Genomic DNA, 127185 nt, shown 5'->3' on the forward strand with positions numbered 1-127185 from the left:
AACTAGGGGTGCCTCCCCCTCCCCTCCTCTGCAATGACAGTTCTTTGTCCCTGTGCCTGATGGGTCCTCCTTGGCATCAGCCTCCTGCCCCACTACAGGGATCTGCGCACCCTTCGAGTAACCTTGCAAGCCCCTTAAATGGGCTGGACCTTCTAGTTCCCTTCCTTCAGCCCCGCTCCCCTGCCCGGAGCTCTTACGTGGTTGGGGTCTGGCCCTGCTGGGGGATGAGCCCTTGGAGGAGAAGGGAAGAGACAGCCCAGCTTATGGACCTGGCAGTTCACCCCAGGAAAAACGAGTCCCCTCCCTTGTCCTGGCACCAAAGTGGCCTCTCAGCACAGTTCCTGGCCTGAATCAACGTCCGACTGTACAGCCCGTTCCAGGTCCTGAAGCGCGTTCTCTGAGCACATGCTGTGCCCAGGACCCTGGAGCCCCCAGGAACCCCCAGGGCTGGGCTGTGAATGAATGCAACACGGAGAAGTCCAGGGCTGCTCCCAGCCACCTGAGGACATGGCTGCTGGCCCCATCCTGGCAGGGAAGGGCCATGGCAGGCAGTGCCCAGGCACAACACAGCCTCAGCAGCCGGACTGCCCATGGCTCCATTCCACCCCGGTTCCACCCCAACACTCTCCAGGGAAGGGGGCTGCAGAATGAGGGGAAATGGACCCCATCTTACCATCAGAGAGCTAGATGCCGCTCCGTGGCCCTGCTGAAGGTGGTTTCAGAAGTCCTGATTGCAGAGACAGCAGCACCTGGTGGGGAGGGTACCGGGGTGCACTTCACAGCAGCTTGGTCCCCTCTGGGGAGGAAATCGATCACAGAGCCCCCCTCCTGGAGGGCACGACGGGTCCCCACTTTACAAGACGCAGCCGACTGGGGCCTCTGCATGCCTCCACTCGCTCCTGCCTTGGTTCACCCATGTTTATGGCCACGTGTCACAGGCATAGGGGGCTGCCAGCTGAGCCCAACCAGGTCGGGGCGAGGCAGGTGCTGTTGGAAGGGGCATTATGAGACTCCAGCACTGCACGCACGCCTTGGGCGTCTCCCGCTTGGGCCCACAGGTGTCTGCGGCAGGGATCATAGCCCTATTTTGGGCATCAGACCGTCCCATAAAAGGACAGGGGGGCGATGAGGGTGGCTCTTTGGTGACTGCTGGGCCCTGACACCATGGAGAGGAATCACCCCCTCCTGGAAAGACCCTCAGGGCTGTCCTTTAACCCTCCCTGAGCTCTCCCCTCCCCCCAAGGTCACAGCTCCCACTCCTCCCACTCGGGACCCCAAAACTGCACCAAGTGATGGGGGTCAGTTTTTGCCCCTGACAACCCCACCTCATTTATAAGGCAGACACCAGTAAAGTGACCAGTGGTTCACAGGAGGGAGACCCTCCCCCCGACACTCCCACCCCCACCCCAGTCTTCCTCAAAAACGCCCCTGGAGGGTCAGACTCCAGCTTGTGGTGTTGGGGACACATCACCCAGGAAACCTCTGGGCTGAGGCAACACCAAGTGCAGAATGGGGTGACCTGTGGCTGTGGTGACCGGGGGTGGGGTGACCCAGGGGTGGGGTGAGCCGGGGGTAGGGTGAGCGGGGGGTGAGGTGAGCCGGGGGTGAGGTGAGCAGGGGATGCGATGAGCCGGGGGTGGGGTGACCCGGGGGTGAGGTGAGCGGGGGGTGAGGTGAGCAGGGGATGCGATGAGCCGGGGGTGGGGTGACCCGGGGGTGGGGTGAGCCGGGGGTGCGGTGAGCCAGGGGTGGGGTGAGCTGGGGGTGAGGTAAGCAGGGGATGCGATGAGCCGGGGGTGGGGTGACCCGGGGGTGGGGTGACCCGGGAGTGCGGTGAGCCGGGGGTGGGGTGACCCGGGGGTGGGGTGAGCCGGGGGTGAGGTGAGCAGGGGATGCGATGAGCCGGGGGTGGGGTGACCCGGGGGTGGGGTGACCCGGGGGTGGGGTGAGCAGGGGGTAGGGTGAGCCGGGGGTGGGCTGGCCTGGGGGTGGGGTGACCCGGGGGTGGGGTGACCCGGGGGTGGGGTGAGCCGGGGGGTGAGGTGAGCAGGGGATGCGATGAGCCGGGGGTGGGGTGACCCGGGGGTGGGGTGAGCCGGGGGTAGGGTGAGCAGGGGGTAGGGTGAGCCGGGGGTGGGCTGGCCTGGGGGTGGGGTGACCCGGGGTGGGCCAGCGTGGGGTGACACTTGGGGGAGAAGGTCAGCAGGGCGGTGAGGGGTGGGAGTCGGAGCTGCTCAGTAGGCCCAGCTACCAGGAGCCCTGGAGAGTCCCCAAGGGATTTGTGCATGAGAAACCAGATCGCCTCTACCTGTGGTGGGCAGCTCTGCTCCCGGGTGGCCTTGGCACTCCTTGGCTGGCTCCCTGGAACTGGAAAGGGCAGCCCTGGGGCTCCTGGTCACTGCAGGGGGAGTGCCTGGGCCCTGGGCTGCAGACAGCCCTGCACAGCTGCGCTCTAGGAGGAGTGGGGTCAGAGGACCCTCGGTGGACGGGTCTCTCCCAGCCCCCTGCAGTGGTGCCAAGGCTCCAGGAGCCGAGGCCTCTTCCTGAGTGTGTGCTGTGCCGCTCATGATCCTTTTGAAGAGCCCCCTCCCCTGCCTCGCACCCGGCCAGGCCCATAGTGCACACAAGCACAGCCCCCGTTCACGTCTCTGTGAAGCTCGGGGCCTTGTGTCTCTGGGGGCAGCAGCCGCAGGATATGCATCCGTGGGAACACAGGGAGGGTGGCCCTGGAACAGCGGTGGCCGGGAAAAGTCTTGCCTGCACAGGGCAGCCTGGCCCGGCTGTGTCTGACCTGGTGGAAGCCCCAGGCCCCTAGCCTAGCTCCTGCTCCTCAGAAAGGCACCTGGGGGCCAGACCAGGGCAGACCTCGAGGTCCAAAGTTCATTGTCTTTGCCAAAAAGCGTCTGCATCTTGGTGGCCACTGTGCTGTCATCAGGGCCTTAAGGTCCATCCCAAACAGTCACAGGGCACTTTAGGAGCAGTGACTGGAACAGCCTAGGGGAGGCTGGGCAGCAACAGATCACTCAGAAAACCCAGCAAAGGAAAGCGCAGACCCCACAGCCTGTCCCCAGGCAGAGGCAGGCCGCGGATAAAGGCTGCCCCTGGCTGGCCCAGCTCTGCCGCCATCTGCCCCAAAGGGTGGCCAGGTGGGGAGGAGCTGGCTCTGGCACAAACCCAACTCCACCTACCTGTGGCCTGCCTTGGCCGACATCTCTGCCTCTCAGGCTGGAGGGCTACAGGCAAGCAAGGGAGGAATAACTGATCCTCATGCTCACTAAGGAGGAAACCCCACCTCTCCAACGAGCGATTCCATATGGCTTCAGTTGCCACCCCCCCTTGAGGATAACACAGAGCATCTGTCCGTCCTGCTAACCCTTCTGGTCCAACCTGGAATCCCCCTTAAGTCAGCAGAGGAATGAGGAAACTCACATTGATCCAGAAACATCTCTCCCATCACCCCAAAAGGCTGAGACCCCGGTACTCCAGGAGGTTCTGGGAGGACCCAGAACCCATGTTGCTCAGAGCTGGCACCATAGAGTACACCCCCTGGGGGCAGGGGGGGTCCTGGCCCTGGATAAAAACCAGGCGGCCACCTCAGTCCTTGTGGACACGCCCCCTCCCTTGGTGCCCAGGCCCCTTTGACAGCCAGGGGTGCTTCCATGGGTGAGTGCAGCACCCTCCTCCCCGCCTCACCACTGGCTTTGCCCAGACCCCCACACCCTCTCAGTGGAAGGTGCCCCCGGCCAGCGCTGTGACCAGCTGTGGCGGGTCATGGTCTGCTGACCGCGAGTGGACTCGGCCTCTCGGGGGTGGGCCCACCAGCCGTGCAGCGTGGAAAGGTGGGCACGTCCATCCTAACTGCGGTGGGAGCAAGGTGGGCAGGCGAGGCCGGGGCGGGATGGCGTGGGGAGGCAGGAAGGAGCACCGAGATTTCTGGCTATTGGGGCTGGACCTGGGGGGAACACCCCTGGGCAGAAAAGGGCTGAGGTGGTGGGTCCCCGGTGGGGCCGGGACCACGTAGTGGGAGCGGACCACGGAGACAGGGAGCCCAAAAGGAGGCGCCACCCCTTCCGGGGTCAACACATGGGCCTGCCCTAGTTCACTGCTTTGGGGACCAACCTCAGCATCTTGTCCCAGAGCCAGTGGCGGGTGGGGCCTTCCCTGCCCTCAGGGCCAGGCTGTGCTTCAGAACAGCAGAGGCTGACACCCTAGGCTCCAGGGAGGCCTGGGCCCCATAGGCCAGTGGGCTCACCTGGGGTCCGGCTGATCCCTCCAAGCTCTGTTTCCCAAAAGGTACCCCAGGGAGCCCCACTTCTGCTTCTCTTTCATGTAACCTGGGGACACAGCAGTGCCCACCTCCCAGGCTGACCAGGGTGGTGATGTCTGACCGGCCACACTCCTGCCGGCCTCACCAGCCGTACTTCCTGCCTTCCCGCCACTCCTGGCCAAAGAGGCTGGGAAACAGCTGGCGGCCTCCCAGGGAAGGACTGGCCCAGACCCTCCCGATGCCCCCACTCCCCCAGTGTCTTCTCTCAGGAAGGGGTCCGAGGGCCACACCTCAGGAAGGCAGACCAGAAGTTTCCGCAGCTTCCCGGGGCTTCAGCATTCTAGGAGCCCACAGAGGGCAGGACAGGGCTGCCTCCCGGGTCAAGGGCTGGGTGTTAGCGCCTCTCTGGTCCCAGGGAGGAGCCAGCAGGGGTACCCACGGAGGCCAGGACTGACTTGAACACAGTGGAGGTGGCAACGTCGCTGCCTGGAGCCAAGAGAGCTGTGATGGTGCAGCGACCACGCTTCTGGGGACCACGGGGCCAGGAAATCCCACAGCGTTGAGGGTGTGGCCGTCAGCCCTCCAGCCTGAAAGCCACTGCTCCATGTCAGCGAGGCTGGACCCCCGTCCAGCAGGGTCACAATCCCTCCAGCCAGAAGCCACTCCCAGGTCGAGCACAACCTTATTGTCAATCACTGTGACACAATTATGTGTCAATCACAGGCCACGTTCTTGATCCATCTCCTCTGTGGCCACCCAGGACCCTGCAGACCTCACAAGCCAAGGAGATGGGTGGAGCCCGGACATACTTGTAAAAGCAGGTGACACCGTCATGTGTGATGTCAGGCTCATGCTGGGCACCGTGAGGAGAGCAACCCGCAGGCCCAGGACAGCACAGGGAGACCAGGCAGGCAGCTGCCACCTCCATGCACGTGAGGGATGGGGGCGTGGAGGTGGGGAGGGGTGTGGAGAAGCAGGCGATGTGTGCAGTATGCTGATGGCCCTGGATGGTGCCTCCAGACACCGACCACATTGTACGGGATGTGAATTCCATCTCGATGCAGCTGCTAAAACAAAACCCCCAGGTGCGTGGAGCCCTCTGTCTGTGTCTGCGGCTGCGCATTCGTCAGCTCAATAAATCCTCCCAGAGATGAGTCTAAAACCCTATGGGGTGTCTACCTAGCATCAGACACTACTCTGAGGGATTTACCTCTATCCACTCTCACTCCTCGCCTCTCTACCAAGCCCATTTGTCACATGAGATATGGGCTTGGCGAGGCTGCGTCACAGGCAGCATCTAGGACAGGACAGAACTAAGCCTGGCCCGGCTGCCGGCTGGGCCAGAGGTTGTGAGTGAACCCGGAAGGCAGAGCCAAAGGAACGACTCGCAGGCAAGGGGTACTCACGGGTGCCACCAATGGAGGCCTGAACTTTGCGGATGGCAGAGATAATGGGGAACAGGGAACGGACAGTGAGGGCCAACGGCCAGGCCCGAATGCTCCGCTCCTATGTCTGAGGTGTCCAAGGGCCCAGGTGTGAATGGGAGCCTCCACAGCAGCCCAAACCCGACACACACCCACCACCAGCCTCCCCCTCTCACCTCCCTCACCCTCACCAAAGGACAGAATCCTGCACCTCCCAGACTCCGACGTCCATTCCCAAGGCCCACGGGAGGGACACACTGGTGACCCTCAGGCAGATGGACATCCAGCCCACAGCCTTGGGGGTTCCTCCAGGCAGCCCACCTGCCCACTCCTGCTCATGCTGCACACAGAGATGAACCTGGAGCCGGCTGACGTGGTCTGGCTGTGTCCCCACCCAAATCTTGAATTGCAGTCCCCTTAATCCCGAGTCGTGGGAGGGATCTGGTGGGAGGTAATGGAATCATGGAGGCGGTGACCCTCCTGCTGTTCTCGTGATAGTGAGTTCTCATGAGATCTGATGGTTTTTTAAGAGGTGAGTGAGTTCTCATGAGATCTGATGGTTTTTTAAAGGGTGAGTGAGTTCTCATGAGATCTGATGGTTTTTTAAGGGGTGAGTGAGTTCTCATGAGATCTGATGGTTTTTTAAGGGGTGAGTGAGTTCTCATGAGATCTGATGGTTTTTTAAGGGGTGAGTGAGTTCTCATGAGATCTGATGGTTTTTAAGGGGTGAGTGAGTTCTCATGAGATCTGATGGTTTTTTAAGGGGTTCTCTCCCGCTTTGCTCTGCATTTTTCCTTGCTGCTGCCACCACGTGAAGAAGGATGTGTTTCCTTCCCCTTCCGCCACGATTTGTCAGTTTCCTGAGACCTCCCCAGCCAATGCTGAACTGTGAGTCAATTAAGCCTCTTTCCTTTATAAATTACCCAGTCTTGGGCAATTCTTTATAGCAGCATGAAAAGGGATTGATACACCTGCCCACCCTGCTCCTCTCCTCAGGAAACCAGGTGAGACCCCAGCGTGGACACCTGGAGAGGGAATGTGGCTCCCAGAGGGGCAGCTGAGCATGGGCGTCTCGGAGCTGGGGGCCTCCTGCACCTCCTGGGTGAAGAGATTCAGAGACAGCTGGGGGCAGGCAGGGGAAGGGCACCCCACTCCCGTCCGCATGCCGGTTCCCACTGCCAGCCCCGAAACCCGTCAGTGGAGACCCTTCAGATGGGCATCAGAGTTCACTCCTGGGGCCTCCCTGGACCCCACCTTCCACCCCACCCTCGTGTGACCCAGCACCTCCCCCAAACCGCCTCAAGGGTCCAAGGTGTGCCATCCTCTTCTCAGGCCTCCTCTTCCAAGGAGCCCCTGGACATTAAGGAGCACCAAGGCTGCTCACACACTGTGGGCCGAGGAGACACACACACACAAGCCATGACCTGGGTGCCGGGGACCACTGTAGGGGCAGCTGATGAGGGTCAACAGAAAAGGCCAGAGAAGTCCAGGAGTCAGGAAGATTCTGGAAGTTTCTGGAAAGAAAGGGGAGGGAGGGCCTCATGCTGGGCCGTGGAAGGTGACTAGGTGCGGCCCTGACCAGGGACCCCCGGCTCCCAGTTGGGGTGCAGCACAGACCCCTCCCTCCACACTGGCCACGGAACAACCCTGAGGGGAAGCCAGGCAGCACAGTGGCCCACCCTGCCGTGCCACCCCACGGCCACCTTCATGCTTGGACAGCTACGCCCCACTCAGCTCGTGACAGCCAGGGGCAGCTGGTTGCCGACCAGAGGGGTGGTAGGGTCTCCTTGGTCAGCTGGAGCAGGGCTGAGGCCTGGTTTTGGCTCCCCCAGGCCTCCAAGAGCCAAGAGTCTGGCTTTCAGGACTGGTGGGGCCTCCCTTCTGCCCAGGTGTCCCGGCAGGGTGGGCGCTCGCAGCATGGAGAGGGTGGGTTCTCAGGGAAACAGGGAGGCCTGCCTGCTGATGGGAAAAAAAGGGGGTGCCCATCTCTATTCATTCGTGGGGCACCCGGGGTCGGGGCCAACAGGGAGATGCCAGCTGTCCTCCCAGGTAACAGGACACCCTGGTGGGGGCAGACGCAGAGAGGGGCAGTTATGCTGCAGACCCCCCACCTGACTCCTGTAAATAAGCCCACCCTTGCCAGCAAGAACTCCAAGGGGAGCGGCTGCCCCTGGTTTTCCAGACACACCTCTGAACTGGGGCCGCCTTGCAATCACGGCCAACTAGAGCAGTAATTTGGTCCAGAGAGGAAGCCCCAGGAGCCGGGAGGTATGGGGAGATGGGGGCGGGGAGACAGACCTGCTCAAGGAATGGCTCCCCTCAACTCCCACCCGCTCCTTTTAGCCCCAGGAGCAACCACAGCCAGGCTCCCACCAGGCCCTGGCAGGCCCCGTCCGGCACTCACCTGGGGAGAGGAGACGGCTTCCAGTGATGGCCCAGACACCCCACCCTCCAGGTCCCCCGGGCTGCCACCATCACGGCCCAAAGGAAAGGGGCCAGACCCTGGCACAGCCAGCCTGGGGGAGCACCTGAAGCCCCCGACCCTTCCAAGATGCAGCAAAAAGACCAAAAGAAACGGACTGTCCACAGTCCCATGACATGAGGGAGACCACAGGACACCAGAAGCTGGGGCAGGGTGGCCCCTGCAGCTCCAAGCGCCTCCTCCCACTCCTGGGACAGGCATTGCTAATCAATCACTGTTCTCACCTTACAAGCCAGGCTGGGCCTCAGGGTCATTCTGAATATGGGCTCCAGGCAGGAGATGAGGATTGTCGGCCCTGAGATGGGGCCCTGTCCCTTGCCTGCCAGCACCTGTCTATAGTGAGGCCTCTGACTTTGAAGCCCAGTTGTGGAGGGGAGCCTGGCAGAGCTGGCAAGGCGAGGCCTATCCATCTGCTCCAAGGAGAGGCCAGTGCTGATTTTGCCCTGCAGCCCCCTCCTGCCTTGTAGACCAGAAGCTCACAGCAGCAGGGCCAGGTGCTGGCCTCAGCCCCAGGGCAGCTCATGCTCAGTCACCTCCCTGCGAGGCTCAGGGTGGAATCAGAGGACAAGCTCATTGTCTCCACCCCCAACTCCTAGAGGCAATGGGCATGGGGTGGGCGGGAGTACACGTGCGGCTGCTGAGCAGGACCTCAGAGGGCAGCAACAGCCCACTCTCCTGAGACAGCACTGGCCTGTACTTGAGATGCACACGCACACCAGCACACGCGGGTGCACACACGCATGCACACCAACACGCATTTCACAAACACAACAAAGTGCACACACAGGCATGCACACCAACACATATGGCTGTACAAACACATGAATATGTGCACATACCAAACACAGCAAATACATGCACACACTGCAAATACAGGCATGCACACCAGTAGTCACAACCATGTACGCATACCAACACCCATGGGAGCACAAACGCATACATACACACCAACACAGCGCACATACACGCACATGCACCAGTACAGGGCACACACACACTGCCAACAGTGCACACATATGCACCACATGCACGCACCAGTGCACACACGTACACACGAGAGCACAAATACATGCATACACACCAACAGTGCACAGACACAATGCACACAGGTCGACAGTGCATAAACATGCATGCACACACCAACACAGTGCACACACACGTGCACACCACAGTGCAGACATAACACACATGCACACCACAGTACACACATGCAGACACCAACACCATACACATATGTGCATACTGCACACAGACATGCATACACCAACACCTAGCACAAGCACCCATGCACACACACAACTGCAGTTTGCACAGTGCAAAAGCATACCAACACACATGGGAACAGAAATGCACACATAGCAACACAGCACACAAACACACGCATGGCAACAGTGCACACACACACACACCACAGTGCAAACGTGAACACACACCAACACATGGGACACACACACGCACACCAACATATGGGTGCGCAAACACTCGAGCACTACCACGAAGCTGTGCACATGCACGAACACGTGTGCACACACGGTACTACAGTCTGGACGTCTCCTCCAAATCCCATGTCGAAACGTGATCCCCAGTGTTGGAGGTGGGGCCTGGTGGGAGAAGACTGGATCATGGGGGCAGGTCCCTCACGAATAGCTTAGTGCCAGCCCCTTGGTGATGAGTGAGTCCTCGCTGTCAGTTCATGTGAGATCTGGCTGTTGAAGAGTTTGGGACCTCTCTCCTCTCTCTTGCTTCCACTCTTTCTATGTGATGTGCTTGCTCCCGCTTTGCCTTCTGCCATGATTGGAAGTTTCCTGAAGCCTCCCCAGGAGCAGAAGTCACTACGCTTCCTGTACAGCCTGCAGAACTGTGAGCCAACTAAATCACTTTTCTTCCTCAATCACCCAGTCTTAAGTATTGCTTTACAGCAGTGCAGTAGTGAACACAATGATCTTCTAGAAGACACTCTTGAAATCTGGCTGCCTGAGTCGACCCCTCATGAGCAGGACACGGAAGAGCAGCCTCGTGCTCCCGGCTGGTCCCCGACCACCACTGTCCACCAGAGGTCTGAAGGCTCCTCCGCCTCTGCCGCAGGGTCTCAGCAACATGGGCCATGAATGCCCGGTGGCACGGCATCCCAAAGATGCTATTCTGCAGCCAACTGCCATGTCTCAGGCATCCAACTGGACCTGAGCCTCCTTCCAAGGGACGACAATGGGTGCTCAGAGCTAGTCCTGATGGCCTTGGGCCCCTCACCAAAGCCCCCTACCCCCTTCTCCTCTGGGGTCTGCCCGCCACCCACAGCCTGGTGTCTTCACGGCGCTTGCTCCCTGGAGCCTCCTAACCTCCTGCCCACGGCAGGCCCTCCGGAGCCTTTGTCTGAATGACTCAGAGGAATGAATGGAACATTCTGGCTGGCTGCGGGGGCGGCTGCATGCAGGCACAGGGCTGCAGCCTGGTGGGGCTCTGAGCCCACGCTCAGACCTGTTTCCTCTACCTGGGCGACAGAGACTGCGCTGGCCCCTGGAACACTGCCTTGGCAGGGGTGCTATCCAGATGGGGATAGCAGGGTGAGCCCCTGAGCATCCGGGGTCAGAGACCAGCACCACCTGTGCTGTGGCTGAAAAACAGGCGGGCACCTAAGCACCATCCAAAGAGCTCGGCCCCTCCTCTAAGTAACCCTGCCCCCTCCAGATCTCAGGGTGTAGAACTGGGAACAGGACCAGACACTGAGGCCAAGTGACCTCTGCCCAGGGTCCCCTATTCCCCATGCACAATGAGTGCAGAGGTGACCAGCAGTGGAGGTGGAAGCCAGCCTTTCCCTTGGAGCCCCCTGGGCTGGGAGAGGACAGCAGGCTTTTCTGAAAGGACTCTCCTCCCTGCAGCTCTGAGTGGCACCGAGCAGGAAAAGCAGCTCACAGAGCAGCCTCCAGGCACCAAGACCGTGAGGCCACATCACCTCTAGGGAGCAGGTCCCAGAGCGCCCCTACCCCAGGGCACCAGGACTGAGTTATTCCAGGATTTCGCAGTGCTGAGAACTTTGGAGAACAAAATCCCCGGCAGCTGCCTGCACGCTGAACGGAGGTGGCGCGATCTGCCTGATGAATCAGGCTAATTACACAGAAGCCACACGGGTTTTGCTTCCTCCAGGAAAACTGCTTTCCCTCTTTAATATTCAGTATCCTCTTCTCACAGCCTGTAAGCCTCGCTCAAATTAGGGTGCAGCTGCAACCCAAACCCAAAATAAAATGCCCAAGCACGCGACAGGGACACACACGGCTCCAGATCCGCCAGCCCCGCCCACCTCCTCTCCACAGCCTGGCTGCTAGCAGGCAAAGAAGTCAGGGAAGATGCTCTCCACCTCGTCCTTCAGGGCCAGGCCTGCACAGTCCACATCCAGGCCCCACGGCTCCACAGGGCTGTCCTGGAGCTCCTGGGAGCCAGGCTCAGGGTCCCCTAGGAAGCCTGGCTCTCCATTATCCAGTAGACTGCTCTCAGCTGCGGCCCATGCAGGGCCACTGCCTCCTCGACCCTCCAGGGACCCTGGAAGCAAACAGGACACATCGGCAGGGCAGGCAGGTGCTCTGGGAGCCCGAGGCAGACAGGTGGGGTCGGAGGAACAGAGCTCCCACCTCAGTCCGTCTGCCCTGCCCTGTCCCCGCTGCAGAGGTTGTGATGAGGTGGGTGAGCTCATACCTGGTGACCCCAGACCCAGGACACCTGTTGGACCAGAACCAGTAACGGGCTCCCAAACACTAAATCCTAAATGGAATGGACACACGCCACATCACAGGGCCATACACCTCTGCCGGCCAGCATGGGCTGGACCAGGGGCCTCGCTGACACGGGGTCAAGGGGAAGAATACAGGGCTCCAAGCACCGCCAGCTCTCATGCAGGCTCGCCCACATCACGTTCACTCACACACTCACATATCACCTATAACGCTCAATACCAGACACGACCCAATAGCTAAGCACCAACGGCGGAGAAAATGGGGGCTCAGACACAGACCCTGGGGCCCCCTGTCACACACGCTGGGCCTGAGTCCCAATTCTCCAGCTCATGTCAGGTGCTGATGTGGGGGGACCAGCCCTGGACCCAGGGCCCCACTCACCCGGCCACCAGCTGGGACCAGCAGTCAGCAGGAAGGACGTCCCATCCTCCACATCAGATCCCAACACAGACCTGGAGGCGACAAGCTCTTCCTCAGTGGCCACAAGTGGACCCAGGCCTTGGAGCTCAAGGAAACATTTGGGCCCAAGTCCTGCAAAGGCAGCTTCAAATGCAAAGATCTAGGCACCACTCCTGACAGGCACCACCCTGCCCAGCGGGGAGAAGTGCAGAAGCCATGGCCGCTGAGGACACAGACCAGCAGCTCTCGGGGGTCCCGATCCGTCCTGCAGAGCACCTCTGCCGGATTCTCTCAGCCGCAGTCTCGCTCATCTCGTCCCCTCCCTCCCCCTCCCCTCCCCCTCCCACACCCCAGCTGGTATGTGCTCACGAAAGACAAACTCATTTTACTATCAGCCAAAACAAATGACAATTAGGAAGACAAAAGTGTTTCCAGAAACACATTAGAAAGCCACACGGCAAGGCCGGCTGGTCCTGCCCTGGGCTGTGACCTTGGCCTCCCTCCCACAGGCACAGAAGCAGGAACGGAAGCTTCCAGATGCCGAGAAAGTGGGCCCAGGCAGGACTGGGAGGAGGTGGGACAGGCTCACACACACATGCTCGCTCACGCACACACAAGCGTGCACACCGCCTGGGCACTCACCTGGCCTCCTGCGCAAACATGGGGTCCTCCTTGGCTGGCTCCCCTAGAGGTGCAGCTCCCAAGGCCAGGGGCCCAGCCTGGCCCAGCCAGCCAAGGGCCTCCCTGCTCATCACAGGCAAGGTCTGCTGCTGCGAGAACGGAGGCCAGGACAGGGGTGGCCTCACAGCCTTAGGAAGACTCCGGCCTGGGGGCCACGGCGCCAGGCTGGAAGTTCCTGGGAGAGAAATCAGATGCAGGTCAGCCTTCCCTGCCCAGCCCCACAGGCTGCCCCCAAGGACCTCGTGACTCACCAGCTCGGTCCACTCACGCTGACTGAGAACCTGCCCTGCTGCCTGCACCCTGCAGCAGGGACACGTAGGAGGAAACTCAGAAGCGGGTGGCACACAGGTAAACAGGGAGAAGACGAACACCCAGAGGTGGGGTGCCCAACATCTGGGGGCTGAGGGCTTCCCAGAGGGGGTGCTGGCTTGGCCAGCTGCAAGGGGCTTGGATCTGGGGACCCTCTTAGCACCACCTCCCAGACCTCGAACTCTGCCCTCAGACCTGCTCCCTCCCCACGTGCCTGGCTAACAGGTTTCCAGAGTGCCCTGATGACCCCAGCTCTGACACCAGCCCTGCCAACCGCATGACTGCTCCCAGCCACAGCTGGGAGCCAAAAAGCACAGCCCTGCCTCTCATGGCACCTGGCGACTTTCAGACACTACTACAGCAGGGGCCGAGGGGAGTTCGGTCATCAGAGGCGCCCTGCAGGGCCACCCACAGAGGGACCAGAGCTCAGCTGTGGGTGGCATTAGGGACAAACCCCCAGGTGGCCGAGGGAACAGCTGGGAGGCCTCGGGCCCCTGGCTCACCCCAATTACAGTTCCTGCCATGGGCAGGCAGCACAGGCGGAAGGGCAGATGGGGCACCCCGGGGAAAACAGATCTCTGGCCACATCCAAAACACACCAGCTACAGGTGGGTGAAAGAAGCAGGGCCACAAAGCTGGACAGAGCAACCACGATGGGGCCAAGTCCCTCTATATCCCCACTTCCCACAGACCCAGGACAGGACCAAGTCCCTCTACGTCCCCACGCTTTCTGCAGACCCAGGGAGTGACCAGGATGGGGCCAAGTCCCTCTACATCCCCATGCTTCCCGCAGACCCAGGGAGTAACCAGGATGGGGCCAAGTCCCTCTACATCCCCATGCTTCCCGCAGACCCAGGGAGTGACCAGGATAGGGCCAAGTCCCTCTACATCCCCACTTCCCACAGACCCAGGACAGGACCAAGTCCCTCTACGTCCCCATGCTTCCTGCAGACCCAGGGACCCAGGGAGTGACCAGGATGGGGCCAAGTCCCTCTACGTCCCCATGCTTCCCGCAAACCCAAGGACCCAGGGAGTGACCAGGATGGGGCCAAGTCCCTCTACGTCCCCACGCTTTCTGCAGACCCAGGGAGTAACCAGGATGGGGCCAAGTGCCTCTACGTCCCCATGCTTCCTGCAGACCCAGGGACCCAGAGAGTGACCAGGATGGGGCCAAGTCCCTCTACGTCCCCACACTTCCTGCAGACCCAGGGACCCAGGGAGGAGGAGGTCAGGCCCTCCCTTCCCTGGAGCACATGGAAGTCCCAGGAGGATGGAGGGAAGAGCCCCATGGTGGCCTCTGCCCAGCACTCTCCCTTCCTCGAGCCACACTTCCTCCCTCCCAAGAACACACGTCCTCCTTTGCACAAAAGCAGGCGCAGCCCAGGGGCCTTGAATCAAGCTCATCCCTCAACACATGGGTTTCTCACCAACACAAGAGCCTGGGAAAACTTCGAACCCCCGTTTGCAAAACAGCCCCCACTGTTCTCAGGGCTAAAGCACAGCCTGGCGCCGCTCCCCAGACCAAGGGCACCCCACATGCACACCCAGGACTCACCTGAGAAAGGGGGCAGCCCACCCCGCACCTGGCACAGCCCCAACAGTGCCTCACACTTGTCCGTGCCCAGGGACGTGCAGTTCGCGGGGTCCCACTGCCTGGAGGACGCAAGGATGTGCGGCAGGGGCTCTGGGCTGGCCGATGCCAGATCCTGGGACCAAGGACTTTCCAGAAACGCCTTCACATCTGGGGTTCTAGAAAGGGCAACATGACAAGGATCCTGGGTCTATCCCCCAGCCTCCCGGAAGGCTGCCCCCACCCACCCGTCCCAGGAGCAGAGGGCTGGACCTGTCCCCAGGACACCCCAGGCACCACCCACCACCAAGCCAGCCTCTGCCCGGGGGCCCTGGGCCACCCAAGCTCCACAGTTGTCTGCCCAATTTCCCTCTGCCCAACTCCCCCACTTCTAGATTCTTCCACAGCTAATTAGCCACCAGCCCCATGCCCCAGCCCACTTTCGGGTAAAATGGGTACATTTAAACACAAGATGCAGACAGTCCTTCAACCTGGCAACCTGCCATTCTGAAAAGAACCAAATTATCTTGACTTCAGAAAACTCCACTCCTGAAGCTGCCCATGGGGAGGAGTACGACACCTCCCCGACCACCTGTAAATTCCCCACACACTGGAGCAGAAGAGACTCCTCCTGGGCACCTCCCACCTCCACGCCAGCCCAGGCCCTCGATTCTGCTGACCGCACTCCCCGCTTGCTGGAGCTCGCCCATGTTGGTCACCTCACACCTGGCCGCCTGAGTCAGCAGGGCCCTGGGCAGGTCACCACCTGCGGAGGCCAAGGCAGGCCTCCAGGCCGCACCCTCCCGAGGACGTGCCAGGGGGCTTTGGGTCTGCTGCTCCCAGCGTCACCCAGCCCTGGAGAGCAGGCCCTAGGAGATACTAACTGAGTCCCGCTGGACGCTCCCGTCCCAGCGTCTGGCACGCCTGCTTGAATCTGACTCGACAGCGTCAACTGTAAAACGTCCTCCTGCAACGAGTGCCACATTTCCTTGGAGGAAGTAAGAATTTGAAATTTAAGTAAACATGTAAAAAAGAACAGAGACAGTCAGCTAGGAAACCCAAAACACTGTGACGAGACTGCTACCCCGGGGCCTGGAGGGTCACTGTGAGCTCGGTCCCCGCTTGGGACTTGGGGACAAGAGTACAGGTTGACAACGAGGCTGAGGTTCCACCCTGGAAAGACCCCACCATTCCTGAATCAGGCCATGCATACCCAGGGGCCTCACTGCAAATACTAGGACGCCTGACCTTACAGATGACAACACAGTTTCATTCCCCACGCAGTTCCTCAGCCCCAGCACTCACGGGGTCAGCCAGAGCCCCCAGGGCTTTGGAGAGGGGAGAGGAGCCTCGCTTGGAGATGTGCAGAGAAATGATCTAGGGGGTGCTCAGCCAGGGAGGATCAGGGGACCCCAACTCTCCCCCAAATTGGCATGGAGCATCTGGGCAACCCATCAATGAACAGGACTCAGGAGCACATGAGGGCTGGAAAGGAAGGCTTTCTCCTTTCCAGGGACAGAAAAACAACAGGAAAGGCTTGAACAAATCAGGAAGTGCCCTGCCGAAAACGTGGCCTGCTCTAGCCATGGAAACCGAGAGGGCTGAAGGAGACGGGGATGACAGGGGACGCTTTGCCTCAAGGTGGTGAGACTTCCCATCACCGCGACGCCAGAGGACTGACGGCGTCTACCCTTACAACTCACAGCGTGCTGCTCCTGACTGGGCCCCAGGGCGCTGGCAAGCCGCAGGAACTGCACAGACATCTCCAGGACTGAGGCCATGTCCTCCCGCCGGCCATCGAACTGGGGCAGCAGGGCCCGCAGACGCTCACAGCTCAACGAGATTCGCTTCCTGGTTCCGGTCAAGAAACAAATATCTCTGGGCCCTCCCGCCCTCCCCGAGAAGGGACAGCAGCTGCTAGAACCTGCCAGATAGACGCTGGGGGCTTGTCAGGCAGAGGGAGCTACAAGATGACAGAGCTGACCACGTGGTCTGAAGCCCCCAGATCCACATCAGAGCACAGCCTGGGCCTGACCCCTGGACCCCGGCGACAGGCTGTCCAGCCCAGGACCGAACCATGGCTGCTTTGCGGTGTGGAGAGGACAGCGAGGGTCAGAGGCAGTCAGAACTGCAGAGGATCAAAGGTGCACAGCCTCAAGAGGCCAAGGCTTCAGGATAAAGAAGGGCTGCAGCATGTTCCCCAACGCAGCTTTTCTGGTTTACTTAGAGATGTGCAGTCTGTCCTCCTGGGCACAGGCCACGAGCCCCTCCCAGTTGCCTGACACCTGGTGGGAGCCCCGAACCTAATCTCACCCGCTCCACCCCTTTACAGCGCCCTCACCCCTGGGAGGCACCACCACTCACCTGCGCTCCCTCTCGCCGATCACGTTCCGCCGAAGGCAGGAGCTGGGACCCTCGGCCACCGTAGGGCCCTTGGGCGGGCCCGAGCCCTGGGCCGAGTCCTCGCAGCAGGAGAGGGCACCAGACAGGGAGGAGCCGCTGCCGAGAGAGCCAAGAGCACTGGTCCCTGAGAACCCCAGAAAAGGCCACCAGGAGTCCCAGATGCCAGAATGGGCGTCTTTGGGGTGCGGGTGGAAGCCAAGACTGGGTCACGTAGGGACACGGCCCGGCCCTCTCTGCACCCCTTCCCCCTCTCCCAGGGTCCAGGGCTCTGCCCCAGGAGGCCCAGGATGGGTGGAGCCCGGCAACTTGCAGAAGAACCCCTGGGTACAGGCCTTGGGCCCCCAACCCCTTGGCCCCCAGCCCAATTCCTCACTTAAATCCCCTGACGGTGGGGACTCCGGAGACCTCCGGGTCGGGCTCGGAGCACCGGGACGCCATGAACTCGCAGCTGCGGAGCGACCCCACGCGCACGGCCCCTTCCGCAGGCAGCCCCGCCCCCTCACGTGTGCTCTGCCCACCTGCCACGTGCTTTCCACCTCGCCCACCCCCCCACCAGCACTTGCAATCCGCCCCCATAGCGCATGCGCTCTAGCCCTCCCCACGCATCCAGCCCAGGGCCCACGTGACCCGCGTTCCTGCAAAGAAGGTGCTGGAAAGGGACTCGGGGGTCCACCCACTCTATGCCCCCGCAGGACGCTAGGGGAAGGAGCCCCAGCCCAGGTGGCCCTGCCGCCACCCTTACCTTCCCGGGGGTCGCCTCGGTTCCCACTTATGCGGGGGTCTCGGTGCCCTTGGGCACTTTGGAGACGCGGGCCCTGCCCTTAGGAGCCCAGCCCCTGGTGGGAGTGGGCGGGCTGGGCTGAGCTGTTTAGCCCAGGCCTGGGGGACCCGGGGACACAGGGAGGGGGAAGGGTACCCGCCTGCTCCCCAGTGGCCCACGCCTCCCGTTTCCCCCAGATCTAGTAGACTTGCAGGTGCTGCACCTCAGGGTAGGGTCACCATCCACCCTTCTGGGTCGCCCAGAGCCAGGGGCATCCTGTCCCCACCCCCAGGCCACCATCATCCGCGCTCTTCCTCCCGCTCAGCTCTGCCGGGCACCCTCGGAACCGTCTGTCCCTTCACCTGGCCCTGCCCAAGCACCGCCCCCGCTTTATGCCCTGGGGCCCCAGCTCGACCCCGCACACTCTCAGCAGGTTTCTGCGGGGTCGCGGGGGTCCTGCCCATCCAAATTCAGAAAGCTCCGGCGCCAGGTGTTTGCTCACCTCCCCGCTGAACTCAAGGAGCCGCCCTGCGCTGGGCTTGAGTCCCCCAATACATACTTTTTGGGGGATGACGGAGGGAAGGGGGAGGTGGAGACCCTTCCTCTTTCACGGAGGTTGGGGGGGCCCTCAGGGAAGCAGAGGGGACGAGATTGGGGGGTGAGGCTGGACTGTTGGGAGGGCATCCCTGGCCGGGCTCTTGCTGAGGTCCGTAGCTGGAGGAGGTGGGGTGGGTGGCAGGGGCTCTCCTCCCGAGAGGGGCGGCAAGAAGGAGCCCGGGCAGGTGCCACCACATGGGGGCGTCTGTCCGGGGTGCCCCAGTCTCCTGTGGAGAAGGTGCGGCTCTGGGCCTCAGGCTGGCATCCTGGACTTTGGGCCAAAGATGGGTGAAGGATGTTTAGAGCAGAGGGAGGTTATGTAATACAAGGTGGTCTCTCCATCCCTGCTCGGCCCAGCCATGGCTGCAGGTCAGACATGGAGGAGGACCGGGTTGGAGAGAAGGGCAAAAGGTCTCGGGGACCTGGGCCCCTCTGCCGGCCCTGCCCCTGCCCAGGGAGGGATGGACGGGCTGGCGATCTGGGGCTCCTCAGTGGCAGAGTGGGGCCAAGTTTTTGTTTCCCTAAAGCCCTCGGCATGTCATCAAACCTGCGACTCTCCTGCCGCTGACAACACGTGTAATTACTGCTAATTAATCACAGCTGCAGATGGTGCGGCCTCTCAGTGGCGATTTTTCTGAGTTCCCCAGGCAGGAGGGCGTTGGCAGAAAGGCCACCATCTTGCCCCGGCGGCACCCGCCCAGGGGTGGTGGGACCCCGGCAGCAGCACCGGCCTCTCTAGGGACCTGAGGAAAAACCCCCAAGATGCCCACGAGCTGTGTGGCGGGGGCACAGGCTGAACCTCTGCTGGGGACTTAGCATCCTAGACTTCCCCGAGTGTTCCCCACCCACCCCCCAAAAGCATCTGTGTTCAGCCTGCTGCCTCCTGGAGAAACAGGGAAGGACCCTCTGGAGAGACACTGGGGAGGCCAGGGACCACGAAGTACATGTCATGCGCCCTCCAAATGGACCTGGCCCTCCCCCTGCCCCTCTTGGGCACAGTCCTGGCTTAGTGAGGGGCCTGGTCCGCCCTGCAAACCGACAAAGCTCTGGGGACAGAAATCGCAGTTCTCCAGAGCTCTGTGTGAGGCTGAGCCAGGGTGACGCATGTGCAACAGTGTGAGCACGTGCACGGCAAAGGGGGCCTGCAGGGGGACCCTCTGCTTCCTAGTCTTTGGCCTGCAGCATCTTAAGTTGGGGCTCCTCCTCACCCGTCTAAAGGTGCTGTGTGTGCCCGTCTGGGTGAGAGCACAGGGCGGGGTGCAGTCATCCCCCTCCCCCAGGCCAAGCCCAGGATGTGGTGCCCACCGACAGATGCCGCAGCCTGCGGGGGGTGTGGGGACGGAGCGGGGGGCGTCTTCAATCTGGTTTGTGTTGAATGACCAGTGTTGACCACGGCAGAGCAGCACAAGGGGGAGGTGCTGACGGTCCCTGGGCGCAGCGGCTGGACGCTGGCGGTCAGAGCAGCGCATGTGCCCTGCTGCCCGCAAAGGACCCAGAGCCCTCTGAGCCCCCGCCCACCACGGAGCCCTCCCAGGGGTGTAGGGCCCGGTGGCGGCGCGCTTGGGCTTTTCTAGCCATTGACGAACCCCGTCCTGTTTTTCGGAGTTTTGAGGGCTCAGAGGGCCGCGGAGGGGGCGGATCCTGGACCCTCGCCCTCCCTACCCACCACCCCCGTCCCAGGCTGGGCCAGAGCCGCCGCGGGTCCCGGCGCGGCCGGCAGGGGGCGCGCGCGGACAGACGCCTGCACCCGACCCTGAAACTGGCGTTTTTTCCTGGCTAATCTGCGAAGAAAAAAAAATGTTTTTCAGGGCAAAGCGAGGGAAGAAGGTGGCGGCTCCCACTCGCTTCTCCCTCGGGTCGGGTCCGAGCTGCCAGGCCGCATGCCACTCCCCGACGGGGCGCGTACCCCAGAGGGCGTCTACCGGGAGGCGCGCGGCGGGGGCTACACGAACCGGACCTTCGAGTTTGACGACGGCCGATGCGCCCCCAGGTACAGTCTGCTGCGCCCTCCCCACGCGGGGAGGCCCCGTTCTAACCTAAGACCCCCAAGTTCCCCCTCAGGCTCCCGCACCCTCCAGGACCCGCCATTCCCAGGGCCATCCGACTTCCCCAGGACCCGCGAGTGCCCTCCCAACCACCTTGGGGAACAGGGGCGCCCCTCAGGGTGGGCCGCGCTAATCAGCAGGTGCCCAGGCAGCAGCGTCCGTCCCCATCTGTCCTCGACCTGGTAAGAAGCTGGGGGGAGCGGCCGTGGCTACATGGGGGTCCTGAGCATCTCCCAGGTGGGGAGAGTGGCAGGGGGGCTGGGGGCGGTGCAGGGCCTTCCATTCCCCCAGCCCCTCCCCAACCCCAGCCTGGGGAGGAAGGTTCCATCCCTCTTGTGTGGCATGGCAGTGCTGGGCCAGGGTGGGGTGCCCGGCGAGGTTACCCCACACAGTAGGGGGTTTCCAGAGCAACCTTCTAAGGAAGAGTCTCCAGTGGGAAGTGGGCTAAGTGGCTGTCAGATGAGAGCGGGAGTCCTGGGTTCTGGTCACTCCTCATTCCCCGCTGGCCCGTCCCTGGGAGGAGAGGGGCAGTTGAGAAGGGCATTCAGGTGACCTGGAGCTAGCTGTTCCCTGTGCAGTGTCCTGGGATGCCACGCGGCTCCCGTCCCCCCCCCCCCCCCCCCCCCCCCCCAGTGACCAGTGCAGAGGCACGGACCAGCAGCTGACTGGGACAGTCCTGAGCGGAGGTTGCCCCAGGGTCCGGGTTCCCCATCCTCTCCCCCATCCCTCGGTTCTTGAAAACAGGCAGATCTGCCCCTCACCCTGTCCCCAGAGCCAGACTCCAGGGGACCCTGGGCAGAGCCGGTCACTGTCTTGGGCGAGCCCCTCCCCACCAGGACAGAGCCCTTTCTTCTGGATCCTGCCCAGTCTCAGGCTGTGCTGAGGCCAGAGAAGGGGGTGGAACAGCATACCTGAGAGCGGGAGGCCTGGTGCGGCTGCCTGTTTGTTCTATGGGACTCAGTTTCCCCGTGTGTAAAATGAGGGGGTAGGGCGGATGGTCTTTAAGGGCTGCCTCTGGTGAGGGACCAGGCTGGAGAGGAGGTTCCCAGAATCAAGAGGCAGGCACAGCACCCACCTGGCACCCGGGGGAGTCCGGGGTACAGCGTGGGTGAGGAGCAGGTGCTCTGAGGGTGGACAGTGACTTGGTGATGTCCTTGGGAAGTGGGCACTGCCTGGATGTGCTCTGAGGGGCTATCCGGGGATGCCTGTCAGGCACAGAGAAAATGACCCCAAGGGGGTCCTGGATTGCCCTCGTCTTTGTGGGCTGGCCGGCCCCTACCATCTCCCTCCCCAGCCTAGCGTTGCTCTTCCTGGCCATTCTGCTGGAGTTTATCACCTGCCCTGCTGGGCCTGACCTGCTCCAGACGAGGCGGCAGGACTCTGTCCTCAGGGTCCAGCCTTTAGCTCCAGGCCTCATTCTCCGGGTCCTTGCAGACACCTGTGTCTCCCAATTGGCCCTGCCCACCCACCCAGGACAGTTCCTCCTCCCCGCTGGACTGAGCTGGCCCCCGTTGCAACAGAGATTCCCTGTCACACTGCAGGCGGAGCAGCTGCCAGCACTGGGGGGATGGCAGGCGTCAGGCTCGGGGAGGGAGCAGGACCTGGGCTTGGCTGGGCTTGGGAGCGGGGAGCTGAGCTCCAGGTGAGGCCAAGGCTTGTGGCCCAGGCAGGTGGCTTCAGCTGCAGAAAGAAGAACCTTCGTGCTGCCTAGTGGTGGGGGGAGCTCTGCGGGGCAGGTTTCCGCACCAGCTCTCACATCGGGAGGAGGGTGCCAGGCAGCAGCGTGGTCAGAACCCAGACCCTGGAGTCCCTAGGCCTTGGTGCCGGGTCATGAGCCGGCTTCTGTCTTTCCTGGGTGCTGGAGGATGCCAGCCTTGGTGCTGTGGTTCAGAGGGGGCAGGAGGTGCTTGGACACCCCACCCCACTCCAGTGCCCCAGCTCAAACCCCCAGCTCCATGCTAGTGGTGTCCCTGAGTCAGCCCCAAGGCCACCAGGCCAGAAAGTGGGACTCCAGAGAGGAGCTCCTGGCCTTCCAGTTTGCACAGGTCTTTACGGGCCTCTGGCCCCCTTTGTGGCCTCCAGGCTCCCTGCTCCCATCCCCGTGCCGTGGAGTCCCAGGCCCTCAGCTGCCTCCCCACAGGCCCTGGAGATGACAGCTGCTGCAGGAGAGGGAGGGGCCAGTGGGCCCGGTGGCCCCAAAGCTGGCAAGTGCCCACCCCCTGCCCAGCACACTTCGCATCAGAGCCCCTGCCAGGCCTTTCCTGAAAATACCAGTTCCCAAGCAACCCTGCTCCAGGGCGGGCCTGGGACCCTCTAGGCCCTGATGGGATCGGGCCCTGGCATCCTGCCAGGGTACATGCCTGGCCCAAGGTCCCGACCGGCCCTCCAGGCCCATATTAGGCAGCAGTGCCTTCAGCAGCAGGAAGTAGCTCAGGGCCCATGGGAAAGGTTTGAGGGCCCAAGGTACCGCCCAGCACTGGCCGGCAGGAGGGACGGCTTGGGCCACGGGGAACTCAGGGGTCTGCTGTGGCCCCGGAGTGGCCACAGCAACAGCTCAGGAGGACAGAGGTGAGTGAGAAGGGAGTGGACGGGGTCCCCACGAGGGCCTCTGCTTCTGTTCCAGTGGCTGGCCTGGGTGTGGCCTGTGTCCTCGCACCCGGCAGTCTCCAAGTGTGCTGGTCTGGTTCACCCACCGTATGGGGAGCTCTTGATTAACACAGAAAATTACTTGGGACAAGCCTGGTGTGGCAGCAGCGGGGACTTGCTGTGGGGCCATCTCATGCCCTCGGAGGGTGTTGGGGGGCGTCCCAGGCTGTCCCCTGAGGCTTTTTGTCCTGCTTCCCAGGGATGCAAACTTGCAGGCTTTGCCCCAGGTGCCATCAGCCCTGGGAGGGGTGGCACTTCTGTGTCTCCCACAAACAATCCCAGGTTTCTCTGCAACAGGAAAGTTTGTCCAAGTGTGTCCCAGCCCTGCATGGGTGAGGGATGCTGAACGGGTATCATGTACCCAAAAACAAGTGCTGTGTGTGCCTGTGAACCTGGGCACTCCGTGAGCCAGGCAGGCGCACCGTGGGCACGTGTGTGAGAGCTGGAGGAGGATGTGTGGGGCCCGCCAGCCAGCTTGTGTGACCTTGAAGTCACTGGTCATGAGACTGGGGAAAGGCAGGCTAGGCTCAGTGTGCCCGTGCTAGGTGGCTGGGTGCCAAGGCCCGGTTAAATGGGCATCTTTCAAAGGTGTCTTGGGACCTCTCCCAGCTGTGTGTGTGGGTAAGACCACCCATGTTCACCCAGACCCACTTCCACCTGTGGAACTTGGAAGTGAGCCAGCGGGGCTGGAACTGAGGCCAGGCTGTGATTGGCCCAGGGAGGTGAGACCAGTACTAGCAACTGGCAAGTGTAACAGGTTTGCAGGGGACAGTGGCAGGGCAGAAGCCGCGAGCTTCCTGGGGTAGGTCCCTGGGAAGGCCTTCCTTGAGAGGGAGTCTCCAGCTGCTCCCTAGATCGGGGGCAGAAGGTGGGGAGGTAGGAGAGGAGGGTGGCCTCACTGGAGCAGAGGCAGGGACATCAGGAGATGGAGGGCATTGCAGGACCAGGGTCTGGACTGGCACAAGGCGGGCGCCCCGGGAGGAGCAGAGGGCCTGGAGGAGCTTCTGGGAACTGTGTCTGTGAGGTTAGTCCATCCCAGCACTGAGATGCAGTAGCTGTGTCAGCTCTGGCGAGTCACTTCACCTCTCTGGGCCTCAGTTTCCTCATCTGTAGAATGGGAGTGCTAGCATGGACCTTACGAGGTTGTGTTGAGCCCATGCTGACAGCACATACTCGGTGTTTACAAAGCTGTGTTGGCGTCGGGAGCTTGCACGCTGGCCAGTTCGTCTTTGCCTCGTCACGCACCAGCCTGTGTTGACACATGAGAGCTAAGCATTTGTCCAGTGACTTCCTGAGATGGATTCTTAAAAGTGGAATTGCCCGGTCGAAAGATTCCCAGTGTTAATGTTTGCCACATGGCCCACGGCCCCCAGGGGTGGGAATGGCTCCCCCTCACAACAGTGCCAGGGTGCGGCGTGTGCCAGCTGCCACCACCTCCTCCTTGGCACCGTCACCCTGGGGTACCTGTGTTCTGCCAGGCACCACTGAGGCCTCGGAGGCTGAGACACAGCTGGCCCCTTGGTGCCCAGGAAAGGCACACAGGCCTCCTCCTTTGTAGCCACTCTGGGGCACTCCACAAGAGGGGCAGAGAGGGCTTCCATCTGCCTGTGACTCGCTCCAGGAGCCAGAAGTGGGTCCTCGTGCTTCACAGGCACCAATAGTGCTTTTGCCTGGGGCAGACCCAAGCTGTGACAGACAGCCAGGGCTCAGACCACCACACACAGCAGCTTTCCAGTGGAGTTTCCTGACTCCAGCCACATTGAGGGAGGGGGCTGAGGCTGGGGCAGGTATTGGGAGCGCCAGTGAGTTGGTCATTTTCTGAGCATGATGGAAGCTCAGGGTACGGGCCCCTAGATGGAGCAGGGGCCCTGTGCCTCGGCCTCCCTAAAGCGGCCCAGCCTTCCCAGAGTTTATTGGTGCTGAGGAAATGGAAGCCCCACTTGTGCCTCAGTTTCCAGAGAGGCCCAAGGCCAGGCACAGTGGGCCATGCTGTGGTCTCAGCGCTTTTGGAGGCTAAGGCGGGAGGATTGTTTGAGGTCAGGAGTTCGAGACCAACTTAAGCAACATAGCAAGACCCCTGTCTCTACAAATAAATAATAAATAAATAAATAAAAATTAAGATCAGATAAGGCCCAGTGCACCCCTGCAGGCCATGCCAGCCCTTAGGTGATCAGCATGGCCAGCACAGGGACCTGGCACAGTTCTCTGGGGTAATGAGCAGGGGCATGGTGGTGCCTCCGACAGCTGTGGGAGAGGGGCAGCTTCTCCTCCAGGTGCAGCCCCCACCACGGCCTCCCCACCCTCAGGCTGTCCACCCTAGCAGGGCTGTCCCCAAGGGTCCCCTGCCAGCTCCAGGCTGTGCTCCTTGCTATGATCACCATTGCCCCCAGCAGCCAGCTCAGCTCGAGGGTACTGACAGCTGACGTGTGCAGTCACCAAGCATCTCCCAGCAGCCACAGCGTGGCCGGGGGCAGGGGCTGTGGGCTGATGCAGCTAGAGAACAGGGTGTGGCCTGTGAGAAGAACCAGCCAAGGGTCCCGGGTACCCAGGACCCTGAGATGGACTTGCCATCTGACCCTGAGTGACCAGCATACTGCTGCCTGCTACAGGGGGTGCGGACAGCAGAAGAGCTCGCCTGAGTGACCAGCACACTGCTGCCTGCTACAGGGGGTGCGGAGAGCAGAAGAGCTCGCCTGGCATCTGGCCCAAGCCCAGGCTTCTGCCTCCTCTGACAACCTTGGGCACGGGTCCAGGGGTGATGGCCCCCACAGCCTCACCTGGGGCCCCTGTGTCCACTGTGCTGCTGGCCTTCCCCTCTTCCCTCCGGGCTGGGAGAAAGCTGCTCTGAAGTCTGTCTGGATAAATCTACAGCTTGATTTCGGCTCCTCCATGTGTTCTGAGGTTTCACTTTGGATCTTAAAGCATCTCAGGAGATGGTGCTGAGCAGCCACCCTCGCATGGGCAAGAAGCCCCTCCCCTAAAGAGAGACGTCACCCAGGACGCTTGCCTGCCCAGCTGCCTGGGCATCTCAAGCAGCTCTGACTTTTTCATCATTGTGCAAAGGAAGCATTGAGTTTTTCTGCCATAGTCAGCAGAGAGGTTCTGCAGCTTTGCACTTGCTGGACACTAAGCCCAGCACTCAAGACGCCCCCACCACAGTGATGCTGTGCCGGCCTGGGGGACTCTCCTGGGTGCAGGGTAGGGATGGATGCCCACGCGCATGCAGGCACATGCACACAGATCCGTGTGCATGCACACATATGTCCACATGTGCACGTGCATATATATGCCCATGTACATGTATGCATACATGCACATATTCATACACATACCTCTGCATGCACATACATGCTCATTTACACACACATCAGCATGCATGTGCGTATTTACGTGCTTACACGTGCTCGTCTCCCTCCTCCCTGACTTCTCTGTCAAACATGGCTTGCCCAGCTCCTGGAAATTTTGAACTGAGTGTGAACAAGAATGTATTTTAGGAGAGAAACCTCATTCCCTTAGCCAAAGACAGTCACAATCTTTTTTTGTTGTTGTTTTTTCAGACAGAATCTAGCTCTGTCACCCAGGCTGGAGTGCAGTGGCGCAGTCATGGCTCACTGCAGCCTCAACCTCATGGGCTTAAATGATCCTCCCACTTCAGCCTCCTGAGTAGCCGGAACTACAGGCACCATGCCTGGATAACTTTTGTTATTTTTTGTAGAGGAAGGTTTTTGCCATGTTGCCCAGGCTGGTCAGGAACTCCTGGGCTCAAGTGATCTGCCTACCTCGGGCTCCCAGAGTGCTGGAATTACAGGCGTGAGGCACCGTGCTGGGCCACAAGCAATGTTAAAAGAATTCTTTGCGAGAAAGGACATTTCATCCAGGACTTCCTATGCTGATCCTGAGAGGCAGGCTCCTTGCTTCTTTCTGAGCCCCAACCGGGGCAGAAATAAGGGCCTGGTGATGCTGGAGTTTAGGGAAGGACATCTTCAGCCCTTAGCTGTTCCGTTTGCCATAATACACGTCATGCATGATGTATTCACTTTGCCAGGCACAATGGGTGAGACACTGCCCTAGAACCCCACGCTGCCCCCAGCACTGTGGCTGCCAGTGTGTGGGGACAGTCTCTGTATCACCTACAAGCTGGGTGCCCAGAGAAACCCACCTCTTCTTTAGGGTTCTGTGGAAAGAGGTCGTATTTAGTTTTTAAATGGGGTTCATTATGTCATTCTGTTTGTGTAGTGATGCATCCATGCAGGCTCACAGACACCTGTGCCTTCGCAGAGCAGTCTTGGCTGTAGCTGTCAGCCGCTCCTGTATTCAGGGACGTGCAGGCTGTTTGCAGTGTTCACCTTCATACGTGAGGCCGTGATGAAAATCCATGCCTGGGCCTCCTCGGACACAGATCAAAAATGTCTCCAGGTAGAGGTTCCAAGTTGGAGAGGACCCACGATTCCATCATAATTAATCCACTGCTCCCAGTCAGCTGGACACTGCACAAGAGCCCTGGCTTGCAGAACCCCCCGTTCTCTAACCACAGCCCATCACTGGCGCAGGAGACTGTCCAACTCTGCATCTCTCTAATTATTAGCTAAGTGGCTTGTCTTTACTTGTGCGTTGTTTTCCGTTCCTCTTCTTTGAACCTCACTCATCCATCCTTTGAGTTGTTTTCTTTTTTGAGACGGAGTCTCGCTCTGTCACCCAGGCTGAAGTGCAGTGGTGCGATCTCAGCTCACTGCAACCTCCGCCTCCCGGGTTCCAGCAATTCTCCTGCCTCAGCCTCCCGAGTAGCTGGGATTATAGGTGTGCGCCACCACAACCAGCTAATTTTTGTATTTTTAGTAGAGATGGGGTTTCACCATGTTAGCCAGGCTGGTCTCAAACTCCTGACCTCAGGTGATCCACCCGCCTTGGCCTCCCAAAGTGCTGGGATGACAGGCTTGAGCCACCACACCCGGCCATGTTTTCTGCCAGATTGTTTTCCTTTCCACGGGACCTGTAGACACTGGGCTGTGTTCTGATGATTATTCTGTTGCAGATATGTTCTTCCTGTTGGTCGCTTGTTCTTTCCTTTTGCCAGTGATGTCTTTTGTTAAACAGCAGTGTTTTGTTCAGATGTAGAAGCTTTTATAAATCTATTCCTCTTGGAATAGATGATTTTTGGGTTTTGTGTATTAAATAAAAGGCCTTCTCAGCTCTGAACACTTTTCCCTGTATTTTCTTTCCATCTTGTCCTTGGTTTGGGGCTGCAGCATGGGGTCTAATCTTATTTTATCCAAGACAAGACACGTTGCATAGCATAGGCTGGAGCCAGGTACTGGGTTCAAGCACCGGCCCTCTCGAGGCAAGGGGAGAAGTGATAAACAAAGATAAATAAGGAACAAGGTCAAGTGTGTTTCTGAAGTTCTCCGGCCTCCATTTCTCCATCAACACAACGGGAAGGATGTCACCCCTCCAGATATTTGCGACCGTGACTTGAGTCAGGACAGGTGGAGCTGTGCTCGTTCCAATACTGTAGGACCGAGGAGTGCCCCCCGCCTCCTTTCTCAAGCCTGGATTCCAATGTGGGCTTCAGCCGGTCAAGGCACTCTGCTGTGTCTCACTGCTGTCTGTCTTTTCTTGGGCCAGACCGCAGCGCGTCAGCTGCTGTGGCTGGACATTGGTGCTGGCAGCAGAAGACGAGGGCCCTCTCTGTTCCTTCTCACAACCGTTGTGGCTGTTCTTGCACGTATATTCTTCAGGATTAATTTTTGAAACAGTTCATCAAATTCTGAGAAAATAGTGATGCACTCTTGATTGGCGGTGATTCCCTGTACCCGTGTGTTTGGAGAAGGGACTGTTGGACCCTCGGGAAGAAGACTTCCGTCTCCCGCCAGCGACAGCTTCCAGTCCATCTCTCGGGAATGCCGTGCGCCCCTGTGGGTTTGGGGCAGGGTGGAGCCCGGGTTCAGAGCTCCTGCGCCTGCTGTGAGCAAGGCTGTCTCCCGGTGGCCCTCTGCTCTTGCTCTCCGTGGTGCTCCTGAGTTGGCCGCCATACTAGGTTCCGTATTTGCTCTAGTAGGTTTTCAGTTGATTCCTCTTGGGTTTTCCAGTAAGCAATCATGCCAACTCCAAACAGAGCCCCCTTCATGACTCCTTCCTTTTATCCTTTTTCTCACAGCAGTGCACAGATGAGGCCTCCGTTATGGTGGCACGGGCAGCCTCGCATTCCCAACTGGAACGGGAATGCCCAGGGCCTTTGGCGGCAGAAGCTTATCTTTAAGCACTTTGTCAGACAGCCCTGGCTCCGTGGCCACCGGGGACAGATGCAGGGGGAGTGAGAAGCAGGCACTCCCGGCTATCAGAAGAGCCCCCCAGCTGGCCAAAGGCAGCACAGCCCTAGGTGAACCTGGACCTGGCCCCCACCTCAGCGCCTCTGCTGGGACCTCAGTGACACTCCTTGGGCTCTGGGAGCCACTTGTCCTTGCCAGGCACTAGGGATGGAGACTATCCTGGCTTCTGAGAACTGTTCTCAGGATTCCATGCCACCACCTGGCTTGCCAGGGGGCCTGGCATGCAGCTGGCTCTCAGTCCATGGCAGCTGGCACTGAGCACAGCTGCCGGGCTCCCCTCTGACAGGGTTGTCAGGGTCAGTGCACGTGACTACGTGTGCACCAAACAGTTGACGGGGACTTCCTGTTGCCGTGCCCAGGTGTGGGCTGCCTTGCTCATTCTTGGCCTCTCCAGATGGATTCCAAAAGTCAGTGTCCCCAGCCTGAGCTCGCTGATGGGCCTCAGCTGAGTGGAGGGGGCACGCTGGGCGCCGGCCATCCTGGGTCATAGCCTTTGTCCATGAGAGCTCAGCCAAACTGCTGGCCACGCTACACCTGCTGTAGCTGAAGCACTCACGTGCAGGCCCTGTTCCGAGTGCCTCAGGCGTGCTGTCTGGTTCCATCTTCACAGTCGTCCTGTAAGGGAACAGGCGTCAGTATCTCCCTTCACACATGAGCAGACAGGCTCAGGGAGGTGAAGTGACTCGCCGGGGGCTGCCCAGCAGGACTGATGGGCCAGGACTGAGCCGTGCTCATGCCAGCGGGACTCTTGCCCCTCTCTGCGCCTGCAGGGTGTGTGCTGACAGCCCAGAGAGTCCCCAAGAGGAGCAGGGGGTGCTCCGAGCCCCTGGGCTGCCCCGGCCTTGCCTAGGGGGTGTACTCTGTCCCGTCACCTCAGCCCTGGCTCCAAGGGGTGTGTGAGTCCCACAGGTTGAGCTCCACACCTTGTCCAGAGAGTAGTGTAAGGACTGAGGAGATGGACACCTTCCTTAAGCCACCAAACACAGAATTTTTATGGAAATTGGTAATTATTTGGCACAGCCATCACTCAGAAAATACAAAGATCATGGATATGGCCTTGGGGGTCCTAGATTTCCTCCAGGGCCCCTTGGGTCACACAGGGAGGACAGCGCAAGAGAAGAAGGGGTGCAGAATTCGAGGTGGGCCCCAGGGTCCCCGTGTCTGGCTATGCCAGGGTTGTGTTCCAGTTCCACCTGAACCAGCTTCGGCAGGGACCGGACCCCCCAACACTCCCCTATCCCCCTGTGCCCCAAAAAGCTGGCCGATATAGGCCTTCCTGCTTGGGAAAAGTCTCAACCAGACCCCAAGGACACGGGGAGCAGCTGCTCTGCTGCTGTCCTCCTGCGATGGGCACCTTTCCCAGAGACCCTGTAGCCCCGGCCCTCAGCCAACACAACAGCCAAGTATTTTCAAGGTTTCTGGCTCTGTGGGGGGAACAAGGCAGGATGCCAGGAGGCCTGCGGGACACCTGCTCATGGCCGTGTGCTCATTCAAGTGTTAAAGCGGCTTCCCGAGGGAGGAAGGGCAGCTTGTCCTTGTCACCCTCCCCAGGCTGCATCTGGGAAGCAGGGGTGGGGCCAGGTCTCTGGACTCCTGGTGCACTTCCTTCCCCCGGTGACTCCTGAAGCAAGCCAAGGTCCAACCCCCTGAGCTTGTCCATGGGCCCTGCCAAGACTGGGCCTTGAGGCCAGGAGGAGGAACCAGAGCCGCTCAAAAGGCAGACGGGGCGGGGATGGGAGGAGGCAGCCACGCCTGAGGAGCTGGCAGTCTCTTGGGGTTTTGCCATTGAAAGGGGCTTTCAGTAAGGAAGGCACAAAATCAAGAAAATAGAGCCCCGACCCCTGGCCACGTGGTTCCCCTGACTGCCTGCACCTCCCCATGGCCCAGCCAGCTTGTGACTAAGGAAAAACATGCAGCTACGCTGATGCAATTAGGAAAATGTTATTTTTCAAACGCTGCCAGATCCTGGGGGTTGAACCTGTGACCTCATAACAAGGAGCAGGGTTTGGGGCACACACCTGCTGCCTGCAGCTTCAGCCTGGGGTGCCCATAGCTCCTTGCCTGCTGCTTGTCTGAGGGTTAGGGGACACAGGAGAGGCACTTGGTGGGGGCTCAAGGAATGTGCCCACCCCGCCCGACTTGAGGGGAGAGAGGAGAGTTTTGTAGCGTCCCTGGACCTGGTGTTCCAAGTGAGTAGCTTCCGTGCAGGGCCTATGGGCACAGCACGGGGAGCTGGGTGTGGTCAGAGCCTCCTGCCCCTGCCTGTGGGGGAGCCAGTCCCCTCCATCCCCCCCCTGCTGGCCTTGCAGCCTTGAACTAGGGTCGGCCTGGGCCAGGTAAGGAGCTCCCTGCCCCTCAGCTCCTGCTTCTCCTGGAGCAGCCCAAACTCACTTCAATGGGGGACATGGGGACAGGAAAGATGCAAGACCCCTGTAAGATACCTGCCTGGGCCCCCAAGAACTGCAGTCCAGCAGTGGTCCTCCCACTCTACCCGGTGTGCCACGATGCCCCTACCCTGTGCTGCCAGCTCTCTGTGTCTGTTTGATCCCTCATCTGGTGACAGTGGCAGGGCAGCTCAGGGCCCAGAGGGCCTAGCAGCCCCCCGGGGTTCTGACCTGAGCTGAGCTGCTCCGCCTGGGGAGGCTGCAAACAAGGGTGTCTTCTTAGGCCTGCTGGTCACTCCACCCTCATCCCTCAACAGCCTGAGGGTCTGAGACGGGGGTCTCTGGGGCTGGACCCTGAAAGAAGGTTGAGCAGCCGGCCTCGGCAAAGACCCTGGGGACGGGGAGGGGAGCTGGGGAGTTGGGAGGGGTTGCAGGGGTCTGGCGGGGCTTCAGAGCAGGGGGAGGGCCTCCAACCCGGCTCTTGGGGGATCAGGGAGGAGTGGTGCGCGCCTGTCCCTGAGCTGGCCATGACCGCTCCTGTCCCCCTTACCTCCTGCCAAGCCTCGGGGCCGCTTTGGAGGGAACCCCGCCCCCTGCCCCTGCGCAGCCCCCGCCCTAGCCCCAGCCCGGCGCAGCCGGTACCGCGCGCCCCCGCCCGCATGTGCCGCCAGGCCCGCCCCCGCCCGGCCGCCCGCCCGGTGGGTCGCGGTGGCCGCGGGCTGTGCTGCGCGGGCCGGGCCTGGCGGGCCGGGGGGCTGCGCGCGTCCGCGAGGGCGCCCGGCGCGGGCTGAGGGGCGCTGGCGTGTGCCCGCAGGCAGCCCTGCGCGGGGGACGGCGCGCTCCTGGACACCGCCGGCTTCAAGATGAGCGACCTGGACTCGGAGGTGCTGCCCTTGCCGCCGCGCTACCGCTTCCGGGACCTGCTGCTGGGAGACCCGTCCTTCCAGAACGACGACAGGTAGGGACGCCGCGGGGGGGGCCGGGGTCGCCGTCCCGGGGCCGCCGCACGCCCGGAGCTGTCCGCGGTGCTGACGGCCGGTCCCGCGCGCCCCCGCAGCCGCCGGCGCCCTTCAACTTTTCCCGGCTTCTGGGGACGCAGAAGTTTCGGAGGGGGTGGGGGCAGGGGGAAGCATCTTCTCGGGAGGGGGTCTCCGGAGGAGGGCGCGGGATGCTCGGAGCCGCGGAGTCTTCCAGAGCCCGACTTGGGGCGCGGAGGCGGAGGGCGGCCTGGCCTTCCGGTGTCTGCTCCCAGCCGCCAGCACCCCAGTTTTTCTGGTTTTGGGGGCAAGCCAGGGCCGGAAGCGCCCCGGTGGCGGAGCCCGCAGCCTGGCTGAGGGCTGGCGTCCTCCAGGCTCAGGCAGCGGTCCTTGATTAATTATTCAATGAGGGAGCTTGTCCTTCAGGTTCGTGACCTGGTCACTCGTTCCGAGTCACAGTGTCCCCGTCCCCTCAACATCTCCTGGGCTAAAAAGGCAAAATGAATTGTGTCTTTCAGTTAAGGACCAACAGGATGAGCCCATGAGAATAATTCATCCGCTGAGGGGGCTGGCAGGAAGCTGGAAGAAATGTTGCTTTTCTCTCCTCCTTTTCCCCAAATAGCTGTCTTGGGTAAACACCCAGCACTTTAGCTCTGCCAGGCTCCGGGGAGGCGCTTTTTTGCCTGTAAGTACTCTGAGGACTCAGGCGGAGCTGGAGCCCGCGGGGGCTTCAGGTCAGGAACCGCTCCCCTTCCAGCGGGTAGGGTACGACAGGGTCGGGGTTGTCACTGTCTCCAGGGCTCCGTCACCACCCAGCCCTGGGCTCAGCTAGCAAATCCGCAGTTTCCCCCAACAACGCAGTTATTCAGGTTAGCACACAAAGTACACGAGGTTGAAAATGGTCAGGACACAAACTGAGCTTTCAGAGTAATCTACTGCTGAAACCGCAGCTGAAAAAGAAATCATGTTTGTAACTAGGGTCAGTCCTAGGGACTGTATCCACGAGGACCATGAAGATTTGTAAAAAGGGGGTCTTAAAACCCCTCTGCCTGCGGGGAATGGAATATTCTACCTGACCTCCCATAACATTCGGTTGTGTGAACCAAGAGTCGGGAGTGGGGACTGAGCCCAGTCTTCATCCACTCAGAATCAGGGAGTGCGCATCCTGCAGAGAGGCCTTTTAAACTTGGTTTTTTATCTTGTTGAACTCAGTGCTCTAATCATGAGCCCACCTAAGCGCAAATGCCCAGGTGAAGAGTTTAGTTTTCCTCCCTGTGTGGGCAGAGGGCAGTCAGCCAGGCTGCTCCCAGGGCGATGTGCGTGGCTGGGAGGCTGTCCTAGCAGCCACACAAAGCTTCCCTAGGCCGAATCCGTGGACTCAACATCTTTCTAAGCCAGCACCAGCCCCTCAGGTGCCTGTTCAGCTGGGACTTGGTTAATTCTTGAAAACAGCAGCCCTGGGAGATCCTTCCGATATTGGGCAGGAAGTGGTGTCCATCCGCCTAATGGTGCCTGGGGCTCCCAGATGACTCGATAACGCCTGTGGCTGTGGTTGATCTAATTGTAATGCTGTATTCCTGAGTGTTCAGGAGTGGACAGCAGAGGCTTTTGCTGTCTGCCTAGAGAGAACCATGCCCATCCCTGGGAGAGGAGAAGCTGGCATGGGATTTCACAATGAGTCCCTGATCCTGGGTGTGGTTTTTAAAAACTGTGGTAAAATACATAAAACAGAATTTACCGTTAGTGACATTTAGTACACAACACTGTGCCACCCTCACCACTGTAATTCAAGAACATTTGTATACCCTGGAAGGAAGCTCCTTACCACTGGGACTCACTCCCCAATGCTCCCTTATCCCCCAGCCTCTGGCAGCCACCAATTTGCATTCCGGTGGTCTTGGTGTGCTGTGCCCAGTGGTCACATGGGTTGTGTGCCGATGGTATTAGGAGGTGGACCGCTGGATGTGTATGGCTGTGTGTGCAGGCTGGTGCGGGGCTGTTGGTCCTCTCCAGGAAAGGCCCATGGGGTACAGGGCATCTGTGCCACCCCACAAGTGCCCTGCTCTCTCTGGTTGGAAATGAAGTATACAGTGAGGTTCTATTGGAGGGAGAGTGGCCAGGGGTGTAGAGCATTAGGGCTGTGTGGTCACTGTACCTGTCCTGTGGCGCTGTCCCTCAAGATGGCCTCAGAGATGCTGTGCTGCATACCTCTCCTCGTGTGTGAAGGATGAGAGGGGACCTGGCCCTGTGGTGTTGGTGTCTATAGGACGGGAGGGAGGGGACCTGGCCCTGTGGTGTTGGTGTCTATAGGACAGGAGAGAGGGGACCTGGTCCTGTGGTGTTGGTGTGTATAGGACGGGAGGGAGGGGACCTGGCCCTGTGGTGTTGGTGTGTATAGAACGGGAGGGGAGGGGACCTGGCCCTGTGGTGTTGGTGTGTATAGGACAGGAGGGGAGGGGACCTGGTCCTGTGGTGTTGGTGTCTATAGGACAGGAGGGGAGGGGACCTGGCCCTGTGGTGTTGGTGTCTATAGGACGGGAGAGGAGGGGACCTGGTCCCTGTGGTGTTGGTGTCTATAGGACAGGAGGGGAGGGGACCTGGCCCTGTGGTGTTGGTGTCTATAGGACGGGAGGGAGGGGACCTGGCCCTGTGGTGTTGGTGTCCATAGGATGAGAGGGAAGGGGACCTGGCTCCTATGGTGTTGGTGTCTATAGGACGGGACAGGGAGGGGACTTAGCTTCCCTCTGAGAGTGGTTCCCCACTTTTCACCTCTGAGAGGAAGCCTGGGCCTGGTGGAGATGGTGGCCTTGGGCACCCCGATATCTGGAAGATGGGGGGCTGCTGGTCGGCTGGTCTCCAGCCCGGTTCCCAGCAGCTCTGCCCGGCTCCCCGTGGAGGCTGCGGGGGCCGGTGAGGCTGGCTGGGCACAGTACAGGAGTGGGCAGCTTTCCGGGGGCGCAGGGGCAAGTGAGTTGGGGGCTTCTGCCTGAGTCACCTGCCGGCTCGCCAGCCACCCCCCTGCACAGCTGAACCCACTCCTCACGTGGACTCAGGCCTTCCTGAGAAATTGCCTCGACTGGATGTAGGAGAGGGTGCCCTAGAGGCCTGGGAGCCCGGGGAACCCCCACTTCCCCCACCCAGGAATGGCAGCTCCTTGGTCTCAGCAGCAGGCTGGGGGGCTCTCCTCTCGAAGACAGCTCAGGGAGCCTGGCCTGAAGGGTTTCTCTTCCTCAAACCTTCTTTGCCCAAAGGGGCCTGCTTCAGCCTCCATGGCAGGGTTGGGTGAGTCTGGCCTGGCCTCTTTCATGACCCCCAATGCTGGAATGGGTAGGCAGCAATGAGGGAAATCAGGATGCCACCAGGGGTCCTGAGGTCACCCAAGCCCTCTCCTATCCATAAGGACATGCACGTGGGGACCCCAGCCCTGGCTCTGTGGAAACCCCAAGCTGACCTGGAGGAGGGGATCGGCCGCCTGGAGGAACCTCCTGGGTGCTTGGGGTGGGGTCTGATGCCTCTACCTGCCATTAGAACCCACCCCATCTCTCCTCATCTTCCTCCTCATCCCCAGTGGCTGTGCCTTCGCCCTCCTGGAGTGGAGACCAGGGGTCGTCTGCCTGGCCTGGTGGGACCCCCTTCCTGTGTACCACAGTGACTCACAGGGGCGGTGTGAGGTGGGAGGACATGCTTATCTGAATGCAGGAGGGAGCGCAGGTCTAGAGGCCATGGGGGGCCCAGGTCTGAGAGGGCTGAGCCCAGCAAGACCTGCCTGCCGGCTCTGGGTGAGAGAGCCCTTAGGTGGAGGGGAGGGGACGCTGGGATGGGGTCCCGGGCTGTGGACAGAAGGGCTGGTGTGCCCGGACACAGCAGCACAGGCTCCGCTCGGGCCCCTGAGGGACCAGCGTGGTGGCTTGGCCATGGGGGTGTCTGAGGTCTGGGTAAGGTGGAAGTGCCTCTTGGTCTCTCTCTGCCCCAGGGGAAGAGGTTGGGGGCAGGGAGACCCAACCACCAGCACAGGGCAGGTACGATGTGGGGGCTCAGCACAGACTGGCACCCCTCACGCCCTCCCTGTTTCTACCCCGGGGCAGGCTCTGTGAGGGGAGCGGGTGCTGTGAGCGAGCAGGTGGGCGGGCAGGACTCGGGCTTCCTGTTTCCCCGGGGAGTAGAGCCTCTGGCGGTGAGTCACCACAGCCTCCATCACCCGTGGCCTTGGACAGAGAAGAGCTCGGTGGGCCGTGTGGCAGAGGAGGCTGTACTGCTGGGCAGGCCGCTCCCAGCGGGGATAACCCAGCCCGTCGGTACCGCCCGGTGGAGGAAGTGGGCAGAGTTGGGAGCTCACTCGCCTCAGGGACCTGATGAGGTCCTGGGTGGACCCTCACCACTGCCTACCAGATGGTGTCTCGGGTGCTCCCGGCGAGCAGCATTCAGCCACAGTCCACCTGCGCTCAGGCTCTGGAACCCCTTGAGCCATGCTGAGAGTCTCACTGCCCCCCTGCCTGGGAGACCGGGGGCAGCTGATGGAGGCCCTGGCCCTCCCAGCCAGAGCCAGCTCTTGAGAGTGTCCTGGAAGCCTAAGTGAGCATCATGGCCCTTGGAGGACACAGACTTGGGCTCTTCTTCCGCAGAGGGGTTAACAGCCTCCAAAGGGCAGCTTGAGGAGCCAGCGGGACAGGGGCTGCCTGAGGGCTTGGGTCCTGGCGGTGTCCCCGAGCTGGGTCCCGGGCACCTTGTCTGCACAAGTTTGTGCAGTGGAGGTGTGGCTTCCATCCTGCCCTGCACTGAGGCTCAGGAAGATGCTGTGTATGTCGGGGGATGCATGTTTTGGGGACACTTGGGGCTGTCACACCACAGGCCCATCTCTCCAAAGGGGCAGATTCCAGATAAGGAGTCCCAGTGGGGAGGGGTGGGGCAGGCAGCCACCCCCCGCCATGCTGCACCAGGACCTAGCCCACCGGGGCCACTGAAGCCACCATTGGAGGCAACGTCAGGGTCACCAACACTCCCAGGCATTAAGCAGGACGTGAGAGGTGCCAGGAAGGCCCTCCCCACTGGCTGGGGCTCCCGGCAGGCAAGAGGAAGCTTCGTCCCTGAGCATGGTCAGGGCCACTGCCTTGGCTCCCTAGGCCACCCCAAGCTGAGCCCAGCACCCCCCGCCATGGGGCCCAGGCACCAGGGTCAGCTGGGAAGGGAGCGGCCGCCTCGCCGCAGAAAGGCCGGCCAGAGTGCAGGCCTCCCGGGGTCAGAACACTGCCCCAGAGGGGCCTGACCAGGCTGTTTCCTTAGCTCCTCTGACAACAGAGAACGGAACTTGACTTGGTTCTCTGGAGTTGAGCAACACCAAATATTTTTTCACACAACAAGCTGAGAAGTGGACCACAAACAGGGTCCACCATTGCTGGGAACACGGGGCAGCAGGCCTGCGTGGAGGATGGACCCCTGCCGGCCCCACAGGCAGTAACTGTGGACGGGCCAGGCAGGGCTAACAGGGACCCAGCAGTGGCCTCGCAGGAGCAGGGATGGGTGCAGAAGGAGGGGGCAGCCCAGACCCCTCCCTGGCCCTGCTGGATGCACCCCTTCCATTCACCCAATCCTACCCCACAGTGAATCCAGCTGCCCCACAGGGACAGGATGGCTGGGAACAAAGAGAGGCTTGTCTCACAGGGTGAAGGCCCCACCCCAGGCCTCCAAGCAGAAAGGGGATGTCTCTAGGAACAGACCCACCCTCCGAGCACTCATCTGTCATCCTTAATAACTGAGCAATTTCCCAGCTGGTCGGGGAAGTGCCTCGAGCCTCAGGTGACTGAGTGTGCTGAAGGCCTTCTAGAATCATCCCTCCTGCAAAGAGCCTGGGATTGCATAGGTGCCCTCCTCCTGCCCAGCCCTCCCGGCTCCATCATCTCTTCCTGTCCCCTCCCCACCCCCATCATCCTGCCCCCATACACCAGCCCGGCCCCTGCTGAAGAAGCAAGGGGCCCAGGCAGCCTTCCTCCAGAGGGAGCTTTGCTCTGCTTCTCCCGGGGCTGGGGGCGGGGGTCCTGCCTGCACCCCCACCCCCACCTGCTCTCTGAAGGCCACTCTGGGACCCTGAGCTGAGAAGGCCCCGGAGCCAGCCCCAGCTACCTGAAGGGCACTGAGCTCAGAGTTTCTGCGTGAAGGCGTGAGTGGCCTGGGCAGGACCTAGAGCACAGGTCAGCTCTCCTTCGGGGGTGCTCTGGGGAAGCTAGGGCTGGGCTGCACCTGCACCACCCTGCTCCTGCCTTAGGGCCCCAGGTCCCCAGTGACAGACTCAGGTGTAGCTGGAGCTTTGAAACAGACGGGGACAGTCAGGAGGAAGGGTGTGGCCAGGCCTGACCCAAAGGTGAGGGTGGGGCATGAGGGACACACGGCCGAGCCCAAGGGGCAGTGGTGGTTTAGGGGCAGTGAAGGTTCGAGGAGGAGTCAGGGAGCCATGCAGGGTGAGGGCTGGGGTGGGAGAGGCTGGAGCTGGGTTTGGGAAGCATGGCCCCTGGACTGGAGGACCCCCAGAAGAGGCTGAAGTGGCCCCCAACACTCTCAGCCTGAGCTGCTGGGCCAGCCCCAGCATCAAAGCCACTCAGCTCCAGCACCAGGTCCCCTGGCATGCCTCCTGCCCAGAGCTGCTGAGCTCAGGGAAACGCCAGCCTGCTCAGTCCCCGAGGGTGGTGGGGTGGGGGTGGTTATATTCAACGTTCTGCCGGGGCCATCCTGCTGTGTGCAGGGGTACTGATAGGGCAGGGAGGGGCCAGGTGGGATCCCAGTCCTGCCCCTGCCCTTCTTGCCCTGGGGCCCTTTCCAGAGCAAACACCCACAGGCTTGGGAGGACACGGCCAGCCTGAGAAATGGCCTTGGCCAGGCCAGTGGGGCCCAGGCAGGCTGGGGTCTCCTGGCCGGGGGAGGGTGCCGGCCATGCACATACCAGGAGCCAATCCCAGAGCCACGGGACTGCCTGTCTGTCTTCCCTGGACCCCCTTGGTCTGCCGCCTGCATGATTGAGTCAAGGTCTGGTTTATTGGAGCAGGAAAGGCCCGGGATGGTGTACGAAAGTTCTGGCAGGTTCCATGTGCTTTACAGTGTCCTGAGTGAATGAAATGCATGTCATGATTTTTCCAGTCCCTTTCCAGCTCAGGGTTGGTTTGCCTGTGTTGCCCCCACTCGACTATGGACAGGGCTGGAGGCCAGGCCTGCTCACCCTTGTCTCCTGGGCTCCCTACCAGGAAGCAGGGTCCTGGAAGGTGGGCCTAAGTCAGGGTGGGGGAAGGTGACGCCTCTGCTGTGGAGACTGTGGCTCCCGGGGTGGGCTCACCTTCCTCCTAGCCCTGTCCCTCCCTCCGACGGTGGGTTCCAGGGGCTTGCGTTGCCTCCAGCCCTGGGTGACCAAGGAGTGGGCAGGACCAACAGGAGGGCCACAGAGGCTGTCGGTGACCAGGGCCCACCACATGTGAACGGTGTCTTGTGGGGCATCACCTGGCTGTGGGGGCATGGAGGAGGGTCCGTGATACCCCTGGGCCCAGGGCTGGCTCAGTCCTCAGCCTATGCATCTTTATGACTTAAGCGGGGTGCTTTGGCTCCCCCAACCACATCCCAAGGATATCCAGGGAGACCCTGAGAGGGCGAATCCCGCGTCTCCTGGGGCTGCATCCCCCATCCCACCCCTGGGGCTGGCACAACGGGGCACACGGCTTCGTCACCAAGCCCATGTCCCAGAGACTCATGTGCGTGACACAAAATGAAACTCCTCCCGCATTAGTGTAAAACAGAACACAGATGCCCAGTGGGAGGGGCTGGCATCCTCCGTGTCAGGAAGCCACCATCCGTTTGGGCTTCAGGTTGTAATTCCCAATGCACTCCCTCCAGTGTTCCGTTTCCATCATCCGGTGCATCCAGCTGAAATGGAATGGGTGTAAGTGTGTTTATGCCTCGTCTCAGTCTTCCCAGCTGCTATGGAAAAGCACCACAGACCCGGCAGCCTCAGCAACAGAGATGTATTTCTCAGTTCTGGAGGCTGGAAGCCCAGGATCAAGGCACCGGCAGATCCGGCTCCCGGTGAGAGCAGCTCCCAGGCTTACACATGGCATCTTCTTGCTGCGCCCACAGGGCAGAGAATGCAGGCTCTCTGCTGTCCTCCTGTGAGGCACTGATCCCATCCCGAGGCCCCACTCTCATGACCTCATCTAAGCCTACTCACCTCCTGAAGGCCCTGTCTCTAAATACCATCCCATCAGGGGCGGGGGCTTCAACAAGGGAATCTGGGGGGCGCAATTCAGTCTAGAGCAGGCTTGGAGGGAAAGAAGGGGACGCTGCAAAAGATGTCGTGGGAAATCCTCCAGGGGGTTAAGTTGCACTTCCATTTCAAATTCCTTAAACTTCAAGGGCGTCTGCCAGGTCCCTAGAGAGAGCCTCCTGTGTGCAGCTTCCCTCTCCTCTCCAGCGCTCATCAGGTCCTTCCCTGCTGGCCCCCGCTAGCCTCAGGCACTGTGTGAGTGAAGGCCGATGCCACACTGCCTGTGCCTCCCCAGCACTCAGTGACAGGCGTGGCTCTCCAAGGCGGTGAACTTGCAGAGCGCAGGAAGCTGGGGGCTGCAGAGCTCGCCTGCAGGGCAGCACCCCAGAGGCCTGGCAGGGTGGGTGAGCTGTCCCGTGACCCGTCACCCCTCTACCAGGTCCCAAAAGCAAAAGCATTGGTGGGGTGTCAGGAGTTCCAGCTGTACCTAGAAATTGTCCTGCATCCTGTTCCAGGAGGTATCGTTCATCTTGGGGCCAGCACAGAGTGCCGCCTGCATGAACAGGGCCGGCGCTGGCATCCACTGCCATTGCCCAAGGCTCAGCTCCACAGGGTGGCAGGCAGGGAGGAGAGGCTGCTGCTCCCTGGCAGAACGTTCTTGTGCACCACGTGAGCGTGTGGCTCCCGAAGGGGCATTTCGTGCCTGTGCGACCGACAGCTGTGCCCGTGGGTCTGCTGCGTGGCCATGTCTACACAGGGCCTGCTGCCTCCGGAGGGACCCTGGGGCTTGGGGGGCCTCAGAGCCCTGTCAGTAGGAAGGGAGCCCTGGCTCTCCGGGTGGGTGTCTGCAGCATCTAGAGCTGTCCCGGGAAGTGCCCTGTCCCAGGGACCTTGTTACTGACGATTCTGCCAGTCTGGCAAGTCCATCAAAGGCATCACCACCTTCAGTGCCGGGCCACCCCTCGGGGGTTGCAGGCCTGGTGTCCGGCTGCCCCCGGCCCAGCACAGGTGCCTCATGTCCTTGAACAGCCCCTCCTCCAACCAGTCTGAGCGCCTTGGCTCAGGGCAGCCCCGTCCCAGACCAGCGTCCACTCTCCTGAGGGTGCTGTGGGCTGGGGAGGCCCGGGTATCCCTACCACCTTCGCTCTGAGCCCGTCTCTTCCTCTCCAGATTTTCATAAGAGGCCCTGGGAAGCTCTACGCCCTCCTCCCAGCACTTCTGCTTTCCCCTCTGAATTTTTATCCATCATGGGCCCCTGAATAAGAGCTGACTGTGGGATCCGGGGCCTTCAGAGGCTCGAGAGGCACAGGGGGAGGGCACCGAGGGCCTCACATTCCAGGCCAGCCTCAGGGTCAGGCCTCCAGGGGCCTCAACTTCGTGTCCTCCCCATGGGGTGCTTTTCATCCCCGGAGGCCAGGCTGGGGGTGGCTCAGGGGGCACCGTCTGCACAGGTGGGGGCAGCCGTGGGCGGGTAGAGACAGCGGGCCCCGTGTGCACTCCCATCCTGAGCCCCCTGAGCCCCAAACAAGAGTGAAGGCAGAGCCCAGGGAAGCACAGGCCAACGGGGGCAGGCACAGCCTTGTGGGGGCCGGAGAACGAGGTCCTCGCCTGCAGGATCCAGGCAGGCCAGTGCTCGGCAAGGGGCTTGGCCAGTCTGCCTGTTCCTTCCTCCACCTCTGCAGGCATTCATTCAGTCATGCAACAGAGGTCGAGTTAGTGTCTGCTGTAGGCACCAGATTCAGCAAATACCAACACAGGATGCCTGGTTAAATATGACTGTCAGATAAACAGTGAATCATTTCCCAGTGGAAGTATATTCCATCCAATATCGGGGACATGCTTATGCTGAAGATGATTATTTTCCATCTGACATTGAAACCTCACCAGGTGTGTCATGTATTTCATTGGGATCCCTAGCTCAGGCCGGGTCAGCTGGGCTGAGATGAGCCGGGCTGGGCTGCCCCAAGAGGCCCAACCTGAAGACTCCGGCCACCCACCTGGATTGGAGCTTCCTCTGCACAGCCAGAGCCTGGGCTCCTGCAGGCACAGATGGGCCCCCCACCGCTGGCTTCAAGGATGACCCTGAACCTTCCCTCCAGCAGACAACAGATCTGACAGGGTCCTCCTCCACATGAGAGGGGATGCCCCTGGGCTCCCCTATGTGATCCTGAGGGTAATCTTAGTGGGAGCAGCGCCGGGGCCTGTCCCTGCCCCCCCCCCCCCACAGGAGGCAACTGTGTCAGGGGGCGTGTGGTGGACACATGACAAACCCAGCCCAGGATCCCTTGGTGGCTCAATGGCCCAACCCCCTCCCTGCACAGACAGGAAAACAGAGTCCTAAGAGGGGAGGGGCCTGTCGAGGGCCACACAGCTGCCTGGGGGGACCTCAGAAGGAGGGGTCTGTGGAGAGTACTCCAGGTCCCCTGTAGTGTTTGAACAGGGCCTCCGAAAGATTCCCGTCCTCCCAGAACCCCAGAATGTGGCTTATGTAGAAACACAGCCTTTGCAGATGTGATTAGTTGAGGATCTCAAGGTGAGGCCATTCTGGACTGAGGGGCCCAGATCCAGTGACTTACACAAAGAGAAGGAACAAACCCAGAGACACAGAGAAGAAGCCACACCCGGACAGATGCAGAGATCAGAATGACGCTGCCACGAGCCCAGGGCCACCAGGAGCTGGAGACAGCGGAGGGCCCCCTACGCCTGCGGGGAGGGTGGACCTGCTAGCACCAGGATTTTGGATTCTGGTCTCCAGAACGGAGAGAAGAGACCTCTGTAGTTTTGGGCACTCAGTTTGTGGTATTGAGCCCCAGGACACCAATGCACACGTCAGAGGGTGCAGGGGTCACTCTGGGACAGCACCAAAGCCGGGGGGCCCCAGGGGCCACTAAGGAGGTTCCCACGTGGAGCTGTGGCTGCCCTTGCTGGGTTTGGGACCCTCAGCCAGCTCCAGGCGGACAGAATCTGTTTCCAGCACAGCCCCATCCTTTTGCTGGGCGGTTTGCCTGGGCGTGTCCTAAGTTGATTGAATATATGCTGGAAAGCAGAAATGCCGGAAAAGAGGCCCCCCTCCCGCCTGCCCTGGGAGCCCGGGTCTGGCAGGAGGAACCGCCTGGGCAATAGGGGTCTGGGGAGGAAGAGGGGTTGGTGGGCAGCAGCCTCCCCAGTCACCACCCAGGAGCCACGGCTGTGGGGGCTCGGAGTAGCCACCCCACCCAGGAGGAGGGGGCCTGTCAGGGCAAGAGACCCCCACATCCTCGCCTGACCTTGATCCACAGAAGGGCCGGCAAAGGACTGGGGAAAGGCCTGCAGTCGTGGGGGCAGGGGGATGAGGGGAGGGGACAGGAGGAGCCAGGACGCTGTCTGGGCTGGGGGCTGGGCTGGGGCAGGAGCAGCTGAGGGCCTGCGGTGGATGTTCCCAGCCCCTCTCCACAGCACTACGTGGCACAGGGCCAGCAGCTCCCAGGGCAGACTCCCAGCCTGCAGGGCCCTCTGGAGCCTCCCTGGGTCTCAGATCCCTTCCAGGGACCTGGATGAGGCCGGACCCCCAGGGACAGAAGCCCCCTGGGAGCAAAGCCGGCCGTCTTTGGTGGCTGTTGGGAGGGTCTGAGCTCAGAGCTCCCCCTGGCTTCCATGGCTTGCCATGTGGCCGCATCTTCACCCCCACCCCGTTCCAAGCCTCAGTGGGTCCCTTGGTAGGTAGAACCTGTTGGGAGGGTAAAGCGAGGCACCCCGGGTAAGCCAAGTTCTGCTACAGACGGGGCCCCTTGGAGACCCAGATCAGGCTCTGCCGAGCCCTCACCCCAGTCCCGCCCCCAACCTGATGATTAGCTAATTAATTCAGTCTCTCCCTTCCTCTCTCTCCCTCCCTCCCTCCCTCTCCCTCCCTCTCTCTCCCTCCCTCTCTCCTTCCCTCTCTCTCTCTCCCTGTCTCCCTCACTCTCTCTCTCTCTCTCACACTCCCTCTCTCTTTCCCATTCTCTCTCTCCCCCCCTCTCTCTCCCTCTCTCTCTCTCCCTCCCTCTCCCTCTCTCTTTCCCATTCTCTCTCTCTCCCTCTCCATCTCTCTCCCTCTCTCCCCCGTCCCCCTCTCTCTCCCTCCTCTTTCCCCTTCTCTCCCCCTCTCTCCCTTTCTCTTTCTCTCTCTCTCTCTACCTCTCTCGTCCCTCTTCCTCTCTCCCTCCCTCTCCCCCTCCCTCTCTCCTTCTCTCTCTACCTCTCTTTCCCTCCCTCTTCCTCTCCCTCCCTCTCTCCCTCCCTCTCTCCCTCTCTCTCTCCCTCTCTCTCTCCCTCTCTCCCTCCCTCCCTCTCTCTTTCCCATTCTCTCTCTCTCCCTCTCCCTCTCTGTTTCCCATTCTCTCGCTCCCCCTCTCTCTCTCCCTCTTTCTGCCTTTCTCTTTCCCATTCTCTCTCTCTCCCTCTTTCTTTCCCATTCTCTCTCTCTCCCACTCTCTCTCTCCCTCCCTCTCTCCCTCTCTTTCCCCCTCTCTCCCCCTCTCTCCCTCTCTCTCCCTCTCTCTTTCCCATTCTCTCTCTCTCCCTCTCCCTGTCTCTCCCACTCTCTCTCTCCCTCCCTCTCTCCCTCTCTTTCCCCCTCTCTCCCCCTCTCTCCCTCTCTCTCCCTCTCTCTTTCTCTCTCTCCCTCTCTCTCTGTCAGTTTCCTCACTCTCTGCAGGGCCCCCTTCACAGTGATTAGCCAAGGCCCAGCCTGAGGGGCCTGGGAATGGGGAGGGGAGCCCAGCCGTGTGTCACCTTTGGGAGGGGAGGACCTCTTCCGTGCCTAGTGGTGCTGTTGTGCCTTTGAAGGGAGGTGTGGCACCAGGCCGGGCAGTGTCCCCCATGCCAAAGGCCACTCTGCATCCCGGCCCCCGGCCCCTGGGTACTGCTCCTCCAGCCCCCACTCGCTGGCCTGGATTCTCCGGACAGAGGTGGGGCCCGCAGGGGAGCAAAGGGCCACCCAGAGAGCATGGGTCCGCGCCAGGGCCCTTCTCAGACCAGCCGAAGGATGACCATCCCGATTGACCGTCTCAGTCCGCAACCTGGGACTGGGACCTGCTGTGCAGGGTTCTAAAGAGGCGAGTGAGGGAAAGATGTTGCAGTGGGGAGGCCATCCTGGCCCAAAACGCAGTCACAAGGTCCTTAAAAGAGGGCGGCAAAGAGGGTTAAAATGGCAACGTTTGTGTTATGCGTTATTCACTACAAAAACAAGCTTGCCTTAAGAAATCTCAAAAAAGAAAAAGAAGATTAACACAGGCAGAAGGAAATGGCCGTGTCAAGGTGAGGGCAGAGACTGGAGTGATGTGGCCACCGCCGAGGGGTGCCTGGCATCCCCAGAAGTTGGAGGAGGCAGGAAGGACCTTCCCTAGGGCCTGCAAGGAAGCGTAGCCTTGTGACACTGGACTTCAGCCCAGGGACACTGATGTCAACTCTGGCCTCCAGAACTGTTGCTTCAAGTCCCCCGCTGTGGTACTTTGTTATGGCAGCCCCAGGACACCCCAACACCAGGAAATCACATAATTGTTTGGAGGGAGAACATCGGGGCAGATTCACCTGGTTTCTATGTGGGGCAGAAAAGAGCCAGCGGCCAAGCCACCCCCAGGCCCCTCCTTGGGAAGTGAGACCCCCATAGCCTTACTGAGGATGTAGCAGCCACCCACGGCCTGCCTGGGAAAAGCCCAGATTTCAGGAGGCCCTGATTAGGTCTCCCAAGACTCACACCCTGTGCCGGGGGACAGGAACGGGGAGGCATCTCCCCAGAACTCAAGGAGGCCAAGGCCATGCCCACGGAGGGGCAGAGAGCCGGGGGCCGAAGAGTGAGGGCCGCAGCCACGGGCTGGGAAGGGGAGAGGGCCGGGCAGGGGTCCTGGGACAGGGGCAGCCCAAGCCCAGCTTGGAGAGGCATCTCCCCAGCGGCCCCGGCATGTGCTCAGCAGCTGGTGTGCTCAATCCAGGAGTGTTTTGTCGGGTCTGGTTATGATGATTCACAAACCCCTTTTTAATCTGGAGCAGCTCCTACCAGGCGGGTCCCCCAGGATTTCCCACCCTACCCCCGGGATTGTGAATCTGAGACATCACACCACGATTGTCACATGACGTGGTGTTCGGGATTGAACTGTGTCCCCCAAGATTTATATATCAAAGCCCCAACCCATGGTACCTTAGAATATGACTGTATTTGGAAATTGGTTCTTTAGAGGTAATTAAGGTGAAATGAGGTCATTCAGTTGGGCCCTAATTCAATAGGACTAAGACCCCTCTTTATACAAAGGAGGAACTGGGAGACAGGTATACACAGGAGATATAATTAAGTTCGCTGATCAGTTGAATTTGAATTAATCAAAGGGTGATTATCCGAGTGGGCTGCGTCTACTCACACGTGCCCTCTGAAAGCAGCATTTCCTCTGGCTGGCAGTGGAAGAGGTGAAGTGACTGGAGGCAGCAGGGAACTGAACACATCCGTGCTTGCTTTAGAGATGAGGGCATACGCCAAGGAAGGAGGTGGCCCTGGGGAGCTGAGAGCAACTCCCTGCCGGCGGCCAGCAAGAAAGGGGGTCCTCTGTCCCACAGTGCAGGAGGGGATTCTGCAGATGGCGGGAATGAGCCTGGGAGCAGATTCCTGCTGGGCTCCAGCTGCAGGCCCAGCCCTGCGGATGCCTGGGTCTCAGCCTCATGGGACCCTCTGCAGAAAACCAAGCTCAGCTGTGCGCGGACTTCTACCCTACAGAACTGAGAAGTGATAAGTGGGTGCTGCTGTGAGCTTCCAGGCTGGTGGTGGTTCGTTACGCAACAGAGGTGGCACGTACACCAGGCCTCTCGTCCTGCAGAAGCTTCCACTGTCTGCACGTGTCCGGTGGGCTCTCTGTGGGTGGTTCAGCTTGTTCTTCTGCCTCCAGTATTTTTTGCAAAGTGGAAGTTGGGTCTGCAGGCCTGTTGGACAGAGCTTACTTGATTGAGGCTCGAAAATGTTACACTTGCCCTTGGTGTCTGCGTGTGGCCTCAGGTCCTGGTTGCATGTGTCAAAGATGGCCCGATGGACTTGCTGGGGCCAGCCCAACCCCACCACTGGGCAGGTACTTCCCCCTGGTCACCTCAAGGTGGCCTGTGGCTTTATGAGCACCCAGTGCCCCCCTCTGTGGCTCTTGGCCCCCTCTGAAGGCCCTTGCCCAAGCCTGTCCTTCCGCTGGGGCCTGGGAGGTGCTGGCTGCCTTTTTCTCTTCCTCCCTCCATCAGCGTTACCCACATTCTCCTCTGCACTGTGCTGATCCTTCATCCATGGGAGCTGTGCACCCCCAAATATAATTCCTGTTGGAAACACCCTCAACCCTTTCTCTTTAATGACAGATTTTCACAGTAAGGCAGTGTTGAATTGCAGCCTCTAGTGGTGACAACAAAGAGAGGGGTTCCCTGGACTCCCCCTTCGGAGCATCAGGTGTGGACCCATGGAGTTCCATGGACCTGCTGTGTGTGGTGGGCCAAATAATGCTCCCCCGAAGATGTCCATGTCCTGATCCCAGAAACCTGTGACTGTAACCATGCGTGGCGAGGGGGACCACACGTGGCGAGGGGGATTAGCAGATATGATTAAGTGGAGGGCCTTGAAGATGGGAAATTATCATGGATGATCTGGGTGAGCCAAGATCATCACAGATTCCTAGGGGAGGGAGGCAGAGGCTCAGAGTCGCTGGAGAAGGAGATGAGCAGGGGAAGCAAGGACTGGAGCGATGGGAGGAGGGGCCCAGCCAGGGAGGGTGGTGGTCACTGGAAGCTGGAAGAGGCAAGGAAATGGCCTCCTCCCTGGGATTCCAGAAGGAGCCAGCCCTGCCGGCACTTCGGGCTTGGGATTTCTGACCTCCGGGATGGTGTGCTTCAAACATTTGTGTTGGCCGGGTATGGTGGCTCACACCTGAAATCTCAGCATTTTGGGAGGCTAAGGCAGGCAGATCCCTTGAGCTCAGGAGTTCCAGGCCAGCCTGGGCAACGTGGCAAAACCCCGTCTCTACAAAAAATACAAAACTTAGCCGAGCATGGTGGTGCATGCCTGTAGTCCCAGCTACTTGGGAAGCGGAGGCAGGAGGATCACTTGAGCCCAGGAGGTCCAGGCTTCAGTGAGCTATGTTCATGCCACTGCACTCCAGCCTGGGCAACAAAGTGAGATCCCGTCTCAAGGTAAAAAAAAAAAAAAAAAAAAAAGTGTGGTTTAGCAATTGAATTTGTGGTCATTTGTAACCACAGCAGCAGGAAGCCCACACGCCATGTTTGAATCATTGTCCCCTCTGAGATCCCACTGCCTCCACTTTGGCCAATGGGAGCCCTTCCCACTGGCTTCCATACCCTTGGACATGACCCCATTCCTCTCTGCAACTTCCTTGTTCTCTAGCAAAACTAGATTTTCCACACTCTCAAACCTTCCCTGCCCTGAGTCAGTCATTCTCTGGGGATGGGTTTTTCAGTGCAGCTCGCGTTAGAATCTCAGTCACCTGGCGTGTCTTCATTTTGGATCACAGTGTCCTGCATACCCACAGTGTTACTAATTTTATCATTGTTTTTACTCCACCAAGGTTTAAATGCTTACCTGTTCTATAACCATATTTTGTGTAATTCTCTAACGCTCTGTAGCCACCTCAGTGGGCTTCCCACTGCCCACCCACACTTTCATACGGCTTCATGCTGGAATATTCTTTCCTTGGCATTTCTTTTAGCAGCTTCATTTCATGGTTGAGGTGGCTGTGGTTGTTTTTCTCCCAACGAGGGCGTCTGCATTTGTGCCGCGTTCTCTCACGTTCCTTTGCATTGGAGGACATCACTCCTGTGTCTCTAGACTCGAGTGACATTTTGGCTGGGTATAATATTCCTAGACCTCATTTTTTCCCATTAGAACTTGATCAGCATGGGACCGTCATCCTCTAGTGCTTAGTTCACTGCAGAAAATCTGCAGCCAGCTCACTTCACCCCCTTCGAGGTGGCTCGCTGGTTCTGTCTTGTGCACCTGCAGAATCTTCTTTACCCTCAGCTGAGGAGGTGGAGTAGGATCCATATCTGGATGGAATGCATCCTGTGTCTTGTTTTCCTGGGACTCCGTGCACAGTTCTTTCTTTGCTTCATCATCACATATCTAAATACTTTTCAAATATGCATATATATATATATATATATATATATATATATATATATGGAGAGAGAGAGAGAGAGATGGAGTCTCGCTCTGTCACCCAGGCTGGAGTGCAGTGGCGTGATATTTCAGCTCACTGCAACCTCCGCCTCCCGGGTTCAAGAGATTCTCCTGCCTCAGCCTCCCCAATAGCTGGGATTACAGGTGCCCACCACCACATCCAGCTAATTTTTGTATTTTTAGTAGAGACAGGGTTTCACCGTGTGGGTTAGGCTGGTGTTGAACTCCTGACCTCAGGTGATCTGCTCGCCTCAGCCTCCCAAAGTGCTGGGATTACAGGAATGAGCCACCACACCTGGCTTCAAATATATTTTAAATGCCAAAAACTAGTTGAGGCTTCTACCCAGGGGTACAAGCAATCCTCCAGTGGAAGTGTCCTCACCCTTCCTCCGGTGCCTGGATCTTGTTGCGCCTTCGCTGTGCTGGTCAGAGCCGGCCGTCTGTGTCTATAATCCGATTTCAGCCATGCCTCTCCTGTTCCTCTTGGCTTGGGTTCATTGAGTCATAACTGTATGGTGTGTGGGCTCTCTGCTTGCTTCTGGAGTTCTGTGGTCTCCCTCTCTGCCACTGGCTGCTGAGATGAACGGGCTCATCTCATCTTCGAGTGTGGCTTCCATTGCACCTTGTCCTTATCAAGTTGACCCAGTGCCCAAATTCCTCCTGGGGAACTTCCTTCTTCTCTGGGTTTTGTTTTATTGTTGGCCGGGTTCTTTGTCTGCTGAAGTCCAATCTCTCTCTCTCTCTCTGTCTCTCATTCTCTCTCTCTTCTCTTTTTTCTCCTTTCCTTCTTTTCCTTCTTCCCTCACTCCTTCCTGGGGCTCCATGCCCTTCTCCCGCTGGGGGCAATCAAGAGGTCTCACCTCAGTCCCAGGGTCAGCCCTGGTATCTCCCCAGCCAGCCAGTGACCAAAGTCAGGACACACCCCCTGGTTGCCTCCTGACAGGGGCTAAGGGTGAGGATTCTGGCACTCCCAGTTTGGACTCAGAAGATGGGAGCAGTGTGGGGAGCAGCACCGCCTGTACCTCCTCTGTGACTCCCCTGGACACCCTCCAGGGGGTCTGTGATGCTGACCTGCCCTCTCCTTGTCGGCTCTGAGTCATTCATCTCCAGTTCTTACTATGCTTGTTCATTGTCCTGGGTTGGTGCAGCCCTCATACCTGCCCCCGCACCTGCCCCCACACCTGCCTTCACACCTGCCCCCACAACTGCCCCCCATACCTGCCCCTGCACCTGCCCCCACAACTGCCCTCACACCTGCCCCCCACACCTGCCCCCGCACCTGCCCCCACACCTGCCCCCACACCTGCCCCCACACCTGCCCTCACACCTGCCCTCACACCTGCCCCCACACCTGCCCTCACACCTGCCCCCCACACCTGCCCGTGCACCTTCCCCCACACCTGCCCTCACACCTGCCCCCACAACTGCCCCCCCATACCTGCCCCTGCACCTGCCCCCACACCTGCCCCCACACCTGCCTTTGCACCTGCCCCCACACCTGCCCTCACACCTGCCCCCACACTTGCCTTTGCACCTGCCCCCACACCTGCCCTCACATCTGTAAATGTCACACTGCCCAGCCCTGCAGTCCTCTCCCACTTGGCCAGTTTCAGGCTGCACCACTCCACCGAGGTGACCCCAGCTAGTTTGGGGCTTCAGATCCCACTGCTGAGCCAGAGACCCAGATGGATCTCAGACTGACAGCCTCAGACTGGCAGCCTCCCATAGCACCAGGTGTGGGTGCCCACCCACGAGATGTCACCTGGCAGACACTTTGAGAATGCCCAGAATGGCTGTCATAATCCACCCCCTGCCTGCTGCTTTTGTCTTCCCCACCTTGGGGTGTCGCCACCTGCCTGTTCCCTCCCCCCAGCCTGGGCGCTGTCCCTCCCACCTAGTCCTTCAGGAAGTCTAGCCAGTGCCACCTTCAAAACACACCTTGGGTCCACTTGGTCCCCTGTCCTCTATCCAGCCCGCAGTCCCACTCAGCTCGCGGTGGGTGAAGCGAGGCCCCACCCTCTCCGCAGGGCTTTTTGGAGACACGTTTGAACCACAGCGTCTGTGTGCTCCCTAAAAGGGCAGTTGTTATTTTTTCCTGAGTTTCTAGGATGTCTGCCCCTGTGTAGCCATAGGGTCGAGCCTCTCCAGGCTCCATGGGAGCGGAAAGTGCTGGGGACACCTCAAGGCTCACGTGGCTCTGTGGACCCCGAGCCTGGGGCCCCAGCCCACCCTCCCCTCGCCTGGCTCTAGCCATGGGCCCTGCACCCGTCCTGGTGCAGAGGCCAGGAAAGGGGGCTTCTGGGACCACTGCTCGATGCCGAAGGGATTGTCCTTCCCACATGGGAATCATCTCACTGGACTTTCTGTGACAAACATAGACAGTCATTTCAAAATAAATCAAACTTCAGACGTGGTGCAGCAGCAAGTTGCAAAGGTTCTCCTCCCCTCCCCCCACCCCAGGCTGCACCTACTGCAGCCTGCTGTGGGCACTCCATGGACAACACGGCACAGATGTTCTCCTGTCACCTAACTCTGATCCTGTACTTCAAAGGCCACGAGTAAGTGAAGACCCACTGCACTCTCGAAAAGCAGGAACGGAAAAAGTCATAGCACTGCATCATGGAGCAGCCACCCCAGGGGGGCGCGCGCGTTTGCCTCCTGTGTGAGGATTCCTCCAGCACTGCGGTGGGCTGTGGGTTCGTTCCCAGGGAATGTAAGTGAGCCGCATCCGCAGCCCAGACACCCTCCCTCCCAGCTTCCTCCCCGCTCCAGAGTTACTATGTATGGGCAGCCCTGGTGTCCATCCGGCCCTTTGTGCAGTCATGGCGCGGTGAAGGGTCCTGCAGGCGGCGCCCAGGGGTGGTGCGGGGCTTTGCCTGGTCTGTTTGCACACAGCACAGCATGGGGCTCACTCAGCAGTGTGCCCAGGAGAAGTGCCCAGCCTCATTCTTTGCAGCCATTCTGGGGCACTCCACAGGAGGTTTGAAGGGGGCTTCCATCTGCTGGTGCTCCCCAACACCAGGGGCTGGCAGAGGGTCCTCGTGCTTTGCAGGTACAAACAGCGCTGTCCCCTGGGGTAGACCCGAGCCACGACAGGCAGCCAGGGCGATGTGCGTAGGAGTGTGCTTAGACCACACACAGTGGCTTTTCAGGGGATTTTCCTTACTCAGCCACATCGGGGAGGGCACTAGGGCAGGTATCGGGAGCGCCAGTGAGTTGGTCATTTTCTGAGCATGATGGTGCCTCAGTGTTTGGACCCCCAGAGGGAGCAGGGCCTTGTGCCTCGGCCTCCCTCGAGTGGTCCAGCCCTCCCTCAGCATGGGTGCTGAAGAAATGGAAGCCTGCGCTGCCTGTCAGGGACCTGCCGCTGGAGTTTCACCCCCACCCCATCCGCGCTGGCCACCCAGTCCCCTGTGGCACAGGTGCATCGAGGCCTAGTGAGGTCAGGAACCGTCCAGCCAAGGGTGGGGGGATTCAGGGTGGGGGAACAGGCAGCCGGCTCCGGGAGGGCTTCTGGTGTGAGTTTGGGGCGGGCTGGCCCACTCCCTGGAGTTGGTGCTGTCAGGGGGTCCTAGGCCCACCTGCCTGCCACAGGCCTCTGTGCTGGCTGGGCCCTGGCTGTTGGTTGGGGTGCGGTTGGGGGAAGAAATAGAGACAGATCCCTGGCTTGCAAGGACTCCGGGTCTGGGGTCAGAGCGTGGACAAGTCCGGAGGGCTCTGCCACCCGGCACTGCTGAGGACAGGGGCGCATCTGACAGCCTCCTGCCTCTACCGAGCTGGCTTCGGGGCAGCCGGGCCTCCCGGCGCCAACACCTCCCGGCTGTTACCTGCCTGTCACCTGGACGAGTCACCTGGAGCCGCGTCTGTGACGTGGAAGGGAACGGTTACAAAAGCCACATCATGTGAGATGTGCGGGCCCAGCCAGGCATCAGGGGCAGACCAGCGCTGCACACGCACAGGTGGGATCTGTGCCCGGTGCCCAGCCTGGCATACAGGCACCATCCCGGAGTGCCCCCGTGGGCTGTGCCCTGACAGCTTTGGAGATAGGAATTCGGGGGTGAGAACCCTGGTGAGGACAGGCAAACTCAGCCATCACCCCCCTGGCCAGGGTACTACACCCACCCCACACCAGGGCTGGGGGCCAGGGGTGGGCACAGCTTGGGCAGGCCATCCTGAGCGCCAGGCCTGGTCCGCAGGCCGGCTGGAGGGCCCTGCCCTGCCAAGCGGGACTCCGGCTCCTCTCCAGCATCTGCCTCCCGGGGTGGGCGCCCAGGGCCACCAGCCCTCGCGGCTCCTCCCCTCCCCCCGTGCGCGACTGTCATTGTTACCATTGCTTGGCTTCTGCCAAAGCAGCCGCAGGGCCACCGGGTGCTTGAACCTTCTCCATGGGGCGTCCTGGCGGTGGTTTGAGCCGGGCGGTCCTCCCCGCCCTCCCCAGCCCCCCAGCCCCGGCTCCCGGCCGTTCCACTGCGCGGCGGCGCGGGGAGGGCGCGGCGCGAGCTGAGATGGTTCCGCCCGGCGGCGCCGCCCCCGCCGCCCGCCGCCCGCCGCCCGCCGCGCCGAGCGCTCCCGCAGGATGGCGCGGGCCAAGCTGCCGCGCTCGCCGTCTGAGGGCAAGGCGGGCCCGGGGGGCGCCCCAGCCGGCGCCGCGGCCCCCGAGGAGCCGCACGGGCTCAGCCCGCTGTTGCCGGCGCGCGGCGGGGGCTCCGTGGGCAGCGACGTGGGCCAGAGGTAGGGGCGCGCGGGCCTGGGACCCCGCTTGGCAAATCGCGCTTGCATCCTGCTCGGGCTGCGCTGGCTGGGCTGCACCTGCGTTGCCTGCAGCCTGGGGAAGGGGGGAGGCCAGGGTCTCCCCTCCTAAGCCCACCACAGCGCCCTGCTTCCTGCTGTGTCTCCAGCCTTTGAGAGCCTGCGGGACCCCCACTCCCCCCACTTAGAGGTTGAACACGGCGGGGCTGCAGGTGAGACTGCAGAGGAGGGAGGAAGTGGACCCGGCTCTGTGCCAGGCACTGGGGGCCCCTGCCCGAGCCCTGTCCCACAGGAGCACCGATCTTGTTGGTGCCAGCGCCACTCTGGGGGAGACAGGGCCGGCATCCGTGTCCCCACCCCGGAGGTGAGTGAGGCTGAAGCCTGCACAGCAGGTCGGGGCTGGGACACAGGGCTCAGGCTGCCTGGGGAGCCCCGCTGTGGGGTATGCTTGGGCTGGTGTCTGGTGCCTGTGGCAGGTGGGGTGCAGGTGGACGTACTCTGGGGATGGTTGGGCAGGTGGAGCAGCGCCTACCCCCCTCGGCTCTTCCACAAGCTCAGGGTGGGACGCAGCACCCCCATTTCATGGATGAGGACACCGAGGCCTCGTCTGCAGCAGCAGATTCCTAGCCAGCACCTTTCCTGTGCCAGGAGCCATTGTAGATGCTGCGGGGGAATGAGGATGAATCAGACCTGGCCTGGTGTGGGCACATGTCGTGGGCACGGAACCTGTTCCTGGGAGAGAGAGGTGCAGGCCAGGCCGGGACAGAAGAGCCGGGGCCTCCTGGGGTGCTGGTCCTTCCGGGACGAGCATGGGGAGATGGGCAGGGGCCTTCCAGGTAGCAGGAGCAGTGACAGCTGAAGTTTCATCAGGGCTGGGGGGCAGGGCTGGCAGAGCCGGGCCCGGCAGATGGCAGGGCCAAGGGTGCCCAGGAGCCTCTCCCTTGCCCCTCCCACCTGGCCGTGGGCTGTTGGGCCCCTCCCCGCACCCCCATTTCTAGCTCTTCACAGCAGCCCTGGGGGGCACTGCCCAGCTTAGTCCCATTTGCAGAAGAGGCTGTTGAGGCTAAGGTCAAGCGCCTGGGTGCAGCCTCCTGCAGCTAATGGGCAACCTCCGCCTGGGAGGCGAGCACTGGCCAAGGCCCTGGGGACCACAGTCCCCTCCCCCTCCTCTTCCTGGATGCTGGGGTGGGGGGAAGGGGGAGGGCAGTGATCCTGGAAGCCCTGCTACAGCCAGCCCTCAAGGGGCAGGCTCCTTGCCCCATCCCTGTTCCTGCAGGGCCCACAGCGATAGCAGGTTCTGCCCAGGCTGCATCTGAGCCCGCAGTGCAGTGCAGCATGGGAGCTGTAGCCTAGGCCCACCTCCTCCAGGAAGCCCTCCCGCATGTTCATCCCAGCCCTGTGGGCTACGCACAGTGCTGATGGTTCCACATAGGTGGCCTCTCTCATCCCCCGGCAGCCCCCGAGGTGCGAGTATAGCCTCCTTTTGCAGAGCAGAGGTAATGGAGCTGCTGCCCAGCTGGGCTGAGCAGCCCCTGGGCCTGGAGCGTTCACACCACAGGGCTTGCGCTGAGATGAGTAGGGCAGGCTCCCGAGCAGAGGAGGATTTGGTGGGTTTGTTCTTCTGGAGTGTGGATCTCACGGAAAACGCAGGCGAGGCCAGAGCCAAGAGGCAGGTGTGGTCTGCCCCAGGGAGCTGGGGGTCGCAGTGCCCGCAGCTGCCTCATTCTGCAGGCCTGAGCTGCCTTCATGGGCCAGCCAGGGTCCGGGCTCCCTCAGCCCTCTCAGCCTCTGCCTGTCTCATTGTTGAGAAGACAGTGAAGCAGAGGAGAGGTCTCCACTCCCACCAGGGACAGAAGCACAGGAGGCATTGTAGGGGGAGGGTGCTTGCTCCTGGAGCCCGTGCCCAGAGCTCCCCTAACACCCTGCGCCCACTCATGGGTGCTGCGGGCCGGCGTCTGTCCCTCCTCCCACACAGTGGAGCTCCCCTAGCCCTGAGCTCCGAGGTCTCCTCCTTCCTTCTCACCCCCCTGTGTGAGGCTGGGGAGGGATTGGGAGCTGATTAGACAGCGTGGCCTCGGTGGTGGGGTCAGGAGACCATCACTGCAGAGCTTTTGAGTAAAAGGGCCCAGTGGGGGGACAGAGCCTCTCAGTGAGACCCCGCTGGGTCAGAAGGCCCTGGGCCCCTCTGTGTCCCTACCACCCCTGGACCTAGGCAGCCTTGCCCCTCCCAGCCGGGGCCCCCCAGCCTCATGCCTGACTTCAGGCACCAACGCAGCGCCCCCTCCCCACATCCTCTCCGGGGCCGCTCCCCCAGCCCCGTCCTACTCCTCTGCTGGCCCAAGAGCCTGAGGCCCCCACACAGCCTGAGGTCTAGTGTGGTCCAGTTCTCCTGCCACTGTGCCCAGCACCCCAGGGTCCGCGGCAGCCGCAGGCCTGTCAGTCCAGCTGTGGCACGCAGACCCCCGGCCCCGCCCCAAGCCCCTCGCCCTGATGTTCCTTGGCTCAAGAGATGGTCCCCTGAGCCCCCCGACCCTGGACACCCTTGCCGGGACCTCCCTCCCCTGCAGATCCACACCTTCATGGTTGCCCCTCTCCTCTCCAAGAACCTGGCTGCTCTTCCATGCCCCCCTCACCCCGGGCACACGCCCGGCGCCCCACCCTCTTCATGGTGTTCACACCGGCTCGGCACACCCCTTCCCCTGGGCCTGAAGCCCCCCTTGGAGCTTGCCCCAGATGGCCTCTCTCCCAAGAGGGCCCGTTCTGAGTATGGCCCCATCACCCCTGAGGTGCCACCACCCTCCTCTGGCTTTGCCCCCGTCCGGGCTGTGCACTTTCTTTCCACACAGTGCTCTGCGCCCTTTCTCCCCAACCCTAGAACGCACCTGTTTGGGCGGCTGGTTTATCCTTGACCCGGGGGTGTGCACAGGGAGTGGCCAGCCGCAGGGGTGGGGCTGTGTTCCCAGACCCTCAGGGGACATCAGGCCCTGTCTTTCAGGGGTGAGTTTGCTGGGCCCATACCTCATTTATTTTCTCACAGTCCTGGAGGCTGGAAGTCTGAGCTCAAGGTGTGGGCAGGGCTGGTTCCTCCTGAGGCCCCTCCCCTTGGCTTGTAGACACCGTCTTCCCCCTGTGTCCTCTCTGGCCGTCCCTCTGTGTGTGTCTGTGTCCTCATCTCCTCTTCTTATAAGGACACCAGGTTTGTGGGATTAGGGCCCACCCTCCTGGCCTCACTTTACCTTAATGACCGCTTTAAAGGCCTCGTCTCCAAACACAGACACTTGCTGAGATACTGGGGGATGGGACTTCAGCATGTTAGCTTGGGGGGACAAAACTCCGCCCGAGATAAGGGGGTGCCCTTGTGGCATGTGGGACCCTGCCGGGACCTGGCAGCTCTCAGGATGGCTGTGCTCTGGGCATTCCCCAGGTTTAGAACACAGAGGCTCCCAAACTCCCCCGAGCAGAGAACCCCCTCTTCCCTGAAGCATCTTATGGGACTTTGGGTTGTGGGGTGCAGAGGGACACCCCACTCTTCCTCCAGTCAGCCCAGAGGGGCTCCTAGAGAGCCCAGAGGGTCCCTCCCTCTCGAGGCTGGCAGCTGAGACTGCTCCTTATGGGCCCAAGTCAAGTGGGGATGGCCCCTCCTCACCTGGGCTCCTTCCCGACCCCAGCCCCAGGCTCTGCAGGACACAGCAGGGAAGCAGGGCTAAGCCCAGACCCTTCCACTGACCACTGCTGCCCTAAGCAGGGCTGAGACCCTCTCCCGGGAGGGAGGTGACGGCTTCGGGTGCAGGTTCTGTTCGTGTGTTGACAGCGAGCCCGGCTGTGGGAGGTGGGTTGGCCTCCCATGTGAGGCCAACCACTTGGTGAGGATGAGGCCCTCACCACTTGGTCCCAACAGCTAAGTTAGGGCTGGCAGAGACACTGAGTGACACCCAGGCCACCAACCGCTGGGACAGGCGAGCATCAGGGTCCCACTGGACCACCGTGGGTTTGGATGCTGCGGATAGAGGCCCAGCTTCCACAGCTCCCCTCGCCTCCCACCCCTCACCCTTCAGTTCACCTGGCAGGGTTTGTGCAGCCGACAGACCTTGTTTGCACAGGGCTCCAGTCCTCAGCTGAGTTCTGCACAGGCCAGCAAAGCCCCAGGTTCCTTTGCCCACAGGCCGCTGTCCTCCCCTTGGGAGCCCCTGGGTGGATCCTCTACCTAAGTGCTTGGTGGCCCCTTCCAATATCAGGGGGGTGGCTGTCCTGGGCCTCAGGCTGTGGGACGTCTGATAGGTGGTGGCTTCCTCAGCACTCAGACAACAGGGCCTTGGGCAGAGTAGATGGGAGGCCCCATGCGTAGCTCAGTCGACACTCAGCTAGGGCTGTATCAGGAGATGCAGAAGGATGCGGCCAGGGAGCACTTGGGAGAGAGGACACAGTGGGCCCCAGCAGGGAGGAGCCCAGCCAGGGCCTGGCCACGCCGGACCTGACCCACAGGCCAGGCAGACCCGCTGCCATGGGCTGAGGCACTGCCAGGCTCCTGCCAGCCTCTGACACAGCTGTTGCCCTGGCTCAGAGCTTCGGGCAGCACCGGGGTCCAGCGAGAGGGAACCTGAGCCGGACAAACACGCAGAATCTGCCAGAAGCTCCCAGCAAACCCAAAGATCAGCCCCATTAAGCCTGGGGTTCCGCCTGCTCCGTGTGGAGCTGCTGGCCCGGCCACCATGCCCAGCCGGGACCTCGGCCCTCCCAGGGGTGTGTCCAGCTTCTGCCTCCCCCAGGGACCAGAAGCTGCTAGGGCTAGGGGCACCAGGAGGGCGCCTGCCCACCCGGAGGGCCTGGCATAGGCCGGGGAGCGTGTGCCTGTGACCCCAGGCTGGCTTCCCCCTTCCTGCCTATGCAGCCTCAGAAGACAGTGGTCCTCTCTGAACCTTTGTTTTCTTTTCTGAAAAAATGGTTGTTTTGAGGATTAAAAGAGAGAGATCCCTCTGAAGTCCTTTGAGGAGGAGCTGGTCCAGGACAGGCACATAGTCAGTGAAGGCAAAGACCCTCGGCACCCCCACCCTGCCCAGCCCCCCACCAGGCCGGTCCTCTGGAGCCATCAGCTCCCACCAGCCTCTCCCTCCGAGTTCCGAATCCAGTGCAGGTTGCAACCACCTTGGTGTCAGCCGCCTGCTGGCCAGTCTGGGACAGCTGGGGCCAGGTTGCCTGGGGCCAGGCTGAAGGGGTAGCAGGTGTGTGGCTGCTGGCCTGGTGAAGGGTGGTGTGTCCAGGTCCCCTGAAGGCATCAGCTCTGAGCCCTGGCTTGTCCTATCGCGGGGAGCCTTGGGGCAGGGCTGGCGGGTGCCTCACCCGCTGGCCTGTGTGTAGGGCAGGGGCAGGGCTGGCGGGTGCCTCACCTGCTGGTCTGTGTGTAGAGAAGGGGAGTGGAGACAAGGGACAGCCTCGCAGACCTCAGCGTGAAGTGAAGCTCACCGCGCTCGCTCCTGGATGCTGGGGACCACACATGGGGACCGGGCTGGCTTCGTGCTGAGCAGGGCCAGGGCGAGTGCCCAAAGCATCGTCACCTGCTTGCGTGGCTGAAGGGTGGCCCTATTCTCAAGTGCGGTTGTCACCCCCCATCTGGCCCAGGCACAGGAGGGTGCATGCGCGGAGACCCCCAAGTGGGCTGTGCTGCTTTCTCAGGCCCTGAGGGGGCCAGGCTTGGCTCAGTGCCCCCACATGGCTCTGCACATGGGCTGCCTCCCACAGGCACCTCTCCTGTGCCCGGGGGCGCCAAAGGTCCGGGCCCCCCAGAGCCTCCCTGCGTGTCTGTGCCCCGCCTGGTCCCAGAGCCCAGGCTCTCCATCTGTCTGTCTACCGCCTTCTCCATCCGTCCGTCTATCTGTCTGCTGCCTTCTCCATCCATCCGTCTGCCGCCTTCTGGTTGATGCCCCTCTGTGTCCCCAGGCTTCCTGTAGAAGATTTCAGCCTGGACTCCTCCCTGTCTCAGTAAGTGCTTTCCAAGGGAGGGACTGTCTTGGTGGCAGACAAGGGCTCTTAGAGGCGTGAGAGCCCTTGTCTCTGGGGGGTCCCCTCAACCCAGCATCCCCTGCAGCTGGGCCAGGGCCACCAGCACCTCCCAGCACCCGCTGGTGCCTCTGGGTCCCAGGTGCTGGGGCTGGAGACAGGACAGTGAGTGTCCACCCTTGGAGAGGAGCCTGAACTCGGGAAATGGGCTCCCCAGAGGTGGGTGGTCCGCAGCCCTTGCAGTAGTGGCCACGGCCTCAGGAGAGGCAGATGGCAGAGCAGGGGCCCTTGTCATGGTGCCTCCCAGGGACAGGCAGGCAGGCAGCTGCTGGGGCCTGGGCTCTGGCTCAGCCCACCTTGGCCGCCTGTGCTGGTCGAGCTCCCAGGAGCTGGGATACGCTCTCGGAGGCTGTGCCACTCCCCGCTGAGCCACCGGGGCTCTGCCAGTGGTGCTTCCTGACTTCGGCTAAGATGTAGGTCAAATGGAAGAGGCTTTGAGGTCAGGGCAGCCAGAGCCCCTCAGAGCAGCCAGGCCCTGCGCACTCCTGGGAAGCCCCCCGCCGCCATCCACCTTCAGCGCAGTCTCCAGGAGGGGCCCCAGGCTTACTGTTCCATGCACAGCTCCAGCAGCAGAAACCACCGAGCACTCAGCACTGACAGCTGCTGAGCATCCAGGGGCTGCCCAGCACCCGTGGTGGGGCCTATTATTATCCCAAAAGAGTCCTGGAGGCTGGGAGGCCAGTGGCCACCCCCAGGCCTCTATCTTCCCAGCCCGGGGCCCCATGGTGCAGAGGGTGATGGGTATGAGATAGAAGGCGTGCCCACCACCCAGGGCTCTCCTGGCCCCACCCCAGGCTCCCGAGGAGTCAGGTCTCAGACCTGTGGGGGAAATGGATGCGTCTGCGGCCGAGGCTATAATCTGTGCCGCCATGGCACTGTCTGGACACAGCCGATGTTCCTGGACCTTTGGAGGCCCAGCTGGACTCACCCTTCAGCCCTGAGCCGGCCTCACCTGGGCCCCTGGCCAAGCTATGGGGGACCCCAGAGGCCCAAAGGTGTCAAAACAGGGACCCCAGGAGGACGGAGCCATGTGTGTGCCCTTTCTGGGCCCTTGGGCGTGTCAGATGTTCTGTCCAGGCTCAGAATAGCTGGCCCCAGGGCTGGCAGTGGGCCTGAAGCCTGCCCTTTCTTCCTGCCTGCCTGGTGCCAGGGGCAGAGGCCTGCGTGGAGCTCCCAGGCACCTGCCTAAGAGCCAGCCGGCACCCAGCCACTGCCAGAGAGAGGCAGCTCGGACCTCGGCCCCATGTGAGTGCAGGGCTATGGTGGGCCCCGAGGCGTGTGCCTGGCAGTCTGGAGCCGGTGTGGAGCTTCCCGGCATGGCCATCTGTGTATGGCCACCTGCCAGGAATCCCTGGAAGGCCAGTCCCCCAGCCCGCAGCTGGCCTGCCGGTCAGCAGGGAGAACTGTTGCCACCCGGCCTCTGCCGACCCCATTTGTCACAGGGCAGCCAGCACTTGCCTCAGAGGGTCCCGTCTTGGTGTGGGGGTGGGCACCATGAGAGCCCCTTTGCAGCACAAGGGCCTCCTCAGGCAGAGCAGTGCCGCGAGCCCCTGGGCACAGGCAGGTAGTAGGCATGGGTACACATGGGGCCCAGGCCTGGCTCAACACCAGCCTTGCAGGACTGGGGCAGAGCTGCCACCTGGGGACAGACTCCCCTGCTGCCCCTACGGGGAGCCCCAAGGACCCAGGCCCGGCACTGCCTCTGACCTGCTGAGTGACTGGGGCAAGCGTGGGCCTCGGGGAGCCTCGGGGGGCTACAGCGGGCTTCAGCCGTGTAGGGACGGGGCTGGCCGGGAGCTGCCATGTCTTCACAGTGCCAGGGACAAGTTGTTCACCACGGACCAGTACCGCTGATGGCTCTCCCAGGGCCAGGGCCAGGGCCAGGGTTTGGCCTGTGGATTCCTCAGGGACCACGGCCTCACCCCAGGGGGTGCACAGGGGACTGTCTGAGGCTCCCTGCTGTGTCTGAGGCCCCCTGGCCAGGCCCGCCCGCACGTGCCCGTGAGTCCCACCGGCCATGCGCCTTGCTCCTGGGCTGTAGGCCGTGGGCAGTGGTGGTCCCCGGTGTGCCCCGTCCTCCCCACCAGCCGAAATGCAGACTGGCAGAGGTCAGACGGGCCCGGCCCCCTGTGGTGAGTGTGTGGCTGCGCCCTGAGCCCGCCTCCCAGGGTGGGGGTCGGGACCCGTGGCCGGGGGTCTGGGAATGCAGCGCCCACTGCCAGAGGTGGAATCTGTTTGGGAATGGCGATGTTCCCAGACGGATGCTGCCATGAGCGCTCACTTGCTGTTTGCCAGATGAACAAATGAGTGAACTGATGAGTGGATGAGAATGGACGCAGGAAGTAGATTCTTCTGCCCTGTCCCTGCCCATTGTCTTGGGAGCCGGCATTCACAGGCAGGTTCTTCCCAGCCCTGGGGGCGGCTCCCCACGGGAGTTCTCGGTCGTCCCCCACCTCTCAGGGCGCGCCACCGACCCCACGCCCGGCTCCCAGGAGCAACTTGCCGCGAGCGGGTCCCCTGCTTTCGCACGGGCCGGGCCCTGACAGGAAGCGGAGCGTGTGGCCCCACCCGGGGTCCCGCCTCTGCCCGTGGTCCACACCCATGGCTTCATAGCCTGGGAGCCACGGTGAGTCGAAGGCCTGCGCTGTCTCTTTTGGCTGACCTGGGTCCCGATGGTTTGAGCAGACGGGTGCTGGCCCCCAGATGAGCACCGGGGCAGCCTCTCAATGGAGCCTCCGAGCAAGGGCGTCGTCCCAAGAGAAGCCTGGGACACAGAGGCCATTGTTTCTATCTCACCACAGACAGAGCTCCTCCACCTGTCCGCTGTCCTCGGGACGCCCCAGGAGTTAGTCCCTGTCCTGGTTCCCATTCCCCGGGGAGGAGGCCCAGGCGCTGGCAGGTGGAGGGGAACAGCCGGGCAGAGAAGCGGCCGGGCAGAGGAGCAGCAGGGCCCGTGTAGCCTCACACGGCTCACTGCGTCTCAGCCCTGGGCCTCTGGCTACCAGGCCAGGAGCATGCTGTGACTCTGAGGAGCTAGTGGAGCCCTCCAGGCTACCAGTGTCCATGAACCTCTGGCGCAGCAAGGAGTCTTGGGCCACTCTGGCAGGAACCACCAGGCGGGTCTACCCCAGCCGGGTTGGCCTAGAGCTGACCCCAGCCAGGCCTCTGCAGCCACAGGCGCCCTCCCCAGGTGCCGCTGCGTGATTCGTTAAGACGGATCGCATCAGTCACCTGAAATACACTTCAGGGGAAAATGGATCGTTTTCATCTCCTTTTTGTGGTGGTGCTAGGAGAAGTGGGCGGCCACAGTTCATTAAAAATTAAAAGCAGAGGAGGCTTCGTTAATGTCTCTGGCATTGCAGGCTCCAGTTTCTCAGGGAGTCTGCCAGGCCCCAGCGTTTCTCTGGCTCCACGTGGAGGGTGCCGTCTGTGCGGGTGGGCACTCCCCGCTGAGCTCCGTGCAGGCTGCCCAGATTGGGGCCCACAGCCCCTGGGTGAGGGGACCAGGGTCTGGCTGGGCTCTCTCCCTAAGTGGGGGCTCAGTGCTCTGTTTCTAGGGTGCCAGGAGGAGGTCAAGGAGCCTCAAAGAGAAGCTGCTGGGGGCACGACTAGTCTCAGACCAGCAGCCCTCGACCCCACGGTGCCTGGGGAGGACTTGGCTGTCAGGAAGCCAGTGAAGCCCTGGCAGTGGGCAGGGTTGCATTTCTCTGTTTCCTGGCTGTGGAGGCCAAGGGGAGCCCAGGGGGACACATTGGCTTCGTGGTCTTGCTAGGCAGCTGCAGAGGCCCAAGGCCCAGAGGTCCAGCTGCACCAGATCCACGGGGAGGTAAAGGGAGGAGCAGGAGCTCCTTGGAGGCCCATGACCGATGGAGGGCTGGGGATATGGCCGGAGCTGGCTGGGGAGATGGAGCTGGCTGGGTGTTGCCTTGGAGCGGAGTGTGGGGTGATGGTCAGGGCGGAGCTGGGCACCCCCGCCTAGGAGGAGTGGCCAGGCAGGAGCCCCAGGCCCGGAGGGAGGTCAGAAGGAAGAAACATCCTGAGGGCAGAGCTGCGGGACCTGCTGATGGCTCTGGTCTAGGGGACGGGGGGGTACAGGAGCCTTAGGTTGGCAGGGGATGGAGGGGATGGAGGGATGGAGGGATGGAGGGGATGGAGGGGATGGAGGGGATGGAGGGGATGGAAGGGATGGTTGGCCTGGTACCATCAGGAATAGAGAATTCTGCCTCGGGGAGGGGGCGGTGGATGCCAGAGGGTAGAGTGGGGCTGGACAGCTGCCAGCAGAGCCAGTTGGGAAGTCACCCCTGCGTGGCACTTAATTCCTGGGCTGAGTGGAGGAGAGGTACCTGTGGCCAGCCCTGGGGTTCCCCAAGGAGAACGGAGCAGAGAGGAGAAAAACAAGAGCTCGAGGAGGCCGTGCTGAGAGGCCCAGGGAGGAGAGGAGATTCTGGGGCCTGGTCACCATGAGGGACATGGTGAGGCTCCCTGCTGGAGAGGAGAGGGTGGGAGGCAGTAGGAGCAAGTGAGGTGAGCAGAGCCCCCGCATTGAGGCTTTTGCCATGGAGGGCAGGACAGTGGTGGGGAGGCGGGGAGGGCGGGTTCCTAAGCTCCATGCTTTTAGGACCCGGTGGTCCCTGGGTACCGCCGGCAGTGAGGGGAGGAGGGCCTTAGGAGACCCTGGGCTCAGCCCCCGGGGCCAACTTCCCCCTCAGCCCTGCCTGCCCCCATGACATGGCCAGACCAGGCCCAGTGCAGCCTGGACCTCCAGCATCCTGTCTGAGCCTCTCATTCAGAGAGAAAGATGGCGGACAGACCCCCCCAAAGAGACACTTATGCAGCGAGGGGCCTCCCCAGCCAGGGCTCCAGACACACAGAGGAGAGGTGTGAGGCGGGAGGAGGGGCTGGGGGACACAGCAGAGCTGTCTGCGCTGAGGGGTTGCAGGGCGTGATGGGGCACTCTGGGGGCAGACTGACCCCCCATTAGCACTGGGTTCAGATGCCACTGGTCTGTGGGAGGCTTGTCCCACTGCCTGGCCCCAGAAGCCCTAAGTATGCCAGGTGGGGTGACCAGCCTGCCCCCAGGACTTGGCCTGAGCCTCCTCTTCAGCATGGGGCAACGGCACCCAGAGTCACACACCTCTTCCTGGATCCTGGACCCTTCTTTATTTCATTTATTTATTTATTATTCATTTTTGAGACAGGGCCTCGCTCTGTCACCCAGGCTAGGGTGCAGTGGCGTGTTGACAGCTCACTTCAGCCTCAAACTCCTAAGTTCAAATGATTCTCCTGCCTCAGCCTCCCAAGAAGCTGGGACTACAGGCACGTGCCACCATGCCTGGCTATTTTTTATTGAGACAGGTGGTCTTGCTATGTTGTCTAGGCGGGTCTCAAACTCCTGGCCTCAAGCGATCCTCCCACCTCTGCCTCCCAAGGTCCTGGGATTATGGGCATGAGCCACTGTGACCGGCCCCTGGCCCCTTCTTGAGCTCTGTAACCAGCAGAGGCCACTGGGGCCACTGGGGCAGATCAAGGCAGGTGCTGGGACTCTACCAAGGCCCCTCCCGCCCACCCCACAGCAGCCCCACCATGAAGGCTGCTGCCCACACCTGGTCCACATCACTTACCCTGAGTGTTGTGAGCTTTGGGAAACATTGAATATTTTAATCACTTTTGGAGATGTTGGGGTCACCAGCCGTGGGCCAGGCAGTGATATCAAGTTCTCAGATTCGATTGATGGGAGCCAGTGCCTCCTCAGAGGGGAAGTGAGGCTCACAGCCCACCCACTGGGTGTCACAGCCTCCTGCCCTGGTGGATGGTGACAAGGAAGGGGTTGAGGCAGGAACAGGGGTTGGGTTGGTACTTACCTCCCCCCACCTCTGGACAGCTGCCCTGGGACCTCTGCTTGAACGCTGCCTCCTCCATGCAGCCCTCCAGGATCCTTCCAGGCAGCACAAGTCTTCCTCCAGGCTCCCCTGTCTGTCTGCCCTACTGTGTTGTGGCCCTCGCACTGCACTGGGCAGGGGGCCCATGCTGAGGAGCTCACTGGACTGCGTGTTCTGCCCCCACACCATCCCTGAGGGAGGCGGGGCACCTCTCTTTGACCCCAGGGAGCAAGGCCAGGCACCGGAGGCAGTGCCCGAGGGCTAAGGCAGCCGACTGATAGGAGCAGACGTCATGGAGGGCACAGCGGCCATGGCTGGGAGCAGCCGAGGGTCCCATGGAGGACAGCCCAGCACCCCAGGGCACAGGCCGTTTAGGGGGACACGTGCTCCTCCTTCCCAGAGACAGCCATGCCTGCTGCAGGAACCCTGGCTCCGGCTCTTGCTCCTGTCTGTCCTGCAGGCTGGCAGCATTGGAGTTTTCCTCTCAGGGGATCATTAAACCCTGGCCTAGCCTGGCCCGCATCCCGGCACAGCCGGGCACAGGAGGCCCTGTGTCCAAGGCTGGGTCAGTGGGGGCAGCAGCCGTCCACCCCCAGGCTCCATCCTACTCTTGGTGGCCAGCCTGGCTCATGCAGGTGGCCACGGTAGGTGAGCCACGCAATCTCCCCACCCCACCTCACCCCACTTGCCACCCCCGGCAACTGGCACACTGTGGTCTCTTCTCAGGACCGCCAGGGCCCGGTTAGAGGCCAGAGGGCTGGGTGGCAGGCCCCATGAGCAGTGGTGTGCATGGGGATTGAGGGGTGTCTGGGAACCAGTGGCTGGGGCCATAGGTGAGCCTGAGGGAAGAGGAGTGGCCCTGGCTGGAGGGGCCCCACGGCTGGCCTGCGAGGTGGGTGCAGGGATGACCACTTCCCAGCAGCCCATCTTCCCTGACGGCCCTTGAGGCTGCAGTAGCCCATAGCCTTGGAGCACAGCCACCAGCGGCCTCCAGACAGAGCAGCTGACCATCAGCTGTGGACATCTTGTATGACGCAGGTCCTACGGTATGTTCTGAGCACTTGCGGTGTCCTGAGCACCATGCCCAGGGCCATATGGGCAACTTTACCTCCTGGCAGCTGCCCTGTACCCACGGAGGCTTGGGCGAGGGTGTGTGGAGTGAGTGCCGCACCCTGAGCCCCAACAGGGCGGCCTGGAGGGCCCAGACTCACAGCAGCGAGTGCCCAGGGGTGCGGGGAGGAATCTTCAGAGGAGCTGAGGCTGGGTCGGCTGTCTGCTGGGCGTGACGGACCCCAGGGCCCTCTGGGGTCTGAGGTGGAGGCAGTGGCCCTGCTGGGCCCTGTCTGACTTCTCAACTCCTGCAGTTGGAAAGTTGGAAGAAGTCAGTCAGGTTGGGGCTCCTGGCGTGTCCCCAGCCTGAGTCCCCACTGGCCCTGAGCCCCCATGCCCCTCTGCTCCTCCAGGGTCCAGGTGGAGTTCTACGTTAACGAGAACACCTTCAAGGAGCGGCTCAAGCTGTTCTTCATCAAAAACCAAAGATCGAGTGAGTGGGGTTCCTGGAGGGCCACTCCCAGGCAGGGAGGTGTTGAGGGCGCCAGGAGCAAGCCTGGCAATGGCGAAGGCTGGGGCTGTGAGCTCAGGGAGGAGTCCATGGGGTGGGAGCCGCCTGAGTGCTGCGGGGGGATTTGGAAGGAGGGTGGGGGTGGGTCTGCATGGTGAGCGGGGCACAGGGTAGCCTCCTCTTAGCTTCACACTGTCTGAGACCAGGGCCTCTCCAGCGGGACCTGTGGGGACACTGTCCTGCCTGCTGGACACCAGGCTGGGTGGGGCAGGACCATCCATAGGTGCCAGCAAGCTCTCCCCTGTGGCCACGCCCCGCTTCCCACCCCTCCATACAGCCCCCCCTCCCCAACAGCTCCCTGCCCCGTTCCCAGCCAGAGCTTGGCCTCATGGCCCCCCCAGGGATGCAGGTGAGGACTTGGGGGTTTCCCCAGGGGCTCCACATTCACCTGCCTGCTCCCCAATCCCCATCCTGTCCCCCAAGAAGTGGAGTGGCCTCTAGAAATCCCCTGCAGTCCAAGTTCAGGCACCTGTAAGGTGGGGCCAGGGACAGAGCCTCTCGGAGGCTGACCCAGGAGCATCGGCCCCCAGCAACGCAGGGCACACAGAGCTCTGGGTGCAGCCCGGGTGTGGGAGGGGAGCCCAGCTGGGGCCATCCAGAGAGCCCAGCCAGACGCGAGTACAGGCCCTGCTCCCCGAAGGCCAGGGCTGGCTCAGAGCCCTGAGGCTGCTGCCCTCCCCGCAGGCCTGAGGATCCGGCTGTTCAACTTCTCCCTGAAGCTCCTCACCTGCCTGCTCTACATCGTGCGCGTCCTGCTCGATGACCCGGCCCTGGGCATCGGATGGTGGGCCACTTGCGCGGCCGGGCGAGGGGTCCCGGGTCCCAGGGCTGAGCCTTCCTGCTGGGCCATTACAGAAGCTGATGGCGTCCCTGGGGCAGCCCCTGTGCCTGGGGCCTTGGGGAGTCCTTCCTTCCCCAGTGCCTGTCCCAGGATGGAAAAAGCCAAGGACTCAGTGCCCAGGCTCCCACAGACGGCTCAGCGTAGGGAGAAGGGTCCCCATCGTAGACTTCCAGCTGTGCCCTTAGCTACTAGTGGACCCAGAAGGTCCACGGAAAGGCTGGAGCATCTAGGAAGCCCCTCCCTGCTCCCACAAGTGTCTCCGTGCTCACTTGAGCTTCTGCAGGTCAGGGAAGGGGGCACCCAGTCCCCCTGGGGAAAGCCCCTACCTGTTTCTGGGGGCGTCTTCTACCCCTCCTGGGTCCCAAGGAGTCCCCTTCCCGGGGCCCATCGTCCTGGGGCCCATGCCCCAGGGACTTCGGGGAGAGGTGCTGGGGGCAGCAATCAGCACCGTCAGGTCCTTACCAGCCTCGCAGCAGCCGCCATGAGGGTGGATGGGAACTTGCTCTCTCTGAGTCCTGTCTGTCTCCTTCTGCTGTTGCTGCTTCGAGAAGTGGCGGCTGCTGGGACCTACTCTGTGCCCAGGGTGCCTTGGCAACTCTTGCTCACCTCTGTGTGGGTCCCAGGGGACATCAGCAGGGCCCTCGGTGCCGGATTGTCCTGAGTCATGTCTTTGGGGACCGGCCCCCAACCCCAGGCCTCTCGCTCTGGCTCCCTGGCACTTAGATGCTGTGCTCTGTGTCCTGTTTCTTCTCTCCCCTCTCCTGCCTCGTTCCCTTGTTCACTCATCCACTTGTTCTATCCTGCTTCCTGGTTTCCAGAAGTGCTTCCTCTGAGTGTCCTTCCAAAGATGGCGTCTCCAGTCCTTTCCTGTTTTATGCTTTCCCCATCTGCTGGGCCTGTTTCTCCCGAGCTCACATTGGGCCCTGATTTTTTCATATTCGTAGATTTCCTCAAATGTCTGGTGCTGTTTATGTGTAAGAGTGCTCAGGCGCTGAGGTGCTCTGCAGCCATATGTGTGGTGTGGTTGTCACCATCCAGCCATCAGGGTGAACCCTGCCAGCATGCTGGTCCCCTCTCCGGCTGTGCAGAGCAGGTTCTTCCCTGGAGAGGAAGGCCTGACTGCCCTGAGCCTGGCTTCTGGGGGCCTAAAGGCGTGCATGTAAACTTTTGCTCAATCCCCCTTTTCACCTGTTACCCTGTCACAGGGGGGCCTGGCATCCCCAGGCCAGAGACTTTCCCTCTCCTAAGAACGAACCTCCTGTCTTTGTCTAGGTCAGAAGAGGGCAGAACCCACTGGGATAGTTTAAGAAGGAGAACTGGGCCCTAACTGACTCTCAAGCTACTTTCCTGGGTCACCCCCCACCCCAAGTCCCAGGGTCCCCTAGGGCTTCTGGTTTCACATCCCCACAGGGCCCAAGTCTGTTGTGTTCACTGCCCGTCCACTAGCACAGCGTCCAGGACATGGATGGGGGTGGGAAGATAGGTGGATGATGGATGGATGATTGGATGGATGGTGGATGATGGATGGATGGATGCATGGATGGATGCATGGATGGATGGAGTGGATGGAGGGATGAGTGGATGGGTGGATAATGGATGGGTGGATGGATGGTGGGTAGATGATGGATGGATGGATGGATGGATGGATGGAATGAGGGGATGAGTGGATGGGTGGATGATGGATGGATGATGAGTGGATTGGGGGAGGGATGGATGTTGGATGGAGGGATGAGTGGATGGGTGGAGGGATGAGTGGATGGATGGAGAGATGGGCAGATAGATGGAGGGATGAGTGGATGGATGATGGATGGATGGATGGACAGATAAGTAGATGGATAGATGGATGAGTGGATGGATGGAGAGATGAGCAGATGGATGGAGGGATGAGTGGATGGATGGATGGAGGGATGGATGGATAGACAGATGAGTAGATGGATAGATGGATGAGTGGATGGATAGTCAGATGAGTGGATGGATGGAGGGATGGGTGAACGGATGAGTGGATGGATGGAAGAATGAGTGGATGGATGGAGGAATGGATGGTGAATGGATGGATTAGTGAATGGATGATGGAGAAGTGGATGGATGGATGGATGAGTGAATGGATGGATTAGTGAATGGATGATGCAGAAGTGGATGGATGGATGGATGGATGGATGGATGAGTGAATGGATGGATGAGTGAGTGGAAAGATGGATGGGTGGATGGATGATAGATGGATGTCCAGATACTTCTGTGGGCATTTAGTTTGCAACAACTCCATTAAAAATCAGGGGAAGTAGGTCAGTTGAAAGAAAAGACAAGAGGAGCTGGCCATCACCAGGGGCCTTGTGAGCAGTGAGGTCTCCTTGGTCAGTGACCCTGGCATTGGTGATGGTCTGGGACAAAACTAGCGTGTTGGCCATGCCCTGGTCACTGTCGCAGCAGCTGGTTCCAGGTGGCTTGGGGGTCACCTGTCCTCAGAAGCAGCTTAGGGACGTGCCTCTTGGAGTCAGCACCTGGGGATAGGAGCTTCCTCTCCCTGTCTCTTGAGCACTGTCCAGCCTTGTTCAAGGCAGCTCTGGCCTTGGGGAGGCCCTGAGTGTTCCCACGTGCTCTCTCTGGCCATGTAGGGCCCCTCCCTGGGAGCCTGTTGTCAGCACAGGCAGAACCAGCGTGTTGCTGCTGGGTCGGGGCTACCCCCAATCCCGCAGATGTGGGATGTACCCTCACTGTCTGCCTGCTGGGCTGAGCAGAGGCCACCCCAGCCTGCCTCAGTTAGAGGCCCTCCTGCAGGATCTCTGCAGTGAGCAGGGAGGGGGCAGGCTGCCTTGTCTCCCAGGTGTTAGAGCTCTGACCCCTCCAGGATGTGGGGGTTAGCCCTGGGTGGGTGAGTAGGAGGCCCCCATGAACCCGAGCCTGTGGAAACCCTCGGGAAGCAAGTCCTTGCAGTGGTGCTGGAGGGGCCAAGGCTGGGCCAGCGCTGTGTCTCTCCACAGCTGGGGCTGCCCAAAGCAGAACTACTCCTTCAATGACTCGTCCTCCGAGATCAACTGGTGAGTCCACACCCCAGCTCCCAACAGCCGGGCGCTCAGAGGCCTGGGACCAGGGTGGGGTGGGGTGAGTCCACACCCCAGCTCCCAACAGCCGGGCGCTCAGAGGCCTGGGACCAGGGTGGGGTGGGGTGAGTCCACACTCCAGCTCCCAACAGCCAGGCGCTCAGAGGCCTGGGACCAGGGTGGGGTGGGGTGAGTCCACACTCCAGCTCCCAACAGCCGGGCGCTCAGAGGCCTGGGACCAGGGTGGGGTGGGGTGAGTCCACACTCCAGCTCCCAACAGCCGGGCGCTCAGAGGCCTGGGACCAGGGTGGGGTGGGGTGAGTCCACACTCCAGCTCCCAACAGCCAGGCGCTCAGAGGCCTGGGACCAGGGTGGGGTGGGGTGAGTCCACACTCCAGCTCCCAACAGCCGGGCGCTCAGAGGCCTGGGACCAGGGTGGGGTGGGGTGAGTCCACACTCCAGCTCCCAACAGCCGGGCGCTCAGAGGCCTGGGACCAGGGTGGGGTGGGGTGAGTCCACACTCCAGCTCCCAACAGCCGGGCGCTCAGAGGCCTGGGACCAGGGTGGGGTGGGGTGAGTCCACACTCCAGCTCCCAACAGCCGGGCGCTCAGAGGCCTGGGACCAGGGTGGGGTGGGGTGAGTCCACACTCCAGCTCCCAACAGCCGGGCGCTCAGAGGCCTGGGACCAGGGTGGGGTGGGGTGAGTCCACACTCCAGCTCCCAACAGCCGGGCGCTCAGAGGCCTGGGACCAGGGTGGGGTGGGGTGAGTCCACACTCCAGCTCCCAACAGCCGGGCGCTCAGAGGCCTGGGACCAGGGTGGGGTGGGGTGAGTCCACACTCCAGCTCCCAACAGCCAGGCGCTCAGAGGCCTGGGACCAGGGTGGGGTGGGGTGAGTCCACACTCCAGCTCCCAACAGCCGGGCGCTCAGAGGCCTGGGACCAGGGTGGGGTGGGGTGAGTCCACACTCCAGCTCCCAACAGCCGGGCGCTCAGAGGCCTGGGACCAGGGTGGGGTGGGGTGAGTCCACACTCCAGCTCCCAATAGCCGGGCGCTCAGAGGCCTGGGACCAGGGTGGGGTGGGGTGAGTCCACACTCCAGCTCCCAATAGCCGGGCACTCAGAGACCTGAGACCAGGGTGGGGTGGGATGGACAGAGGCTCACACCGCCTGGTCCCTGAGGGATAATGCCCAGCCTCAGCCCAGCAGCCACCCAGGTTCCCCAGGACACATGTGCCCTTGGCCTGGCTGTGGTCAATGCTGGGAATGTCCCCTTCAAGAGGAGCAGTTTGAGAATTACGAGTTCCCAGCCCATTCCACAGCCTCCACACGCTCTTCCTGAGCCCAGTGAGAGATGCAGGAAAGCCCGTCTCCCAGTGAGTCGGCGGCTTTTCTTCCAGTTCACCATCTTACGTCCAAGGAAGGCAGCTGCCCCGGGCAGGCAGTGGGAGGTGACTGCGGGGCAACTGGGGTGCCTGGTCCAGAGGTTAAGACCTGTCCCGACCCTGCAAGGCGTGTCCCCAGTGCCTGAGCCCCTGTCCCCATCAGGCAAGGAGCAGATGGCCCCCTGCAGCCATGCCCCTGCCTGTTTATGGATGAGGAACCGAGGCTTGGGGAAACCCAGGGGGCTGGGGGTTAGATAGCCCGACCTCCCTGTTCTTAGGGATATTCATGGGAGCCCGGCTCCAGGGACCCAGGCGAAAAAAACAGGCTACCCAGGCTGGGGCCCAGGCTGCTGTTGCCCGTCGTGTCCAGAGAGAAGCTTTGCCACCCTTCGCAGTGTCATGGGCTGCAGGCAGAGGCTCCATGGGAACTCAGCCACGGGCCCCGGCCTCACAAGCACCTCCTGGGGGGCCTGCCCACTGCAGTCCTGCTCCCTCCTCCTCTCTTGAGGAACCTTCCCTTCCCTCCTCCTTATGGTCCCCTCCAAAGGTAAGGTAGGCTCCTTTGGTCCAGCCCCAATGAGCAGCACATGCTAGGGGCCAGTGGAGGCCAGTGGTTATGGCCCCAGCCCCAGGGTGGCTGGGGAACACCGGTGGCTGCGGTGCCCTACTGTGCTGCCTCCTTTCTCTTCCCAGGGCTCCCATTCTGTGGGTGGAGAGAAAGATGACACTGTGGGCGATCCAGGTGAGTGCCCTACCCTGCCGCCCTCCCCACTGCAGTGGCGCTCAGTAAGCACTGAGGACCAACCCAGGCTCAGTAAGCACTGAGGACAGACCCAGGCTCAGTAAGCACTGAGGACCGACCCAGGCTCAGTGAGCACTGAGGACCGACCCAGGCTCAGTGAGCACTGAGGACCGACCCAGGCTCAGTGAGCACTGAGGACCGACCCAGGCTCAGTAAATGCTGAGGACCGACCCAGGCTCAGGGAGCACTGAGGACCGACCCAGGCTCAGGGAGCACTGAGGACCGACCCAGGCTCAGGGAGCACTGAGGACCGACCCAGGCTCAGTAAATGCTGAGGACAAACCCAGGCTCAGTGAGCACTGAGGACCAACCCAGGCTCAGTGAGCACTGAGGACCAACCCAGGCTCAGTGAGCACTGAGGACCGACCCAGGCTCAGTGAGCACTGAGGACTGACCCAGGCTCAGTGAGCACTGAGGACATACCCAGGCTCAGTAAATGCTGAGGACAAACCCAGGCTCAGTGAGCACTGAGGACAGACCCAGGCTCAGTAAGCACTGAGGACCAACCCAGGCTCAGTAAGTAGGGAACCCAGGCTCAGTGAGCAATGAGGACATACCCAGGCTCAGTAAATTCTGAGGACAAACCCAGGCTCAGTGAGCACTGAGGACAGACCCAGGCTCAGTAAGCAGGGGACCCAGGCTCAGTGAATGCTGAGGACAAACCCAGGCTCAGTAAACAGGTGACTGCAGTTCAGTCAGCACTGAGGACAAACCCAGCATTTACTGACCCAGGCTCAGTAAATGCTGAGGACAAACCCAGGATCAGTAAACAGGGACCCAGGCTCAGTGAGCACTGAGGACAGACCCAGGCTTAGTAAGTGAGGGACCCAGGCTCAGTGAGCACTGGGGACAAACTCAGGCTCAGTAGGCAGGGGACCCAGGCTCAGTGAGCACTGAGGACAGACCCAGGCTCAGTAAGCAGGGAAACCAGGCTCAGTGAATGCTGAGGACAAACCCAGGCTCATTAAATAGGGAAACCAGGCCCAGTGAATGCTGAGGAAAAAGCAAGGCTCAGTAAACAGGTGACTCAGGGTCAGTGAGCACTGAGGACAAACCCAGCATTTACTGACTCAGGCTCAGTAAATGCTGAGGACAAATCCAGGCTCAATAAATGCTGAGGACAAACCCAGGCTCAGTGAACACTAAGGACAGTCCCAGGCTCAGTAAGCATGGGACCCAGGCTCAGTGAATGCTGAGGACAAAGCCAGGCTCAGTAAACAGGTGACTCAGGCTCAGTGAGCACTGAGGACAAACCCAGCATTTACTGACCCAGGATCAGTAAATGCTGAGGACAAACCCAGGCTCAGTGAGCACTGAGGACAGACCCAGGCTCAGTAAGCAGGGAAACCAGACTTTAGTGAATGCTGAGGACAGACCCAGGCTCAGTAAGTAGGGAACCCAGGCTCAGTGAATGCTGAAGACAAACCCAGGCTCAGTAAGCAGGGGTCCCAGGTTCAGTGAGTGCTGAGGACCAACCCAGGCTCTACTGCTCTCCACACAATTTTCCCAGGGATCCCTGAGGACTTCCTGACCCCCTCTGTCTGCTTCACCACCTGAATCTCTCCCTCCGCTGACCCATCTGTGTCCTTGCTGTTTTCCTGGGGTGGAGAGTGCACAGGCCAGGTCCCTGGCTGGCTCCTGGGTGGGTGACCTAGTTCATGACTGGGTCCCATGTCTCCATCTGAGACCAGAGAGGGTCTCTCACACCCACCCCTATCCTGTTCCAGAGGGGTCAGTAGATGCCTGTGCTGAGAGGGGTTCCACGGGGAAAACCAGGTCCACTGAGCCTCCATCTCCATTCCCTACCCACCGGGGCAGCGGAATAGCCACTCTCTGGTGTCTTCCTGAGCGTCCTGCCTCACCCACTGCACCCTCCATCCCACCCTCGGCCTAGAGTGGGTGGCCCAGGAGGACCATGGTTTCAAGACTCCATCTGCCCTCGGCCCTGGCGGGGGTCAGCCAAAGGCCTTGGTGGCTAAGACTGTCCTGACATGGGAGTGAGGGTCAAGGCAGCCCCCCAGACACACGCCTGGCTTTGTGTGGTACCTGCCCGCGAGGCCTGTGGGGTCAGGCCCCAGCCCCAGCCCCAGCCCCGGCCTACTCCAGAGCTTCCCTTTCCTGACTCCCAGGTCATCGTGGCCATAATAAGCTTCCTGGAGACGATGCTTCTCATCTACCTCAGCTACAAAGTGAGTGCCTGCCCGGGGTGGCACTTCACAGGGGGTCCCCACCCTCCCCCACCTCCCCACCCTCCCCCACCTCCCCACCCTGTCCCACCCTCCCCTATTTCCCTACACTTCCCAGCCTCATCCCCTGATCTCCAGGGTGGGCTCCTCGCCCTCTCCCCACCCTGCCCCTCCCCTGCCGGGCCTCACCCCCACCCTCCGTCGCCCCCGCTGACACCCCCCGTTTGGCCCCAGGGCAACATCTGGGAGCAGATCTTCCGCGTGTCCTTCGTCCTGGAGATGATCAACACACTGCCCTTCATCATCACGGTGGGTGAGCCCCAGCTGCCAGGAGTGCGGGCCCTGGAGCCCCAGCCCTGACCTGTGCCCTTCACAGATCTTCTGGCCGCCGCTGCGGAACCTGTTCATCCCCGTCTTTCTGAACTGCTGGCTGGCCAAGCATGCGCTGGAAAACATGATTGTAAGCCGGGGCGGGGGGTGCAGCTGGGACTTGGGGGGGCCACCCTCAGCCTCACCGGCCCTGGAAGACACTGTGCGACGTAGCCTGCCACGCCCCGGCCCTGGCGTGACCTGTAGAGGACCAGGAAGCCAGGGCAGCAGAAACTCTGTCTCTGCTTCTGGAAAACATCCAAGCCAAGCCCCGAATGCCCTCTTTCCAGGAAGAAACTCAATCCCAGAGCTTTTCCTAAGCCTGGAAATTAAATGGCTGGCGGGAGGAGGAGGGACAAAGTGAACCCAGGCCACGAGGACCAGGGCCACAAACACCAGGCCACACGCAAACCGAGGCCACGGGGCCACCGGCAGGCCCTGCTCTGAGTGTCTCAGCACGATCCCTGTCATGTGAACGGCAGCAGCCGGTTCCCTAGGCGCCCACCCTCTCCAAGCCAGACCCCTTGACTCACAGCCCCCATTCCTGCCCCAGTGGTAAATCAGCATTACCATGCTGGGTCCAAGCCTTGCACACTAACCAGCCCTCTGACCTGAGACTTAAGCCTCATCCCCGGGGACGTAGGCAAGATGGGGACCCGTCCTGAGAGGACAGCAGAGGGGGTACCCTGCCCAGGTGCAGGCTGCCTCATGGGCCTCAGCGGAGACGCAGGTGTGGCCAGGTGCAGGCTGCCCCGTGGGCCTCAGCGGAGACGCAGGTGTGGCCAGATGCAGGCTGCCCCGTGGGCCTCAGCGGAGACGCAGGTGTGGCCAGGTGCAGGCTGCCCCGTGGGCCTCAGCCGAGACGCAGGTGTGGCCGGGCCGTCTGCTTTCCACCATCCTTCTAGTCTGTATTCATTGGCTCCTGGCGGGGTCCACAGTCCCTGCCCGCTGACAGCCACCACTCCTTCCACAGAACGACTTCCACCGTGCCATCCTGCGGACACAGTCGGCCATGTTCAACCAGGTCCTCATCCTCTTCTGCACCCTGCTGTGCCTCGTTTTCACGGGGTGAGTGCCGGCCGTCGGTGCAAGCACCCCAGGATGTTGGGGAGGGCCCGAGAGGCAAGCAGGGCCGGGCGAGGGGATACAGATGCCTGTGTCCAAGCGATCAGGGGGCAGAAAAGGCCACAGTGCTTAGGCTGCAGGTGTCCGGCCACCCAGCTGGGACTGAGGTCAGGAGGCAGCTCCAAGCCCACGTCCCCAGTACACAAGCAGCCCTGCAGCCCAGCTCCTCCAAGGCCAGAGATACCCAGCTCTGGCTTCCTGGTCTGTGCTACAGACGTAGAGAAGGGGCCTGGCTCCTAGGCCAGGTGGGGTCTCTTGGCTGAGGCCCAGCTGAAAGCAGGGTCTGGAGGCAGCCAAGATAAAGGTGGGGGCGCCCAGAGCTGCGAGGGCCTCCAGCCCACACAAGCATGCCCACTGTGCCCACCTGCCTGTGTCCCCGCGGAGGGCTCCGTGTTGCTGCTCTGCCTTGGGTCCCAGCGAGGCCTGGTCACCACTTCCCGTCCCCAGGCGGGGATGTCAGGCAAGCACTGTGCCCTGGGGGAGGGAGAGTGCCCTGCGTTTCCCACCTCCCTTCCCCCACTGCCCCTCATGACAGACACAGAGCTCAGTGGGCAGATTGGGGCATCCATGAGGATAGCATCTGGGACTGGTGGTGACCCCAGCCCTGCCCATTAGACCTCCCAGCCTCGGGCCTGGGTGGCTTGTCTGGCTGTGCCAGGCAGAGGCCTGAGTGTGGTAGGTAAAGGGGCAAGGCTCTGAGATGGGGATAGAGGGCCAGACCCCAGGCCCTGCTCCCTGTGTCACCCAAGCCCACGCTGATGACACAGCCCTGCATCCCCTGCTCCCAGAGAATTTTCCAGGGACCTAGGAGAGAACCACCGGGCAGGCAGGGAGGCTCCGGGGAATTCACCGTGAACAGAGGCCGCTATGCTGTGGCCAAGGGGCCAGCTGCATTGTCAGCTAGCGTCAGGCAGGAGGTGGCTCTGGCAGAGCCTGGGGACAGACGGGCAGGGCTGAGGACCTGATGCCACCCAGCTGTCAGGAGGGCGGGGCTCACCTGGTGACCAGGTGATGCACAGCTCAGTCTCCTGGGCAGTGAGGGTCCCGTGGGCAGGCAGGATCTCTGAGGGGCCACGGCCCCCCAGCTCCTGGGCCCCAGGCCGCCCCTCACTGCCAGGGGTTGCAGGACCTGCGGTATCCAGCACCTGGAGCGGGCGGGCGAGAACCTGTCCCTCCTGACCTCCTTCTACTTCTGCATCGTCACCTTCTCTACCGTGGGCTACGGCGACGTCACACCCAAGATCTGGCCATCGCAGCTGCTGGTGGTCATCATGATCTGCGTGGCCCTCGTGGTGCTCCCGCTGCAGGTGGGTCCTCTGGGCACCAGCCCTGGGTGGCACCAGCAAAGGGACAGGCGGGCGCCGGCAGAGGGAGGGTGCCACTGAGGCTGTGGCACAGTGCAGGGGCCACTCCCAGGAGGGGACAGCGAGGCCAGGCGGGCGGTGCCTGCTCCATTGCACGCCCCCACTGAGGGTCTACGGCGGGTCCGGTGGTGCTCAGCATGGTGGGTAATAATGGAGTCCCATGAGCTGGCCTCTTCCTTCTGGGGAGATGGTGGGTCTCCAGTGCCAGGGTGACCTGCCCCTCCCAGGCCCCAGGCAGAGTGCAGAGAGGGGTCAAGGTGGACAGCCGGCCCATTTCCCATCCACAGCCAGGTGCAGCAGCAGCTGCCAGGCCCACGGGGGGCACACCCCCCCAGCCACCCCAGCAGCTTCCCCGTCACCACTGCTGAGGCCCACTGCCCACTGAGCAGAGGAGGGGGCGGGGCAAGGCCTCAGCGGGAAAGGTGGAGGCCTGGAGAGGGCAGCTGTCCCAGGGTGTGAGTGCTTGGGCCTGGACTGCCTCTGACACCTCCTCTAGGCACCCCAGCCCACCCTGGAGGGACCCTGCTATCGGGGAGATGGGAGAGGGAGGGGACCTCTGTGGGTGGTTGGAACAATTTCCAGGAGGCTGGATAGGAGGAAGAGCCCAAGGAGGTAGCCAGGGCCTTCTGGGAGCCAGACCCCCAGGTGGCTGCAGGATGCGGGGGAGACAGGGCAGTGCTCCCAGGGAGCCTCTGCTGACCCCGGGCTCAGCCCCAGCTCCCTCCCTCTAAACAGCAGTGGGCATGGCACAGGTATGGGCCCAGGCCAGGCCTGGCTCTTCCCCTCACTATATCCGATCCAAAGCTGTGGCTCCAGCTGTACGGCCCCCAGCGTGGGCCATGGTCTCCACATCTGCGGCTTCCATTCCCCTAAGTTCAGATGGGGGTGTGCGCGTCTTTCCACCTGGTTGTCGGCCGCTCCACCGCCCAGTGCCGCGAGTCCCGTTCCTGTGAGCTGCCCGCCCCTCTTTGGTCTGCCCCCTGGTTCTCACTGATGAGCGAGTCTGTGTGTTCTAGAAGAAGCCCGCTGTGTGTGGCTTTCCCGTTACTTCCTGCTCCATGACCTCACCTCTCATTTTGCTTACAGAATCTTCCATTCACAGATGGTCTTGATTTTTTTTTTCTTTAATGAGAGATGGGGTCTCACTCTCATTTTGTTGCCCAGGCTGGCCTCGAACTCCTGGGCTCAAGCGATCCTCCCGCCTCAGCCCCAGAAATAGCTGGGATCACAGGCGGCTTGGCTTTGATTCACCAATCTTTCCCTTATGGTTTCTGTTTTCCTTTCTTGACTGAAAAGATCATTCCCTCCCTCGGTCATAAACCTGGCTTCCTATTTTCTTCTCAAAGTGTAAAGCTCGCCTCTCACCTGGAGGGTTTCACCCACCCGGAACCACCGTGTGGGGTGGGGGTGGAGCTGGGTTCTCCCCTCTGACGCCTGCTCCCCCACACCCTGCACTCTGCTCCTTTCTCTGCGCATTTCATAACCAGGCAAGGTCGGGAGCGAGGCCAGGAGCACAGTGTGGGGGGCACTCCGTGCGGTGACACTGCCTCCCTCCTCAGCCCCCCTGCCCCAGTCCATAAATCTAACCTCAAATTCTTTACCTTCCCTCCTCGGCCCTCCTGCCCCAATCTGTAAAACTCATCTCAAATTCTTTACCTTAATTACTTCTGCAAGGACCCTTTTGCAAATGGGGACCCATTCTGAGGTGCAGGGGGACCTGCTTTCAGGGCTATCCTTGACCATGCTACGGGCCCCCAGCCTCTGTCCCTGGTCCTCCCCGGCCCACACTTCACGTGGCCGGCACCTGCTGAGGCCGCTGCACCCAAATGCTCTGCAGAGGCCTTGACCAATCCAGTCTCTGAATTCCCCACAAGCCCTTCCAGAGACGCATCCAAGAGGTCCCTGGCCCAACTGAGGTCAGAGGAAGGGTCAGCAGGGCCAGTGCATCCCCCTTTCCCCTGTGGGCTCACGGCCCAGCCACATGCAGCTCTACCTTCATGCTCCATCCAGCTCCTCTCCCCACCCCACACACCCCAGAGTGAAGAGGAGCCCCAGCCCTAGCCAACCCCAGGGTCGCTTTCAAATAAAGCAGGAGCGAAGCGCTCTCTCCTGTGCTTCTCACGAGACCATGGCACCCACGGCTAAGGGCCAAATCGGGGTGTGCAGCAGGCCTGTTCCATGTCCCTCTGCTGTGTCCACAGCCTCCAGGCCAGGGCTGCCTTCCCATTCTGTTCTTGAAGCACCAGGGGAGCCCCCACCTCCCCTTATCTCCATTAAGAAGTAAGACAAGGCCAGGCACAGGGCTCATGCCTGTAACCCCAATACTTTGAAAGGCCAAGGCGGGAGGATCGCTTGAGCCCAGGAATTTGAGATCAGCCTGAGCAACATAGAGAGATTCCCATCTCTACCAAAAGTATGAAAATTAGCTGGGTGTGGCAGCGTGCACCTGTAGTCCCAGCTACTTGGGAGGCTGGGGCAGGAGAATCGCCTGAGCCCTGAGGTCGAGGCTGTGGCGAGCTGTGATCTTGCCATCGCACTCTAGCCTGTGCAACAGAGAGTAAGACCCCTTCTCAAAAAAAAAAAAGAAAAAGAAAAGGGCCAGGCACAATGGGTCCTGCCTGTAATCCCAGCACTTTGGAGGGCCGAGGTGGGTAGATTGCTTGAGATCAGGAGTTCAAGACCAGCCTGGGAAAGGTGGCAAAACCCCGTCTCTACCAAAAAATAGGAAAAATTAGCCAGGCATGATGGCGTACACCTGTAGTCCCAGCTCCTGGGGAGGCTGAGGTGGGAGGATCACTTAATCCCAGGAGGTGGAGGTTACAGTGAGCCAAGATCACACCGCTGTACTCCAGCCTGGGTGACAGAGCGAGATGCCATCTCAACGCCATCTTAAAGAAAAAAAACAAGGTGACTCCAGGTGCACCAAGTCCTGCAGGCATCACACCTGCACTGCTCTTCAGGGAAATTCATGGAACAAATGCACCATCATCACAAGAACTGATTGCATTGATGGGTATGGCCATGGTGACAAGTGACCGACAGCCCAGCAGCCTGCATGCAGAGGCGTCACTGTAGCTCGGGCTCCGTGTCCACAGTGGGGTCCCTCAGATCAGCCGCTGCCTGCCCGCCTTGTCTCCTTTCTCCCGGGTGGGGCAGGCAGAGCAGGCCCTGAGTGGGACGAGCTCTGAGTGAGGCAGGGAGGAAGGTAGGGGCAGGGCCTGGGGGTTGGCGCACCCTCCCTCCCATCAGCCCTGCCGGGCCTGGTGCTCAAACCTGACCCAGGGTGGGCCTGTGCTGTCCCTGGCAGGGCTAGGGGTGACTGGGACAGTGATGCCACTGACCCCACCATCTAAGCCGCTCCCTGCCGCCTCCGAATGACTCTGGAAAGACCGAGCCTCTCACTGGCGATGGTAAGGGCGGGCTGCGGTGCCCTTGCCCTTGGTCTCTGCTGAGCTGAATTCACCAGTAAAAACCCTTGAAGCAGAGTGATGACCCCGAGGCCCTCGCTCACGAGCGTCCTTCTGGAACATGGCAACGCCGGCTGGGTTCTCCTGGAAGCATCCTCCAGGCTCTTCGATCAGCAAGACAGACAGGCGGCTTAAACAGCAGACATGTATCCTCCGCCAGCCCTGGAGGCCAGAATCGGAAGTCGAGGGGTTGACAGGGCTGACCCTATCAGGCCGCTTTGAGGGAGATTGTCCCACGCCTCTCTCCAGCTTCTGGTGGGTCCGCAATCCCTGGGGCTCTGTGGCTGTAGAAACCTCGGCCTCTGCCCTGTCTGCATTTGGCCTCTTCTCTGTACCTCTCACTGGATTTAGGGCCCACTCCAACCCAGGGTGACCTTATCTTAAATCATTACATCTGCAGAGACCTATTTCCAAATCAGATCACATGGCGAGGTTCTAGGCAGATGGGACTTTTAGGGTCACTACGGAGCCACCGTCATTGGCTCCTTCATCCTCACGGCAGCCCCGGAGGCAAGTGCCATGCCACCATCTTGGGCAGATAGGACTTTTAGGGTCACTACGGAGCCGCCGTCATTGGCTCCTTCATCCTCACGGCAGCCCTGGAGGCAAGTGCCATGCCGCCATCTTGCGGGTGAGGAAGCTGAGGCTCAGAGTAGGGGACGTGAGCCCTGGGGTGTCTGACAGCAGAGCCCTTGCCAGCACCATCCGCGGGGAAGCCTCTGTTCCACTCGCCCCGGAGTCTTGAGCACCTCCCAGCTGTGGAACCTGTTTTGTGTGCAAGACAGTGGAGCCTCGTCACCGGAACAAAGCAGGCGCTGGATAAGTGCAACGAGATGGTCCCATTTAGACCAGATGATAGCACATCACCCCTGCAGCCCACAGTCCATGGGAGTTCCTGCCATTGTTCATTTAACACGTGTTCAACAAGCCGGGCACCATGACTCAGCCTGTAATCCCAGCACTTCAGGAGGACAAGGCAGGAGGATCTCTTGAGCCCAGGAGTTCGAGACCAGTCTGGGCAATGTAGTGAGACCCCATCTCTACAAAAAATAAAAATAAAACTAGCTGGGCATGGTGGTGATACACCTGTAATCCCAGCTACTCAGGAGGCTGAGGCAGGAGGATGGCTTGAGCCCAGGAGGTCAAGGTTGCAGTGAGCTGTGATTGTACCACTGCACTCCAGCCTGGGTGACAGAGCGAGACTCCATCTCAAAAAAAAAAAAAGCAAAAAGTTTCACCTACAGGCAAGTGGGGCCGGTGCTAATAGGCCCCGGTGGCCTCTGTTTTGGATCTGTCCCCTTTGAGTCTCAACACCCAGAGCTTGCATCTGGTGAGCATGAGCCAGAGCAGGTGGCATCCTCAGACCAGCAGCCTCAACCACCTGCCCCCAGACATAGGCTCCTGACTGTGAGGCCTGCGAGTGCCTGGAAGACCGGGGTCTGAGGCCTGATTTGGCCACCCTTACCATCAAGAGAGTGATCCCCAATCCCACAGGCTGAGCCTCTCCACCCTCGGTTTACTCCACAGTCTCCAGCCGCCCCTCCTCCCTTGGTCCCCACACATCCTGCCAGCTGGGCCTGCGTCCTACTCCGTGTCATCTGAGGCTATCAGCATCTACAGCTTCCATGTGGGAAAGGCCCCCCTAATGTAGGTGTCACCCCCGGCCGGCCCTGCCCCAGGCCCCCAACAGACAGTCGTGTGTCAAGGCCCAGGTGCTTCGCTGAGAGCCCTCGCTCCCCAGGCCTGGTCGCTGGTGCTCACCTGGTTCTCACCTGCAGTTCGAGGAGCTCGTCTACCTCTGGATGGAGCGGCAGAAGTCGGGGGGCAACTACAGCCGCCACCGTGCGCAGACGGAGAAGCATGTGGTCCTGTGCGTCAGCTCCCTCAAGATCGACCTTCTCATGGACTTCCTGAACGAGTTCTACGCCCACCCCCGGCTCCAGGTGAGGCCCCTGACCGTAGCCCAGCAGACGCCTCCCTCCCGGCCCCCAGAGATGCCATCCTCTCCCCAGGACTGCTTTGCAAGTCCCTGAGTCCTCTCAGCCTCAGTTTACCCCTTCAGTGAGGGTGGCAGCCCACACTCAGGTTGGGGGGAGCCCTGTGGGGGCCCCTCTTTTCCCTCCTGCCAGATGCAAGATCACAGTGAGCTCCAGGGCCCAGAGGTGGTGGGCACAAACACAGTCCTGAAGGCAGGGCCGCCCGGGTGGGGCAGGGGCCGGCTCAGAGGGTCTGACCCTCCACCTGGCCGGCAGGACTATTACGTGGTCATCCTGTGCCCCACGGAGATGGATGTCCAGGTGCGCAGAGTCCTGCAGATCCCTCTGTGGTCCCAGCGGGTCATCTACCTCCAGGGCTCTGCGCTCAAAGACCAGGACCTCATGCGAGCTAAGTGAGTGCTGGTGGGCGGAGGGGGCGGCGTGGGGGCACCTTCCTGAGTCAGGTCGGCTGCTCAGGGCTGAGGCATTGACCATTGCTGTCCTGGCCAACGAGAACCATGACAGCACTATAGACTATCCCCAGGGTGGACCATTTGGAGTGAACCATCCAAAGTGGACCATCTGGGGTGAACCTTCTGGGATGGACCATATAGGGTGGATCGTCTGGGGTGGACCATTCAGGGTGGACCTTCTGGGATGGACCATTTAGGTGGACCATCCAGGGTGGATCATCTGGAGTGAACTGTCAAGGGTGGACCATCTGGGGTGGACCATCTAGGATGGACCGTCTGGGGTGGACCATTCAGGGTAGACCTTCTGGGATGGACCATTTAGGATGGACCATCCAGGGTGGATTGTCTGGTTGGGTCATCTGAGGTGAACTGTCCAGGGTGGACCATCCAGGGTGGGTCATCTGGGATGGACTGTTCAGGGTGGACCGTCCAGTGTAGATCATGTGGGGTGGACCATCTAGGATAGACTGTCCAGGGTGGACCAGCTAGGGTGGACTGTCTAGGGTGGACCATTCAGAGTGAACCATCTGGGATGGACCTCTAGAGTGGACCATCCAGGGTGGATCATCTGGGGTGGACTATTCAAGGTGGACCATCTGGGGTTGATCCTCTGGGGTAGATCATCAGGGGTGGACTGTCTGGGGTATACCCTCTGGGGTTGTCTCTGGGGTGGACCATTCATGGTGGACCCTCTTGGGTAGACCATCTGGGGTGGATCGTCTGGGGTGGATCATCCAGGGTGGACTGTCTGGGGTGGACCCTCTGGGGTGGATTGTCTGGAGTAGACTGTCCGGGGCCTCTTGCAGTTTCTCCAGCTCAGGTCCCAGGCCCAGATGAGCAGGACCCTGCAGCCAGGCCCTTGTCCCTGCACCATACCCACTGTGGAGCAGCCCAGGCAAGCCCACCCCAGCTGAGTCTCCGTCTCCCTTTTGCAGGGTGAGGGGCAGCCTTTTGCAAGCTCCACCTTCCCCTGCTCCAAGTCTAGGGAAATCTTTGTCAAGTTCTAGGGAGGCTCAAAATAGAACAGGGGCGGGAGAGTCGGCTGCCTGGGAGTCAGGGTGGGAGAGGAAGGGCTGAAGGTAGAGTTCCTTTTAAAGACAAATTGACAGAGTGACAAGGTAACAAGAGTATATTGTTACCTGGAACTTTCCAGAATGTGTTGGTGCACTTTCTGGGACACTCCCCGGAAACCCCTCCTGGTGATGTTTTCATTCCAGGAGCCTGAATGTGTCCTTAGTGGCATAGTGTGGGTGGCACTCCCAGGATCTCTCCTCATCGCTCCCCCTCCCCCTGCCATGTCCAGAGCCCCAAGCTGGAACCCATTGCCTATGGAACGCCACCTCTTTTGTGGTCCCATCCCCAGCACACACAGGCAACGCACCTGCAGGCAACGCACACACAGGCAACGCACCTGCAGGCAACGCACACACAGGCAACGCACCTGCAGGCAACGCACCTGCAGGCAACGCACACGCAGGCAACGCACCTGCAGGCAACGCACACGCAGGCAACGCACCTGCAGGCAACGCACCTGCTTGGGCCCAGGGAGTGGGGAGAGGTCAAGGGCGTAGGCCATGCCCAGCCAGGCAGGGATGAGCCCAGAGGTGTCAAGTGGTAACAGTGATGTGGTGGGGTTCCCTGCCCTGGGGCAGAGGCGACAGTTTCTCAGACAGCATCTCAGCAGTGCTGGGTAGTTTCTGCAGCTGGGCTTTCAGGAGACCCAGGTTCCCAGACCACAGAGTCGCCAGGCCAGGGAGCGGACAGGGTCTCTGCCCCCAAGTTCCCCCCTCCCTCCTGCACCCCAACCCAGCCCTGGGTGAATGTCTAATGGCAACATACAAGATGGGTACCCCAGAAACCAGTGTCCAGGTCAGGTTAGCTCCCCTGATGCCCAGGTCACTGGCACACACTGAGGTGGGGTCTCCACCGGGCCTGCTCCTGCCAACCCTGGACCCCTAGCCCCTGACGCCTGGGAGTATGGACAAATCCAGGCAGCCCCAGCCAGCAGAGCCCCCTCGCACGACCTCCTGATGCTCCTCTACCTGACCAACTTCAGGGACAAGCTGGGGGGTTGCTTCAGAGAACAGGGCCTGGGGGAGGAAGGGCAGGCACTGCCCTAGGAAGCACCATGGGCTCCCACTCAGGGCCGTGGCCAGGAGAAGCTGTCAGCTGGTGTCTCCAGGACACACTGTCCATGGCGTCTGACCCCCTGCCCCCCCACCCGCTGTCAGCCTGCACACGCTCGGGGACAGGTGTGGCTCCTGACCCCCTGCCCCCACCCGCTGTCAGCCTGTACGGGCTCAGGGGACAGGTGTGGCTCCTGTGCCTTCTCGACTGTCGGAGCTTGGAGTCTCCCTAGGGTGTCCAGGAGTCCTGACCCGGCTCAGAGCCTGCCAGGGAGGGGCCAGGGAGTCTGGAGAGGCCCAGGATGCCTGCAGGGAGGCACTGGGATACCTGGGGGGGGCACACAAGGATGCCCGCCAGGGGGCACTGTGATGTGGGTTGGCGGGGGGGGCAGTACGGGGATGCCCACTGAGGGGGCACTGTGACGCCTGACCAGCAGAGAGCAGGGGCCTCCTCGCGCCTTCCAGCCTCCCCACCTTCCATCCAACCATCCTCCCAATCTCTTCGTGTGCACCTGCTGCACCAACCTCCTCCCAGGGGAGGTCCTCCCCACCTCACCTCCACACCCCCGGCTCCACCCATGCTCAGGCCCTGGTGCATTGCAGGATGGACAATGGGGAGGCCTGCTTCATTCTCAGCAGCAGGAACGAGGTGGACCGCACAGCCGCAGTGAGTGAGGCTGAGTCCCTGCCTGGGCAGGAAGGGCACCGTGGGGCTGGGGAACGGGGGTCCCCGAGGGAAGAGACCTGCCCCAGGCTGCTGGTACTGCCCAGCAACCCACAGAGGCCAGCCCGTCTGCACTGACCAACCACCCACCCCGCCAGGATCACCAGACCATCCTGCGCGCCTGGGCCGTGAAGGACTTCGCCCCCAACTGCCCCCTCTACGTCCAGATCCTCAAACCTGAAAACAAGTTTCACGTCAAGTTTGCCGGTGCGTCTGGGGCACGCATGGGTGATGGTGCATCTGGGGCAGGGTGTGTGTGCATGCTGTTGGGTGATGGTGCGTCTGGGGCAGGGCACGTGTGCACACGTGTATGATGGTGCATCTGGGGCAGGGCGCGTGTGCACACGTGTATGATGGTGCATCTGGGGTGGTGTGCGTGTGCATGCAGTTAGGCGAGCTGTGTGGGGCAGCGGGAGGGGCTGGCCCTGGAGCTCCTCACACAAGCACACCAGGAGGTGCTGGAGGGGACGGCAGACCCCCATTCTCACCGCATCTGAGAAGGGACCTAGGGAGTCCGACCTCTTCAGATAAAGAGTCTTCGCTGGGGCCCTGGGGTCAGTGAAGGCAGGGGCAGGAGCACCATCTGGTGAGCACCTCTATGGGCAGGGACTATGCCAGGTGCCCAGGGGACAGGGGTCAGGGCCCACATGGAGTGCCCAGGGCACAGGGGCCAGGGCTTGCCCCGCCCTAGAGCTCCTCACTGAGCTGGGAGAGAAGCACGGGAGCGATGGAAGGTCCACTGAGGCTCAGACCAAGTAGGGGGTTGAGGTCCACAGACTCTTGGGGCAGAGATGCTGAAGCTGGACAGCAGACATGGGGGTACCAGGCAAGGGTGCATCTGCACAGCACCTTCAGGAAGTGAGCAGGTGCTGTGGGGGAGGAGAGAGCCGGCAGGGCGGCAGGTGGACCGGCCTACCCCACTGCCCGCAGACCATGTGGTGTGTGAGGAGGAGTGCAAGTATGCCATGCTGGCACTGAACTGCATCTGCCCGGCGACCTCCACCCTCATCACCCTGCTGGTGCACACGTCCCGCGGCCAGTGAGTGCCCTGTGCCCCAGGCCCCGGGGGACTGACATCCATGGCCGGGCCAGCGCAGGGAGACAAGGCAGGGCCTGCGTGGGGGCGGAGATGGGCTTCCCGGAGGAGGGACGCATGGCCGGCAAAAGTCCTGCACGGGGAGGGCGTCCATGCCAGGGGAAGCAGAGGGGCCACCTGCAGACCCGGCCGGGGAGGAGGGGCAGTCACGGCCGAGGGTGACACTCCCCTGGCCCCGCCCCGGCCCACAGGGAGGGACAGGAGTCTCCGGAGCAGTGGCAGCGCATGTACGGGCGCTGCTCGGGCAACGAGGTGTACCACATCCGCATGGGTGACAGCAAGTTCTTCCGCGAGTACGAGGGCAAGAGCTTCACCTACGCGGCCTTCCACGCCCACAAGAAGTAAGGCCGGGTCGCGTCCATAGGGCTGGCTCTCCAGGGCTGCTCTGTGCCTTCCCCATCCGCCCGGTCAGGCCAGGGGTGGCCCTGGGGCGGGGCTGCAGAGGGCTCGGGGGCAGGGCATCAGGTCATCCTGCCTGGCGAGGGCAGCCGCAGGACTGGGCTCCGGGTCCACATAAAAACCTGCCACGTGGCTCCTCCCTGAGGCTTGTGAGCTGACCCCAGCTCTCTTGTCCCCAACACCTCTGGGACGGGAGGGCTCGGCCAAGGTCCCTGACCCCAGATGGTCCCCAGGAGGAAGACGCGTAGTTCCGGTGGGGACTCTGGTGATTTGCAGGAAGGGCAGGCAGGGAGCGAGGCAGGGAGCGGGACAGGGCGGGCGAGCGGCGGTACCTGAAGCTGCCGGTGCCCCCGCCCAGGTACGGCGTGTGTCTCATTGGGCTGAAGCGGGAGGACAACAAGAGCATCCTGCTGAACCCGGGGCCCCGGCACATCCTGGCCGCCTCCGACACCTGCTTCTACATCAACATCACCAAGGAGGAGAACTCGGCCTTCATCTTCAAGCAGGAGGAGAAGCGGAAGAAGAGGGCGTTCTCGGGGCAGGGGCTGCACGAGGGTCCGGCCCGCCTGCCTGTGCACAGCATCATTGCCTCCATGGGTGAGCCGGAGCGGGCACGCGGGACTCCCTGGGCCTGCTCCTTCGGCGGGAGACCAGGCGGGACGGGAGACCAGGCAGGACAGGGGCAGGTGACCAGGCGGAACGGGAGACCAGGCAGGACAGGGGCAGGTGACCAGGTGGGACAGGAGACCAGGTGGGACGGGAGATCAGATTGGGCGGGAGACCAGGCGGGGCAGGAGACCAGGCAGGACAGGTTCGGGAGACCAAGTGGGGCAGGGCAGGAGACCAGGCCAGTGTGGCCCCCAGACCCAGTTCCTCTTGGCCCGTGCCTCCAACCTTGGACAGGTAGAGTCTCTCTGGGCCTGTTTTTGAATCTGTCAAACAGGAGTGTCCCTGCCTTCCTGTGGCCACCTTTGTGGGCATTGCTCCCTGTGTCCACGTGCCTGTCCAAGTGGGGCTGCCCACAGGACCAGCTGGCAGCTCAACTGGAGGCTCCTGGTGGTCCCATCAGCCCGGAGGGTCTGCTTTACGTGTGTCCCTCAAACAGTCGGGGGTCCTGACGTCCAATGGGGCCGGGAGTCGGGATGAGGTTGCAGTGGCCGAGGGCTTTGGCCTCTTCTCGTGCCTTCAGGGATCCTCCCAGGGTGCTGCGTGCCAGACAGGGTCAGGCTGCCTCTGAGCAGATGCAGGCCCATGGCCCTGAGGGCACCACCCATAGTGGTGTTGCCCCCTCTACAGCCAGGCCTTCCTGGGGGACAGTTAGGGAGCAGGGCCAGGCCAGGAAGCCACTCAGGCCCCAGACCCACAGCCAGGCCAGCACGTTGCCGCCTCCGTACAGTGGCCCAGGCAAAGGCTGACCCTATGGGGCACCCCAGCACGCCCACCCTGGGGGGTTGTTACACGGTGGCTGCTGGGGCACCAGGTGGTTCAGTGCAGTGGGGCACAGTCTCCGAGACCCAGGGGGCCCTGGGGTTTGGAGACGTGCTGATGCAGAGCCCGCCGCCTGCCAGACCCCGCAGGTTCCCGGCCGCCCTCTACAGCAGCTCACTTGGGGAGCCGGGCCTGGCCGCAGGGCACTGGGGAGGCAGGCTGCTGCTGCCTAGCCACACCTCCACCTTCACCTGCACAGTGGGCACTCTGCCCCCAGGTGGCCTTCAGGAAACCAGGGTGACGCAGGCAACCCTCACTGCACCCACAGAGGCCCTGGGCCATACCTGGAGGTCCACAACCCCCACCTGGCAGCCTGGGGGTGGTACAGGAGTGGCAGAGTCTGCTCCCGCAGGCACTGAGTCACCCGGCTGCTCCCCACCTGGCCCTGTCCGCAAGGTAGCCTGACCAGCTGCACGGGCCCCCCAAGGCTGAGACCCCCGAGCCCAGGATCAGCCAACCCCCTCCTCAGGCAGCTGGTACTGAGGCCACAGCAGCTGGCCTGGATGGCACCGATGGGGCACTGGGGCCCCCTGGGTCTTCGCTCAACATCATCGCCACCCCAGAGGCCACTGTCCCTGTTGTATGGAGGGGGAAACTGAGGCATAGAGAGATTGAAGCTTCTCAGCTGGAGCACAGGAGCCAGGCTGTGACAGGGTCTCCAGAGTTGACTGTGTTCGCCTGAGCTCTGGGAACTCACCACCCCTGGAGGTTGGGAGTCGGGCTGTGGCCAAGCACAGGGCTCTCTTCCAGGGACAGTGGCCATGGACCTGCAGGGCACAGAGCACCGGCCCACACAGAGCGGCGGGGGGGGCGGGGGCAGCAAGCTGGCACTGCCCACGGAGAACGGCTCGGGCAGCCGGCGGCCCAGCATCGCGCCCGTCCTGGAGCTGGCCGACAGCTCGGCCCTGCTGCCCTGCGACCTGCTGAGCGACCAATCGGAGGATGAGGTGACGCCGTCGGACGATGAGGGACTCTCCGTGGTAGAGTGAGTGCTGCCTTGGAGATGGCTCCCAGTGGGGGGAGGAGCCACCCGTGAGTGCCAGGGGTGGGTGTCAGAGCCTCCTTGGTGGTCCCCATGCTCTGAGTTGCAGCTTCTGGACAGCTCCGTGGAAGTCCTTGTTTGACAAATGGAATCTTCAGGGGGCCCGACACAGACATCAGAGCCACAGCACTCTCGTCCCCGGGGAGCACTTTGAGTGTCACTGAGATGGGAGTGTGCTGGGCTACACACTTCTCAGTTGGGGCTGGGAGTGCAGAGCTAATTGGAGCGAGGCAGCTCACTGGCACAGGGGCTGTCAGGCACCAGGCAGCGCCACCCTCAGGCCCGTTCCCACCCACCTCACCAGCCCCACAGTGGCCCGGCCACTCTCTGAATCAGGATGGAGCCGGGCAGTGACCCCAGGCCATCCTCCTCCACCCAGTGCCCTAGGTCTCCCCCTTAGCACCACCGAGCACAGAGGCGCACAGCCCGCCTGACCAGGGGTGGGTGTCCTCTGAGCAGGGTCCCCGTGCAACCCCTGGGCAAGGCAGCGTCCCGGCCTGGAAACCACAGCCCATCCTGAGCTGTTGTTCTGGCCTAGGTTTGGGGCCAAGTCCTCCTGCTTCAAATTATGAGACAGGAGGCCCCACTCTGTTCTCAGCAGCTTCTGCCTCTTGGCCTCAGCCAGGACAGAGAAGTGCCCCAGCTGCAGGGCCCGAGGCCTGTCCTCAGCGGGGCTGCCTCACTCTGTCCTGGCCTTTGCCTCTGGGGTGGGGTCAACACACTGTAATGACAGCCCAGCTGCTGGGAAACAGCCCTGAACCATTGCGTGTGTGTGTTGGGTGCTGCTGAGGACGGGGTGGTGGCCTGCTTGGGACAAGTATGTGTCTGGCTGGAAAAGTATGTGGGTAAGAGCCCAAGGCCAGAGTGCCTGCCCCACCAGTCTGGGATGCTGGGGACATCAGGGAGGCATGGCGGGTGGGCGGAGCCCTGTGGGTTTTGCCTGTGGCTGCAAAGCCTCGTCTAGGCTGTGGTGGGAGGAGAAAGACCGAGTAGGGCGTGGGGGTGGGTGTGCGAGGGGGGTGTGTTGTGTGTGTGTCTGTGTGTGTGTGGTGTATGTTGTGTGTGGTGTGTGTCCATTTGTGTGATGTGTGTGTCGTGTGTTTGTCACGTGTGTGTGTGTGTGATGTGTGTGGGTGTGTGTGGTAAGTGTCCGTGTGTGTGGTGTGTGTCTGTGTGAGTGGTGTTGTGTGTGGTATGTGGTTGTGTGTTGTGTGTGTGTGGTTGTGTATGGTGTGTGTCTGTGTGTGGTGTGGTGTGTGTGGTGTGTGTCTGTGTGCTGTGTGTTGTGTGTCCATGTGTGTGTGTTGTGTCTGTGTGTGGTGTGTGTTGCGTATGTCATGTGTCCATGTGTGTGGTGTGTGTCTGTGTGTGGTGTGTGTCTGTTGTGTGGTATGTCTGTGTGTTGTGTGGTGTGTCTGTGTGTGTTGTGTGTCCGTGTGGTACGTGTTGTGTCTGGTGTGTGTTGCGTATGTTGTGTGTCTGTGTGTGTGGTGTGTGTCTGTGTGTTGTGTAGTGTGTCTGTGTGTGTTGTGTGTCCATGTGTGGTACGTGTTGTGTCTGTGTGGTGTGTTTTGCGTATGTTGTATGTCTGTGTGTGGTGTGTTGTGTGTGTGGTGTGTCTGTGTGTTGTGTGGTGTGTCTTTGTGTTGTGTGGTGTGTCTGTGTGTTGTATGTCTGTGTGTTGTGTGTCCGTGTGTGGTGTATGTTGTGTGTCCGTGTGTGTTGTGTGTCTGGGTGTGTGTGTGTGTGGTGCATGTTGTGTGTGTGGTGTGTATGTTGTGTGTCCGTGCACGTGGTGCACATGTGTATACGTCTGCATGGGTTCATTTCTGTGTGCATGTGTTGTGTGTGCGTCCAGCTGTGTCTATTTCCGTGTGCCTGTATGTGGCCATGTGTTGTGCCAAGGGCTGACCATGGGGGGTCCTGGGCTGACCAGGTGAGGGGTGAGCCCCACCGCCACCCCCTCACACACCTGGGTGAGGGCAGCAGCAGTGAGGGCCCTACCCACCCCTCCGTCTCCTCCAGTCCCCGAAGGCCCTGATGGGGCTAAGTCCATGCCTCCCCAGCCCTGGCCTTGCAGCCGCTGCTGACCCGTCAGGCAGGCACAGGTTAAGGTTTGGCACCTGCGTGGGTGCCCTGGGCTCTGCCCTGACTGCCCTGCAGGACACACTGGATCCTGGGTGCCAAGGCTAGGCAGGCCCCATGACATGGTGACCACAGGCTCAGCTGGAGGAACGTTTGCCGACGCACAGGTGGTTAAGGAAAGAACAGGCCACCTTGGGCCAGCTGTGCGTGACCCCAAGCAACGTGGCTGTGGGTGGAGTGGGTATCCTTGAGTGCCCAGCCCGAGGGGGGCCCCAGAGCAGACCCAGCCACCTCCGTGCAGCTATGCTGAGGGCTGCTGTCTCCTGCCCCAGGTACGTGAAGGGCTACCCTCCCAACTCGCCCTACATCGGCAGCTCCCCAACCCTGTGCCACCTCCTGCCTGTGAAAGCCCCCTTCTGCTGCCTGCGGCTGGACAAGGTAAGGCTGGCGGCTCTGCCGCGCTCTGCACCCCCAGACGCCAGCACCGGGCCGTGCACACCTGCCCTGGTTTCTCTTTGGTCACTTTACATTTCGATATCATTGCAAACTTCTAGCAAAGCTGCAAGAATTCTACAAGGGAGAGCCGCAGACCCTTCACCCAGATTCAGCAGACGGTCCCTTCGTGTCCCATTTGGGCTCTCCCTCTCGCAGTTTCTATGTTAGAGGCACCAGTTTTCTGAACCATTTTGAGAACAGGTTGGAGCTACCACACCCCTTTCCCCTAATACATCCACATGCGTTCCCAAAGATCAAGAACCATCTCGTAACTACAGCTCATTAGGACAGGGACCCCGGCCCGGCATGGGTGTATGATCCACAGTCCAAGTTCAGATTGCGCCGAGGGCCCCGAAGGCCTTCAGTGTCCTGCGTGGCAGTGTTTTCCTCGCTGGGAGCCTGTCCCGGCTGCATCTTAGCAACTCCTCTCTCGTTACTCTCCCTTAATCTGGAATGTTCCCTGGGGTCTCTTGACCTTAATATTTTTGCAAAGCAGGGACCAGTGACCTGGTGGCAGGTGGGTCTGCGATGTTTCTTGGTGGTGGGACTCTGCCTGCATGTGGGGCCAGCCCTCCCTGGAAACTCGGGGGTCAGTTGTCAGGTCACTGGCGATGTTTACTTGGATCTCGTGGCAAGCTGGGGTCAGTAGGGTTTCCCCACTGTGCAAATGACTGTTTTCCTTCTGGAGTTAGCAGCTTCTCTGTGGGGGACGTGTTGAGATCAGGAAAGCAAACCACACAACCCAGCGGCTTCAGCATCCCTCAGAGGGTCCTTTTTTGTTTATTTGTTATTTGGGTTTTTTTTGAGACGGGGTCCCACTCTGTCATCCAGGCTGCAGTGCAGTGGTGGGATCATAGCTCACTACAGCCTCCACCTCCCAGGCTCAAGGGGTCCTCCCACCTCAGCCTCCCGAGTGGCTGGGACCACAAGCATGCACCACCACACCTGGCTAATTTTATTTTTTATTTTTTGTAGCGATGGGGTCTCACTATGTTGCCCAGGCTAGTCTCGAACTCCTGGACTCAAGTGATCCTCCCACCTTGGCCTCCCAAAGTGCTGGGGTTACAGGCGTGAGCCACCATGCCGGCCATGAGTGGATGGTTTCCCGTTCCGGAATCTCCCTCCAGCTGTGTGTTAGGGCTTGGCCATGGAGGGGACCTCCCCTTCCCCGTGTGTGTCCTTCACGGACCACGGGCTCCCAGCATATTCTGTGGGTTGTAATCTGTGGCTAGTCATTGCAGTAGCATCATCCTTGACAGATCATTATTGATTCTGATGCTCGGATCCCCTCAGTTCGCTGGGTGGGATGAGGGTCTTCAAGTGGCTTCTGGGTGCTTCTGACACGACCCCCTCACCCTTTGAGCTCATCTGTGCTTTCCGACCGGAGATGTTCCAGCCACATCTTGGCCTTCCCCTGCTCCAGTCTGGAATGAACCACTTCTCCAAGGAACCCTGATTACTTTTAGTGGAAAATGATGATTGGAAACCAAGACCTGGGCACGTGGCGTGCTCACTGCTGCTGACATCCCTGCTCTGAGAAAACGTGTGCACACACACGACACGTATCTATGCCCACGCCTAGATCTCTAGCCACATGCCAAAACCACATGTTCACGTGGACACCGCCCTTTCCACCCCTGACATGACTCTGCTCTGTGCCGCCTGTGGGCACAGCTGTGGCATCTGGTGGTGCCTGTAGCTCCCCACCGGCACGTGTAGGCCGTGAAAGGGCTGTGGGCTGAGAGGCTGACGGCTGGGTGTTCACGGGGGATGTTTGGTGAGGGGTCTGGGAGGGCTCCAGTGGCCAGCAGGAGCCAGCCCTGACTCCAGCATCTGCCCCCAGGGCTGCAAGCACAACAGCTATGAAGACGCCAAGGCCTACGGGTTCAAGAACAAGCTGATCATCGTCTCGGCAGAGACGGCCGGCAATGGGCTGTACAACTTCATCGTGCCGTTGCGGGCCTACTACAGATCCCGCAAGGAGCTGAACCCCATTGTGCTGCTGCTGGACAACAAGTGAGGTTCCTGGGGCTCAGCCCACCCCGCCCACCCGGGCCCTCAGACCTGCAGCCAGCAGCCTCCCCAACTGGGCCCACCCTTCACCTTTGCAGAGGGCACGGGAACATGGGGCCTCTGGCCTGGTCCTCTCAGCTTTCCTAAAAAGGGGGCTCTCCTCCCTGCTCCCAACTCCTCCTGCTCCCAGCTCCTCCCCACTCCCACTCCTGCTCCCAGCTCCTCCCCACTCCCAGCTCCTCTAGCTCCCAGCTCTTCCTCCTCCCAGCTCCTCTGGCTCTCAGCTCCTCCCCACTCCCAGATCCTCCAGCTCCCAACTCCTCCTCACTCCTAGCTCCTCTGGCTCCCAGCTCCTCCTTGCTCCCAGCTCCCCCAGTTCCCAGCTCCTCCCCACTCCCCAGCTCCTCCCCACTCCCCAGCTCCTCCCCACTCCCAGCTCTTCCCCACTCTCAGCTCCTCTAGCTCCCAACTCTTCCTCCTCCCAGCTCCTCTGGCTCTCAGCTCCTCCCCACTCCCAGATCCTCCAGCTCCCAACTCCTCCTCACTCCTAGCTCCTCCCTGCTCCCAGCTCCCCCAGTTCTCAGAGCTTCCCCACTCCCAGCTCCTCCTTGCTCCCAGCTCCCCCAGTTCTCAGAGCCTCCCCACTCCCAGCTCCTCCTTGCTCCCAGCTCCCCCAGTTCCCAGCTCCTCCCCCTTCCCAGCTCCTCCCCCCTCCCAGCTCCTCCGGCTCTCAGCTCCTCCCCACTGCCAGCTCCTCCGACTCTCAGCTCTTCCCCACTGCCAGCTCCTCTGGCTCCCAGCTCCTCCGGCTCCCAGCTCCTCCCCATTCCCCAGCTCCTCCCCACTCCCAGCTCACAGGTCCTCTGGCTCCCAGCTCCTCCGGCTCCCAGCTCCTCCGGCTCCCAGCTCCTCCCCAGTCCCAGCTCCTCTGGCTCCCAGCTCCTCCCCACTCCCAGCTCACAGCTCCTCTGGCTCCCAGCTCCTCCCCACCCCCAGCTCCTCTGGCTCCCTGGTCCTCCCTGCTCCCCCAGTTCCTAGCTCTACCCCACTCCTAGCTCCTCCTTGCTCCCAGCTCCTCCCCACTCCCAGCTCCTCCCCACTCCCAGCTCCTCCCCACTCCCATCTCCTCCCCACTCCCAGCTCCCAGCTCCTCAGGCTCCCAGCTCCTCCCCATTCCCCAGCTCCTCCCCACTCCCAGCTCACAGCTCCTCTGGCTCCCAGCTCCTCTGGCTCCCAGCTCCTCCGGCTCCCAGCTCCTCCGGCTCCCAGCTCCTCCCCAGTCCCAGCTCCTCTGGCTCCCAGCTCCTCCCCACTCCCAGCTTACAGCTCCTCTGGCTCCCAGCTCCTCCCCACCCCCAGCTCCTCTGGCTCGCAGGTCCTCCCCGCTCCCCCGGTTCCTAGCTCCACCCCACTCCTAGCTCCTCCTCGCTTCCAGCTCCCCCAGTTCCCAGCTACTCCCCACTGCCAGCTTCTCCCCACTCCCAGCTTTTCCCTGCTCCCAGCTCCTCTGGCTCCCAGCTCCTCCCCGCTCCCAGCTCCTCCTTGCACCAGCTCCTCCCCACTCCCATTTCCTGTCTCCCAGCTCCTCCCTGCTCTCAGCTCCTGTGGCTCCCAGCTCCTGCCACTCTGGTCCTCTCTCCCCCTTTCCCCCTCCTCCTTTGTCATTCCTTCTGTCCTGTTTGCCTCCTGCTCCACTCACTCTGAGCCCCAGGATTGTGGGGGGTACATGGCTCTTCCTCCCAGGCACCTTTTTGCCCAGGGGACCCTAGGACCCTGACAGCTGAGCCCAGGGTCATCTTGGCTGTGTGACCTCAGCAGGTCCCACCCTCCCGGGCCTTGGTTTCCCCTTGAATAAAATAAAGAATGGCCCACTGGCCTTAAAGTACCCCCCAGGTCCCATATGCTGCAGTTCTGGGGAACCCCTGCCTGGCCCAGCTCTGCACATGGAGGGTAGGGCCCCACTGGGCCTGGGGAGGGCAGGCCTTGGAGCAGGGTGGGCCCCTCCAGGACCGCTGTCCCCACAGGCCCGACCACCACTTCCTGGAAGCCATCTGCTGCTTCCCCATGGTCTACTACATGGAGGGCTCCGTGGACAAGTAAGGCGTGGCCGGCCGTGGCTTAAGGGGGCTCCACACCCACCCCTCCCCTCCTCTTCCAAAGTCTGGGGTGACCCTGACCGCAGGTGGGGTGGGGGGCTGAGGTCCTCCTGCCTTCTGACCAAATCCCGGGGGCCTGTGGGTGGGGAATGGGCCGCATCCTCAGCCACGGGCTCCGGTCCCGCCACCAGCCTGGACAGCCTGCTGCAGTGTGGCATCATCTACGCGGACAACCTGGTGGTGGTGGACAAGGAGAGCACCATGAGCGCCGAGGAGGACTACATGGCGGACGCCAAGACCATCGTCAACGTGCAGACCATGTTCCGGTGCGCCCAGTGTCCGGGGCTTGGCTCCAAACCACCCCACAGCCACGACCACGGGCCCCCACCCTGAGACCCCCACAGCCACGACCACGGGCCCCCACCCTGAGACCCCCACAGCCACGACCACGGGCCCCCACCCTGAGACCCCCACAGCCACGACCACGGGCCCCCACCCTGAGACCCCCACAGCCACGACCACATGACCCCACCCTGAGACCCCCACAGCCATGGACCCTGCCCTGAGACCCCCACAGCCATGACCACAAGCCCCCACCCTGAGACCCCCACAGCCACATGATCATGGGCCCCCACCCTGAGACCTCCCACAACCACCGTGGGCCCCGCCTTGAGCCGCCTGCCTCCCCCAGGCTCTTCCCCAGCCTCAGCATCACCACGGAGCTCACCCACCCTTCCAACATGCGCTTCATGCAGTTCCGCGCCAAGGACAGCTACTCTCTGGCTCTTTCCAAACTAGAAAAGGTGAGCAGCCCTGCCCCGTGCCAGCCACCACCCCAGGGGCCCAGAAAGAGTAGGAGAAAGGGGCTCAGGGGAAAGGGGGCCAGTGCCATGAGAGGAAAAGGGGTGGGGGGCCCAGCATAGACAGGGTGCTCTTGATGGTGGAGCCGGGAGACGGAGGCAGGGTGTTTCCCTGACCACGTGTGGGGCACTGGGAATGTGGCCCGTAGCAGCCCTCCATCTCCCTGAGCAGGGACCAGGCCTGGTTGTGTCTGGAGGCCAAGGCCATCTGTCCTGGCATGGTCAGTTGGTCAGCACCCCCGTGGGGAGCCCTCAGATCGGTGGTTCCACATAGGTTGGCCAGTAGCTCTTAGTACAGATAACGCACACGGCTGCGCCGTTCCAGACTCCCCCCGCTGCCCCGGCCACTACGCCCGACCTTGAAACAGGTTCACTGTAACCACTGCCTCCTGGTATTGACAAAGGACCGAGGGCCTGAGAGGGAAGGGGCCTGCCCCGGATCGCACAGTGGAGCAAGTGGCTGAGCTGGAATTGGCTTTCTGCCCCTGGAGCTCCATGAAGGGCACCACCCAGGGTCAGGTGTGGAACCCTGGGGCACAGGCACGCAGGCCTGCGGAGGGCACGGCCACTGTTGCTGTTGCCTTGATGTCTGGCTGACGCCAGCCCCACCCCATTCCCCACCAGCTCAGGCTGGGACAGCACCACCTTGTCCACATGGGGGCTGGTGCCCAGGCAGCCCTAGGCTGAGACCAGGGAGCGGGCACCTTGGTCAGGAGCAGCGATGCTGTCTGTTCCACACGAACCCCGAGCTCACCGGTCTGGGCTGAAGTCCTCATCGGCGAGCTGCTGGGGCCTGCGTGGCTGCAGGATTGTGACGCCGTGGAGGACCTACTGAGCCAGGCCCGGCCTGACCACCAACACCAGGCAGAGGACACACACGGGCACTCCCTGCAACACGGACACGGCTTTGTCCCACCTGAACCCGATGGAGAGTGAAAGTGTGTTCCGGCCAGCCGTGGACCAAGAGCCCATAGGGATCCTGGAGTCAGTTCTGCCCCAGAGAAGCGAGAGGAGGCCGGGCTGGGCAGCCACCAGCTCAACAGGGACTCCTGCCTCAGAGATGCCAGCCTGAGGCGTAGGGGGATGGTCGGGCAGCTGGTCTCAGCACAGGAGAGGGCTCTGTCTGCACTGCCCGCCGCCCAAGCCCACCCTGGAGCCTGCCCTGCCTGGCGTCGGGAGCTCCCGGCCCCGGTCCCCGGCTCAGCCGGCAGAGTGGGGAGCTCCGCAGCTGGAATCACGGAAGGGGAGAAAGTTTGCAGGATTCTGTGTTCAGGTGCCGGGCCGCTCCCTAGGGCTGGGAGGACTCTCCAGATCTGGAAGACCGAGTCTGACACAGTGTGGACAGGGATGCTGCCGTGGAGTCAGGGTCGAGGCAGTCATCCTGGCACGGCTCCTCCGGCCTCAGCCTTGCACCTCTCTGTCCCACAAGGTGGCTTGAAGGTTGGGTCAGCAAGCACGCGGCCAACACGCTCCTGCCTGCCTTCCTGCCAGGCAGCCATCGCCAATCACCCACCCTTCGCCCCGCCGTGGGGCCAACTCCTTCCCCAGCTTCACCTCCACTGGGGCTCTGTGCTGCCAGGGCGGGTACGGCCAGCTCTCCATCTCAGGCAGTGAACAGTCCTGGGCTCCAGCTCCAGTCATGCGGTTCCGTGGCAATTGTGTGACAGGGACCAAGGAGAAGTCAGGGAGAAGTCGTCCGAGGAGAAGTCAGGACGTCAGCAAAGCCTCTGGAAGCAGCCGTGAGCTCCTCTGGGCTGACATGGTGCTGGGGTCCGTGTGGGACAGATGCCCTGGGCCCTGGGCAGGGCCAGGCATATACAGAGACGTGGGGCCGAGGGAGGAGAGGGCACCGTGGGCCACCTGACCCATCACCCTCTGCAGAGGCTGGGATCCGCCTCCCGGCATGCAAGGAGCCTGTAGAAGGCACCAGGGACTGCATCTTCTCCAGCCTGGGTGGCCTTGGCCCCAGATCCCCCGTGGGTCTCTCTGACAGACGGGCCAGCATACGGTGACCTGCTTCCAACAGGGACACCTGTGGCAGCTTCAAACCCTTATTTAAAAGACATTATTGCCAATTTATTATTATAAAAATGTACATGTTTATTATGTATTTTACTTCAAAGAATACTGAAAGTTAAAAAAAAAAAATGAAGAAAAGTTGCCCCAAATCCCTGCAGCCAACATCTTCTACATCCAGGCACAGTGGAAGGATAAAGACGGGATTCCAGGCATGACTCCAGAAGGAAAAAGGGAGGAGGTGGAGATGGCACACACGACCATCAGTGAGATGCTGTGCCAGGTGCGGCGGCTCATACCTGTAATCCCAGCACTTTTAGAGGCTGAAGCAGGAGAATCGCTTGAGGCCAGAAGTTCAAGACCAGCCCAGGCAACATAGCAAGTCCCCATCTATACAAAAAATTTAATGGCTGGGTGCGGTGGCTCATGCCTGTAATCCCAGCACTTTGGGAGGCTGAGGCGGACGGATCACCTGAGATCAGGAGATCGAGACCAGGCTGGCCAACATGGAGAAACCCCATCTCTACTAAAGACACAAAAATTAGCTAGGCGTGGTGGAGGGCACCTGTAATCGGGAGGCTAGGGCAGGAGAATTGCTTGAACCCAGGAGGCAGAGGTTGCAGTGAGCCGAGATTGTGCCACTGCACTCCAGGCTGGGCGACAGAGGGAGACCCTGTCTCAAAAAACAAAAAAATGAAACTATTATTAAGGACGCTGCCGGTGGGCTGACATGCATCTCCCCTTGAGGGCTGGCTCCGGAAGGCTCTCAGAACCCCGGTGTGAGAGAGGAGTCTCTCCCGTGCCGTCCACCTCCCCTGCCGTCCACCTCCCCTGCCGTCTACCTCCCCTGCCGTCCACCTCCCCTGCCGTCCACCTCCCCTGGGGCCCACCTCCCCTGCGGTCCACCTCCCCTGGTCTCCAGCACCCAGGACTCCTCCACCACTTCATTGCTTTCACACGGTCAGCTTGTGTGATCTCCTCCTCACCAGGAGCCTTCCTTCAGGCTGGCTCTGCCCATCTTGGGGCTGCACGGTGCCTGTCCTGCTCCCTCTGACCGGGGGTCTCGTTCTCAGGAAGGGCTCATCCGCCCCTGTGTGCTCCTGTCTTCACTGCCACTTGTGAACGGGACCCGCTCAGCCCCTGCTGAAGCCCTCCTGTCCCTCCAGGGCCATCATCTGCAGGGCCTTCAGCAGAACAAAGAAGTGAGTTTCTTGTCCAGAAAGCAGGAGGAAATCTCTGGAAGGTCCTGATACGTCCAGCTTTTTCTTTCCTTCCACGTCTCTCTCTGGCCCTGTCGTGGTTCTTGTTTCCTGTTTAGTGTTGTTCTGAGCAAAGGAAAATTAAAATTCCAAGTTGTTCAGGAATTTCACGTTCGTCTCCGTGAAGTGCAGCTGGAATTCTGGATGCAGATCACCGTGATTGCAAACTCACCCGCCCATCGCAGCTCGTCGCACCTGGTTCTTGCCCCAAGAGCGGGAACGCCGCACAAAACTAATTCCGTGTTTCTCATGCCCCAGCCTTCCTGCCGGCCACTGATGAGTAAGGGCAGACCCGGAGGAAAAGGAGGAAAGGGGGCTTCTGCCTCCTTGTCCTGTCACTGTCGTATCTTTTACATGTGAATCGAGTTCTGGTTCCAGGGGGAAGTGTGGCCTCCGTGGGCGCACACGCGTGCCTGTGCACACTTGCTTGGAGGCCGAGCTCCAGGGTTGGGGCCCTCCGCTGAAGAATGGCCCGAGAGTTGGCCACAGCCGAGTCCGGAGCCCGTGGATGTACTGCCTCACATGGCAAAAGGGCCTCTGCAGATGGGATTAAGTCACGGGCCTCGAGATGGGAGATTCTCCTGGAGCATCCGGCAGGTTCACACCATCAGAGTCCTTCTAGGGAGAGGCCGGAGGTCCCCGTCCGGTGGGAAGAAGCCGCACGGCCAGCTCAGAAGAGGGAAGAGGGAGCCACGAGCCAAGGCAGGCGGCCTCCAGGAGCTGGAAAAGGCAAGAGAAGGAGCCCCCAGGCCTCCAGAGGGAGCAGGGCCCTGCCCAGGCCTGGATCCAGCCTGAGACGCTTCAAACTCCCGACTCCAGAACCGGGAGAGAGGGACAGGTGTCGTGTTAGCTGCTAAGTTTGCAGTCATTTGTTACGGGAGCCCTAGGAAACTCAGTGGGTCCGTTGCGAGCCTGGAGCACGGGGACAGGGAGGCCAAGGACAGCAGGCAGCCCGATGCTTGCTCCTCCTCAGCCCGGGCCCCACACGCCCTCCGACACCACTTACAAAACACCGGGGCAGGAGAGGATTATCAGGAGGATTTGGAATTTCGGGATGCAAGAGCAGGGCGCTTGACCAAGCGCAGTGCCCATGGCAGCCACCAGGAGTCCACCTTCTCATCAGAGCCCCACATCACTCCCGGGCTCTGGCCCTGAGTGTGTCTGGGAAGATACAGCTGGTTCAGGCCTGCTGGTGTGTGCACACATGCAGACACACACTCTGTACAAATGTGCACACACACCATCACACACACGTACGGTGCACACACATGCACACACACACAGTGCCCTCGCCCCCGTGGCTGCCGTGCCACTGGAGGGACCTCGGCACCAGCCCATCTGAGGCCCCTCCTTTCCCACAGAGGGAGCGAGAGAACGGCTCCAACCTGGCCTTCATGTTCCGCCTGCCGTTTGCCGCCGGCCGCGTCTTCAGCATCAGCATGTTGGACACGCTGCTCTACCAGGTCAGCTGGGAAGCGGCAGCAGGAGGGCGGCACCTGGGTGGGACCCCAATCATGCCCTTGTGGATGGGACCCCCGTCATGCCCTCGGCTCTGCAGCCTGGTCCCCATTCTGAGTGATAGGCCTCCCTCTGAACGACCTTCCCTGGATTCCAAGGAGACCTCTGGGCCCTGTCCTTGCCCCAGCGATTTCTGGGCCCTTTTTGACCTATGGGTGCCTGGCAAGGGAGTTTTCTTAGAAAAGGCCTCCCAGAACTCTGCCTGTGGGTCATGTGGTGCTTGGGGACCTGGTGGCTCTGTGTGTGTGTGTGCGTGAGGGGGTGGCGGGCCCGTGGCCGGTGGGGTGTGGACCTGTGTCCCACGCCCGTGCCCACGCGCCTCACTGTGGCCCCTCCGTCCCTGGCCAGTCCTTCGTGAAGGACTATATGATCACCATCACCCGGCTGCTGCTGGGCCTGGACACCACGCCGGGCTCGGGGTACCTCTGTGCCGTAAGTGCCCCCGGCCAGGCCGGGCTGGGGACGTGCTGGGCTGTCCCGAGTGGGTGGATGGGCACCCGCCCCTGATTCACGGTGGCTGGGAGGCTCTGGGTGCCGCCATCTGCCCCAGCTGACTCAGGGCTCCCACCCTGCAGATGAAAATCACCGAGGGCGACCTGTGGATCCGCACGTACGGCCGCCTCTTCCAGAAGCTCTGCTCCTCCAGCGCCGAGATCCCCATCGGCATCTACCGGACAGAGAGCCACGTCTTCTCCACCTCGGAGGTTCTGGGGCAGCCCCTGTCCTGTGTGACCCACAGTATCCCCACCTTCTGGGGGCTGGGACTGTGGCAGCCCCTGTCTTGTGTGACCCACAGCATCCCCACCTTCAGTGTCGGGGACCTGGGCTAGATCAGCTTTGCCATTGCTGGCAGCTCTTTCCGTCTGGTCCGTGTGCCCACATGCAGTACTTCCAGCTGGAGCAGCCATGACCCCTACCAAGGGCAGAGAGGCTCAGGGGAGGCTTGAGGAAGAATACGGGCAGCCCCTGTGCTGCAGTGCACACAGCAGCAGGCACCGTGCCCGCCAGCCCTAAGCATGTTCCGTGCAGACCCCAGGCTGAGGCGGCGTGGGGGACAGGGGTGTGCCCACAGGTCCCAGACTGCGCCTGTTTCCTTTGCAGCCCCACGATCTCAGAGCCCAGGTAAGCAACCCCTCCGTGCCCACGCAGCTTCTGCTGAGCACCAGAACATCGCAGCTTCACGTGGAGAAGCCTGCCAGGCCCCACCCACCCACCCACGGGGCCCTGGGAAAGCCGAGGCAGGAACGGGTCCCATGGATGTGTCGGCCCCAGCACAGCTCAGAGAAGGCTGTTGACAGTCACTCCCTCCTGCACTGGTGGTGGGGAAGCTGAGGCCTGGGGGCAGTAGCCTGTGAGTTTGGACACCAGGTGCACCCCTGCCCCCTCGCAGGCCCCACCAAGGCAGGCAGACCCCATGCCCATCTGGCCTGACCATCCAGCCCCCAGCTTCCCAGGCCTTTCTGAAGGTGCCACCCAGGTGGGGAGCCCTGCCTCTTCCCAGCACCCCACGACCCACAGGCTCTGACAGCCCACATTCCCCCGGTTTGGGGCCTCTGAAGTGTGTGTTTGCAAGAGGGATCAGGGCTCATCTGCAGACGGAGAAATTGACACGCAGAGGGGGTGACCCCTCAGGGCAAGGCCAGGATATGCTGGGGTCCAGATGGGTCCCAGGCCAGACCCACACAAATAAGGGCTCAGAGAGGTAAAGGGAGCTGCCCTCAGCAGCCTGGTGAATCCCTGGACCAGGCCCAGGCAGGGTGGGTGGCCCAGCGATCTGTGCTCAGGAGGAAACCTTGGACCAGGCACATTCTTTCCGGAGGAGGAAGGCACATGCACCTGGGGGTCTGTCCTCGTCCTCTTCCCTAACACCCCCAGCCGCTCCGACGCAGGCCTCAAGCCGCAGAGCCCACACCTTTTCCTAAGCCCCTGCCCCAAATCCCGCGCCCCTCCTGGCAGCCTCACCCCTCCCCGCCCTGCCCAGTCCCAGATCTCGGTGAACATGGAGGACTGTGAGGACACGCGAGAAGTGAAGGGGCCCTGGGGCTCCCGCGCTGGCACCGGAGGCAGCTCCCAGGGCCGCCACACGGGCGGCAGTGACCCCGCAGAGCACCCACTGCTGCGGCACAAGAGCCTGCAGTGGGCCCGGAGGCTGAGCCGCAAGGGGCCCAAGCAGGCGGGCCGGGCGGTGGCCGCGGAGTGGATCAGCCAGCAGCGCCTCAGCCTGTACCGGCGCTCTGAGCGCCAGGAGCTCTCCGAGCTGGTGAAGAACCGCATGAAGCACCTGGGGCTGCCCACCACCGGCTACGGTAAGGGCGCCCGGCACGGGTGGGGGCCGGACGGACGGACTGGGCCAGGGTCAGGCGGCAGCCAGGAACAATCGGCCATGGCATCCCGGGGCCCGAGCTGTCATCTGTCTGTCAGCCTTTCTGGCCACGCTCTGCCTGCCTCTACTGTGGGCCAGCTGTGGGCACCACCACCACAGCCCAGCAGAGGCCCTGTGCAGAGGAGGGAAGTGGCCATGGCCCACCCTGGTGCTCGGAGGCCACAGGACCCTTGGGCATCCCTGGTGTGAGCCCCCTAGGGAGGCGCTCGCTCCCACTGCCCTGGGGCCTCAGTTTCCCTCTCTGCCAAATTAGAGACAGCTGGCTGAGCCTTTTGGCCAGGGGAGGCAGCTGTGGGGTGGAGAGGGCCAGGCTGGGCTCCCTGAGTCAAGGGCGTCAGCTAGAATTGGGCCAGCTGGCTGCAGCCAGTCCTGCTGGACAGCGGATACCCAGGGCCCCTGAGTTCTTGCAGAGGACAAGACTGTGGTGGGGATCCCCTCCTGGAGCCCCCGGCCCTCCCAGCAGCCAGGGTGAGAGGGGGACGGCTGGGGGAAAGGCCCAAGCCAGGACATGCCTCTGTCCACCATGGGCCTGTTGCCACTCACACGGCACAGCCCCCTCCTGCTGCTTCAGGGAGCCCGGCGTCCGTCTTCAGCAACAGATCTGCGCAGCCCCCTCTCTCTGCGCCTTGTGGTGGGAAGTGTGCTTGGGCTTCAGGGCCGTACATGCCCTGCCTGGCGTGGAGAGAAGCTCATCCCCTCCCTCACGCTAGGAAGCTACCTCTGTTGATGAGGCCATGGGCCCCAGCTCCCCAGCATTGGGCCGCTGCCCAGTGACGTCCACCCTCCCCTTGCTCCATCTCGGGGACTTGCCTGATGCTCAGGGCTGCCTCTGTCCCGTCGGAGTGCCCAGTCTCCCAACCCTACTTCCTGCGTCTGTTACCTGGGTCGGGGTCTTGAGTCCCCTGAGCAGAGTCAGGAGCTCAGGGCTGACCCAGGAGCTGCTCACGGGTCACTGGGCTGGGCTGGCCTGCGGGCCCGAAGGAGACTCAGAGGCCAGGGTTTGGGGAATAGGTGGCCTGTGAAGACCTTTCCCGGCCCCCAGCCCTGTGGGCGCTGGGGAGGGCGTCCCCCTGTCCCCGCCTTGAAGCTTCCCTCAGTCCCCACAGTGTCCCTGTCCCAGGAGGGACTTCATGCTCTTTCAGGTGGGGCTCCCGAGGCTGAGGGGGGTGCCCAGCATTCATGTTCGCGGCCCCCTGTGACTGTTGGCAGAGGATGATCCAGCCCGGTCTGGCCACCCCCAGAGCTGGTGCCTGCCTCTGCGACCGCTGTCTGCCCCCAGAACTTGGCAAGGAAGGAGCAACCGCCTTTCTGGTGACCGACTCACTTCCGGTGGCCGGCGCTGGCTGCAGGTCCTGGGGTGGCCGGCCTCCCGTGCAGCTGCCCCCGCACCCGCCCGCTGTGCCGGCCGCCCGCACCTCGCTTGCTGACATTGTCTCTCTCTTTGTTTCTGTCTGTGCCTCTTTCTGTGTGTTCTGTAGAGGACGTAGCAAATTTAACAGCCAGTGATGTCATGAATCGGGTAAACCTGGGATATTTGCAAGGTAATTCTGCTCTGGCGGGTGCCGACCGCTGCACAACAGGGCTCGCCAACCCTTCGCCGCCGGCAGTCTTGCTGCGCCATCCCGGCCAAGCAGGTGGACAGGAGCTGTGAGAGCACGTCCCAGGTGTCAGCCCAAGTGCCCCTGTTGGGCAAGGCCTCACATGCCGACACAGTGTCCCCTGGCTGGGCGCTGAGGACGGGCCTGAGGCTAAGGTCCGGGGCTTGTGCTTGTCGAGGTGCTGTTGGCCGCCAGGCAGAGTGGCGACTGCCCAGCTCTTGGGCTCACCCTGGTGCTGCTTCTCCTGCTTTGCTGTTTATGATGAGCCCTGATGGGACTGGTGGGCCACCCTGGCCTGCAGCCAGCCCTTCCCTGTGGCCGGTCCCACGAGCGGTCCGAGGACCCTAAGCTCCTCTGCTCTCAGGAAGCACCCAGATGGTCCCGAGCCAGGGCCCTGGGAGGAGCTCAGTGAAGCCTGGGCTGGATGCAGGGGTGGGGACTCCAAGCCACGAGAAGTGGGCGGGCTTTTTGGCTGCCCAGGCCAGGTGGGTGGTGACCTTTGTCCCCCAGCTGGGGTTCCACAAGGGGATTCTTCCTGCTCAGCTTGGGCAGAGCCGCTCCACACCCCGTTCTGTTCTGGGTGCTCAGGAGCCGCCCAGCACCCTGTTTGCTCCAAGAACATGCTGCGCCCCGTCAGTGCTCAGAGCAGAGTCCAGGCCGGGGTGCTCCCAGGGGTCCTGGCAGCCTCAGGGGAGCTCAGAGCCTGCCCCTGCTGCCACACCTCTCTACAGGGTAACCCAGGAGCTTGAAGGGCCTCTTGAGCCAGGACGGGGGTTAGCTCGAGAGGGACCTGTTTGCCAGGATGGCCTTGCACCCGGAGGCAGGGCCAAGCCTGGGGCAGCCACGGAAGTAAAGCATCGGCCTCTCCCGGCTCCGTGCTTTTCCCTACGATGGCACTCATGGAAGACCCTCGCTCTGCCGGGCACTGTGGAGCTCGGACCTGCAGCTAGCGGCCTTCATGAGTGGGACGCCTGGGTCGCCCGCTCCCCTCACCCCCCACGGCTTCCTGCGGCTCCAGGGCAGGCGCGGCCACAGCGGGCTTGCAGGGCAAGGGCTCACAGGACTCATGTGGCAGGCATTTCCTGGGCTCGGCCTACATGGCTGGGAGGGTGACGGTGCCGGGGTTCTGGAGCTGGGGAGCTGCACCCCCATGTTTGGATTCAAGCGGAGTCTAGGCCAGGAGGCAGAACAGGAAGAGTCACGCCCTTTGCGGGGTGGGTGGGCAGCATCCTGGGGCCCCTCCAGCGTGCAGCCCCCATCCCACACACACAGCGAGAGGAGGCACCCCAGCCCCAATACTCACACAAACCCCTTCTTCACGCCTTCCTCACGGCTGCCCTGGAGGGAGGCACTAGTTATCCCCAGTTTATAGAGAAGGAAACTGAGGCTCAGGTGGCAGTAGCTCTGGCCTGGCGTGGGGGATTCAGGCAGGAGTGACCGTGGATGCCAAGGGCCAGGGGGTCTAGAAGCCTCTGGGGCCTGCAGGGTTAGGAAGCAGGTTGGGGGCGGGAGGTGGGCAGAGCTACCACTGAGGCCTGGAGTGAAGGTCGGAGGGTCTGGGTGGAGGAGTCCCGAGGTGGCCCTGCCCCGGGACATTCACCAGAAGAGCTAAAGCCAGCCCCTGCTCCACCCCAGGCCCTCAGGCACACCTGCTGCCAGCCTTCACCAAGCACCGTGGACACGCAAAGCTAGTCCTCTGTGCCCATCCTGGGCAGCCAGGACAAGTGCCACGTGACTGACCACAACCCAGGCCCTGGCACTGCAGCTGGGGCCTGGCGTCCCCACCCGCCCCCCAGCCCAGCCCCAAGAAATACAAAGCCCGGCCTGGCTCAGCCCAGTGAGCTCTGCTCACTTCAGAAGTGTGTGGTCCGGGCACCCCAGGGGGAGAATGTGGGGCCTGGGGCCCGGTCTGTGCCTGCTGGAGTGAAACGAGCTGGTGGCCCCTTGTTCTTGGTGTCCCACTGGGTGCTCATCACAAAGCCAGGGGGGCAGGGGTGCAGGGTTCCAAGAACCTACTAGAGCCACCCACACCACCCACTCCCTGTGCCACCTGCCCTGTGGCCACCCCAGAGGCGTGTGTGGGCACCAGGGCGGGGAGGGTGTGCCTCCCTGCACCGCCTCAGCATGAGGCCCCTGGGACTTCTCCAGAGGCCTGGGAAAGACCCCACCATGGATTTTGGGAAAAGAGCAAAACAGCTATGAGGGGCAGGTATCAGGCCGTCCCATCCTGCAGGCGTGGAAACAGGAGCTGGCACCAAATGACCTGCCACTGTGTGCAAGAGGCCTGAGGCAGAGCTGGTCTCCTGGCCAGAGCTGCCCAGGTTGCCCCCGCCCAAGTCCTAGCCTGTGCCCCCACCTCCCTGGCAGCAGCTGTGCTCACACTGTGGGAACTCCAAAGCCCCCGCTGCAGAGGGACCAGCATGGCCCCCACCTGGCTGGCCAGCAGCCTCCCCAACTTTTCCCTTCTCAGGGGCCATGGCAGGGCTGCCCCAAGGGGAGAGGACGGGCAGAGAGGAGGGAAAGGCAGCAGCCAGGGTGGAGGCTTCCTGGGGTTCCGCTTCCTGGGGTTCCCCGTCCTGGGTCACCTTTGTGCTCTGTCCTTGGAGTCCTGGAACAGGAATCCAGGAGGTTCCCTTAGACACCATCAGATGGATAAACTGAGGCCACAGACCCTTCCTTCCTGGCCAGTGAACCCAGGACCACGGGTGGGATGGTGGCCTCTCCCTACCTGTGCTTGGCAGGGCTACCCTGCTGGCCCCGTGGAGACTGTGAGATGATGGGGGGGGGGGGTGTTTCTCCAGGACTGTTCTCACCCCATGGGACACATCCCCACGCCCACCCCATGAGCCGGACGCCAGGCTGTCTCCCATGAGGGGCAGAGGCCATGTTCTCGGAGGGATGAGCTGGGGGGTGGGGTTGCTGTGGGCTGATGCCACTCAGGACTTCAGTCTGAAGCAAAGGGCTGAGCACGGCGAGTGGGAGTGGCCTGCCCAGGCCCGGGGACAGCAGCAGCTGCAGGGCCCTGAGGGAGGGACGGGGCTGAGCAGCCTCTGGAGGCGGGGTCTGGATAGCATAGGTATGGGTTGCTGTGAAGATCTGTGCAGACACAAATGTGTGTGCGATACAGAGGTGAAGCTGCAGGTGTGTAGGCATGTGGGTGTATGCACAGGTGTGTGCAGGTGTAGATGAAGGCATGCATGCATGTGAGGTGAACAGACACGTCCCGGTGTGTGTAGGCTGAGGTATGTGGCAGGTGTGTGCTGGTGTGGACAGGTGTGCTCAGTGCCTCTGCTCAGGGTCACCCCTTTGCTGCGATGCCACCTGGCACCAGAGGTGGGTGTGGGTCAGAGCTGGCTCCCAGCTGCCCTCCTGGCTGCCCCCTGCCAGTGTGGGGATGGGCCAGGGACAGGTGTCGGTCAGGGATGTGCCCTGGCTGGGCTCACCAGGATGAGGTGCTGGAGGTGACTAGGAAGGCCGGAAAGACTCAGCTCATCCTGGAGCCCCCACACCTCCGGGCCCCTGCGGAGCTGGGAGGGGCAGGGCTGGGGGGGGTGACGTCTGCCTGGCTGTGTCCTTTGCAGACGAGATGAATGACCACCAGAACACCCTCTCCTACGTCCTCATCAACCCTCCGCCCGACACGAGGCTGGAGCCCAGCGACATTGTGTGAGTAGCACCTGTGGGCTGTGTGGAGACCCCCTGAGCACCAGGTGGGCGCTGGGGAGACGAGGACACAGGCACCACAGTAGAGCCGCTCAGCATAGGGCTGGGCAGGGGCTACCCGGCCCACGTCCACTCCAGGGTCCCCTGTGCCCTCCCGCAGCTATCTCATCCGCTCGGATCCCCTGGCTCACGTGGCCAGCAGCTCCCAGAGCCGGAAGAGCAGCTGCAGCCACAAGTTGTCGTCCTGCAACCCCGAGACTCGTGACGAGACACAGCTCTGAGCCAGCCCTGCATGGAGCTCGGGCCACCAAGCCCAGGGTCCTCAGCAAGGACGTAGAGGAGCGTGTGAGGACACGGTGGCACTAGCATGACCCTGGGGATGCCCACACTCTGGTCACCATGACTCCTGGGACTCCACCCTGGAAAGGAGCCCCTCATGCGGGGGGGGAGGGCCAGCTTACCCCTGGGCACCTGCAGGCTAGTGAGGAGAGTTTTTTAACCTATTTTTACACATCGATGCAGTCCACTTCTCTTTACACAGATGTACCGCAACTCGTGACCGGGGCTGGCTGGGAGGGCAACGCAGGGACCGGACGCCCTGCAGGGCCGAGCCCAGGCTGTGCTGGAGGGTGGGGCTGGGGTGCATGGGGAGGGGAACAGAACCCAGCACCCAGGAGCCCCGCGTGGGCCACACCCAACTCAGAGCCGGCCTGAGCTTTCACGGCGAAGCAGCCTCACTTCCTTCCAGCCAAGGGCTGGGGGCCAGGGCTGCTGTTCTGCACTCTGTGGGGCGGGTGAGGGGGACCCTGGGCTGTTTGCTGTCCTGAGCCCCTTCTGGAAGTTAGAAGCAGCAAAGGGCCCAGGGAAGCCGGGCATGTGATAGGGGTGCGTCCCCAGGTCCCCCAGAGGGCCCTGTTGCCGAGGACCTTTCTGAAGGAAGCAGAAGACGCCGTTTCCTCTACTTCACACGGAACTTTCCCGGCCACTGCGTCTGGGGGGCGTTGGGCAGAAGATGGTGCATTTCCATGGACCGTTTTACACTTACCTTTTAAAGCAAAGCCTCATTTTCTAAACCCCTGACTTGTGAAGCACAATTCAGCCTCCGGGCTGGGCCACGTGGAGAGAGAGGATCTTCTTAGCAAGGCGAGATCCCGGGCGGCGGCTGACATCAGGAGCGCCGCCCCACGTCCTTTGCTGCTGGTTCCTTACTGGTTTGTACGGTCAGCGCTGGAACCTTCTATTAAACGGATGCATTCTGGAGGCATGAAGTTACAAGTCGCCCTGCTCGTGTTTCCAAGGCTCTCACCCCTCCCAGCCACCCCATTTTAAGGGTTACAAACACCTGCTGGGGTCCCCACCCCAACCCCATAGGCAAGCCCCCATTCCCCCGCCAGGCCAGGACAGTCCTTCCAAAACTCGAGAACCAAATTGTATTTGGCTACTGGTGACTGGATCCTGGTGTCCAGGAGGGCTGTCTGCTGAGCTGTACATCAGCCTCAGCCCTGCAGCCAGGCGTGTCCCTGGGGTGGGCACAGTGACCCCAGGCTCTGCCTACAGTGGCACAGAACTCATCTGAGGCCAGTGGCTGCTAGGGATCCCCTACACTGGGGGTCAGGGCTGCTCCAGGCGGGGATGTGTGCGCACCTCACCACGTTCACTTCAGGGTACCCTAAGAGGCTGAAGGGGAAGCACCAAAAGGCCGAGGTACAGCCCCTCCCCGGTGTCAGGGCAGACAACACAGCAGCTGCTGGAGAGGCCGGCCCTGGCCACACAGACTAGCTAGTTCCCCTACTCCTGGCCTGCCTGGAACCCTCCTGCTCAGAAGGTGCCCACTAGCCCTCGGTGGGAGACAGAGCCAGACATGGGCGATCAAGAAGAGGCTGTGTGCATTCAGGGGGCCAGAAAGTCCCAGGACCTTGATGGAGTGGCAGGGGTTGAGGTTGGGCTAGGGTGGCCAGAGCCTGTCCCAACAGGGCTGGGGTCTGTCAGGTTCCCGGGATCCAACCAGCGAGCAAGCCCTGCCCCGCAGTCGCCCTGCCCCGCAGTCGCCCTGCCCCGCAGTCACCCTGCCCCGCAGTCATCCTGCAGCAGGAAGGCCCAAGTCTGCCTCACCTGGGCGGTCTTTCATGTCACCCACACCCTGGCCCCCAGGTGAGGGGGGCTGCACAACACCTGCAAGGAGAAGAGGGGAGAGAAAAGCCGGCGTGGCTGTTGGGATGGGAGGGCCACAGCTCCAGCAGTAGCATGGGGAGCTGTTGCCCCTGGAGCCCCACACTGGGAAGAGCTGGCCTCTAGGAGGCACCATGGGGGAGTCACAGGACTTGTTCGGGATTGACTTGCAATGTGGACGGTGTTCCCGGAGTCCCTTGTGGCCACTCCACCACTGCGAGGCCAGGAGGCATCTTAGCCTTTGAGCCTCTCTCCAAGGGTGAGTGGAGTCCCCCAAAGAGGCCTGGGGGCTTGCTGCCCAAGAGGGGCTGGGTAGGTACTTTGGGCCTCTGAGAACATCAGTGGTCCGTTCCCTCCTGCACGTCGGCGGCAAGTGGCAGCATTTTCATAATCTCCGGTAGTGAGGCCACTTCAGGTCCCGGCCTGGACATCCGAGGAGGAGGCGGGCAGTCCCTGCCCCTTCACTAACCACAGAGGATGCCAGCTCTAGGCCCCCTGCTCTGCCTGGAGCTCATGCAGGCAGCCGTGGACACACGTGGCACCCAGCGCCCAGCGGCCTGTGACTCCTCCTGTGGGCAAGGCTGGGAGCCAGGGGATGGAACCAGGCAGGTCAGTGACTGTGAGATGCCAGATGCCAGCCCAAGAAAAGCTGCTTGCAGCATCTGGAACCTTCTCTACTCTCCTTGGCCTCTGTGTTCTTCATCTCCGGATTTAGGGAGCAGCTGGGGTGCCTCTCTGCTTGTCCCGAGCCCACTCACCAACAGCCCCGGCTTGTACAGTCATGACATCAGGAAGGTGGGTCCCTGCTCCCCCAGCCGTCCTCGTCCACCATCACTTCTCTCAGCCTCGTGTCCTGCTGACCCATAAAAGGTCCTCCTGCAAAGTACACCAAGTGAAGTAGGATCTGAGCAAAGGTTGAGAGACTGAATTCCCTAAGTCATCACTGCCTAGAATAAGCGAAAAGAATTTTTTTAATGCTTTACGGTAGAATTATTTGAAACATACAAAATTAGTGAGACACCTGCTATTTTCCTTATTCCTGTTTTTTGTTTGTTTTTATTTTCCTTATACCTAATAATTCATCTAACAGAAAACTGGGCAGGGCGCAGTGTCTCACACCTGTAATCCCAGCACTTTGGGAAGCCAAGGCAGGTGGACTGCTTGAGCCTAGGAGTTTAAGATCAGCGTGGGCAACATGACAAACCCTGACTCTATCAAAAAATACAAAAAAAAAAAAAATTAGCTAGACATGGTGGCATGTGCATATAGTCCCAGGTACCCAAGAGGCTGAGGAAGGAGGATCACCTGAGCTGGGGAGGTTGAGGCTGCCGTGAGCTGAGATTGCACCACTGCACTCCAGCCTGGGTGGCAGAGAGAGACCCCGCCTCAAACAAAAATAAATAAATAAAAAGAAAATAAAACTGTTTGCTCAGAATCAGAATACCAACAGTGTATTGGATGATTATCGCTTATGGGTGAGTGAAATGTAAGAGCAACGTTAAAAGGGACAGGCGGGAGGAAGCGGGGATCATCAGTTACAAGTTACCATGTGACCTGAGAAGCAGCACAGTATAACTTACAGGTGGATTTAGATTAGCTGCAAACTCTAGGGCAACCACTAAAATATATATATTTTTCTTTTTATTTTTTTCTATATATGGAAGTATAATTGATACGATACGAAAGACAAGACTATGGAATCATATAAAATGTTTAACTGAAACCAGAGAAAGCAGAAAAGAAAGGGAGATAGAAACTAAGACCAAGGGCAACAAGTAGAAAACAGTTACAAATATGGTAGATGTTAATTCCACAAAACCAGTCATCACATTAAATGTAAATGAATTAGTCTAAATACACCAATTAAAAGACAGACTGGCCAGGCGCGGTGGCTCACACCTCTAATCCCAGCACTTTGGGAGTCCGAGGCAAGTGGATCACTTGAGGTCAGGAGTTTGAGAACAGCCTGGCCAACATGTGAAACTCCAACTCTACTAAAAATACAAAAATTAGCCAGGCATAGTGGTGTGTGCGCCTGTAATCCCAGCTACTCCGGAGGCTGAGGCACGAGAATCACTTGAACCCAGGAGGAGGAGGCTGCAGTGAGCCGAGATCGTGCCACTGCACTCCAGCCTGGACGACAGAGCAAGCCTTCGTCTCCAAAAAAAAAAAAGATGGAGACTGATAGTGGATTTGTTAAGTCCCCAAGTTATGGAAAGTCACATGACCAGCACGTCAGCCCCAGCTTCAGCAGTCCTCAGCCCTGTCTGTCCTTCTCCACCTCCCACACACACCTTAAGCCTGGATGTGTGTCCAGGCTGGAGGGTTTTAAAGTGACCCCTAGATGGTGCATGGTTTTACAGCTGGCAGGGTGGCCAGCCAGTTCCCTGCAGCTCCAGCTCCTGAAGGGCCCCTGGGTACAGGAAGGTGTCCCGCTCAGCAAACAGATGCTCGCTGCTGGAGAGGTCCAACCTGGTCAGGTGTGCAGGCTGCAAAGGGCACCCACAGCAGGTGGCACAGCTGGTTGGAAGCCAGGAAGAGCTCCTCCAGGCAGGCACCTGCTTGAAGGTTCCAGGTGACAGGTGAGTGATGCAGTTGCCTGAGGGCACTCATTCAGTGGGGAAACTGAGGCACGGCCCCTTCATGGCCATGCCGCCTGCCAGGTGTCCAGGCACTGGCTACCATGATCAGCCCCTGCAGTGCCCCCAGGTCCCAGAAAGCTGCCGTCTCTGCCCCACAGCTGCCTGGACGGTTGTGTGTGAGGACCAGGCTCCAGAGGCCCCACCTTGCACACGTGGAAGGCACAGAGGAACTGTGAGGGGCACTGAGGCGCGGCCGCTGCAGAGCAAGGGCTTATCCGTGAGCAGAGGAGTCAGGCAGGACTGAGGACAGAGGATGCTCAGAGAGCAGCCAGCCCAGCCCCTGCACCCGCCCGGAGCCTCGCTGCTCCACGTGCCCTGGCATTCCCGAAAGCAGGTGCAGGGGAGCCACAGGGCATCCGGGACAGAGTCCCACAGAGCCCCCAACTCACACACTCCATCTACTGCTGCGACTCCCAGCCCACCCCAGAAGACAGCAGCCAGGAGCCCTCCTGACCTCCGAGGAGCCCAGATCCCCAGAGGACTGACAGTGGCTTGACCTCCCGTCTGCTGAGCACTGCCGAGCCTCAACCCCAACCCCGGAGCTCTGCGCTCTCCCAGGACGCCAGCTCCCATCCAGCTGTTCCTGGGCCCCTGGCCTCGCTCAGCCCACCCTCTGGCACCACCTCCATAAATGAGCTCACTCTCTTTTTCTGTTCCCCTCTGAGCAGCTGAGCTTCTCCAGCCTTACCCCATGCCGTCCTCTTCCTCACCCCACTCCCAGTGCCCTCCAAAATGCACCCTGAGTCAGGCTGGCTCCTGGCCACTGAACATGAAGGGTGCTGCTGGTTCTCGCCTCACTTGACGTCCACTGGACACTCACCCCACCCGCCCTCTGAAGAGTCTGTCTTGGCCCTCCTGATTGTCCTCACACAGCCCCAGACTACTGAGGTTTGCCGGTGCTGACCCTTCTACCAGCCCCCCAGAAGCCCATCCACACTCAAGTCCGGGAACTTGTCAGCCCACTCCACATTCCAAGTGGCTGTCCTGGGGGTACCTCAGACTCCACGTGTCCAAGACGATCCGTCTGTCACACCCTCAAGACCCCATGTCCTCCCTCAGTGTCCCCCACCCACACCCTGAGGCCACCCGCCGTCTCTCACACAGGCACTAGGGGGTGCCTCTGCCCTCTGTCCTCTGCTTCCCAAGCGGCCTCCACCCTTTCCAGCATCACCGCAGCCAGGAAACACTCCCCTTCCTGTGCCTTGGGCCCTTTGTCTGTTCTCTGTAACCAGAGCTGACCTTCAAATCTACTCTATCACTGTCTAAAATCCTGGGGTGCAGCATGACAATGCAGCCCTAAATTCTGAGTGGCTGTGAGTTCATGCTGGGGTGGGCCCTGGGGGCTTGGCCACAGCGCCTGGCACCCAGGAAGCTCATGAAAGGCACTGATGGCTGTTTGGGACCAGGCATTCTTCCAGGCACGTGTCAAACACGGCCACCCCTGGAAGGCCCTGGGAACAGCCTGACCCTGGCCGTGCTCTGGAGCTGGTCAGGGCAGGCCCTGCTCCCGGCCCTGAGTTCTTTGCTGCAGCAAGACCAGCCCTGCAGAGCAGTGCAAAGTGGCAGGCAGGACAGGTCTGGAGGAAGCAGCCCACGGCGGCAGCTCCACACACCAAAACACCAGCTCCGCGCTGCAGTCTCCAGTACGCACCTGCCCAGGCACCATGCATTGTTCCCACCTCCCACCGCCCTCCACCCGCCCTGCTCGGGCCCTGCGGGGTGGTGGACAAGCCTGCCTGGTCTCAACCTCTTCTGAGGCTGTGCCTCCTCCTCCCTGAGGACACCCTCCTGCCTCCTACTGTCCCCTGGGGCCCGCACGCTCCAGTGTCTCGCCTCTAATGTTCCATCCTTAAGTCGTGCGCCGCATCTCCTCTCCACCACTTCCCCACGGCACTGCGGCCTCAGGGTCACGTCTCTCTACTGCCGAGAACTTCAACACCCCCCAGATGCCATGAATTAATGCAAGCCACCCCGGCTGGGACCCTTGCCTCCTTGTCTGCACCGCACCCAACAGCACACCCAGCCCTATTCCAGACCGAATGAGTGCATGAACGAACAGATGAGTGAGTGGAGGAGTAGGTGAGTGCATGGTCGTTCTACTCAAAATACAAAGTCCCAAAGGCCAGAGGGCAGCTTGTGGCCGGGGTCCTTGACAGTGTGGCCTCGATTTTTCCTTAAAGTCTGGTCCCCCATCCCCCACCACCACCTCCCAGCCCAAGAAGGCCACCACTCTAATAAGAAAGCAGTGAGCAGCAGGCGCTGGCCATGATTCCCGAACCGCCTGCCTGCGGCCACCTCCCTCGGATGGCAGCTGCCATGGTCTCACTCAGCCCATCATGTTGCCACTTAGCCACCACACCGGCCCAGACTTCCACTGATGGTGCTGGCACTCGGGGAACAACAGCAGTAGGACTCGCTGGTCACTTGGCCCAGAAGGCCCACCCACTGCCCTGATCATCAGCCCTGGGACCTCCCATTCCTGCATCCTTCCACAACCATCACCTGCCCAGACCAGCTCCAGGCTCAGGAGCCTGAGCTCCTCAGCATCGCACATTTCTTGGCTTCTGCAAAGACTTCTTAATCACCTCCCAACCAACCCTGGTCAATTCTTTGGGTCTGGAAAAGGTCCCGCCCAGTCCACCTGCCTGACCTTCCTCCACCAGCCTGCAAAGCTCGGACATGCAGGGCAGTGTGCTCAGCGCCGCGCATCCACCCCACAGCACCTTACTCCACGGGTGCTTCCAGTACACACTTAGGGACAGTGTGGCCTCACCACACAGGAGAAACGCAGACTTACCATGTGCCGCAGACCCAGGGATGTGACGCCCAAAGTCCTGGACAAGTGAGGCAAGAGCACCGGCCTTTGTGACTCCATCTCTAGAAATCTCGTTATAAAATTATTAAGATGCGTGAGAGTCACTGACACCCAGTTTATTATTTTGCTTCATGACTAACATATGCAACTCTATTCCTTGGATGGCTTTCAAATATTTTACTTTTTATTTTTTTGAGACAGGGTCTAGCTCTGTTGCCCAGACTGAAGTGCAGTGGTGGAGTCACGGCTCACTACAGCCCCAACCTGCTGGGCTTCAATGATCCTCCTACCTCAGCCTCCCAAGTAGCTGGGACTACAAGTTAAGCATCATCAAGCCCGGCTAATTTTTGTATTTTTGGTAGAGATGGGGTTTCGCCATGTTGCCCAGACTGGTCTCCAATTCCTGGACTCAAGCAATCCTCCCACCTCAGTCTCTCAAAGTGCTGGGATTACAGGTTGAATATTTTATAATAAAAAATAGAAATCCTGCAAGGTCCACCTACCTTTGGTAATGTCAGCTCTTCAAGCAGTGGACGCACTGCCCACGCGTGACCTCAACAGTGTCCCCCAAACCCACAGGTGGACGTCCTATCCCTGGTGACCTCTGTTATGGGCTGAACGGTGTACCCCAAACCCACAGGTGGATGTCCATTCCCTGAGGATGTCAGAATGTGATTGTCTTTGGAGACAGGGCCTTTAAAGAGGTAATTAAGTTAAAAAGAGGTCACCGGGGTGAGCCCTAATCCAATCTGACTGGTGTCCTTACAAGAAGAGGAAATTAGGCCAGGTACGGTGGCTCACGCCTGTAATCCCAGCACTTCTGGAGGCTGAGGCGGGAGGATCACGAGATCAGGAAATGGAGACCATCCTGGCTAACACAGTGAAACCCCGTCTCTACTAAAAATACAAAATATTAGCTGGGCGTGGTGGCGGGCGCCTGTAGTCCCAGCTCCTCGGGAGGCTGAGGCAGGAGAATGGCATGAACCCAGGAGGCGGAGCTTGAAGTGAGCCAAGATCACCCCACTGCACTCCAGCCTGGGTGACAGAGCAAGACTCCCTCTCAAAAAAAAAAAAAAAAAAAAAAAAAAAGTAGTATTAGACCTCTACAGGAAAAATTATCAAATGTTTTGCAAGCTTTAAGAGTTAAATAATGAAGCCACACCAAGTTCATGGATCAATACTATAAAGATGTCAAATCTCTCCAACTTCAAGGCAATCCCAAACCACATCTCAATTACTGGGGGTTGGGGAGGGGAGGGGAGGCTGGGTAGAACCTGACATGCAAAGGGCCAAAAATATCCAAAACGCTCTTAGCGGAAGCAGCTCGTTTACCAGAGAGCAAGTCTCATTATCAAGCAACAGGAAACGGGATCCTGCCTGTGTACTGCACAAATAGACAAGCAGACTGGATTCACTTCCTGCTGCTACTGTAACAAACTTAGTGACTTCAAACACCACAAACTTCTTAACAGCTCTGTAGACCAGGAGTCCAACAAATATCTGAGTTGAGATCAACGTCATCAGCAGAGCTCCCAGCTTTCTGGAGACTCTCCAGAGAATCTAGAAGCCTCTCCAGCTTCTGGAGGGCATCTGCATCCCTTGGTTCACGGCCCCTCCCTCCATCTGCAAAACCAGCAGTCTGCAGCTCTGTGCTCTCTTCCGTCGGCCCGGTCTTGCTCTGTCCTCTGCACCCATCCCACACTTGAGACGCCCTTATGATGACATGGGGCTCCCCTAACAGTCTAAGCTGATCTCCCATCTCCAGATCATCTGATTAACAACCCGAATTCCATCTTCAACCTTGATTCCCCTTCACCGTGTAACAAAACACCCAGAGATCAGAATATGGACATCTCTGAGGGTGTAGGGTGGGCACTGCTCTGCTCACCAGAGACCAACGGACTGGAAGTAAGTACTGAAACAAAACCACAGCAAAGCTGGCACTGCCAAACAGCGGAGGAGGGATGGCGTGTCCAAGAAATGGCTCTGGGATCATTAGAGATCCTCATAGAAAAAAAAAATGATATGGATTTCCACCTCCTTCACAAGCCATAAGAGCCAAGTCCAGGTGTGTTATAGGCTGAAATACAAAAGCCAAAGAAGGTTTCGAAGGTAGTTTCAAAAATACCTTCATGACTCCATGGTAGGGAAAGAGTTGTTTTTTTGTTTGTTTGTTTTTTTTGAGATGGAGTCTCAATCTGTCGCCGAGGATGGAGTGCAGTGGCACTGTGTCAGCTCACTGCAACTTCCGTCTCCTGGGTTCAAGCAATTCTCCTGCCTCAGCCTCCTGAGTAGCTGGGATTACAGGTGCCCACCACCACACCTGGCTAGTTTTTATATTTTTAGTAGAGATGAGGTTTCACCATGTTGGCCAGGCTGGTCTCAAACTCCTGACCTCAGGTGATCCACCCGCCTCGGCCTCCCAAAGTGCTGGGATTACAGGCGTGAGCCACCACACCCGGCCTAGATTTCTTAAACTCTAATAAGAACATTGACAATCTGGCCACAAAATCTTAAAAACTTCTGTGTATCCACAAACAAAAAAAATGGAAAAGTCACAGAATGGAAGATATTTACACCTTCTGTATATTGTCTTTCAAAAACTTATCTTCTGTAAATTAGGAAAAGATAACTCAGGAGAAAAATAGGCAAAAAGCTTCTACAGACACTTCGCAGGAGGAAACTCTGTGACCACAAAAAGATGTAAATAGGCTCAATTTCTGTTGCCATCAAGAAACTGCCAATCGGCTGGGTGCGGTGGCTCACACCTGTAATCCCAGCACTTTGGGAGGCCAAGGCGGGTGGATCACGAGATCAGGAGTTCGAGACCAGCCAGACCAACATAGTGAAACGCTGTCTCTACTAAAAATACAAAAATTAGCCGGGCGTGGTGGCATGCACCTGTAATCCCAGCTACTCAGGAGGCTAAGGCAGGAGAATCACTTGAACCCGGGAGGTGGAGGTTGTGCCACCTCGGTTGAGCCGAGATCGTGCCACTGCACTCCAGCCTGGGTCAGAGTGAGACTGTCTTTAAAAAAAAATGCCAATCAAAGGCACTGGGCAGCGTGTGGTGCGTCTCAAACACCAATGCCACACAGAGGAGCCCCAGCTTGGCACGTCTGCTGCTCACAAAAGGAGAGGTGCCCTGTCATCTTGATCGCTGAAAAAAGTTCTACGAATCAGTAGGAAAAATGCCCACCCAATTAACGCAACCTCGTTAAAAGTGGGCCAAGGAAGTGAACGCAAATCTCCCAGAAGCAGCAGCGTGTTAGGCCCATCCCCATTTGAAAATACAAGTCAACCTCCCTAGTGCCCGGAAAAGGAACAGAGAAAGCAGTGACAACCCACATCACACCCACCAGTCCAGGAAAAGTCCAATCCTGGGGCCCTGAGAATCCCACATGGGCCCAGCACATCTCAGCCCTCGGCCAGCACTCCCAGGACCCAGGCCTGGGGCTGGAGACAGGCTCAGCAGAGCAGAGCAGTGGTGGTGCCAGGAGGGGCCTGGGACAGGGCACGCTCTGGGCAGATCCTCCCCCACCTGCTGAGACCCGAGCACGTCCAGGCTTGCTTCATAAGCCACGCGGGGAGGACCCCAAGTCATCCTCAGGCCCTCGACTCCACCCCAGCTGGGCAGACAGCTCCTCTCCTCCTGCCACTTTCTCAAATAGCGGCCCCACCCCCGTGAGCTCCACTGAGGCCCAGACGTACACCCCCACCAGTGCCGTACACACTTCAACATCTTTGAAAGCAGAGCATCTTAACATCAACAGCGTGGCATAGTTTGATGGGCAGCATTTCTTTCTTGGTGGCACAAAATGATGATGTATCTTAAAATGAAGGACACCTTAGATTCCGTGAAATACGAAGTTGTCACTGGATGCTGCTATCCTCATCTGCCTGTGCGCTGGCTGGCCCGTAAGCTCCAGGAGGGCAGGGCTGGTAAGCACTGGCGCAAGGTGCACCTGCTGACACGGTGACTCCAGTGCAGGGTGCAGGGTGTGGAGGGGGGCGTAGCCACTCAGAAAGTCCAGAGACACCAACAGCCATGTGCTGTGGGGAAGGGGCAGGGCAGGATGGGCAGTTTTCTGTTCTGTTCTCTCCTGTGCACTTCTGAACTGTTTGCACAGCTGATACTTTCAAGGAAAGCATATATATATATTATATATATATATTATATATATCAAGGGCTGTGTATGCAATCAATTCACTTTCAGTGCAGGGCAAGGAAATTAACTCCAAAGGAGAGACTGCAGCCCAGAGCTTCCTGCAGGGCACCCACCTGGGTGTGTTCTGGGAAGAAGAGGGGCGCTGGCCCCCACCACAGCCCCAGCCAGACTTGTGGGAAACCCTCCTCACCCCTTGCCTCGCACTTCAGAATGCGGCCTTTCCTTTGTACCCTAATTCTCCGAGGCTGAAATGCTACCTCTGTGGGGCTTCTAAAACAAGATCTACATTACCAGTTTTTATTTGAAAGCATAGAAGTCAGGCCTGCAGCTTCTCCGTAAACGAAGAAAACCCATTTGCTTCTGAATTCTCAGACAAAAAAAAAGATTCAGACCGGGCTTGGTGGCTCACATCTGTAATCCCAGCACTTTGGGAGGCCGAGGTGGGCGTATCACCTGAGGTCAGGAGTTCAAGACCAGCCTGGCCAACATGGTGAAACCTTGTCTCTACCAAAAATGCAAAAATTAGGTGTGGTGGCGTGTGCCTGTAGTCCCAGCTATTAGGGAGGCTGAGGCAGGAGAATCACTTGAACCCAGGAGGCGGAGGTTGTAGTGAGCTGAGATCACGCCACTGCACTCCAACCTAGGCGACAGAGTGAGAGTCCATCTCAAAAAGAAAAAAAAAAAAAGCAGATTCATCTTCAAAACAATAAACGAACCCTCCACCACCCACTTTCCAGCTGGGTCCACACCTCGCCCAAGTGCTCTGCAGGGAGAGCGTGGCCGGTGCTGTCTCTAAGGGACAGAGTGTGGGGAGGTGACCCTCAGCCTAACCGCCAATTGTCTGCTGTCGCCCCCCCTCCCAGCACCAGGTCGAAGTCTGCACACTCACAAGACTGCTCCACCCACAACAGGCTCCCGGGGGATGAGGTGCCAAACACAAGAGTGTGTTCACAGGCGGCACTCATGACACGGCTGCTCTACAGGAACTGCCAGCCTGGCGCGCCGTAGGAACTGCCAGCCTGGCGCGCCGTGGGCTCTGCCCTGTGTACCTGGCTGCCACCCTCAGAACAGTCTTTGCGATGTGGTTACCGTTGGGCTTGACCCCTGTTCCTCGCTCGACACGGCTCCTGTGCCTGCCACGGGCCCCCCCGCCCTCCCAAGCCTCCTCCTGAGGAAGTTACTGGGAGGCTGACTAGAATAGCCCTCTCCAGTGTGCCCAGCCCGGGGCTGGGACTCTTAACCACAAGGCTCAGGGTGCCACCGCCTCACCCCATGTCTGGCCTGGTGTGTGTACCAGGGCCCTCCAGAGAGCGCTCCCGAGCCACTCGCAGCCCACGGGCCCTCGCTGTGCCTGGAAGGCAGGGCTCAGGCCGGGAGCCCCAGGGTCTCCACCATTCAGACACAGCCTTTGCACCAAATGACTTGAAGTTCTGCAGCTTAGTTTAAAAACCCGATTTGTAGCTAAAATAGCCACACATAAGTGGTGATCTCATTTCTTTTCTTTCCCTAACAGATAGGCCCACAGTTCTTATAAAGCTCATTTTGTCTGACTACTCCGTGGCTACCATCCAACCCTTCCTGAAAAATGCTCCCCCTTCCCTTGAGAACAAGGTGGCACTCTTACAGCAAGGAGGCTTCCAGGCACAGAGCCTCCACCAAGACCCAGGCCCAGGGCGGCATCTTCACCACGCACTGACTGTCCTGTGTGCCAGCCACTGACACTCACCCAGTACCCACAGGGAAGATGGCCCAGCCTCTGCCCACTGGCCCACTGCTGCTCTCTGACCCGCACTGCAGAGCTCAGGGTGGTCGCACCCTCCCCTTCCCCGGCCACTGCCACCACATCACCACATCCCGTGGGCCACAGGGGACACTAAGGTACACAACACAGGCTTCCTCTGTTGGAGGAGCAAGGGCGGTGTCGCTGACCTCACCCCAACAGGAGGCTTCACCAGCTTTTACCTACACCGCCTGGAGCAGCCACCACGATCTAAGAGCCAACCACAGCCCACCAAGGAAAAGGCCCTGCTGTGCAGCCTGCGGGTGCGAAGGGGTCCCCGCGTTCCCTCGCCTGGCTGTGTGCCACCTGGGGCTACAATGTCCACCTCTGGCCCTTGAAGACTGTAATGTAAGAACGACAGCAAAAGTCATCCTCAAGGAAAATAAACACCAAATGCCCATGCCTGCAACCAGCAGGTCTGCCTCCAGCACCGAGTCTGCAGCCAGCCAGCAGCCGGGAGTGTCTTCCCCAGGAATGACAATGCTTGTGCCCCACTAAGTTGACTTCCTGGGATGAGGAAACACTACCCACGCAACCACACAGCAACCTGCAAGTTGAACAAGAGTCCGACTTGGAGAAACATACACAGAAATAATGCCAATACTGGAACAGAAACCCGTGTGCCCACCATACACCCAACACTCTGCCTTCCCAGCACCTCCAATGGGCCACAGGGACCTGGTCCAGCTGACCGACTTGTACTGGCAGTTAAATGTGTAGAAAATAGGGCAAAAATATGTATCCACAAATATAATTTAGAAGCAAAGTATTATAGGAGGGAACCTTGGTGACAAATATTGGAACCACTGATTTTAAAACCAGAACAAGCACTTTGTCAAAAGTTTATTGGGCTGGAAGCTTGGGATCTGCTTTCCTCTAAGTATGTTCTACTTTAAATTTTAAAAGAATATGGATTGCATTGTAATGAAAACAAAAATTTACCACCTGGCATAAAAGGGAAAAAAAAAGGGTCTCCTGGAGAAAACGGAAATTAGAGAGATTTATCAGTTCAACTAAAAA

The 127185-nt window shown here is 60.8% G+C and overlaps 2 protein-coding genes across 4 annotated transcripts; one reads left to right on the plus strand and one right to left on the minus strand.

Moving 5' to 3' along the window:
- Window positions 1-11303: 11303 nt before the first annotated feature.
- On the minus strand, window positions 11304-17765 carry SOHLH1 (spermatogenesis and oogenesis specific basic helix-loop-helix 1). The gene is made up of 8 exons (XM_054502403.2): window positions 17634-17765; window positions 17222-17356; window positions 16561-16708; window positions 15742-15845; window positions 14843-15036; window positions 12940-13153; window positions 12280-12350; window positions 11304-11707 (listed from the first exon to the last, which is right to left on the minus strand). Exons 1-8 carry the CDS (start codon window positions 17696-17698, stop codon window positions 11490-11492), a joined length of 1149 nt encoding a protein of 382 aa, XP_054358378.2. The 5' UTR covers window positions 17699-17765; the 3' UTR covers window positions 11304-11489.
- A 2676-nt stretch (window positions 17766-20441) lies between these two features.
- Window positions 20442-116175, plus strand: KCNT1 (potassium sodium-activated channel subfamily T member 1). Of its 3 annotated transcripts, none has more exons than XM_054500564.2 (32): window positions 20442-20607; window positions 32833-32976; window positions 68546-68625; window positions 69388-69487; window positions 72523-72579; window positions 74661-74709; window positions 76899-76958; window positions 77190-77264; window positions 77332-77415; window positions 78298-78392; window positions 79576-79756; window positions 85059-85223; window positions 85533-85669; window positions 88459-88522; window positions 88678-88786; window positions 89510-89618; window positions 89867-90016; window positions 90433-90671; window positions 92313-92547; window positions 95022-95127; window positions 97028-97200; window positions 99222-99293; window positions 99485-99619; window positions 99985-100096; window positions 104790-104891; window positions 105295-105378; window positions 105522-105650; window positions 106048-106068; window positions 106928-107252; window positions 108808-108870; window positions 112509-112593; window positions 112751-116175. In XM_054500564.2, the coding sequence occupies exons 1-32, from the start codon at window positions 20498-20500 to the stop codon at window positions 112869-112871; spliced, it is 3771 nt and encodes a 1256-aa protein (XP_054356539.1). In that variant the 5' UTR covers window positions 20442-20497; the 3' UTR covers window positions 112872-116175. The 3 variants fall into 3 exon arrangements, with proteins under 3 accessions (XP_054356539.1, XP_054356543.1, XP_054356541.1); XM_054500568.2 differs by lacking the exons at window positions 20442-20607; window positions 32833-32976 and adding exons at window positions 54977-55131; window positions 61084-61125; XM_054500566.2 differs by lacking the exons at window positions 20442-20607; window positions 32833-32976 and adding an exon at window positions 54977-55131.
- The last annotated feature ends 11010 nt before the right edge of the window (window positions 116176-127185 follow it).

The sequence above is a fragment of the Pongo pygmaeus genome, chromosome 13, assembly GCF_028885625.2.
Source record: "Pongo pygmaeus isolate AG05252 chromosome 13, NHGRI_mPonPyg2-v2.0_pri, whole genome shotgun sequence".
NCBI lineage: Eukaryota > Metazoa > Chordata > Mammalia > Primates > Hominidae > Pongo > Pongo pygmaeus.

What these genes read in the sequence shown, in the direction of transcription:
- SOHLH1 (XM_054502403.2), bottom strand. Translation starts at nt 17,698, where the DNA reads ATGGCGTCCCGGTGCTCCGAGCCCGACCCGGAGGTCTCCGGAGTCCCC. An exon ending in TGGGCTGCCCCCTTTCTCAG is followed by an intron (nt 13,154 to 14,842) that starts GTGAGTCCTGGG and finishes TTTCTCTCCCAG; the next exon opens with GAACTTCCAGCCTGGCGCCG. An exon ending in ATGTTTGCGCAGGAGGCCAG is followed by an intron (nt 12,351 to 12,939) that starts GTGAGTGCCCAG and finishes TGTCGCCTCCAG; the next exon opens with GTCTGTGTTGGGATCTGATG.
- KCNT1 (XM_054500564.2), top strand. Translation starts at nt 20,498, where the DNA reads ATGCCACTCCCCGACGGGGCGCGTACCCCAGAGGGCGTCTACCGGGAG. An exon ending in GTGCACACGTCCCGCGGCCA is followed by an intron (nt 89,619 to 89,866) that starts GTGAGTGCCCTG and finishes CCCGGCCCACAG; the next exon opens with GGAGGGACAGGAGTCTCCGG. An exon ending in CTGGAGCCCAGCGACATTGT is followed by an intron (nt 112,594 to 112,750) that starts GTGAGTAGCACC and finishes GCCCTCCCGCAG; the next exon opens with CTATCTCATCCGCTCGGATC.